This window comes from Arachis hypogaea, chromosome 15 (assembly GCF_003086295.3).
Source record: "Arachis hypogaea cultivar Tifrunner chromosome 15, arahy.Tifrunner.gnm2.J5K5, whole genome shotgun sequence".
In the NCBI taxonomy this organism is placed as follows: Eukaryota; Viridiplantae; Streptophyta; class Magnoliopsida; order Fabales; family Fabaceae; genus Arachis; species Arachis hypogaea.
The window spans coordinates 29,609,875-29,754,053 of NC_092050.1; the positions used below are offsets into that span (position 1 = coordinate 29,609,875).

The 144,179-nt window shown below is 34.1% G+C and overlaps 3 protein-coding genes and 2 long non-coding RNA genes across 35 annotated transcripts; 2 read left to right on the forward strand and 3 right to left on the reverse strand.

Annotated features, from left to right (window-relative positions):
• Positions 1-28,461: 28,461 nt before the first annotated feature.
• LOC112750089 (protein JINGUBANG) lies at positions 28,462-30,119 on the reverse strand. Its single transcript, XM_025798621.3, has one exon. The coding sequence runs from the start codon at positions 29,933-29,935 to the stop codon at positions 28,634-28,636; it is 1,302 nt and encodes a 433-aa protein (XP_025654406.1). The 5' UTR covers positions 29,936-30,119; the 3' UTR covers positions 28,462-28,633.
• A 3,836-nt stretch (positions 30,120-33,955) lies between these two features.
• LOC140179641 (uncharacterized) lies at positions 33,956-53,854 on the reverse strand. Of its 4 annotated transcripts, none has more exons than XR_011873344.1 (3): positions 52,754-53,770; positions 52,529-52,642; positions 33,956-34,166 (listed from the first exon to the last, which is right to left on the reverse strand). XR_011873344.1 is itself a non-coding variant. In XM_072218949.1 (3 exons), the coding sequence occupies exon 3, from the start codon at positions 41,905-41,907 to the stop codon at positions 40,402-40,404; it is 1,506 nt and encodes a 501-aa protein (XP_072075050.1). In that variant the 5' UTR covers positions 41,908-45,756; positions 52,529-52,642; positions 52,754-53,854; the 3' UTR covers positions 37,518-40,401. The 4 variants fall into 4 exon arrangements, 2 of the variants coding, with proteins under 2 accessions (XP_072075050.1, XP_072075051.1); XM_072218949.1 differs by lacking the exon at positions 33,956-34,166 and adding an exon at positions 37,518-45,756 and having other exon boundaries at positions 52,754-53,854; XR_011873343.1 differs by lacking the exon at positions 33,956-34,166 and adding an exon at positions 49,912-50,049 and having other exon boundaries at positions 52,754-53,716.
• Positions 53,855-54,186: 332 nt separating this feature from the next.
• Positions 54,187-57,172, reverse strand: LOC140179642 (uncharacterized). The gene is made up of 2 exons (XR_011873345.1): positions 57,012-57,172; positions 54,187-55,009 (listed from the first exon to the last, which is right to left on the reverse strand). It is a non-coding gene; the product is annotated as an uncharacterized lncRNA (long non-coding RNA).
• Positions 57,173-63,090: 5,918 nt separating this feature from the next.
• LOC112746975 (uncharacterized) lies at positions 63,091-70,248 on the forward strand. Of its 3 annotated transcripts, none has more exons than XR_011873346.1 (4): positions 63,091-63,491; positions 63,839-63,907; positions 63,989-64,100; positions 64,551-64,817. It is a non-coding gene; the product is annotated as an uncharacterized lncRNA (long non-coding RNA). The 3 variants fall into 3 exon arrangements; XR_011873347.1 differs by lacking the exon at positions 63,839-63,907 and adding an exon at positions 70,011-70,248 and having other exon boundaries at positions 63,152-63,491; positions 64,551-64,672; XR_003174689.3 differs by lacking the exon at positions 63,839-63,907 and having other exon boundaries at positions 63,157-63,491.
• A 66,765-nt stretch (positions 70,249-137,013) lies between these two features.
• Positions 137,014-141,070, forward strand: LOC112750090 (uncharacterized). 26 transcript variants are annotated; one of them, XM_072218964.1, is made up of 11 exons: positions 137,029-137,240; positions 137,310-137,401; positions 137,505-137,565; positions 137,738-137,863; positions 138,023-138,168; positions 138,442-138,634; positions 138,924-139,027; positions 139,133-139,193; positions 139,288-139,350; positions 139,638-139,717; positions 140,651-141,070. In XM_072218964.1, exons 4-7 carry the CDS (start codon positions 137,816-137,818, stop codon positions 138,951-138,953), a joined length of 417 nt encoding a protein of 138 aa, XP_072075065.1. In that variant the 5' UTR covers positions 137,029-137,240; positions 137,310-137,401; positions 137,505-137,565; positions 137,738-137,815; the 3' UTR covers positions 138,954-139,027; positions 139,133-139,193; positions 139,288-139,350; positions 139,638-139,717; positions 140,651-141,070. The 26 variants fall into 26 exon arrangements, 22 of the variants coding, with proteins under 22 accessions (XP_072075070.1, XP_072075062.1, XP_072075068.1 ...); XR_011873349.1 differs by having other exon boundaries at positions 137,033-137,240; positions 138,023-138,155; XM_072218972.1 differs by having other exon boundaries at positions 137,034-137,240; positions 140,665-141,070.
• Positions 141,071-144,179: the final 3,109 nt, after the last annotated feature.

The following is a 144,179-nucleotide window of genomic DNA, read 5'->3' on the forward strand; positions in this document are numbered from 1 at the left end:
TGTGATGGAGACTGGATGTAGGCTGCATGGCACTTAGCAGCTGAACCAGGATATATTTGGGTGTAATCTTCTCTCTCTACTTTGCCATTTCTGTTTTCTACTGCAGGAGCTAAAACCAAAAATAGCTCGTCCCAAGTGACGAGACAAAAGTAAAAAGTCTCGTGGCTAGGGACGAGATAAAAACAGAAAAGTCTCATCAAAGCTCAGCAAGTGTTATCAAGCAAAAAAGGGGGCTAAGATTCAACCCCCTCCCTTGTCTTAGCCACTGAAACCATCAGATTGTATTATTAGAAAAAAGATTACTCAATTTTTTAAAATATAAAACCTAAAAAATAGAATTTTATATTATATATTATTATTTAAATTAGTATTTTAATATTTTAATTTGTAAATTAGATATTTTGAAGACTAATCATATTTCACAATAACAAAATATAATTATAATAATAATCATGTTATATGTATATAAAAAATAATCATTCATATAAAATACATATTAATATACAAAATACATATTAAAAATTAGTTAAACAACATACGTATTTATACATAAATACATAATAATTAACAGATAATTTGATAACTAATTTTTATATATACATAATATTTTTATTATAAAAATTATTATTATGTTATATATTTTGCCCTCATCATAAAAATTTTTTGGATTTCCCATTGAATTTACATTTGGTCTTCATATATTCCATCAAAATAGTGCATTTTAGGTCAAAGATTACGAACGAAGCATGTTTTGATATCTTTATTGCTGAATATTATTAATACTTAGTTTTAAATTAGCAGTATACCTGCTAATAACCGAAGAGAACACTGTTATATATTTTATTGCAGGTCGTATTATATTAAATTAATATTTCTTGTATCATGCATGCACATTATCTATTTTTTTAAGATAGTTTTTATTAATGTAATAAAATAACTAGTCCAATTGGACATACAACATAATGATCAAGAATAAGATGGGTATTCCCAAACAATGAAAGAAATCTTAAAAAAGAGAGAGAAAAAGAGTTAAAAATAAAGTATTTTAAAAACAAAAGAAAAAATAATGTGTTTAGAGAACAAAAAATATAAAAAATCACTGCTACTTTTTCAATGGCAGAGGGACTCTTGTTCTTCAACAATGGTTTATGCTAAGGTTACCACTTCATCCGGGAATGTGGTCTTCTCCTCAAAAACTTTGTTGTTTCTCGATTTCTAGATTTGTCAGGTAAGAATTGTGCCTAATTAAATCTTTTTCTTTGAATTTTCTCCTCTTTCAAGTTGTTTCGGAAGCCATAACCATCATCTAGTTTCAGGTGCTTGTTTGAACATGGGAGTTTGACCAATCTCTAAACTGTCTCTGATTCTGGACAGAATATCAGATAATGCATTGTGATTTCATCAGCGCCAACACAGCAAGGACAATTGGGACTCACATCAATTGGGACTCACATCATTGTGGTGTTATCACTTTCCAAAAAGAAATTTAATTTTTTGTTAACATTTTAGTCTCTAGATGGATCTCTAGACCTTTTTCAATCTACATTGCTCCAGAAGGAATTCGATTAGAACGTGGTAGAACTGGAAGCCAACAAGTAACCCAATGCAACAAAATAACTTCCATTCTTTTCTCTGGTCTAGGTAACAACATCTTTCTGAGAAATGACAGTCTCTAAAATAGCATTTAAAAAATATAATTAAACAGTTCTTGATTCTAAGATTTGTTTGGTTGCATGAGTTCAGATACCCAAACTGAAATGTTGTTTTCGTTGTAGTTGAAATGAATCCTGTAGGTGAAAATTTTTTTATCCAATTATCTTTAGTAATCTTCACCAAATTTTCTCTCCCTATATTCCAAAATATGCCATTTTTTAATATCTTTCTGCCTTCTAGAATACTTTATCATTCCCAAGAAGAGTTATTTTCGATTTCGGCGCGTAAAAAGGTTGAAAATTTGAAGTATTTACTTTTATAGACTTTATGAATAAAAGAGTGTGGCCTTGTAATTAATCTTCATCTTTGTTTCCCCAACATAATTAGATTAAAAGCTCTAAGGTCTTTGAAGTTCAGACCATCTTCATCTTTGAGTCTACAAGTAACCTTCCAACTAACCAACTGTATCTTCCTTTCTGTGTTCTTCTGTCCCTACCAAAATTGCATAGTGGCTTTATGAATTTCTTCTAACAGTGTCTCCGTTAATTTGAAATAATTCGGGTGTGTTGCAATTTCTACAATACTTCATTCTTAACGTAATTAAATGTCTTCCTCCTTGATCTATTAACCACTGCTGGAAGGTCCAGATACTTATTCTAGCATCCAACATGTAGTACAGGAAATAGAACAGCAAGCTGATCTCGTATATCAGGAAGTGTGTTCTTGCTAAAAAAAATACAGAAGATTTGTTCATATTTACCATCTGTCCATTGATCTCTTCATAAGCCTTTAGAATCATCAATAACTTTTCATAATCCCCAGTAGTAGCTTTGCTAAATAAGATAGAATCATTCGCAAAAAATAAGTGGCTGACTTTTGAGCATCTAGGATTCAATCTCAAACTAGAAAATTGCAGCTTTTGTTCTCTTATGTGGAGTAGACGGGAAAGACCCTCTGCACAAAATAGAAATAGATAAGGAGAAAGAAGATCACCTTGACATAATCCTCCATATGATTTGAAAAAATCATGAGATTGATCTTTCGCAATAGCAGAATAAGAAACTGTCTCTACACACTCCTTAATCCAATCAATCCACTTCCAATAAAATCCATCTAGTTCATAACATCCCACACAAAATTTCATTTAACTCTGTCATATGTCTTACTCATATCATGTTTCAGAGCCAATTCATAATTATCATAGTTCATATTCTTTAGGAAGTAGTGTATAAATTTATGCATAATGAATATATTATTACCAATTAATCTTTTTTTGATAAAAGTACTTTGAGTATCCCTATTTATAATGTATTGCAGTCTGTGCACTAAAACTTTAGAAATGATTTTATAAAATACACTATTGAGGCTAATTGGTCGAACTTGCTTCATAGAATTAGCATTTCTAATTTTTGGAATAAGACAAATGTTCATGTGGTTAAAAGCTTTCAGTAGTTTACCTCTAGAAAAAAAATTCTTGACTGCACATATCACATCTTTTCTAATCAGTTTGCAATAAAATTGAAAAAAATTTCTTGTAAAACCATCATCATCTGGCCTGCAAAAGGATTTATTGAGAAGATTGATGTTTTAATTTCTTTTTTTGAAACCGGCTTAGTAAGCATCCAGTTAGTATTTATTAACCTTGAAGGAATTTCTTCAAGTACTTCAGTAGGATCCTTGGGATTTATTGAGGTAAATAGCTTTAAAAATTACTCCTCAGCTGCTGCTACAATTTTCGCTTGATCCATAACAACCCTTCTATTCTCATTAATAAATTTTTGGATTTTATTTCTATGAAACCGTGATTGAAACTTAGAGTGAAAAATTTTGTATTTTTGTCACTCCAATTCAGCCACTGTATCCTAAATTTTTTCTTCCAAAAGTCACTCTTTCCGCTTCAGATTCTCTTCTAGTTCAGCCTCTAACAATCGGATTATAGTGCCATCAGCCTATCCCTCTTTTTTTTCTCTTCTTCTAACTTTAATTGAATCTATTAGATCTGGTGCCTTCAGTTCGAGCCTGCTGATTTTTGCCAATCCACTAGCCAGTGCCTACAATAGTTCAATTTCACAGTCAGTTTAAATATAGGGGAGCCAACAATCTCCAAGTCCAAAGTTTGTTTAATGATTGTAGAAACCTCTTTATCACACCAACACTTTTGAAATCAAAATCTTCTTAGTTCTTTCTTTTTCCTTCTCCGAATAAATTATTAGAGGGCAATGGTCCGAGCCCGTATTCTTTCAATTTTATCCTATTTCTCTCCTTCTCATGATGAGCTCTAATTGTATTAAAATCATCAGCTACTAATAGATGATCTCCACAATTCTGAATAATTTGCAAGACCTGGCCAAACTGCTCTTCCTTCCTAGCTTTATCCATGTGAAAATGCATAGAAATAACTTCCCACACCTTAAAGTCTTGTAAGTCTTACCAAGTGAAGTGTATGAAAAAATTATCGTGGGCTTTGATTTGAACCTTCACATCATCCCTCCAAGCCACCATCAATCCTCCCACCTAACCAATCGGGTCCACGTAAAACACAAACTGAAACCCGACTTCTTTTATCACCCACTCTAAAGTCGAAGTATTGTTTTTGGTTTCATAGAGAAATAATACTTTGGGGGAATGAGATTTAGTAATTCCTTTGATATTGTGAATTGTCACGAGTTTTTTCAAACACCGACCGTTTCACACTTCCATCTTTATGGATCTTCGGGTGCCATTTGTTGGGTGGCATCCTCCTCCTTGTCAGCTTGATTAATTTCGGTCGAGCAATGTTTCTTTGTTGTCCCATCTTCCTTCTCTTCACCCGTTCTCCTTTTCATTCCTGTTACCTTGGTATCTGGTTTATTTTTTCTTGCCATCTGTTTTAACCTTTGTTTGTGAATTTCTTTGGTGATTGTTGTACTTATTGAAGCGCTAAAGGAGAATGTGCCCTTAGAGTTAAAAATTGTGTTCTGACTTCTCTGCCTCATTCGCCTTTTCTGCTCCTTCCTCTTTTTCCCCTTGCACCTTTTTATCAATCCCGAACATTCCTTTATACTCTGCTCCACCTTTTGGGACCTGAATTACTTCTGCTAACTTTTGAATTCAACTCTGCACTTTCTCTCCTTCCTTTTCTTTTAGGGACTTTGACTGGGAGAGCTGCAAAGCTTCTGATCAGCCCTAAAGGAGTAGGTCTCCTATTGTGCTGACTTATTCTTCTATTTTGACTAGCAAACTTTGAATTTTAATTCTCCTTCTGCGTACAGCGTACTAATCCTCCTTCCAAACTATTATACTCTCATCCACGGCTCCCACTTCTCCTCCACAACACTCCTTGCCACCGAATCTTCTAGGAATATATTGTATCCTCGGTCTTTATGCCCTAGAAAGCCACAATAGTGGCAGAAGTTTGCTATATGTTCATATTTGATATACAATTCCAAAACCTTCTTGCTTCCATCCGTTATCTTCATCATCCTCCTTAGTGATTTTGTAGTGTCCAAACTGATTATCACTTTAACAATATTCTCCTCTTTTTCCCGCATCTCAAACAAATCTACATCTAAGATCTCTCCCGTGGATTTTCTTATCTTCCTTCTCGGGTCTTTTGTTTTGCATTGCTCCGAAAGATTCCATAATTGACTCCATATATAATATGCAGAAATTAAAATCATCTCCTACAATTGAGATGTCCTTCCTCCATCTTTTTAAGGTTAAAAATATAATTTTTAAACAGTCAAGGAGGTTCATTCTCAATCCTAATTAAATTAATCTCCTTACCAAAAAAAAATTGAAACATATTACTTCTATAATCCAAGACCTTAAAATCTTCAGGCTACCTCCATATTGAGTATAAGGCCGCCTGTTAAGTACCAGCCCTAAACTGCCGATCAGCCATTAATCTTTCAACAAGCTAAGGCTCCATGTACATTTATCCAACCCTTCCCTTATATCTTCCTCTCCATATTCAATGATCTGCTCACCCTCTAATACATCCACACTTCCTTCCATCGCCTGAGAAACAGTCAAGGCTGTCATTTTACGTTTGTTAATCACTGGTTGTGAAAAACACTCACAATGATCTAATTAGGATTACTCCACTCAAATTCTAGCAGAGCAAAATAAAACCCTAACTGCACGGAGCAAAAAAATTTATCATGCATTATCTGTTGACACATACATATTTTACATTTGTTATTAATTATCCTCTAAATAAAGTCAATTTCTAACACGGAATAAAATGAATTCGTTGTTGAAATAAATTGGACAATTCGCATTCCTTTTTATGTTGGATACATGTAATCATTTACTATTTTTTTACATGACAAGTGGTGGGTATTTTATCGATGTTGTCCACTGAAGTCCCATCTTCATGAAATTTTATTTAATTCAGAATATAATGAGTTTCTTTCTAAAAGGTGTCACAGATGGAATAACATATTCGTGTCATTTATACTTTTAACCTAATTCACAAACCACTTGTAATAAACTAACTTCTTCAAATCTACTACGACTTTAATAGAACCATTATTTTATTATATTATAACCCAAGATGGAATAAAATAATTCAGACAAACATATAGATATCAATGAAATAATCAATGTTAGATTGACGACTAAGTTATATTTATGTTCCATATTATTTGTCCGACGATGGATATATCTTACTCTAGTCGTAGACAAAAAACAAAATGAATAAATAAAAAAATAAAAATAAACATGAGCTTAGCTTTTACCTATTTCTGATCTCTTGCTTGTTATATAGCTTATTTCTTTCTGGAAATTTATTCATTATGCTACTTTGGTTTCTTCACAAAATATTAAGATGTTAAATTCTCAAAAAAGTATTTTCAATGGATTAGCTTAGTTTATTATTGAACGTCTAAGAAAAAATGCTGTGAGTAATCAATATATACATACATAGGTTAAAAAAAAATAATTTAACTCATGATGCACATGCATCCTGTGCTTGGTTCTGCAAATTACGTGAAAAATATATATTAATCAAATAATGATATTATCTTGTTCTGGGCAAAAATGACAAAAATGAAATAAGCAAGAAACTGCTGCTTTGGGCGATTCTCACTGATTGATGAGAATGTTGTTGGAGTGTTCTAACACATAGCTTACTGTGGTTTGTGCGTGTTCCATTGCCACAAAAGACAAAATTTTGAAAAAGATTGATTAATGAATTGAAAGCTACATATATCATATATCATTTGTAAGTTTGTGTAACAGATAGAATGATTAATTTATTGATCATGCTGGATGTGAAGTATATATTAAAAGTAGTCATTAAAATTAATTATTAATATAAAATATATATTAAAATATAAAATAAAATTTAATTAAATTATATATATAATTATTCATAATATTTTATAACTGATTTTTGGTAACTAATTTTAGCATAAATAACATTTTTGTTAATTTGTATCTTCTGCTGTATGCATTGAAAATTAAATTAAATGTATCCAATTCATGATTCTTGCTCTGAATTATATATAATGATCTCTTTTTATTTTTGTAAATTATAGCACTTTATTAATTATATTAATTATTATTAAAATCAATCATTAAAATTAATTATTATAGTATAATATACATTAAAATATAAAATATATATTAAAATATATATCATTAATTATATATATATATATATATATATATATATATATATATGTTAATTTGTATCTTCTGCTGTATGCATTGAAAATTAAATTAAATGTATCCAATTCATGATTCTTGCTCTGAATTATATATAATGATCTCTTTTTATTTTTGTAAATTATAGCACTTTATTAATTATATTAATTATATATTAAAATCAATCATTAAAATTAATTATTATAGTATAATATACATTAAAATATAAAATATATATTAAAATATATATTATTAATTATATATATATATATATATATATCAGAATTATTGGTCCTACAACCACCGCACCGAAATACCGGATCATGCATGCATATATAAGCAAGTTCTGTACTATTTGTGTGTCAAGGGACTATATATTATTAAAATAAAAAATGTTATTTGTATATTAAAATTATTTATTAAAATTAGTTATTAATATATTTATATTTAAATATATGTATGATTTAATTTACTTTAATGTGTATTTATATTCTAACATATATTTTATATTGATGACTGATTTTAGTATATACGCAACATAATTTTATTAAAATTATTGAACATTTTCAAATTAGAAGAATATATTTTTTTTTTCTTTTGCTAGTTGGCGTACAATGTATTGTCATCATTGAGGTTTAATTTGTATGCTTCCTTATTTTTAAAGAGGATAGTTAATTAATTATTTCATCCGGTAATATTAATTAATTTTTTTTAAATTCTATTTTTATTTTTATATTTATTCTTTTTTTTTTTTTTTTGCTTTTTTCTTCCTAACACTACAACTTCTTTCCTTGTCATTATTGTCGATGACCACTGCCATTGGTCATCCATTCGTCGTTGCAACTATTATAAATTTTAAACTTTAAATTATAAATCTTAAATTATAAATTATAAATTTTAAATCCTAAATTTTAAAAAAATAAGTGTTAGAAAAATAAATTTGCAATAAAAAATGGCTAATATTTAATGTTCTGAAAACCGGTTCGAACTGACCGATCAAACCAGTCAAACCGTGAACCGGTCACAAAGACGGTTCGAATAATAAAGAAAACTGTAAAATCTAGAAATCGGAGTTAAATCGGTGAACCGGCCAGTAACCGGTCGGTCAAATCGAACGGTAAACTGGCCGGTTTTTGAGCTTCGCAGCAAAACGCTGCCGTTTGGAGCTCTGAAACCCTAAATCAATGAATCAATCCCTAATTTGGCAATACCCTTCACAGTTCACACTTTCACTTTCACAGTTCACCTTCACCATTCTCATCGAGTTTCAGAGAGAAGTAGAGAACACCATCACGATCTCACCGGCTCACACGGCCACACGGGTTCGCCGTCGCGCAGTCATCTCCGTCGCGCAGGCACCTCCGTCGAGCGTTCACCTCCGTCGCGCAGTAACCTCGTTCGACCTGTCACCTCCGTCGCGCAGTCAGCTCCTTCGAGGCTTCGACCAGTCACCTCTGGCGAGCAATCACTTCCTTCGACCAGTCACCACTCGGCGTCGCTGTCTGTCTCCCACTCTCCCTACTAGCCTACTGCATGTTCGGTTGAAGCGTTGAAGGTGCCTTCGAGCTCTGAGAGAAAGCCTTCGACTTCGAGCTCTGTCGCGCAACCTTCGAAGCCTCCATCGAGCAGCAGCCATCTCAACCTTCGAAGCCACCGTCTGCTCCACCACTCTTGCATGCGCTGTCTCCCTCAGTGTCTCTCGTCTCCCTTGGTCACTTGGTGTCTCTGTCTCTGCCTCTCGGTGTCTCTGTCCCTCTCCGCAACCACAGTCTCTTGCATGTTCTCTAGGTAATTTTTTTTATTAACTATGAATTTATGATTGAACTCTGATATAGTGAAGCTCTGTCAACTCTGAATTTATGATTTACTGAAATAGTGAAGCTCTAAACTCTTATTCAAGTCATTCAACTGTGAACTGATATGGTGATATAGTGATTGAATAATTGTTTTTTTTTTTGTGAACTGTGAAGTGTAAACTGATATAGTGATATAGTGATTGAATAATTGATTGAATAATTGTTTGCCTATTTCAACTGAACTAAGTTACTGATTCAGAACTGTGAACTTTGTATTGTTATTGGATTGGATTGTATTGTTATTGGAATGGATTGTTATTGCCTGTTTGCCTGTTTCAATTGAATAATTGGATTGGATTGTATTGTTATTGGATTGCTGGTAATGTTTAGGTATGTATTGTTGTTGTATTGTTATTGGATTGCTGGTAATGTTTAGGTATGGATGAATAATTATTGTTAGTTAAGTTGTGAACTTTGTTGTTGTTACTTCACTTGTTACCATCGCCGGCACCAGCTCTGTTTCACCGGTCAGTGTTGTTCCCCCTCTTCCTCAGGATCTGCTCTGCTCTGTTCTATGCTTCTAGATTTCTTTGTTATTGGAATTTGATTTTATTTCTGGTTAGGATTGGTGATCTGAATCTTTTATTTGAAAATTATTTTTTGGTTCTTTGATTTTCAAGTTGCTTGCTGCTTCAATTTGAGGGGATTCTGAGTTTTGGTTTAAACTGTGATTGAAGATTCTTTGGTTTGGGTATTCTTTACTTTCCCGGAAGCTTAGCTTTTAATTCGTTGAGATCAAATTATTGTTTTCAACCTTGGTGATTTTTAGATATTCTTTTTGTTGCTTTCTTTTTAAATGTTTCAATTGGTGTTGTTGTGTTGTTGCTGTGATTTAAATGTTCTTTTTAATTCTTTCTTTTTCTCGAATGCCAAGTCAATGCTTGATTGATTGGATTTGCTCACTGATTATATTTGATGATAAATTTTAGATTATAACTCTATTACTGCTTTATTGTCTGTTTGTATAGTTAAATTTTATTAAAGTTTCTTGAATTTGCACTATGTTACTGATTCAAAGTTTTTTGAGTTTTGTTCATTGTTTGGTTGCACCGTCCCTGCTCTCAATCTCTGCCGACTTGCTGCCCCTCCTCTGTGTTGGATTTTTTTTTTTGTTTCAGCTGTTGTATTTTTGTTTCAGGTCCTGTTGTGTTTGTTGTGCAATACTATCAATTTGTTTTACTTTTTGACTCAGCTACAAACAATATTTTCTATCTTTAACTTGTGCATTGTATATTTATATTAGACTATAATTATATTTTAATGTATTTATTTATATTTTATTTTTTATTTTATTATAAAACGGTTTTTTCGGTTCAACCACGGTCAAACTAGTTGAACCTATGAACCAGTGAACCAGTAACTAGAGCGATTCGATGACCGGTTCGGTTTTCAGAACCTTGCTAATATTAGACAATTAAAAAGTTAATTTTCTATATTTATTTATGTTGAGTTAAGAAATTAACTAAATTAATTAGTGATGACAAACATTATTTTTGGGCAAAATAAATAATTAGAGTTAATTAATTATATTTACTTATTACTAATTGTTTATTGTTGCAGGCCAAAATTCCATAGCCCAAATGGAATGAAAAGCAATCAGCAAGATTGGTGGGCTGAAAGCAAAAATCAGAAGCCCAAAAGAAACAAAGCCAAAGAAATCAAAACGGATTGCTTAATGGAAATCCAATCCAAGCCCGTATCCATCCCACAAAGCTTCTCTTGTAAGATTGAAGTCTTCACTCTTTCAATATGCAACGTTTCCCTCCTCTCTAACCAAGTCAAATAAGAACTTCAGAAAAGTAAGAAAGAGAAAGAGAGAGAGCTTCTTCACCAAGCTAGTCACCAAAGAAGCAAGAGAGAGAAGGATTAAGCCTGAAACACAGAAATCTAAATCAGAAAATCCAAACAAAATCAAGCTTAGGTTATAGGTAAATCACTTTCTCATACATGCAACTCGGCTTCATCTCTTCTTCCGAACTCTCTACTCTATCCGAAATGGGATACAAGGGAAAGAGGATTTCTGTTCTTCTCTGCTCTGCTGTGTATCTACGGTCTTAAACAAGACTTGGGGACCAAGTTGGTTTTCAAGGGCTCAGATCAAGTTGACCATTGGAAGATTTCTATGGTTGCTGCTATATGGCTTTCGGTCAAGGTGAGGAAATCAGAAGGAAAGTTTCTATTCTGAGGATTAAGGAGAAAAAGTGAATCAGTGGGTTGGTGAAGCTCAAGGTTCAAGGTGTTGACCTTGGAAGAAGAACCAAGCAACATGCAAGGAGATAAAAGAGGTTTGCTGTTCATTCAGAAAGCAAGGAGAGAAAACCAGAGTTTGAGAGTTGTGTTCTGTAAAGAAGTTCCTCTACTTGGATAATGCTTTCTTTCAAAGAAGCATTCGGCCAATACTGAAGAACTGTATCTGAGGTTTGCGAATCTGGTTTTGCACATAGCAAAGAGGCTGTTGATGAAGTCAATCTCCTTCATGTTTACAGATTGTAATGTACTTTTCTATGTTTATCTTTTTGTAATTTCTTGTGAGAAAAGGCATATTGAGAGAGCTCAAGTAAAAGCCATGAGTGAAAAAAGGCTGAGTGAAACACTTGAGAGAAAAGCCTAGAGTTTATTTCAGATTTCTTTAGGTATGTCTATGTCTTGTATCTTGTACCTGTGAGGTATCCCTTTCTTAGTTGGGTTAGCACTAAGAGTGAATAGTTAGGTATTAGCATAGCCAATGTCAAGTTAGGTTAGAACTTGAGTGTGAAAGGATTGGGTCAATCCTGTAAAATTGGTGTATGTAATACTGTTAACTATAGTGAAATTCTTCCATAGTTGTGGAGGAGACTGGATGTAGGTTGCATAGCACAAGGCAACCGAACCAGAATACATGCTGGTGTTAGCTTTTCTCTTCTCTGCTAAGTTCTATTTTCTGATATTCATGAGACAAAAATAAATTGTCTCATAAATTTCCGCTGCTGAGTTCAAACAGAACCTGAATTGAAAGTTAGTTTTAAAAGGGTAATAACAGCAACTTAAAAGGAAGGCATAGATTCAACCCCCTTCTCTAAGCCTACCACAACCTTCAATTGGTATCAGGAGCTAAGGTCTCAAGAAACAAGCTTAACCGCTTGGAGCAAAGATCCAATGGCAAACAACTTAGGCACAACCACAGTTGCCTACACCCTCACTGAAGGCCAGTCAAACAACTGGCCACCTTTCTTCAATGGGAAGAACTACTCCTACTGGAAAGAAAGGATAAGGATCTTCATCCAATCCATTGACTACAACATATGGAAGATTATTGTGAGCGGTCCCAAGATCCTAACAAAAATAAGTGCTGATGGAGTGGTGACTCCAAAAGAAGAAGCTGAATGGAATGAAGATGATAAGAAGAATATAGAGCTGAATGCTAAAGCAATCAACCTTCTTCACTGTGCTATCAGCTTTGAAGAGTACCGAAAGGTGTCTAAATGCAAGACAGCCAAAGAAATCTGGGAAAAACTTCAGGTTACACACGAAGGCACCAAACAAGTAAAAGAAACGAGGATTGATATGATGCAAAAAGAGTACGAGATGTTTAGCATGAAGGATGGAGAAAGCATTGATGAAGCGTTTGAGAGATTCTCAATCATACTCAACAACCTTGATGCTATGGGTACAAACTATGCAGAACAAACTTTGGTGAGAGAACTCCTTAGAAGCCTCACAAAAGAATGGGAAAATACTGCCACTGTCCTAACCGAGAGTAACAACATAAGTCCCATAACCTATGATGAGCTGAAAGAAAAACTCCTTGCCTATGAAGCCACACACACAAACACAGACTCAAAGAAAAAGGGAATAGCCCTCAATTCACAAATAGAACCGAAAGAGAGTGAGTCTAGTAATGGTATTTCAGATGACGAGCTTTTGTTTTTTGCTAGGAGATTTAGAAGGATGATGAAGAACAAGGGCAAATACAAAGGTTCAAGTTCAAAGGAGCACAAGATCGACTTGAGCAAAGTGACGTGCCATCACTACAAGGAGGTTGGACACTTCAAACTAAACTGTCCAAAGCTCAAAAAGGAGGACAAAGGAAAGAAGGAAAGGAAGAGAGTACTCATGGCAGCTTGGGAGGATCTTGAGAATGACTCAAATGAAGAAGAAGAATCTGAAGGAGATGACAAAGACTGCTTCATGGCTGGAAACAACAATCTTGATGAGGTAAACTATTATGATTTGACCATTGAGGACTTGCATGCTATTATTGATGATCTCACTTTAAACACATCAAAACTGCTTGATAAATACAATGAATGCAGATCTGAAAGAGATGTGTTAAGAGCTGAAAATGATTTTTTAAAAGAAAAAGTGAAGGAAACTGAATGTGCTTTGGACATCATTGAAGAAAACAGATTTCTAAAATCTGAACTTGAAAAATTAAAAGGAAAGCGCATTGTGGATCCTTCTCATGAGTTAATTGCTGAAAATGAAAGATTAAATGATATGATTAAAAGACTGAATGGTGACTTAGCAAAATTTGCTCAAGGTTCTAGCAACTTGGACAAATTACTTGCAAGTCAAAGACCATTGTTTGAAAAATCTGGTTTAGGCTACATAGCCAAGGAAGATGCAGTTTCTAATACTTCCTCTATAAAATTTGTGGCTTCTTCATCAAATACCAAATCCATACCAAACAAATCAGGTATCGGATATGTTTCAACTTGTGAAGAAAAATTTGATGAAACATACACAAGTGAAACTGAGCCTTCACCAAAAACTGGTCCGAGTTCAAACCGGCCAGGTTTGGGTTACATTTCGAAAAATGAGGCTGCTTTCAAGAAACCATTATTTTACAACAAAACCTCATTTCCGAAAGGTAAAAATGTTCAAAAAAATTCTGGTGAAAATGCTTTTGCAAAGAGGAATAACTTTAATAAAAATCAGTTTGTCAAAAGAGATGCATCTCCTCCAAAAACCAGAAAATTTCAACCATTTAATCATTTCAAGCAATTTAACTCACCTAAATTTCAGCAACACACATCAGAAAATCATTGTGTTAATTGCAAGAAAGTTGGTCACTCATATGAACAATGCTTCATTGAAAAGAGAGTTGTAGAAAACAAAGTCTACACTGTTGTTTGTGATTTCAATGCACTTGGGCAACCAAGATGGATTAACTTCAAAGGATCCAAATTAATTTGGATACCTAAGGCTACTTGAAACTCATCATGCAGATTTTTCTAGCATCCAAGAACAAAAAGGACATGTGGTACATGGATAGTGGATATTCAAGGCACATGACTGGAAGGTCAACCTACTTCATCAAACTAAATAAGTTTGATGGAGGTTTTGTGACCTTTGGAGATGATGGTAAAGGTAAAATCATTGCTGTGGGAAAAGTAGGTAATGAGCAATCTACTTTCATTGATGATGTACTTTTAGTATGTGGTTTAAAGCACAATCTTTTGAGTATAAGTCAGCTGTGTGATTTAGGATATTTAGTTGTTTTCAAAAGGCTTGAATGTTGTGTTGTTAATGAAAAGACAAATGAAGTGATGTTTGTTGCCAAGCGTTTCAATAATATGTATGGACTTACTCTTGATGAACTAAAGGATCAAAATGTAGCTTGTCTTCATTCTAAAGAATCTGAAAAGTGGTTATGGCACAAGAGATTGGGCCATGCAAGTATGTTTCAAATAAACAAACTTGTAAAGAAAGAATTAGTAAGAGGTCTTCCTTTGATAAAGGTTGACAAAGATATCACTTGTGATGCTTGCCAAATGGGAAAACAAACAAAAAGTTCTTTTAAACCAAAGGAAGACATCTCTACTAAAAGACCACTTGAGTTGCTACACATTGATTTATTTGGTCCAACAAGAACTCAAAGCCTAGGTGGTAAACATTATGGTTTAGTGATTGTGGATGACTATACTAGGTTTGGTTGGGTTTTATTTCTTGCACACAAAAATGAAGCCTTTTCGGTTTTTGAACCTTTTTGCAAGAAAATTCAAAATAAAAAGGATTTGAAAATCTCTTCTATAAGAAGTGATCATGGAACTGAATTTGAAAATAATTTGTTTGAATCCTTTTGTGAGGAACTTGGAATATCTCACAACTTCTCTTGTCCAAGAACACCACAACAAAATGGTATTGTGGAAAGAAGAAATAGAAGCATACAAGAGATGACAAGAGCTATGCTTTGTGAGAGTAATGTTCCAAAATTTCTTTGGGCTGAAGTAGTTAACACAGCTTGCCACATTTTAAATAGAACAATTATAAGGAAATTTTTGAAGAAAACCCCTTATGAACTTTGGAAAGGCTACCCACCAAACTTAGACTACTTACACATCTTTGGATGCAAATGTTTTGTTTTAAATAACAAAGAAAATTTGGGAAAATTTGATCCAAAGGCTTATGAGTGTTTGTTTGTAGGATATTCCACAACTAGTAAAGCATATAAGGTTTATCATCAAGATGCTAGAATTATTGAGGAGTCCATACATGTTACATTCTGTGATACTAACTTGGTACAAAGCATTTTGGAAGATTGTGATGCAGGAAATCAAGCTCAAAAGGAAGCTGAAACTATGCAAAATCAAGAGAAAGGACATTCTGGTCAAACTGAACCAGAAACTGCAACTGCTGAAAATTCGAGAGACAATTCTATTTTGTCTCATGAATCTAAAGGAAATCCTGAAGCCAGCAGCACCCAGAATCTCTTGGTATCTCAATCTGCATCCAAGTCCACCAGACCTCGTGAATGGAGATTCTTGAAGAATTATCCTGAGGAATTTGTCATTGGGGACGTCTCTCATGGAGTGCAAACAAGGTCTTCCACTAGAAAGGCAAATGAAGGATCAAACATTGCCCTTCTTTCACAAATTGAGCCTCAAAATGTCAAGGAAGCACTCAATGACCCTTCTTGGGTTAAAGCTATGGAGGATGAGCTTCTTGAGTTTGAAAAGAACCAAGTATGGACTTTGGTTCCAAGGCCAAGTGAAAAGAAAGTGACCGGCACCAAGTGGATTTTTCGGAACAAGTTGGGAGAAGATGGTAGCATTGCAAGAAACAAGGCAAGGCTAGTGGCACAAGGATATGACCAAGAAGAAGGAATAGACTTTGATGAATCCTTTGCCCCTGTTGCCCGAATGGAAGCCATAAGACTTCTCTTAGCTTATGCTGCACATTGTGGTTTTAAATTATATCAAATGGATGTGAAATGTGCATTTTTGAATGGAGTGATAGATAGAGAAGTGTATGTGGAGCAGCCTCCTGGTTTTGAAAATAAAGATAATTTTGATCATGTTTTCAAATTATCTAAAGCTCTCTATGGTTTAAGACAAGCTCCTAGAGCTTGGCATGAGAGACTTAGTTCTTTTCTTTTGAAAAATGGTTTTCAAAGAGGCACCACTGACACAACTCTATTCATCAAGAACTCTAATGATTCTTTTATTCTAGTCCAAATATATGTTGATGACATTATTTTTGGATCAGCCAATGAATCCCTTTGTTCTGAATTTGGAAAACTCATGACAAGTGAATTTGACATGAGTATGATGGGTGAACTTAATTTCTTCCTTGGGCTACAAATTAAACAAACTGAAAAAGGTATTTTCATTCATCAAGAAAAGTATGCCAAGGAATTAGTTAAGAAATTTGGTATGGAAAATGCCAAACCCATGGGAACTCCCATGCATCCTAGTTCTAAATTAGATAAGGGAGAAACTGAGAAAGATGTTGATGAAACTAGGTACAGAGGAATGATTGGCTCTCTTATGTATTTAACTTCCTCTAGGCCTGATATAGTGCAAAGTGTTGGATTGTGTTCTAGGTTCCAATCCAAACCTAAAGAGTCTCATCTTTCTGCAGTTAAAAGGATCATTAGATATATTCATGGCACATCCAATTTTGGTCTCTGGTATCCTAAGATTGATGATTTTTCTGCAGTTGGTTATTGTGATGTAGATTTTGCTAGTGATAGAGTTGATAGAAGGAGTACTTCTGGTTTATGTTGTTTCCTTGGAAAGTCTTTAAATGTTTGGTCAAGTAAGAAGCAACCAACAGTGGCCTTATCCACTGCAGAGGCTGAGTATATAGCTGCTTCTTCTTGTTGTTCTCAGCTTTTATGGTTAAAAACACAGCTTGCCGATTATAAATTAAATGCTGAAAATATTCCCTTGATGTGTGATAATATGAGTGCCATTAATATTTCAAAAAATTCAGTTTTGCACTCTAGGACTAAGCATATTGAAGTGAAATTTCACTCAATAAGAGAACATGTCCAAAAGGGAGATATTAGTATTCAATTTGTTAAATCGGAAGAGCAATTAGCAGATATTTTTACAAAACCATTTGCTGAGGACAGATTTTGCATGCTTAGGACTTGTCTAGGTATTTTGAGTTATGATTCTTTATTTGAAAAATGCTAATGTGTTTGCTGGAGCTTTTTGTCTCATGAACAGGTATGAGACAACTCTGGGCAGAAAAAGAGCATTCCCCTTTAATCAACGTGATCTGGGCTTATTTCAAGTGCAAAATGATTTGGGCCAACCTCAAAAATTCAGATCTAGAATGGTCCAATGTGTTTCCATTAAATCCAACTATCCCTGAGCCCAAATATGAATGTTACATTTTTTGGTTAAAATTTTTTTGTTGGGCTGTGTGTTTAGATTTTTTTGAAAAAGTTTTATTCTAATTTTTTGTCCAAAAAGATTTTCAGTTTAATTTAATTTTTTTTGGATTTTGATTATTTAAAATTAGATTTCCTTGTTTTGAAAATCAAATCAAATCTTTTTTATGAGGTCATGTCTTTTCAAGTCTTTTCAAATGGTGATGCAGTTGCATGGTTTTGAAAATCTACTTTTGGGTACGGTTACCAACACTCCCTCTCTTCCCTCCTACCTCTCCTCCTCGGTGTGATCCTATGGCACGAACCAAGAATCCCTCTAGGGTTACTCCTTCTGCCAAGAAGACACCACAGACGAAAGAACCTCCATCCAAACCAGGGTCATCGAAACCGAGTTCATCCAAGGGGAAGCGACCAGCCACACCAGAACCTCCACCTGAGTCCACACAACCAAAGTCTAGGTCTGTTCCATCACGTTCTCAAAGAGGTAAAACTCGAGTTCCTCTTAAGTCAGTTAAAGAACCAGACATTGGCCCTTTTGATCACAAAGCTCACTTTTTGACTTCTCATTCGAACTATAACCCTTATAGATTCAAATCTGCCATGAACAATAATTTTTTTGAAGGGGTTATCCATTATCGTACCCTATGTCCCTCTTTTCTCGCTGATTTGCCATCTTTGAAAAGAAAAGGTTTTCCATTTGTTGATAACTTGATTTTTCTGGACTGGAATCACCTTTTTGACATCAAAAAGCCTGTGCTTGTTGGTCAAAGAATTTTATGCAAACATGACTTATCATGAAGGCACTGCTCACTCATATGTAAAGGGCCGAGACATAGTTTTAAATAATGAAACTATCAGTGATGCTTTGAAGTATACTGATGTTGGGCCCTGTGCTTACACTTCGGTTAAGTGGGATGAAGGTGTTGGAATTTCTTATCATGATGCATTGGCACACATCTGTGAACATGTATCTTTAATTGATGGCATTACACCCACTCACAAAGCCCTAGGATATGAGCGTGCTCAATTGCACCGAATGGTCAACCATATTATTCTGCCTCAAAGTGGCTCATATCAAAGGGTTTCCTACACTGATACTTTTGTTTTATATGCCCTTCTCACCAAAACTGAAATTTCATTTGCATACTTGATGGTTAGATATATGTTTGACTCTGTTAGGAGTGAAAAGGACAAAGCACTTCCTTATGACATGTTTCTAACTTGCATATTTGAATATTTTGGTGTTGACTTGACCAATGAGAACTATGAAAATAGACATTCATACCTAAAGGGGGGTGGTTCAGTGAAACAGAACAAAAGACCCACTAGATCTGAAAGAGTTGTCCTAGATGATGAAGATGATGATTTTGTCCCTGATGATTCTCCTGCTCCATCCACTGAGGGTACTTCTATCTCCACTGGGAAGAAATCTGCTCTGCTGAATGTGGTCAAGGATGTCACTCAAGAGTTTGTTTCCCAATCAAATCACTTAATTGAAATGAGCAAAGAGCAAAGGAAGCTGGCTAGCAAGCATGAGAACTTCCTGAAGAAATCAAGGGATATGGTAGCTGTGCTCATGACATTCATTGATAACTTTCAAAATGATGAAGACATTGCCATTGATGTTGAGGAGGAAGCTGCTTCGGAGGAGAACGGTTCTGATGCCTAGGATTTGTCTCATGAAAACTATTGCTACTGCTCTCTTTTTGTCTCATGAATTCTGTTTCTTTAGCTACTTTTGAACTGTTTCACTTTGGATGACTGTAATAACTCTAGATATTGCTGCACCTTTGGTAGTTTAGTCAGTACTTTGCACTATGAGCTAACTCTTTTCTGCAGGATGCAAGACTTTATTTTTTTTGTTTTTTGTTGATCTTGCTTATTATCCACCCTTGATGACAAAAGGGAGAGTAATAGCAATAGGATAATAGATCCTAGTACTTCTTTTGGGATTTTTGCTGCATTAATACTTGATTTCACATGTTGAATCATTTTGCTGATGATATTAGCTTGATGTTGGGCTGATTATGTGATGTTACTTATCTGATATCCCTTAGCCAAGATAAATGTATTTTAGCTCTTTATTGTGCTCTCTTTAAGATCAAAGAAAAATAGGAACAAAGAGGAAAGCACAAATTCAGAGGGAGCTAATCTTGAAAAGGAAAGGGGGAGCAACATAAAAGCAAATGACAAAAATCAAAGGGAGTTTCTATACCTTACTCAATTTATATCCTTTTTTATTATTGCTTAAATCATGTTTGTCATCAAGGGGGAGATTGTTGAGTTAAGAAATTAACTAAATTAATTAGTGATGACAAATATTATTTTTGGGCAAAATAAATAATTAGTGTTGATTAATTATATTTACTTATTACTAATTGTTTATTGTTGCAGGCCAAAATTCCATAGCCCAAATGGAATGAAAAGCAATCAGCAAGATTGGTGGACTGAAAGCAAAAATCAGAAGCCCAAAAGAAACAAAGCCAAAGAAATCAAAACGGGTTGCTTAATGGAAATCCAATCCAAGCCCGTATCCATCCCACAAAGCTTCTCTTGTAAGATTGAAGTCTTCACTCTTTCAATATGCAACGTTCCTCTCCTCTCTGATCAAGTCAAATCAAAACTTCAGAAAAGTAAGAAAGAGAAAGAGAGAGAGCTTCTTCACCAAGCTAGTCACCAAAGAAGCAAGAGAGAGAAGGATTAAGCCTGAAACACAGAAATCTAAATCAGAAAATCCAAACCAAATCAAGCTTAGGTTATAGGTAAATCACTTTCTCATACATGCAACTCGGCTTCATCTCTTCTTTCCAACTCTCTGCTCTATCCGAAATGGGATACAAGGGAAAGAGGATTTCTGTTCTTCTCTGCTCTGCTGTGTATCTACGGTCTTAAACAAGACTTGGGGACTAAGTTGGTTTTCAAGGGCTCAGATCAAGTTGACCATTGGAAGATTTCTATGGTTGCTGCTATATGGCTTTTGGTCAAGGTGAGGAAAGCAGAAAGAAAGTTTCTATTCCGAGGATTAAGGAGAAAAAGTGAATCAGTGGGTTGGTGAAGCTCAAGGCTCAAGGTGTTGACCTTGGAAGAAGAACCAAGCAACATGCAAGGAGATAAAAGAGGTTTGCTGTTCATTCAGAAAGCAAGGAGAGAAAACCAGAGTTTGAGAGTTGTATTCTGTAAAGAAGTTCCTCTACTTGGATAATACTTTCTTTCAAAGAAGCATTCGGCCAATACTAAAGAACTGTATCTGAGGTTTGCGAATCTGGTTTTGCACATAGCAAAGAGGCTGTTGATGAAGTCAATCTCCTTCATGTTTTACAGATTGTAATGTACTTTTCTATGTTTATCTTTCTGTAATTCCTTGTGAGAAAAGGCATATTGAGAGAGCTCAAGTAAAAGCCATGAGTGAAAAAAGGCTGAGTGAAACACTTGAGAGAAAAGCCTAGAGTTTATTTCAGATTTCTTTAGGTATGTCTATGTCTTGTATCTTGTACCTATGAGGTATCCCTTTCTTAGTTGGGTTAGCACTAAGAGTGAATAGTTAGGTATTAGCATAGCCAATGTCAAGTTAGGTTAGAACTTGAGTATGAAAGGATTGGGTCAATCCTGTGAAATTGGTGTATGTAATACTGTTAACTATAGTGAAATTCTTCCATAGTTGTGGAGGAGACTAGATGTAGGTTGCATAGCACAAGGCAACCGAACCAGAATACATGCTGGTGTTAGCTTTTCTCTTCTCTGCTAAGTTCTATTTTCTGATATTCATGAGACAAAAATAAATTGTCTCATAAATTTCCGCTGCTGAGTTCAAACAGAACCTGAATTGAAAGTTAGTTTTAAAAGGGTAATAACAGCAACTTAAAAGGAAGGCATAGATTCAACCTCCCTTCTCTAAGCCTACCATAACCTTCAATTTATTTTGAAATTATTCTTAACATTTAAAATATATTTCAGTTCTACCTCTATCCAATAATTAAGTATTTTTGGAATTTATGTTTGGATCTATTTTACCAATTAATAATTTAAATTTAAATTTAATATTGTGAATTTTTTTTTATAAAATGGTCCCCTCGCACGCATGGAATGAAACATTTGCAAATCTTTTTAAAATATATTTAGTTTGAAGTAAGGTTCTGAAAATCGGAACGGATCGGCTGGTCGAACCGGTTTAACTGAGAACCGGCAATGCAAGCGATCCGGTCCTTCACCCATATCCGCTACTAGAAAACCGATGGGGAACTACCGAACCGGCCAAAAATCGGTCGGTTGGACCGGACCAGTAACTGGTCGGTTCGGATAAAATGACGTCGTTTGAAATTCGTAAAAAAAAAAAAAAGGAACCACGCGTGAACCAACCCCTTTCCCCAATCGTTCATTCATTTCATCATTTGTCACTATACTCCCTATACTGGAGATTGGAGAACTCTGAAAGCGAAGGAACCCTAGCCCTCCATCGGAAGCCGCCGTTCCCAGGTCGTCGAACCCTAACCCAGTAACTCGGCAGGTACTCTTCATCGTCGCTGGCTTCTCGGCACGGAACCAGGTTAGTGGCTCGTCTTCATCTTCGGTCTTCTTCTTCGCGTAGCTCTGTTCCTCTGTCGCGTAGCTCTGTTCCTCCGTCGCAAGCTCTGCTCCTCCGTCGCAAGCTATGTTCCTGCCTCCATCGCCAGTTCTGTTCATGCCTCCGTCGCCATCTCTGTTCTTCTAGGTATTTTACTATTTTTTTAACAATATTTGTTGAATAATCTTTGAACTTGTTATGGCCTTATTGAATTGTTAATTAATCTATGAATTCGTAGGTTGAATAATAGGTTGAATAATGGTTGAATATTGTTAATTAATAATTTTGAATTTGTGATTTACTGATTTTTCATTTTCTTCTTCAATTATTGTTGTCTGTGGTTTAGGATTGATAATTTATAGTTCTATTGTCTTTAATTTCTATTTTAAATTTTAGTTTTTACAGTGATTGACTGATTTTGTTTGATTCTGTTATGGTTCTGCTTCTGTCTTTCGTTGTTATTTTTTTTTTTTTGTTGTATACCTGTTGCTGTCCTTGAGAGTTGAGAACTTGAGATTATTGAGTTGTTGTATTTGGATATTTGGATACTGTAAAGTGCATTTATTTCAGATGAATTAGAAGAGAAGTTGGTGAATAAGGTTTTAAACTGTGAAATCATGTGTTGTTGCTTGAATTTTAGAAGAAAGAGCAATATAATGTATTCCTATTTATGATTCCATAAGACCAAGGTTAAATTAACAATTTAGGTGGAGTTAAGTTTTGTTTATGAGTAATTTAGGTTAAGAAAACTTATTCTGTTTTGCTGAAAACTTACTCTGTGTTGCTGTTTTGTTAATGCTAAAAACTTATTCTGTTTTGCTGTTTTGTTAATGCTGAAAACTTACTCTTCTTGGATCTTGGCTTCTGTTTTTAATTGCTGATGGCTCCTGCTTTAGGTTAAGAACATGGTTAATCATTGTATTGTGGCTCCTGTTTTTAATTGCTGATGGCTCATAACTTGTTATTTTTCATTGTGTTGTGGGGCTGTTTTTAATTTCATATATTTTTCATTGTGTTTTGTAATTGCTGGCTTTGTTTAGTGTTTTGTAATTGCTGGCTTTGTTTTCTAATTGCTGGTTTTGCTGATGGCTCCTAATTTTTTTGTTCAAATTTGCTAATGGCTTTGAATTGTAGTTGCTGGTTGTGCTGATTTTGCTGGCTTTGTTTGTAATTTCTGAGTGAAGGTTTAGTGTTTTGAATGTCTGATACTCTGATTTGTGATTTCTGAATCTGAAATTAATTAAATCATTGATTTTGTGTTGTTGAAATTGTTCATTAAAATGGATTTGTTGTGCTGCTGTTGCCGTTTTTTAATTTTTAAGTATGATGTTTCTGAATTTTTGTTGAAATAGTTATTGATTTTAGGGTTTAGAGTGATTATTTGTTGCTGGTATTTAACTTTTGTTGCTATTAAGTTGCTACATTTAAACTTGTGCATTAGCCTATTCATCTTCACTTGCAATAACAAAAAGTTTTTCATTTGATTATCCATTAACTACCTCATTTTCTGGTACCATTCCTTTTGTTATGGCTTTAGCTGAAGAAATTGGAGGGACGGGATGAGGAGACATTGATGCCTCATAAGACACCACCACCATCAACATATCCTTGTTACTTGAAGGTTTCTTTAGCACAATAGTTGAAATTACAATCATAATTACATAATATGTTTAAATAATTATCCAAAAAAAAAAAATAGAAACTCACAAGAACATCTTGAGATTTTTATGATTGATAAATTTTTATGTTGACATTTAATATTTGAAATTTCTTTATACTATTTAACTTGAGTTTGTATATTAATAAGATTATATGAATTTGGTTGATGACATTTAATGTAGTTTTTTAAATTTGAAAACTATTTTAATGTTTATATTATATTATAATTATATTTTAGGATATTTATTTATAATTTATTTATTATTTTATTTTAAAACGATTTTTTTGGTTGAACCAATAAACCAATAAATCAGTAGCTAAAATGGTTTGATGACCAATCCGATTTTCTGAACCTTAGTTTGAAGATAAAAATTAAGTGACAATTTTCATGTACTAGTTTGATCAATATAAAACTTCTAATTTCAATGAATTAAACTGGAAACATAAATAATGGAAGAGATTTTGTCTCTTGAATAGTTGAATATATATATATATATGCTTGGCCCGTTTCTTGCCGAAAATCATGCAGATATTTTTAGTTGCCAAATTGGGATTGAATTAGCTATAACAGTAGGCCTAGGCCTACAGGGGAAAAAGAAAAAAGAAAAACCAAAAAGTAAGGGATAATTTAATGCAAAGTTGTAAAAATCGAATCGACTCAAGGATTCTATCAGAAAATCGGCGAAGGGATCTCAAACCGATCTGGTTCGATTTTAGGATAGGAGTATAGGACCGTTTAAAATTAAAAACCGACATAAATTGATGAAAATCGGAAAAAAAATCGGTTTGCAAAGAAAATTCTAAAGTTTCAATAAGTATGGTTTGAACTCAAAATTTTTAAATTAGAGAATATTCAACTTGTCACTCGGTTATTATACTTCTTAGTAATAAATATGCTATTTAATTAACATATAAAAAAATATAATTAAATTATTTTATATTATTTTAATTTTATATTTATTTATTTTTAAATTAATTATATTTTTTATTTATGAATAATTATTATTTTAAATATAAATTTTATTAAACACCTACCAAAAATAACAAATATTTTTATTAATTATAGCATAATTTTTTTATGATTATATAATATTTATTAATGTTATTTTTTAATAATTGCACATTGTATATAATAATATAATACGTATAGAATTATCAATTTGTTATTAAAAATTAAAAATAATAGTTACTTTAGAATAAAAATAAAATAAAATAATATTTATCATAAAAAATATTAAAATTTTATATAATTATTTAAACGAAATTGAATTTATCGATTCAATCAATGACTCATAGATTGAACTAATAAACCAATACATAGTAACTTAACTAAAATTGAGTAAGTGTCGTATTCGAAGTGTGTCCGATATACGAATACGGTAATTCAGGAAAATATGCTTCATAGTTCATAGTATGTAAGGAAAGGAAAGCATACATAGGATGAGAAAGCCATTTTTCTTGAAATGATTAGTTCGGTATGAAAGTGGAGAAAATATGTAGAAGATTATTATTATTCCATTATTTGTGGTCCAAGAACATGTTTTACACGCTTATTATGTTTACTTTAATTTCTTTTCAAGCTATGATTTCTATTCAATTCATAGTAATTAGTTTTCCTTTATTTCATACCTCTCATGTTAGCTTTCAATAAGAACTTGAAAGAAAGTTTAGGGTAAGTTTCTAGAAAGTAAAGCTTGCACGTTAAGTAATCAAGTCTCATACGCACAAACAAGAGGACAGTTTATCATCTCCTTTTGTTATTTGATACCCTTTTCCATCATAACAATTTTGTCTGTTTATTTTTTAAGTAAATGAAGAACTAGAGGTACTGTGGATAGTTAACATTCTTCATATCTCTGGAAACTTAATATAATAATATAATAAGTGCATGCTATGTTGTTTATGCTGTGGTGCCTATAGTAATTATGGTGTGTTAAAAAAAACTAAACTAATTTAAATTAGTCGAATAATTAATTCACTCGTTTATTTAAATAAGTATTCAGAGTTTAGAGAGATACGGTAAATAAAAAAAGATAATATTAAAATTAAAATAATAATTTTATTATATAATAATATTTTTAATAAAAAAAGATATTTTTACTAATGTATTATCATTTTTAAATTTATTATCAAAATACTATTATTTTAAATTTAATTACTCAAATATAACCCTTTTACTTAGGTGACAGCTATTTTTTATTTTTAATTATAATTAATTATCGTAATATAAGAAGAGTGACATCTAAATTTAATTAAAAAAATATTTTAATATTAAATTTCAAAAAAACATACATTAATAAAAAAAAACTAAAAAATATTATTAATATATAAAAAATATTTTTAATTACAATAATGTACGTCCATATAAAAATCCTAACCAAGTCATCCAAACACTTTTTTGTTAACACGCCTCCCCCTCCCCCAAGTTACGTGAAATACACGCGCGCTCTCCTCTCCCTCTTATTAACGTAAATTTCTTATTCAACGTAAACATTTTTCAACGTTAACAATTTGCATTGTAATTTTTGGATCTGCAATCTCTACTGCTCGTCGTTCTTCTTTTTTCTTCTCTTCTGTTCGTTGTTCTTCTCTGTTGCTCGTCCTTCTTCTTCCTATTCTTCTTCGTTTTCTTCTTCGATTTGTGGATTTATCTTCTTCGTTTTCATATTTTAATATTCTATCAAAATAATGAATGATTCAACTTCAAATTAGTTGAATGAGAGTGATTTGGATTATTCTTCTGAAACGAATCAAGCGGATGAGGTTTGGATTATTTTTTGAATCGAATTGAATTGAATGTACGCTAGTGTTCTGAATTGAATGGAATTGAATTGAATTGATAATCTCTAAATTATAGACATAGGTGTTTTAATTTGAATTTGATTTTATATAATGAATAATGTTCCGTTTATTTAGTGGTATACAGTTGATTCAACTTAATAACGTCTTCGGTGCATTATGTAAAAAGCTGTTTTGAATTTGATTTTATATAATGGATATTGTTCCATTCATTTAGTACTATAGAATTGATTCACCTTAATAACGTGTTCTGTTCATTAAAAGTAAATATCAAACAAGAAATGACATAATATGCAAAATTAAGAGAAATTCACGTTTTTACATGTATAAACATGACATTGTGAAATTGCGATAAAATATAAAAACAAAAAACAAAAAAAACAGTTAAAATTTATTTTATTTAATATTTATTAATTATTAAATAAAATAAATTTTTGTTATTTTTATTAATTTATTTTAGTTATTAAATATTTTTAATAAAATTATTAGATAATTTAATTAAATATATTCGATCAAATATATTAAATTATCTAATAATTTATAATATCATTTAGTATCCACCTCCCAATTATACATCTCGCACTCTTGAATTGGACAGTCCCACGCCTTATCACACGTTCCTTTCAATTCACACATTCCTTTCAATTTAAAAGTGTGATGTCTTTTATAGCAGCCTCATAATCTCAGTTTTAATTAGTATAACTTAATTACAATGTTGCCTGGCCTCTATTAAACTAGGAGGCATATATATTCAGCAATCCTTAATTCACTATGTGATCACTATGTCTATATTAATATGATTATTATAAGTGAAGTTACATTAGTATAACATTTTATAATATATTTTCTTTAATACATGAATATGTTTTACTCATATTATTTACCTTAAATAATGATATTATTTTACACAATAAAAATTTGTTTATTTGGACGTTAATTTTATCATGATTTCGAATAATTGATCATCGCTCATCCACTTTATTTTTTCCATGCTACTTAAATTTAAAAGGTATTCCAAGTTAACAATATATAACCCATGAAAAGATTTTTTTTATCACCCTTAATTCAAACAAATAGAATGGTAAATGCTAATGTGTTTTAAAGAAATTAAAATAAATAATAGTGGACTGAAATGTACAGTAAAAACAAAAGTAGAGAAAGTGACTGATTAGATTCTTTACAATGATCTGGAACATCTGATAAAAACAGAATCATAAAATTTTCAAGAATAAAGAAGCAGGTGTTGAAGAAATATAAAGTAGGATGATTTTGAGCTACCAAAAATGGATTCTCAATGATCTATGTAGGAGTTGATGGCATTACCGGGGATGCCAACGGAATTGATAACTCTTGTGTAGACGTAGACAGACATTTTTATTTTTTGGTTTTGTATGCTCTACTTTATTGTGTTGAGCTTTCTTTTGTTTCAAAAAAAATAGTGTAATATTTTTTAAAAATTAATTTATTGTTAAATATAAAAATAACAGAAGAAAAAAGTAAAATATTATAAATAAATCTTAAATTTTAAATTTAAATTATTAATATAACATATAATAAATAAATAAAATTTGACAAATTAATAAAGAGAAAATAAAATAGTGTGATAACAAATATTCACCCTCAATATCTTTCTCTTGGTTTTTACTATATAAAAACAGAATAAAATGAATAATTAACAAATAATACAGAAGCCAATAAACTATAGTTTAAATGGTATAATTTATTCATAGGGAATTTGAGCCTTTCTACTATTTTGATTAAAACAAAAAAAAAAACTAACAAAACAGAATATCCAGAAAAACTCCTCATAATTATTTACAAATTCAATGAATGATAGAAAAAAAATTTCTAAAAATAAAATTACAAAGAATATCAAAACAAGGGAACCCTTATTCTCCAAACTCTAATGCCACAGTCCAAACTACCACTATAAACCAAATAAGAATTACCACCACCGCCACCACCACTATTCTCATCATCACCACCATAGTTGTCGGCGGATTCAACCGCCACAGCCAAACACTTCACCGGTCTTCTATGTCCTTCCAACACAGCCAAACAAGAATAACAACTCTTCTCACTATTAACACTAATCCCTCTCCGCCGCCACACCCTAACACTATTATCCGCCGAACCACTCACCACCAAATCCGCCATTGCAACCAAACACAGTATTGCTTTCGTGTGTCCTCTCAACGCTCCAACAACCACCATCTTCACATTTTCATCGCCTCCTCCTTCCTCCTCCTTCTCCTTCTCCCACACCAGAATCGACCTATCACACGCGCCGGAGTACAAAACCAACCCATCGGCGCTGAGCGCCAACGCGTTCACCGCCGATTTATGCTTCTCCAACGTCCCCACAAGCGCATGCCTCTTTGAATTCTCAAGTTTCTTCCATATTTTTATCTTCTTATCAGCTGATCCAGTGTAAACTACACCGGCGCATGAAACCGCCAGCGCGTTGATGGCGTCTTCGTGCGCGTTAACGGACTCCAAGCACTTGAAATCGGAGGTTCGCCAAATCTTGAAGGTCCGATCCCACGAAGCGGAGTATAAGAGTGTTCCATCGACGGATATGGCGACGGCGGAGACTGTGTCCACGTGGTGCACCCACGTGGACTTCTTGTGGCGCCGAACTTGAACGTAGTTCTTGGAAGAGAAGAGCTTCCAGATTCGGTCGTTGAACGTTGGAAGCGTCGCTATGCATTTGTAGGGTTCTTGTTCTTGTTCTTGGATTTTCCAGACGCGGATTTTGTGGTCTTGGTGAGCGGTGAAAAGCTTACCACCGAAAACGGTTATGGACTTAACGGCACTGTTGGTGGTTGTTGCAAGAACGTTGTGATCAGGGGCAAAAGTGTCTTTTCGGTGTCTCCTTATCTCACTGCTGGAGGATCCGCTGTAGAGAAACTTACCGTGGAGTGCGAGGCAGAAGATTGCGGAGGAGTGACCGTTGATGGTGGTTACAATCTCTTGTTGTTGGAGTTGTTGTGAGGTTGTTAGGGAAGGAACTGAAGGTAGACTTGGTTGTGAAGAAAGAGAGGAAGAGGTTGATGATTCTGAATGAAGAAGGGTATTGTTGGAATTTGAGTGATGAGATTGTTGTTGGTGATCTTCATGGTGTTGTGATGATGATGAGTAGTGGCAACAAGAGGGACATTGAAGAATTCCCATTTTACCCTTTCAGTGACAGAAAGGTTATTGTGCTTTTATTGTGCTTGGTGGAGTTTATTTAGAGAGGGTGGTTGGGTTTTATAGAGGCATGCTCATGTTAGCAGCTTCGAGACTAGGAAGCAGCGCATGTTAGCAAGCTGGAATTTGGCTGTGTCTTTGACTAATGGTGTTCAAGTTGAGAGTTGAGACTTATTATGATTGTGAGTTGACATCTTTCCCCATTAGTTCGACGGTGATTGGTATGGTATTTGAAAGAAGGCCTCTAATTTGTTTAAAAAAAAAAATTAAAGTTTAATTTTAAAAATATAAAAATAAATATTCTTAAAAATTTTAAAATTTATTATAAAAAAATAAGTTATACAAAAATTAGATATGATAAAATTGACAATTCCAGTACACACGTTTTTTTAGATTTTATTGACTGATTGTATGCTTTAAAAACATTTTAAAACATTTAAAAAATTAAAGAAAAAGTACTATTAACCATAATAAATTCAAAATATTTAAAATATATTCTAAAAAATTAAAATAATCATGAATATGAAATAGAATAAGTTATTTTATTTCTGTAGAATATGATCAACTATTCAACTGTAGTCTCTTGCAACCAATTTCTAGCAAGAAACATGTGTCACGTTTACACTATATTTCTTAATAGTTTAAAGATTCGTCAACATTGCTGGTAAGGAATATCTCACAAGAATGTGATTTTTATAGTTTCATCAATATGGACGGGACGAATTCATTGGTTTACAGACATGTATATATATTTTTGAGCTATGAAGCCGTGCCTTAATCTTCTTACTAAGATTATTAATTAGTGTCATACCCACTGCAGCTACTATAGTTTATAAAAGAATCTACCTTAAATAATAATGTCAAAATATAATTTATGTTAATGGGGTCAACAAGTTAACACAATGTCAAAGTGGAAGGCTTCCTAATTCCTATACATGTGAAATTGGGGGTATGGCCGAAATGGCGAAATGACCAAATTGCTAAGGCCCCAACAACAAGATTGATTGTTTGTTTATATATGAATTATTATAGTATGACTATGTTACATTGACTATGAATTAATAATTGTGATATTTTAAAAAATATTGTTAAAATTAAACTAACGTTTTTTTATTTTTAAACAATGATTTTTAAAAAATGTTAAAAGTGTTACTAAAATGAATATATATTGAGGGGGAGTAGTTCTTGTTACTTTCCAGCACACGAGATTATGGTGATCTGAGTACCACGTAGCTTTAGGGTGCAACTTGCTGCTATTGCTGAGATCAAGCCAGAGGATTCCACAAATTAAGAGAGACTAAGACTTAAGAGTAAAGATAACATGCAACTTGGGAAATTTCTTCGCCTTTTATTTTGTAAGGAAAAGAAAAACAAATTTCAGATAGTAGTTTGCCTTTTGGATTATGCATATGGATATTACTATTAATATTATTATGACTAGATGTGATATAATAGTGTATAAAGGCCTCAAGATCATAAACAAATCTTCTTTTCTGTTTTCTATTATTAACGATGAATGTTACATTTGAATGGGGACCCATATTTATATGATATTATTATTATTTAGGGTCCAGTGCAATTTGCACTTGTCATGCCATATGTAGTCCGAGGCTAATATAATAGGCAGCTACTCCTATGAATATTAAAAATATTTTTTTATGATAATCTTTGTTTAAAAAATATAACTTATTTATTTTATAATACTTTAAATAAAAGTAACACTTTTACTTCAAATAAAATTATTAAACTCTACAATCTATTATTTAATGGTCAAAATAATATATCTTCACGTAATAACAATCATTAAATCTTTATTAGAGTAGCCACCAATATAATAATGTGATCCAAGAAAGGCCACCATGATGAACAGTCTCTGAGCTACTTTTGGAAGGTTAATTTGATCTTTGGATAGTTTTGGAGGTTTCTAGATAAGGCCATTACTTCCAGCTAGGCTATGGGTTTATTTTCAGTTAAAACTATATTATATAACATATCTGTCCGAATTTCATTGAGTGCACTTTATAAAGGTCGCCAAGTTGCCATTTAAACCAAGTCCATGCTGGTGTCACTCTCACAATGAGGATATACTCGCAGGCTATATTGGGTTCGTGACTTCGTGGCTTGGAACACTCTAGTCTTAACCAGAGTGAGATTTTGTGAAATACTTTTAGTAATTCATGAAATAAATTACAATTTCATTATTTTTTTAGAATAATTATTCAAATCAATTCTAAAAATTTTTAAAATCAGATATTTTAATTTTTTAAATTTTAATATACACAAAATAATTTTTAATATTTATTTTTATTAGAGAATGCAGTTTCCTTAACTTCTGTTAATACTACTAACGTAAAATATTACCATGGCCGTTAAATGTTCACGTATATAATCTAGACACATTAGTCCTTAAAAAAAAAATAAAATAATCTTTGAAAAATTTAACAAAAATTTCAAAACATTCGTTGAAAAATTTTAAAAATGGTAAAATAATCTTTTTGAATTATTTATATATAATTATTTTTAAATTAATAAATTTTAATTTTTGGAATTTTTAGTCTATTTATTTTAAATTTGATTATTTATATACAAAAATCTTTTATATATTTTCAAAATAAATTATAAATCAATTTTAAAAAGCACTCTTCCTCAAAAAAAAATATTTAAAATAAATGAGCCTATATTTATTTTTGATCATATAAAATATTAATTTAATTTAATTCAATTTATAAATACCATAATTTATGATCATTCTTTAACAATGAAAAAGAGAATAAAGTAGTGTTGTTTGAAGAGATAAAAAAACTTCTATTTAACATATAATTTTTTACATAAATAATTAAAAATATTTGTACAAATGCTTATGAAAGCAACATTTTGGAACTTGCATACATTGCTAAGCAATATAGATAATTTATAAAATTCTAATGTAAAGCTCTTAATATATACTTTTGCAACACTTGAAGAAGAAATGTCTTGCAGTTAAAGTTATTTGTGTTATTACAGTTAGTAATTATGCCAAAAAATTATACTTTTTCACTTAGGAATATTTTTCTAAGTTTATTTAGAGTTAATATCTTAAGAGTTTAATTAATGACCTCTTAGATTTAGTTATTATTATAGTTTCTAGGTTATCTTGTTGTAGATATCATATGTTAATGATTAAATATTATTATTTCTTATGACATTTTAGTGTTAATATAATTACCTTTTAATATATATTTTATTATTTTTTGTATTTTTATTTATTATATATTTTTTTAATAATTTTTTATTCTTTTGATTAATAAAAATATTATAAGATACCGACCATTGTAAAAGATTAAAAACATTTAAATAGACTGTTTTGGAATTTTTAAAATTTTTTGAGAACTATTAAAGATTTTGAAAATTCTTTGAATATTATTTTGTAGTTTATCTTGGAGACTAATTTATTCAGTTCGCACATGTGGACACTTAACGGCCACATATGCAAATTAATGTTTCACGTCAGCAATTACTATTAATGACTAATAGAAGAAGACTGTATTATCTAACAAAAATAAATATTAAAAATTATTTTATATATTTTAAAACTTTGAGGAGCTAAAATATCCAAATTTAAAAATATCAAAAATTAATTTGGATAATTAATCTTATTTTAAATTCTTAAACAAAATAATGTGCAAGATAATATAAGAATCTAGTAGCATATAATAGTTTAAGCCTAGAGTATTGACCAATGGAAATTAAATAGCGACTTTAATGGGAGTCGCTGTCTCAATTGCATCATATACTATAGAAACTGTGATCAATAGAAATATGACCATACCAGCTTTGGCTGTATAGAAACCAAGCATAACCACAAACCATTATTGTCCTATCTGTAACACCCTAACTACCAAAGCTCACGCTTCCAGCTGCGCAACTCTGATAGTTCAGACATTACAACGACACTTATACTATTTAATATTAAAATATGAGCCTGTTTAAAACTTTAAACCACAATACTGCTCCCAACTATACTTTCGTTCGATAACGTACATCCATAAATACCATACAACTTACAAAAACTCATAAAGAGTACATCCATATATATATATAATCCAATACAATTCCTATCCCTCTTACAGATTATATCAAGATAAAGGCGAGGGTACAATAGACTATAACTAAAACAATACAGAGCATCACAACAACAATTAAATAAGCTCTTCGTAACTTCTGCGCCCATATCCTGAAAGGAGAAAAATGTAGGGGGGGTGAGAACATCATCCTCGAAAGGGTTCTCAGTAGAGGGTTTTTGGGAATTACTGTAATAGGATACGTGAAGATAAATCGTACTAGTGATTAATAACCGTCTTATGCCTCCTTTTCAAAAACAACGGTTTACAGTAAAAGTAAAGTCTAAAAATCTTTTCTGAAGGAAGAACCGTTCAATTCTCAAAAACTCAAAAGCCTTTCAAAACAGTTTATCTATGCTGAACCAAAACAGCCTTTCATATTTTATTCCAAACCAGAAACACAAAACCGAAATCAACCATCGGTCCATCTCAATTCAACCACGGCCCTAGGCCCAAACAATCCAACCATCAACCAATCACCACAGTCCAACAGAGTCCCAGTAGCAAACACAAATAGGAAGATGCAAGCACAAACAAACAGTTATTGCAAGTAGAACAATTACCAATTATTCACATAGGCAAACCAAGTATAATATGCACACCCAAACAATGTCACATAGATACATATGATGCATGCCTGTCCCTAGTGGCTGATGATATCATCTGTCAGTTATAGAGCCAACCCGACAAGTCCTGGTAGCTAACCATTGGACTGTCCCTCTGTCGCGCATCCCCAACTCGAGTTATACTCAATATAAACTTGATCATAATCATGATCCATATCCATCACCTTCACTGGTGAATATTTACGGGGGCGAGCTCATCCGGGCTTTCACAGTGCCCGACCACACTTACGACATAGGGTCAAAAGAGCTTCGAGTCTCAACCTGGAGTACGTGGTGGCTAGCCACTGCTTCCTCCCAGGGAAACTCTCATCTCCGATAGTGGAAGTGCAACATTCACATTTATCAATATCTCAGCATATATGCATTCATTCTCAGCCATGGATCAACATCCATCTCAGCCATCCGGCTCGCGGTTCAATCCAGAACCAGCCAATATTGATAATCATACACAGCCATTCCGGCTCACGGTTCAATCCAGAACCAGCCAATATTCATAATCATACACAGCCATTCTGGCCCATAATAAAAACAGCACTTCCACCATTCAAAATAATCAAATTCATAAAACCGGCTTTTAGGCCATAAATCACTTTTCTCAAGTCATTTCACTTTGAAATCAAATTTCAACTCTTTTCAGCCTTGGCTTTAAAGATCTCATTTCTCAAATCATCTCAGGCTCATAAGCCACTTTTACTCAAGGTAAATTCCCCTTTTTAGAAACAATGCCACTCTTGGCACCCTCTTTCCAAAACTTCCATAATCATGGCAAGTTAAAAATCTCTTTGAGATATTCAGAATCACCCATCCAACAATGGAATTTTATAACAAAAGTTTCTCGGCAGAGTCCCAAGTCTTTAGGAGAGAATAACATAACTCATTCCGCCAAATTCATTTAAAATCATTAAAACATTGGCTTTCCGATTTGAGTAAGAAAATAGGATCTAAGCCAAACCGAGTCATGTAATTATTTACTTCTTTCAAAGCCGTTTCCTTTACTTAGGCAAAACCAACTTCAACCCCATGATAAATTCTAGAACGTTTCAACTGTTCAAAATTGTTTTAGTCTTGCAAGAATTCAGAATTCAAAGAGTACTTAAAACCTTTCTCAAAACATTTCAAAACGAAACTTGTCAATAGACATTCGGGTTCTTTCAAAGTCATTGAAACTCCTCTAATTGAAACCCTCAAGTCAAATTCAAAGGCATTGCCCTTGTCACATTTAAAACAGCTTTAAAACATAAGTTTCATTCTAAATAACTTTCTCCTGAAAGAGATACCATGCCTTTCTTAAGAAGCAAGACTAAATCAGAATTTTCCCTTTAATAATTCGTTTCAAAAGGATGAACCATCATTTTCTTGATAATTCAAATAAAATAGTAGAAGTCTTTAACTCATCATTTTTCCAGACAACATTCAATAAAGACTCGGATTTTATAGAAATTTTGGCAGCATCTCCCCTAAAACTTGGACTTTGCCACCCGGTTCGGGTCCCAACTAAACCGTCCCATAATCCTTTTCAATAGTCCAGAATCCAAAATCAATTCAAAATCAAGCTAAATTCAACAGTCGCCTCATTGGCATATCTCAAGAAAATCGTTTCAAAATCACACAAATATCAACTGAATTAACTCATTTCCAAAGCTTTAAAGAAACAGTTCAGCAACATTCATTTATCAAACCAGATCATTTAAAGCAAGCCAGGCTGAATTCAAGAGTGGATTCTATTTTTCACATTCTCAATAAAAATTAACTCAAATCAATTCTCAACGGGTTAAACTCGATCTCAAAGCTTTAAAAGAATCAACTTGAAAAGCATTTCGTTTTACAAAACCACACAACAATTCAACCAACAGACGTTCATAACCAACCAAGGCAAATCAAGCTATACATAAGGCTGATACAATCACCAAATACACATTCACTCACATCAGTATCCATATGTAATAATTCCAATATATAAAATATAGTTTTTGGAAAGCGACCCTACCTCAAAACGCAATTCCATGACCCATCGCGCCTCATCCTCCCCGCAACCTCCTTCTCTCTCCTCGAAGCTCGACGGCGGCATCAATCCGAGGCGACGATGATAGCACACGGCGGCGCAGCTCTGCGCGGTGGGTCGCGCTCCTCCTCGCGTGACAGAGGCACAACTGCTGGCTCCAGGAACGGGACGAAGACACGGTGACCCCGACGGCGATTGGGCGCAGCCCATGGCTCCATGGGTGGCGGTGGTGCGGTATTTTACAACCACACTTACTAACCGGCAAGTGCACCGGGTCGTACCAAGTAATACCTTACGTGAGTAAGGGTTGATCCCACGAGGATTGATGGATTAAGCAACAATAGCGTTTGATAGGATTAGTTAGACAAACAGAAAAGAGTGTTGAATATTCAAAGAGCATTAAATAGAAGACAGGGAAATGATTAATTTGGGAATAAAATATTGAGAAAGTAGTTAAGGTTTCAGAGTTATCTATTTTTCCGGATTAACTTTTCTTACTAACTAATTTAATTATGCAGGATTTAATTTATGACAAACTGTATGTGACTAGACCCTAATTTCTTAGACCTTCCTAGTCTCCCCTAAAATTCATTAACTGCCAATTCCTTGGTCAATTAATTCCAATTAGAGGGTGATAATCAATTTCTAGTTTATATGCCACAAAAACTCTAATTATCCAAGAGAAAAAAGGATTATATGTCATGTATCCTATTAAATTCAGATAATTAAAATTTAGGAGAAATAGTTTTCAAGCTGTTGTTCAGGTAAAGAGCTTTTCCAAGTTTTACAAGAACTCAAATAGAAAGAGGGTCATACTTCCGTTCCACCCAAATTCATAAAAATAAAGAGCGAAAACAATTCTTAAATTATAAATCCACACATAAATTAAACTAGTAAAAGCAAGAAAATTAATCCATAGAAATAGACAGAGCTCCTAACCTTAATAGTGGAGGTTTAGTTGCTCATGGAAAAGAGAAAATAAGGATTCAGGTAAAAATGTACAGAGTTCCAATCTGATGGCATCAGATCCCTTTTTATAACTAATCCTAATAAATTTAAAATCTAATATTTAAAATTAAACTTAAAATAATATCTTTTCCTAATTTAAGATTTAAATTTGAATTAATTAACAGATCTTCGGTGGATGGGTGGGGACCACTTGATTTGTCCATTCTGCAGCTTCTAATATGTGATTTCTGGGCTGAAAACTGGGTCAAAAAAGTCCAGAAATCGTCTCCAGCATTTTTCTACTTTTTCTGCACGTAGCGCATGTGACGCGTCCGCGTCGTCCACGCGTTCGCATCATTTGTGCAGATTTCAGTCCACGCGTTCGTGTTAAGCAGGCGATCGCGTCATTGCGATTTCCTCCATTCCGCGCGGTCGCGTGAGCCATGCGTCCGCGTCGGTATTCGCTGGTCATCTCCTTGGCTTCTTCTCTTTCTCTGCAGAAATTCCATCAAATTCTGCCAAATGCTACCTAAAATAAATAAAATTGCACAAAACTCAAAATAGCATCCATAGTGGCTAAAATATAATTAATTCTTAATTAAATTCAACAATTTAGATGCAAATTCACTAGGAAAAGATAGACAAGATGCTCACGCATCACAACACCAAACTTAAACTGTTGCTTGTCCTCAAGCAACCAAAACTAATATAAGCTTAGGATGTGAATTTGCATGAGAATGAGAGTTCGATTAAGCCCATGTCTCTTCTTATGGTGGGGTTTACAACTGTAATCCTGAATAGTTTTGGCATCTCACTTTATCCTTTGAAGTTCAGAATGATTGGCATCCCTAGGAACTCAGAATTCAGATAGTGTTATTGACTCTCCTAGTTCAGTATGTTGATTCTTGAACACAGCTACTTTATGAGTCTTGGCTGTGACCCTAAGCATTTTGTTTTTCAGTATTACCACCGGATACATAAATGTCACAGACACATAACTGGGTGAACCTTTTCAGATTGTGACTTAGCTTTGCTAGAGTCCCCAGTTAGAGGTGCCTAGAGCTCTTAAGCACACTCTTTTTGCTTTGGACCACGACTTTAACCGCTCAGTCTCAAGCTTTTCACTTGACACCTTCACGCCACAAGCACATGGTTAGGGACAGCTTGATTTAGCCGCTTAGGCCAGGATTTTATTCCTTAGGGCCCTCCTATCCATTAATGCTCAAAGTCTTGGATCCTTTTTACCCTTTGCCTTTTAGTTTAAAGGGTTATTGGCTTTTTCTCTGCTTGCTTTTTCTTTTTCTTTTTATTTTATTTTATTTTTTTTTTTCGCAAGCTTTGTGTTTTTCACTGCTTTTTCTTGCTTCAAGAATCAATTTTATGATTTTTCAGATTATCAATAATATTTCTCTTTTTCATCATTCTTTCAAGAGCCAACAATTTTAACATTCATAGACTTCACTATCAAAAAATATGCACTGTTCATGTCATGCATTCAGAATCACAGAAAATACCACCACATTTAAGTAAATAAGACTATTATTCAATATAGACCCACTTTCTCATGCAATATATCACTCCTATATTTTTTTTTATTTAAGCTCAGTGAGTAATACATGAGACATCTTTTCAGAATTAAAGCAATAGAAAAACTAAACTAGTCCTAAGATTCTAACTAATAAAGGATCATGCAACAAACAAAGCAAAATAACAGGAAACCGGAACATAACATAGAAAAAGAGGGGAGGAATAAAAAATGAAAGGAACTCAACCACCTTAATTATCCTAGCGGTCGCTTTATTCTTTAGGTTGTGCTCCTTCGCGAAGATGATTCGCCTCCCTTTTGTACTAGAAAACCTGTAAGCGCAGTGTCAACACCAAACTTAAGGGTTTGCTTGTCCTCAAGCAAAGAAGAACTGAAAATAGAAAAGACAAATATTAAAATGAAAGAAAAAATAAAAGGATAAGAGAATAAGAGAGAAGTAGGATTGGGAGAGAGAGAGAAAGAAAACTGGGCGGCGCAAGCGACGCGTTTGCGTGGGTCACGCGATCGCGTATGTCGCGCATTCTTCATAATGACGCGTTAGTGTCAGGCACGCGACCGCGTGCCCTGGATTTTGTGCGATTCGCGCGAAGCCAGCCGCGCGCTCGTGTGACTTTCTGTTCGCATGGCTTGGGAACCAAATCTTCATACGACGCGTTCGCGTGAGCAACGCGGACGCGTGGATGGCCATTTATGCAATTGACGCGGACGCGTCGGGCATGCGTTCGCGACCAAATTTGTGCTTTTAGCACACTTCTTGCCTCAAGCCAGCTTAACTCTCTGTCCAAACACCTTTTACATCGATTTTTCGGGTCACGCGTCCGCGTGGATGACGCGGTCACGTGAAGTGGCAAAAATCATGAATGATGTGGTCGCGTGAGCCATGCGTCTGCGTGGGCTTGTTTGTGCTAGAGGCATCATTCTTGCGCCACTCCCGCGCAACTCTCTGTTCAAATTTATTTTTCATGCACACATGATTGACGCGTTCGCGTCAATGACGCGATCGCGTCGTGTGCCTCTTTTTTTTTTTTTGAAATATAGCTTGAGGTGTTCGATTCCTGGAAGAACATAGCTGCATGATCAGAAAATTAGTAAGAACTTCAAAAAAAAATAAATAAAATAAAATAACTAAGAAAACTACTACTACAAAAATAGCTAAGGATACGAATTTATCGGGTAGCCTCCCGACAAGCGCTTCTTTATCGTCACTAGCTTGACGGTCAGCTCCTCTAAGGAGGAGGATCATAGGGGCTCAGCTCTTCACCCCTTACTTTGAACTTCTTTCCTGTGTCTCCATAACGTAGCTCAATATGCTCCAGAGAGAGGATTTTGATTACTGTATAAACCCATGCTGGATTGCTGGTCAACACCACCTTCATTCCTGGGGAGAAACCTTCAGTGGGGATCTTTTTGTTTCTCCATCCTCTGGGTATTTTTTTCTTTTTGGGGACCTCCTCCTTGGTGGATGATGCAGTTTCAACACCAAACTTAGGTTTGATGTCAGGCAGAATTTTATCGGTTGTCACCAAAGGAGGTTTGAGTTGCATATTCTGCTGTGCATCATCAGGGGGTTCTTGAAGGTTTGGATCAATAAGCTCAGCCTGCATGCACCTCTCTTCTTCACCTGTTGAATGTACATCTTTGAAGACATGAAAGACCAGTTGCTCATTATGCACTCTAAGCACTAATTCACCCACTTCTACATCAATCAGAGCTCTTTCAGTGGCTAGAAATGGTCTTCCTAGAATTATAGAGGCATTCTCATCCTCCCCTGTGTCAAGAATCACAAAGTCTGCTGGGAGGAAGAACTTACCTACTTTAACCAAGATGTTTTCCACTAATCCGTATGCAGGCTTCATAGATTTGTCTGCCATCTGTAATGCTATCTTTGTGAGTTGTGCCTCTTGGATTTGCAGCTTCTTCATCACAGATAAGGGCATTAGAATTATGCTTGCCCCTAGATCACATAGGGCTTTCTCAAAGGTTGTGCTCCCAATGGTGCATGGAATTTGAAAGCTCCCTGGATCTGGCATCTTCCTTGGCAAGTTATTCTGAATTACAGCACTACATTCCTTAGTCAGGACTACTGTCTCATCTCCCTTTAAACGCTTTTTCTTTGACAACAGCTCCTTCATGAACTTGACATAGATAGGCATTTGCTCCAAAACCTTAGCAAAAGGAATATTGATTTGTAACTTTCTGAAGATTTCCAAGAACTTTGGAAACTGCTTGTCCTTGGTCTCCTTTTGAAGTCTCTGAGGATACGGCATCTTAGGCTTGTACTCAGGAGCCTTTGGCAGTGTAGGATAAGTGTCAAGAGAGTCTGGGAATGGGTTGTCTGCACGCTTTGGAGGGGCGTGCTCTACTTCTTCCTTCTTCTCATCTGGAGCTTCCTTTTTAACTAGCTCTTCATTGGCCTTGGTCTCAGAGCCAGCTACTTTACCACTTCTCAATTGAATAGCCTTGCAATCTTCTCCTGGGTTCACCACTGTATCCTCTTGAAATGTACTTGTAGACTTCTCAAGTATTTTCTTGCTCAGTTGGCCCACTAGCACCTCTAAGTTTCTAATAGAGGCTCTGGTTTCCTGTATAACTTGTGCTTTCGTACTTGCCACTTGTTCACTTATTACGGTGATAGCCTTGCATTCCTCTCTTGGATTTGGAATTATGTTACCAGGAAGGCTATTAGTGGTCCTCTGATTAATTTCATTAACCTTTGTGGCTAATTGACCCATTTGAATCTCTAGGTTTTTGATGGATGCTCTGGTTTCCTGTCTAAAACCTGTCAATATTGCTTCCAAATCATTGTTCTGTTGGAAACCGCCCTGAAAACTATTGTTGAAGTTCTGAGGTCTCTGAGGTTGGTCCCTCCACCCAAAGTTTGGGTGATTCCTCCATCCCTAGTTGTATGTCTTAGAATATGGATCATTGTTGGGATTTCTAGGACCACTCCCCATGTAATTCACCTGTTCAGAAGAAGGTTGAGCATAATCATAATTATCATTTTGCATAAAGTTACCTGCCATGTCATAGGAGACTTCCTATGGTGGATTTTGGGTGTGGATAGCTGAGACTTGCATGTCACCCATCTGTTGAGTAAGTAGATTTATTTGCTGAGACATCAGCTTGTTCTAAGTAAGAAGAGCATTAACAGCTTCTACTTCCAACACACCTCTCTTTTGAGAGGTCTCAGAGTTCACAGGATTCCTGTTAGATGAGTAGAGATATTGGTTGCTTGCAACTAATTCAATCAGCTCAATAGTCTCCTCTGGTGTCTTCTTCTTGTGCAATGAACCACCTGCAGAAGTGTCTAGGCTCATCTTGGACATCTCACCCAAACCTTCATAAAAGATATCTAGTTTGGTCTATTTGGAGAACATGTCTGGAGGGCATTGCCTAGTCAGTAGCTTGTATCTCTCCCAAGCTTCATAAAGAGTTTCATCCTCCTTCTGTCTGAAAGTCTGAACTTCCAACCTAAGCTTAGTCAGCTTCTTTGGTGGGAAAAATTTTGTGAGAAACTCAGTAACAACCTTGTCCCAAGTATTCAGACTCTCCTTTGGTTGGGAATCTAGCCATAACTTTGCTTTATCCCTCAGAGCAAACGGGAAGAGCATGAGTTTGTACACCTCTGGGTTCACTCCATTTGTCTTCACAGTATCACATATCTGCAGAAAATCAGAAATAAACTGATTTGGATCTTCATGAGGAAGTCCATGATATTGGCAATTTTGTTGCACCAGGGTGACCAATTGTGGCTTCAACTCAAAGTTGTTTGCAGTTATAGGAGGCACCACAATGCTCTTTCCATAAAGGTCTGCAGTAGGAGCAGAATAAGAGCCAAGCACTCTCCTCTGTTGATCATCCCCATTCAGATTTACCACATTGGCATTAGCGTTATTATTTGCCATAGTGGATTATGCAGTCTTGCTATGGTGGATTTTGGGTGTGGATAGCTGAGACTTGCATGTCACCCATCTGTTGAGTAAGTAGATTTATTTGCTGAGACATCAGCTTGTTCTAAGTAAGAAGAGCATTAACAGCTTCTACTTCCAACACACCTCTCTTTTGAGAGGTCTCAGAGTTCACAGGATTCCTGTTAGATGAGTAGAGATATTGGTTGCTTGCAACTAATTCAATCAGCTCAATAGTCTCCTCTGGTGTCTTCTTCTTGTGCAATGAACCACCTGCAGAAGTGTCTAGGCTCATCTTGGACATCTCACCCAAACCTTCATAAAAGATATCTAGTTTGGTCTATTTGGAGAACATGTCTGGAGGGCATTGCCTAGTCAGTAGCTTGTATCTCTCCCAAGCTTCATAAAGTGTTTCATCCTCCTTCTGTCTGAAAGTCTGAACTTCCAACCTAAGCTTAGTCAGCTTCTTTGGTGGGAAAAATTTTGTGAGAAACTCAGTAACAACCTTGTCCCAAGTATTCAGACTCTCCTTTGGTTGGGAATCTAGCCATAACTTTGCTTTATCCCTCAGAGCAAACGGGAAGAGCATGAGTTTGTACACCTCTGGGTTCACTCCATTTGTCTTCACAGTATCACATATCTGCAGAAAATCAGAAATAAACTGATTTGGATCTTCATGAGGAAGTCCATGATATTGACAATTTTGTTGCACCAGGGTGACCAATTGTGGCTTCAACTCAAAGTTGTTTGCAGTTATAGGAGGCACCACAATGCTCTTTCCATAAAAGTCTGCAGTAGGAGCAGAATAAGAGCCAAGCACTCTCCTCTGTTGATCATCCCCATTCAGATTTACCACATTGGCATTAGCGTTATTATTTGCCATAGTGGATTATGCAGTCTTGCAAAGTCTTGCTTGTTGTAAACGTCGCCTGAAAGTTCTTTCAGGTTCAGGATCAAAGTCTAAGAGATGTTCTTTGTCTCTGTTCCTGCGCATACACAAGCAGAAAATAAGAAAAAATGGGACTCTCTACGTCAGAGTGCAGAGAAGTCCCTGTGAGGTAACTTGTGTAAAATAATAAAATAACAATACTAAATAAATAAATAAATAAATTCAAAAATTTAAAAGAAAAAATAAACAGAAAATTAAAATTAACTGGGTAACACCAAACTTAAATTCAGAAATAAAAAAAATAAATTTTTTTTGCTATTTTATTTATTTAAATATAAAATTTTTTTTAATAAAAGGAAAAAAATACGGAAAGGGGGGTAACGTAAACGAAAGGAAAAATAAATAAAAAAAATAAAAATAAACGTAAAGAGAAAAAAGAAAAAAAATGCAAAATAAAAAAAATATAAAAATTAATAATAATAAAAAAATAAAAAAATTATCTAATCTAAGCAATCAAACAACGAGTAGTTGTTAATCACAATCAATCCCCGACAACGGCGCCAAAAACTTGGTGCGGTATTTTACAACCACACTTACTAATCGGCAAGTGCACCGGGTCGTACCAAGTAATACCTTACGTGAGTAAGGGTCGATCCCACAAGGATTGATGGATTAAGCAACAATAGCGTTTGATAGGATTAGTTAGACAAACAGAAAGGAGTGTTGAATATTCAAAGAGCATTAAATAGAAGACAGGGAAATGATTAATTTAGGAATAAAATATTGAGAAAGCAGTTAAGGTTTCAGAGTTATCTATTTTTTCGGATTAACTTTTCTTACTAACTAATTTAATTATGCAGGATTTAATTTATGGCAAACTGTATGTGACTAGACCCTAATTTCTTAGACCTTCCTAGTCTCCCCTAAAATTCATTAACTGCCAATTCCTTGGTCAATTAATTCCAATTAGAGGGTGATAATCAATTTCTAGTTTATATGCCACAAAAACTCTAATTATCCAAGAGGAAAAAGGATTATATGTCACGTATCCTATTAAATTCAGATAATTAAAATTTAGGAGAAATAGTTTTCAAGCTGTTGTTCAGGTAAAGAGCTTTTCCAAGTTTTACAAGAACTCAAATAGAAAGAGGGTCATACTTCCGTTCCACCCAAATTCATAAAAATAAAGAGCGAAAACAATTCTTAAATTATAAATCCACACATAAATTAAAATAGTAAAAGCAATAAAATTAATCCATAGAAATAGACAGAGCTCCTAACCTTAATAGTGGAGGTTTAGTTGCTCATGGAAAAGAGAAAATAAGGATTCAGGTAAAAATGTACAGAGTTCCAATCTGATGGCATCAGATCCCTTTTTATAACTAATCCTAATAAATTTAAAATCTAATATTTAAAATTAAACTTAAAATAATATCTTTTCCTAATTTAAGATTTAAATTTGAATTAATTAACAGATCTTCGGTTGATGGGTGGGGACCACTTGATTTGTCCATTCTGCAGCTTCTAATCTGTGATTTCTGGGCTGAAAACTGGGTCAAAACAGCCCAGAAATCGTCTCCAGCGTTTTTCTACTTTTTCTGCACGTGGCGCATGTGACGCGTCCGCGTCGTCCACGCGTTCGCGTCATTTGTGCAGATTTCAGTCCACGCGTTCGTGTCAGGCACGCGATCGCGTCATTGCGATTTCCTCCATTCCACGCGATCGCGTGAGACATGCGTCCGCGTCGGTATTCGCTGGTCATCTCCTTGGCTTCTTCTCTTTCTCTGCAGAAATTCCATCAAATTCCGTCAAATGCTACCTAAAATAAATAAAATTGCACAAAACTCAAAATAGCATCCATAGTGGCTAAAATATAATTAATTCTTAATTAAATTCAACAATTTAGATGCAAATTCACTAGGAAAAGATAGACAAGATGCTCACGCATCAGGCGGCGATGCCGTGAGCTCCCCTTATTCTCTCCTCTGCCGTGTGGCTTCTTCCCCCTTGCTCGGTTCTGGTCCTCGTGATGGCGGCGAGCGGCGAGCAGCTCGGCGGTGACGGTGAGGCCTGCCGGCGCCAGCCCGCGCCTCTCTTCCTCCCCTGCTTCCCTGTGCGTTCCCTGTTTCCTCCTGGCCCTTTTCTCTCTTTTGTTTCTTCTGGTAGCAGCTGTTGCTGCTGTAGTGTTAGGTGCGTGTGTGTGTTGGGTTCAGGGGAACCGGGTAACCGGGTAGGGTTTTTTAGGGTTAGGGTTCATTTTCAAAAATTAGGGTTAAGGGCATTTTAGTAATTTCACTTAAAAATAGGTATAATGTAGTAATTAGAAATAAATTCTATTTCAACAATAATAGTGCATAAAATACTATTTGCTCATCAATTTCACACTTTATTTTCAATAAAATGTCCAAATCTAAAAATTAGAAATAATATAATTAATTTCTCTATTTTCCAAAATAGTAGTATTAATATTTAAAATATTAATTATTTAATCCAAATAATGTAAAACCCCTCTTATTTCATAACTACCAAATTCATAATCTGAATATAGAAAATAACCCAATAATTATAAAATTGGATAAAAATCATAACTCGTCTCAAATTCAATAAATCAAAACTTGCCTTAATTATCTTTAATAAAATGATTTCCGAAATTAAGGCTATAAATAACTATATGATTTGAGACTTGATCATAATAAGACTTTTCAAAAGTTCTGGGTCTTACATCCTACCCACCTTATAAAAATTTTCGCCCTCGAAAATTGATACAAAATGAAAGAAATTCCATAACAGTTCACCCTTGAACACATTTAAGGAAGAAGCAAAAATATCTCAAAATATAATCATATATATACGATTTTCAAATACTTTGATCGTCATATGCATAAGGGTGCAAAGGTAGGAGTGTGATTGCAAAGCAAACATTACAAGGTAGGCTCGATGCAAAAGATAACATGGGTCAATCATGTGATAGTAGGGCAAGGCATCAAAGGCTATAAAACAGGATGGGGTTAAAACAACGTGCTTAACATCCGCACACTAATCTCATATCAGCCTCAGGGCTTCAACTTTCCAACCTCATCAGGCACTTTTCAATCCCCATATCCGACCACAAGACTGACAACCACAACCCGTTCGCAAGGAACAAAACACTCACAACTCATACGTTGCACACCTACCGCTTCAACTTCCGTATGCACATATCACGTCTTAAAGAACTAATGCATCGAAATTACTACGTCTACAGATCACACGTGATATCAAAACAATTCTCGAGTCTACTCAGAAGGATACCAGATTCAGAAAGGAAAGACATGTGTCAAGAATAATACTCATAGATTTGGGAGAATGTATCCAATCCAGGTAAACAAGGACACTCAACCAATGAAGTTTGCTAGAAATAAATCGATTGACAACTTCAAAGATAACCCTTGTATCAAAGAAATCCAACAGGACCAATAAGAAGAAAATTCAGCGCATTATTTTGAAACAAACTCAAGTTGAGTCGAAGAAATAGGAGGTTTACAGAAAAGAATATCAAACCCAAGACAAGGCTCACAGAACTCAAGAGCACGATTACAAATACTTTCGAATATACTGTCCATGAAAAAGTCGAAAACTTGCGAAAAAAACCACTTTGCAGTCTAGAAGAAAAGTTGAGCAACAAACATTCTTCAAGAGAGTAGCAAAAGCATAAATGTGGCTTTACTTCAATACAATTTCATGCTGAAGTAGATCATGTAGAGTTTTAAAAATAAAATCCACACAAGTTTGGCTAAGAGCTAAAATATTTCCTCAAATATTTTAGAAAGATAATTAGGTGCATAACCTAACCAAAAGCAATCATAAAACTCGAAAGAGAATCAAATGCTTATTCAAAAATTCTAAAAATTCATATTCAAACAAGTGTGTATGACATTTATAGCATGGACGCAAGAGGAAGTTAAACTCTCTTTAGAAAAGAAATTCCGAGGTAGAAATTTGCTTACAATTTAGTAAAGAAAATAAGTGGTGCGTTACAACGAACCGGTTTCCATTAAACAAGGAAGCTTTTCAAAACTTCATTTAAAATAGTGTATGCCAACTTTAAATTAACTTCGCCAAAATTGAACAATGGTTTCAATCTCAATCAAACAACAGAAAATAAATTCCGTTTAAAACTTCTTACAAGAGAATTCAAAACTTCTTTAAAAAGTTCAGAACAAGACTCCCAAAAGTGTTCTTAAAATCACCATCTCAGAAGAACATTCAAGAAGTTTAAGATGTACTAAAAAGGAGTCAAGCCTTGCAAGAAAGGATCTTAAACCAAAGTAGTCCAAATAAGATTCACTAGGCATGAGTCATCAAACAAGCTTTCAATTGATCCAAAAGAATACAAAAGTCATAGGAAAAGACAACTCAATCATTAGTAATTTCTCAAAGGTAAATCTTTAACTAAAAACTCTTGTAGAGAAAATGAGAGAATAAACAATGCACTAATTTGAAACGAATCAAACTGACTCACATACGGATGAGATTCACAAGAGAGGACAAACCAAGATCAATGGTAATTTCACAAGATGTAAAAGATTAGTTAAAAACAGAATCATGTATGACATTCATAGAGGTGAAAAGCTTAAGAAGGAGCGAGTCTGATCATAAGAAGAAAGGTATGAGTCCAACATTTTCAAAAGAACAACAATAGCATAAACCATGTAGTATGCTAAATCAAACTCAAATCAAAATGAATTAAGTAAAGTTTATCAAATGAAACTCAACCGGGATAAAAGTGAAAAATTCCCTTTCTTTCCAGAATTTTGAAAAATACCCTAAATACATAATCAAATGAAGATGTGCATTGGAACTATAGTAAAATTACTAGAAAGTCAAATTGTATTTGAAGTAAATGCGGTTCTGCAAACCAGTAAAAGTACAGGTGGGGTATTAGAAATAAATAGTTGTTAAACTGTATAAGAAATCTTCAAGGTCCCATGTATAGATAAGTGTATATCTAGTCAACAGCAATTTTTATAAAAATCTCAAAATTAGCTGTAATCACTGTCAAATAAGAGGAAAACTGAATCAACAAGTTCTCTAAGAATGAACTCGGAATCCGGAGTTAAAAGTCACAGCACATTAAGACAGGTTCAAGGCTATATCGAAGAATACTTGAATCAAGAAGAACTCAAACAGAGGAAGGTAGGTGCAACAAGGATCTCAAACAAGCATATGAACTTAAGATCAAACAAGAATGCATGTGGATAGAGGAATAGAGTGGAACATCAAACTACTTTTAAAGGGGATTAGCAAACAAGAACTTCAAGTTAGGATATGAAAGAACAAGTCGACTCGAACAGAATTCAAGACTCACAACTGAATAGCCTCGAGAAATAGTTTCTAACGTTCCCAAGACCCGCGATTTCGCTTTACTCAAAACTCGTGGATCGTCTATGATAACCCATTAGTGCTCTCATATACATAATTCACTAGTATTAAGCCGGCCAAACTTAATATCAGGAATTATGCAATGCAAGACTAACGGCATTAATCAATAGATCGTCATGTGCATAAAGCTCTAATTCTCGTCATTCGACAAGACATAATACATGACAAACGCTCAGAGTATGCAACTGAAGCATAGTCGGTCCACTCCTCAGGCTCTACAGGAAGGACTGCTCTGATACCATAATGTAACACCCTAACTACCAAAGCTCACGCTTCCGGCTGCGCAACTCTGATAGCTCGGACATTACGACGACACTTATATTATTTAATACTAAAATATGAGCCTATTTAAAACTTTAAACCACAATACCGCTCCCAACTATACTTTCGTTCGATAACATACATCCATAAATACCATACAACTTACAAAAACTCATAAAGAGTACATCCATATATATATATATATATATATATATATATATATATATATATATATATATATATAAGTAATATTACAAACATAATCCAATACAATTCCTATCCCTCTTACAAATTATATCAAGATAAAGGTGAGGGTACAATAGACCATAACTTAAACAATACAGAGCATCACAACAACAAATAAATAAGCTCTTCGTAACTTCTGCGCCCATATCCTGAAAGGGGAAAAATGTAGGGGGGTGAGAACATCATCCTCGAAAGGGTTCTCAGTAGAGGGTTTTTGGGAATTACTGTAATAGGATACGTGAAGATAAATCGTACTAGTGATTAATAACCGTCTTATGCCTCCTTTTCAAAAACAACGGTTTACAGTAAAAGTAAAGTCTAAAAATCTTTTCTGAAGGAAGAACCGTTCAATTCTCAGAAACTCAAAAGCCTTTCAAAACAGTTTATCTATGCTGAACCAAAACAGCCTTTCATATTTTATTCCAAACCAGAAACACAAAACCGAAATCAACCATCGGTCCATCTCAATTCAACCACGGCCCTAGGCCCAAACAATCCAACCATCAACCAATCACCACAGTCCAACAGAGTCCCAGTAGCAAACACAAATAGGAAGATGCAAGCACAAACAAACAGTTATTGCAAGTAGAACAATTACCAATTATTCACATAGGCAAACCAAGTATAATATGCACACCCAAAAAATGTCACATAGATACACATGATGCATGCCTGTCCCTAGTGGCTGATGATATCATCTGTCGGTTATAGAGCCAACCCGACAAGTCCTGGTAGCTAACCATTGGACTGTCCCTCTGTCGCGCATCCCCAACTCGAGTTATACTCAATATAAATTTGATCATAATCATGATCCATATCCATCACCTTCACTGGTGAATATTTACGGGGGCAAGCTTATCTGGGCTTTCACAGTGCCCGGCCACACTTACGATATAGGGTCAAAAGAGCTTCGAGTCTCAACCTAGAGCGCGTCGTGGCTAGCCACTGCTTCCTCCCAGGGAAACTCTCATCTCCGATAGTGGAAGTGCAACATTCACATTTATCAATATCTCAGCATATATGATTCATTCTCAGCCATGGATCAACATCTATCTCAGCCATCCGGCTCGCGGTTCAATCCAGAACCAGCCAATATTCATAATCATACACAGCCATTCCGGCTCACGGTTCAATCCAGAACCAGCCAATATTCATAATCATACACAACCATTTTGGCCCATAATAAAAATAGCACTTCCACCATTCAAAATCATCAAATTCATAAAACCGGCTTTTAGGCCATAAATCACTTTTCTCAAGTCATTTCACTTTGAAATCAAATTTCAACTCTTTTCAGCCTTGGCTTTAAAGATCTCATTTCTCAAATCATCTCAGGCTCATAAGCCACTTTTACTCAAGGTAAATTCCCCTTTTTAGAAATAATGCCACTCTTGGCACCCTCTTTCCAAAACTTCCATAATCATGGCAAGTTAAAAATCTCTTTGAGATATTCAGAATCACCCATCCAACAATGGGATTTTATAACAAAAGTTTCTCGGCAGAGTCCCAAGTCTTTAGGGGAGAATAACATAACTCATTCCGCTAAATTCATTTAAAATCATTAAAACATTGGCTTTCCAATTTGAGTAAGAAAATAGGATTTAAGCCAAACCGAGTCATGTAATTATTTACTTCTTTCAAAGCCGTTTCCTTTACTTAGGCAAAACCAACTTCAACCCCCATGATAAATTCTAGAACGTTTCAACTGTTCAAAATTGTTTTAGTCTTGCAAGAATTTAGAATTCAAAGAGTACTTAAAACCTTTCTCAAAACATTTCAAAACGAAACTTGTCAATAGACATTCAGGTTCTTTCAAAGTCATTGAAACTCCTCTAATTGAAACCCTCAAGTCAAATTCAAAGGCATTGCCCTTGTCACATTTAAAACAGCTTTAAAACATAAGTTTCATTCTAAATAACTTTTTCCTGAAAGAGATACCATGCCTTTCTTAGGAAGTAAGACTAAATCAGAATTTCCCCTTTAATAATTTGTTTCAAAAGCATGAACCATCCTTTTCTTGATAATTCAAATAAAATAGTAGAAGTCTTTAACTCATCATTTTTTCAGACAACATTCAATAAAGACTCGAATTTTATAGAAATTTCGGCAGCATATCCCCTAAAACTTGGACTTTGCCACCCGATTTGGGTCCCAACTAAACCGTCCCACAATCCTTTTCAACAGTCCAGAATCCAAAATCAATTCAAAATCAAGCTAAATCCAACAGTCGCCTCATTGGCATATCTCAAGAAAACCGTTTCAAAATCACACCAATATCAACTGAATTAACTCATTTCCAAAGCTTTGAAGAAACGGTTCAGCAACATTCATTTATCAAACTAGAGCATTTAAAGCAAGCCAGGCTGAATTCAAGAGTGGATTCTATTTTTCACATTCTCAATAAATATTAACTCAAATCAATTCTCAACGCTTTAAAAGAATCAACTTGAAAAGCATTTCGTTTCACAAAACCACACAACAATTCAACCAACAGACATTCATAACCAACCAAGGCAAATCAAGCCATACATAAGGCCGATACAATCACCAAATACACATTCACTCACATCAGTATCCATATGTAATAATTCCAATATATAAAATATAGTTTTTGGAAAGCGCCCCTACCTCAAAATGCAATTCCATAACCCAAACGCCTCACAGAGTCCTTTCCGCCTCAACCCGAACTTACGGCAACCAAAACCTCAGCTCCAAGCCACTTTTGCAACAGTCTCAACAACTCTAATCGCAACATACAACAACCGAAACTCAATCTTATAGCAATTAATGCCATAAACCTCAGCGTGAGATTACAGAACAGTAACGAAAGGGCTTTCAAATCGAAACGCTTACCGAACCGAAGAAGGAACGGCTGAACCGAAACAGCGGCGGTCTCCGAGCCGGTTCAGCGGCAACTCAGCAGCCACCTCAAGCGGCAGCGGCGACAAATTCCGATCACGATAACCGGAACCAACACGCAGTGACTATAATATCCTCGGAATTCAAAAAGGACAGAAACCACAATTAAAACCCTTACCGGCAAACTTTTCCGGCGACAGCAGCAAGGTTTCAAGTGGCAGAAACTCAGCCTGGAGCTCCAGCGGTGATTCCGGAAGCCACATAACCATTCCCGGTGGTCAGAAACACAGAGGCGCAGCTTACCCCTCCGACAGCGACACCTACGGCGGCCTGAACCCTTTTTCCGGCGGCGGTGAGACCTCTAATAGCGCCGGCGCGGCTCACTCTGCTCCATAGCACAACAGCGCCTGGCCCTTCCCCCACCGCGAGCTCTCTGCCTCTCGCTATCCTTCGTGGCGGCTCTGGTGGCCGTTCCTGACGGCGATGGCAGTAGGGGTGGCAGAACAAACCACCATCGCGCCTCATCCTCCCCGCAACCTCCTTCTCTCTCCTCGAAGCTCGATGGCGGCATCAATCCGAGGCGACGGCGATAGCACACGGCGGCGCAGCTCTGCGCGGTGGGTCGCGCTCCTCCTCGCGTGACAGAGGCGCAACTGTTGGCTCCAAGAACGGGACGAAGACGCGGTGACCCCGACGGCGACTGGGCGCAGCCCACGGCTCCATGGGTGGCGGCGATGCCGTGAGCTCCCCTTCTTCTCTCCTCTGCCGCGTGGCTTCTTCCCCCTTGCTCGGTTCTGGTCCTCGTGATGGCGGCGAGCGGCGAGCAGCTTGGCGGTGACGATAGGCCCGCCGGCGCCAACCCGCACCTCTCTTCCTCCCCTGCTTCCCTCTGCGTTCCCTGTTTCCTCCTGGCCCTTTTCTCTCTTTTGTTTCTTTTAGTAGCAGCTGTTGCTGTTGTAGTGTTAGGTGCGTGTGTGTGTTGAGTTCAGGGGAACCGGGTAACCGGGTAGGGTTTTTTAGGGTTAGGGTTCATTTTCAAAAATTAGGGTTAAGGGCATTTTAGTAATTTCACTTAAAAATAGGTATAATGTAGTAATTAGAAATAAATTCTAATTCAACAATAATAGTGCATAAAATACTATTTGCTCATCAATTTCACACTTTATTTTTAATAAAATGTTCAAATCTAAAAATTAGAAATAATATAATTAATTTCTCTATTTTCCAAAATAGCAGTATTAATATTTAAAATATTAATTATTTAATCCAAATCATGTAAAACCCCTCTTATTTCATAACTGCCAAATTCATAATCTGAATATAGAAAATAACCCAATAATTATAAAATTGGATAAAAATCATAACTCGTCTCAAATTCAATAAATCAAAACTTGCCTTAATTATCTTTAATAAAATGATTTCCAAAATTAAGGTTATAAATAACTATATGATTTGAGACTTGATCATAATAAGACTTTTCAAAAATTCTGGATCTTACACTATCAACCTCATAGCTATGGTTACCATTACGGCTTTTCTTGAGGCTTTATCATCTCCCGTGTTTTGCCTTCAAATTCTAACAATCAATGGAATAATAAAGTTCTTACTTACAACATGTTGCATATATCTCAACTTCAAAATTAGAAAAATGCGAGGAGGGCAACACTTTTTATCGAATAGTATAACCTCCCTACTTATAAAACGAAAGGGATTTCCAAATTAGCAACACCACTGTTGTCGTGATAGTTGCTCTGCGCAAGTTCCTTTAAGCTAGTCCAAGATCTTTTCCGTTTTTTGCTTGTTGTGCTGAGTTTTCGATGCTTCTGCTTTAGCAGATATGCTTGCAGTTTCAAGCGCCTTCTTAGATTTTCTCTTCTTTGAGGTTGTGGCATTACGCTTGATGGGGTGGCTGGACCATCAACAAAGTGGATATCTATATCTGCAACTCTCAAAGCAGACGCATTTGCTTCTTTTGCATTGTCTTCACATATAATGCCTTTCTCCAATTTTGAAGACTTGTTTGTGATGGTTTTTGTTGCTGGTGTTGATACCAATGATGTTTTGGTTTTAGATGGGCATAGTCCTTTCATATGTCCCTTAAGGGCCACCCAGTTTACATTGTGATTCAGGCAAAAATGGCACTTGTGCACTACATCGTTTTGACTGTGTTTATGCTTGCCTCAGTGCTTTGATCTATTCTTCCCAATTTACACAGTTGAATTGAAGCCAGGTTGAAGAACAGTTTCACATCTAAAAAAACAGTCAAATTACTTGATGTTAAGATATTTACAAGAAAACTGTATTTGGTAACCTAGGAAATGAATGCATTAAAGGTTCAAACAAATAAATAACCCAAAGTAGATGTCTGCCAGATTTTGTGAGCATAACAAACAAGAGTAAATTAAGTATTTTTTGGGGACAAAAACAAGTTGTTGTTATCCTTCTGAAAAAACGTTTAAGCATTTTGGTTTACTGGAGACCCTATGCTCTTAGATTCTGCCAAAATACATAAAATAAAAGATCACCAAGTGCCTCAATGTATATGTTATAGATGCTGATATTAGCATTTAGTTTTCGTGAATAAATATAAGTGAGTAAGTAGAGCAACTCATAAATTAATGTGTGTTAAAACTACTTACATAGCATACATAAATATAGGAAGCAGGAATACATAATAAGGACATGAAAAATATACATATACAGTATACAAATGCTATTGCAAACAAGTGGTAGTTTGTTTCACACCCTGAGGTGGTAGTGAGGTCAATTGGGAGAGGAGAAGAGGCTTCTATTGCTAGAAGAGTGCAGATTCTTCCACTACCCATTTCACTATAGCAGAAGAAATAGAATTAAGCGTAAAAAAGGAAAGATTGAAAGTGAGGATATTCCTGTAACTAATTTGCCACCTGGCACAATCAGTGAGGAAGGTGTGAAAGAGGGTGCAGAAACATGATTCCATCCGGGATTGAGAAGAGTGTCAATTTTGTTTGGAAAGATCAGGCTAGGCTTAGGAGAGGGGCTGGCTCTCAAAATACAGCCATTGTTTCCCCTGTTTCCCTGTTAACTCTGCATTTTCCCCTTTTTGGTGTTCTCATTGATGGCTCTCAAATCTTGAAATTTAATCAAATGGACGAGTTCATAAATCTTAAACAAAAGGCAAGGAAACACACTGACAATATGAGAAATAACCCAGATGGAGAACAAAATCCCCAAGCATTATTCCATCGGCCTCAGCAGCAGTGGCCAAATGCTGCTCATAGAAGGCTCCCAAAGATGGTATCTGAGCCTCATGACTGGCCCAAACTGCAATATTTTTCAAGTGCTCAACCTCTACTAATGATTTAGAGCTGGTTCTTGCCTTTTTGAGTATTTTTCCTTTGGTTTCTTCCCTGGATGATACAGGAACATGAGGCTGAAAAGCCGGTTTTTTAGTTCCTCCTCCTCCTCCTCCTCCTAGCTTCCCCATGCCTCACTACAGCTTTCTTCGCACTTTGCTCTTATCACTTTAACTCACCAAAATATCAATTGTAATGTTTAATTTCTTCCATGAATTTTGGACGAAAGCTAGACCTTACTGGCACCATTCTAACCCATCGAATGATCAAAGCTAGTGATTAATTTTCTTAAAAAAATTTGCATAGAAACCAGTCTCACATTACTATATGGTAACCTAAGATTTTTAACTGACCACTAATACCGTTGCAGATTACAAGTTGCCTCTAGACTTAATCCGGCAAAGGGTCACTTGACTCTAACAATAAGAGCTTCTAAAACTTTTTGAAAACCATCACTTTTGTCTAAATACGTTAGCAATGTTCTGCATAAAACAGGGTAGCCAAAATTACACATGATGATGCACATGATGGTGGTGATCTTCCTTCCTAGTTCCTCTTCTACCAAGCTAAGTCATACTTCACCTCAACACTATTCGATGGGCCAATTTTCACAACATTTGTTGCACTAATACTTTCTAGTGCAGATAAATTTTCTACATTCTCGTGCCATAACCAGGAGTTGAAAGCATCAAACCAAAAAAATACATTTTTTATTTCCTTAGAACTTTGCAAGTTTTTCACTATACTTAAACTAACACCAAACACCTTATGTGCATACCTTTGTTCAACAAAAAGAGAAAATTTGATTAACAAGTCCATATCAATGTCCCAGCAACGTACACCCATCTACCTAGCTTTAGCTTACAACACAGCAAAATAAATAAATAAATAAATAAAAATTCAGAAGCATTGTACACCTTGCAGAAAGAATAGAAGAGGCGGAGAACCGGACGGCGAACGCGGCGGTGCCGAAAGCTCTTGGATTGCCGGAGATCCTGTGCCTTTGCAGTTTGCAGCAATGGAGTTGGAAAACGAAGTCGACGAACAGAGTCAAATATATATATTTGGAACAGCGAACAGAGTCCACTTACTAGTACGGTCTTAAAATTCGGCCCAGCCCAAAATATTGTAAAAAGAATCACTCGATGTAGATTTGGATGGTCCCCTTTTTTTTTTTTGCCTTCCTTTTTATTCCCCTTTTTGGTTCTATTCAATGGAAGGGTTGAAAATTATTCTAGTATTCCTTTTTTAATTAATTAAGGATTGTTTAGTAATATCATCCTTGATCACTTTTAATTTTAATTTCTTTTTTAATATAATTTTCCATTAGATTCATACAAAGTGACAAGAAATTAAGAGAATATTTTATTGTACTTAACTCAAAACTATATTAGAAATATTAAGCAGTGAAGTAGTTTTACAATTTAGTCTAACTAAGTTTTATTATACGTATGCTCTTTTTTTTTTCATGTGTCTCTTCATCTATGTGACTTTCTTCTTCATTTACTTTATATTATTTTTTTTCTCCTTCTTTTGCATTTTCTTCTCTTTCTCACTTTTCTTCTTCTACATCATTATCATCATCATCACCATCTTCTCCTCCTTCTCTTTCTCCCACTACAAAAATTGTTAATTATCATCGAAAATTGCTATAAAAATTCAATGATAATTTAATTACTGTTGAATTTTTTGTCAAATGAAAATGAATTTTAAATTGATCGCCGGTAAATAGCTATCTTCAGATTTTATGAATTTGACGCTAATTACTACTAGAAAAACTTGACAGTAAATAATTTTTAGGAGACAAATATGGGAAAATGTCACCGTCGCCTGTCGGACGCCAATTATTACCGCTGGGTATTGCTGATCCTAAATTCGACGCTAATGAATGGCGTAATTCACTTTTTAAAAATAAATCAAAACGTTACAGTCAGATTTTTTCTAGTAAATTCGACAATAATAAATAACAATTTTTTCTGGATAATGCATATATACAATATCATTACTATAACCTGCTATATCAGATTCAATATTATGAGAATTAATATTTATACCAAATTAATCGAAACTAAATGTTATTTTTAATTAATACAACAAACAAAAATGTGAAACAATAAATATAAGAAAAAATTAATGTCAAACAAATGTAAATAAACCTTAATAAATGGGTCCTAATAGTCATCCTCATCGTCACCCTAATTCTGTTACTGCAGTGGTAGAGATACCGATGCAAATGACAATGAGCCCATCCAAGGCTCCAATAGTGGTGCTGCCATCCGTGTGTATTTGGTTATAGTAAACCGCCATCTGCTGCCACATCTTCTGGATCTACTCTAAAACTCCTACTTTAGAAAAATCTAAATCTAAATCCTGCATTTCTCGCTCTACCAAACGTGTAAGGAGCTCTTGGTACCTTTTTTCAGACTGATGCAATTGTTGACCCTGATCTTGTAGGCTCTGGGTCAGGTAGTGGACCTGTTCGCACAAATCGACGTTTTAGGGAGGTACAACACTGGTGGTTGAGGTGGAAAAAGTCCTTAAGGTGGAGGTGTGAAAATTGCTGGCAAAGAATGACCCTACTCCAAACATGCAATTCTTATATGGCTCAGATATGGTCTCGCGCCACACTCTATCAAGATCCACTAGCACTAAACAAGTTGACTCGTGGCATTCCTCTCCATTATGGTGAGATTGTTGGGTCGCAGCCTCCAATTCCTTTAATACAATTATAGATACCATTATTTAAAAATCATTACATGTCATTAGATAAAGACAATTACTCACATAAAAATTTTCAGATGATAAAAAAATCTTTTATTGTTCTCTTTCAGCATGTCAGTGTACTTCAAGACTTTAACCATGGTGACCACATGGTCCAATGACTTTTTTTGTACATATTGAACAAATAGGTTTAAACAAGTGACAATTAATTTAAAAAATAAACATCAAATTAACTTAAGATATTTCTAAATGACATACGAAAACCATTCTTGCTTAACCTTCTGCTCCTTTTTTTTCCTCTTCTTCTTCCTTCATTATCATCATCATCATCATTATCATGTTCTTCTTCTCTTATATATGTTCAATAAAATTATTGAGTACATAAATTTTGATGCATATCACAAAAAATTTGTAGTGACCAGGACATAAATTTTTGAAGAATCATATACCTAAAACATTAGTTCAGCTAATTAACAAAATACATTCAATATATCAAGTATTATCAGAACTCAACATAAAATGATTAGATAAAAAATAGAAAAATTAGTATAGAAATGACAAAAAAGCTTCAACAAAAGTAATTTTTGAGTTGTGCAGGAAAAATTTGCTAGGCTGTGCCAAAATTTTCATTGTTATATCGATAAATATTTGTATTATATATGCGCAAAATTTTTTGTGCCATGTGCAAAAAATTCTATACTATATTAATAAGTTTATGTGTTATGTGCAAAAATTTTAGTGTTATATTAATAAATTTCTGTGCTTTTTAAAAAGCATTTTTGTGATATATCGATAAAAAGAAGCGGTTAATGCATGCATACGTTGGTTTTTGCTGGACTTGCGCTAATTTAGTTTGACTTAATTACTAAAAATGTTTATACGTGTAAAAGTACTATAATTATATTATAAAAACAAATTTTTTATATTTTTATTAATATAATTTGTGTTACATGGAGTTAATTTTATATTGAGATTGTTTCTTTAGTATATTTATCAAATATATATTCGACTTTATTTCTAATTTATTAAATTTTTATGTATAACATCTAAACTCATAGATACACTCTTAAGAATTACAATTTTTTTATTAACAAAAAATATAGAAAACTAATTTTTAGTTAACCAATTATAGGGTTTAAATTTATAATTTAAGATTTAGGGTTAAGAATTCTTGATTTAGGGTCAAAAATTTAAGATAAAATCTATTCTAAGTAACCAACTAATTAAAACTAAGCCACCATATGCCAATAATCTAAAAAAGCTCAATACTCAGACACAATTTTTTATTGAAAGTACTCTTTTAAATTTTTTTCCTTCTTCTTCCTCCCAATACCCCAATTTCACCTACCACTACAATCCAGCTACCTCCACCATACACTAGCCACTATTGTTGCATTGCCAACCATTGTTAGCGACTACCTCCAGCGACAATCTCTGGCAACCACTAGCCACCCACCATCGGTCAGCCTAAATTCTAAACCATAAATTATAAATCCTAAATTCTAAACTCTAAATCTTAATTTTTTTTATTTGATTTTGGATATTTTTATTATTTTTAATTTTAGATGTTTCTTTTTATTGTGAATTGTTAGTTATTTTATTGGCTAAAAATTGTTAATTATTGATACTTTGTCTAAAGATAAAGAAAATAATTTTTAAAAAATTAGTTGATATTGGTTGAAAAAATTTGGTTCTATAGCATTACTTTTTTATTAACATAAAAAAGTAAATTGTTGGTCAAATAATATTGTAGAACATGAAACCACCACAAACTCGAGTTTGACGGTCTTATAATTGTCCCTGCAGATGCTGAATAACATATTAAAATTCAACTATGTATAAAAGCTTAAAGATTTTGACAATAGTTGGATTGGTTATATACGTAAATTGGTAACGATGGTTTTTTATTCTGTCATTATGAAAGGTCAGCCATGTGATTTCTTTAAACTAAATAGAGAAATCTACCAAGAAGAAAATAAATTTATTTAGAATAAAATTAATATGATTAAGTATCATTTACTTAGATGTGATTAAAAAATAATTGAATAATTATGTACCGTAAAAAATTAATATTATTAAAGGATAAAATTAAAATTTATTTCTATGTATCGTTTTTGTCCTCAACGTTTTCGTCCTATTTAAGTCTCTAATATTTCAAAAATTGTCTCAATTTTGTTCTGCCGTCAATTCCGTTAACAGATTTCTAATGGCAGGACAACATTGAGTCAATTTTGAAACGTTAAGGACTTAAATAGGACGATTCAAATGTTAGAGACAACTTTGAGACTTACCCCAAATTTTGGGGACAAAAATGATACTTTACTCTTAAATTTATTATGTGAAGAAGTTTTAGTATTTTGGAAATGGATGATAATTAAGGTGAATTAAAATTGGAGTTGTTCTGTTGAGCTATAATATAGAATCATTGAGACTTGAATGTTTTATCAAGTGTTCATAGATATTTTGGAATCAGTTGATACGTGCTTCAAATATTCGTGATATGAAGAGTTCAAGTGTTATTTAGAAGATATTAGTTTACATTTTTAGAATATTTTAATTTAATGTATTTTGATTTTTGTTTATTTAATTACTAGATTGGGTCTCATGTTTATGGATTTTAGGGTTTTTCTTTGTTTTAACCTAATAAGAGGTTATAAATACCTCCTTAGCTATTGTAGTCGTAGTATAGAATTTTTAGAGGTTTGAAAATCCCTTTTTTTTTGTTTCGTGATAAAACCATGGTGTGGACAATTGAGGTTGAGGAGTCTCTCTTGTTGCATCGGGGAATTGGTTAGAAGGTTGAGGAGTCCATTCGAATCAATTCCCAAACTATGGCGTTGACAAGTTAGGTTGAGGAGTCCCTTTTTTGTTGCGTCAAGAAATTGGGTAGAAAGTAGAGTGATTCTCTTGTATTCAAATTCAATCTATCCTTTTTATTTCTATTTCAATTTCAATGTATCTTCTTATTTAATTTCAATTCTTGACAAAAATGATAGATTGAAATTGAATAAAAAGAGAATCATTCTACTCTCTACCCAATTTCTTGACGCAATAGGAAAGAGACTCCTCAACCTAACTTGTCAACGCCATAGTTTGGAAATTGATTCGAAGGGACTTCTCAACCTTCTAACCAATTCCCCGATGCAACAAGAGAGGGACTCCTCAACCTCAATTGTCCACACCATGGTTTCATCATGAAACCAAAAAAAAAGGTTTTGAAACCTCTAAAAATTCTATACTACAACTACAATAGCTAATGAGGTATTTATAACCTCTTAAAACAAAGAAAAATCCTAAAGCCCATAAACATAAGGCCCAATCTAGTAATTCTAGTAATTAAATAAACAAAATCAAAATACATTAAATTAAAATATTCTAAAAATGTAAACTAATATCTTCTAAATAACACTTGAACTCTTCATATCACGAACATTTGAAGTACGTATCATTCTCCTCCTCTGCAAAACAAATTCATCTTCGAATCATGTAGGTGGAAAAATAGTATATGAAAAGCACAATAATTACAAGAAAGATAATTTCTTTTTTTTGTATATATTTCTTTTTTCTCTTTTTTTGCACTGTATACTTTTTTTAATAATAAAATCAACAATGATGACAAAACAATAATGAAACACAAACGGAAAATAAGAACACGAGAACTTAAAGGAAGACGCGACAGACACTGGACTCTTTTTTTTATAATAAAAAAAGAACAAATATAGATTAATAAGAATTAATCTAATACCTGAGTTCTGATACCAAATAATAAAGAAATAAGAAATAAACAAGAAGATAAAGATTTAAACTGAATAAAAAAATACATTAAAATTGAAGATAGAAATAAAAAGATAGATTGAAATTGAGTACAAAGAGAATCACTCTACTTTCTACCCAATTTCTTGACACAACAAGAAAGGGACTCCTCAACCTAATTTGTCAACGCCATAGTTTGGGAATTGAATCGAAGGGACTCCTCAACCTTCTACTCAATTCCCCAATGTAACAAGAGAGGGACTCCTCAACCTCAATTGTCCACACCATAGTTTCATCACGAAACCAAAAAAAGGGGTTTTAAAACCTCTAAAAATTCTATACTACGACTACAATAGCTAAGGAGGTATTTATAACCTCTTATTAGGTTAAAACAAAGAAAAACCATAAAGTCCATAAACATAAGGCCCAATCTAGTAATTAAATAAATAAAATCAAAATACATTAAATTAAAATATTCTAAAAATGTAAATTAATATCTTCTAAATAACACTTGAACTCTTCATATCACGAACATTTGAAGCAAGTATCATCAGTACTTATCGTGATAGTTCTGTATGTGAACATGTTGAATCAGGTTGCCAATGTATTGTGGGTGATATCTTTTATTGGTGGTCTTTTCAACTTCCTAACTTTAATCTATATGGGCAGGCTCTTTACTTTTTTAGCTTTTATACAAGGATATTATATTTTTTACATAGTTTTTGCCTCTGTTAATTTGCTGCTGATATTTCAATAATTTTCTTGATAGGTGTTCTTCTAAGCTTGTCAGTTCCTGTTTTGTATGACAAGTTCCAGGACCAAATCGATGCTAAGCTGTACATGATAAATGGAATTATTGAGCCATATTATAGAAGGATTTCAAGCAAGATTCCAAAACTGTGAAATAAAAGAAGGTGCAGTAGGTAAGCAACATGTACCTTCACTTTTCATATTTGAACCTGATAGTTGCTAAAAGAGAAAATATTGCTGTCTTATTTATCTCTGTGGTGCAATGTTCAATTTTTGCTCTACCAAGTGCAAAACACGATCTTATGTTGCTTTTACTTGTAGTATATATGCATAATGTTAGTTAGGTATATGTTGATCATTTCTATCCTTTCGCCATCTCTCTATTTTAAGCAGATGACTATTTTGATTTATCATTTTAACTGATTTAGCAATCATAACTGAGTTTTATAAGCAATATGTTAAAAACCTTAAAATAGTTTACCTGAATTTTTGGGTTAACTTCTTCAAGTTTGAAATTCAGGATGCACATGGACAAGCGAAGTCGATTTAGGGGTATATAAATGAGTGCTTAACATATGAAGTACTTGAGGTTTTTCTTTAGCTGGGATGTTTTCGCTATTTTAATTGATGGTTATTGAAAAGTGATAACACTAATCTTGGTGTATTTCAGGTTGGAGCACGGGGTTTACAATATCTCAAGGATGAGGGAGTCAGCAGCAAATAGATACAAAGTCTTTCGGATTCCAGTTCATTGGATGCTTGATAGTGGCTTTGTGACTCAGGTAACTTGCCGGTTGCACATGCTTAATTTTATTTTATCTCCATATATAGCTTCAGCAATAACCAAATTTGAACTGAAATAACAGTATATCTTACGGATTTCTAGACAATTGTCTTCAAGTGTTAGTTATTAATGTTAGTGTTGGTCTCCAAGTATTTTTATCTTGATGCATTTCTTATCTGTGTATACTTTTTAAAATGTTTGAATAGAAATTGAGAAAAAAAATTGGGATAATTGTATTTGTTAAATGTTAAGCAGATAGAACTTTTACAAGTGCCTAAAGGGTATATGTGCAACATTTTCCATTTATTATTTTTTTTCAAACTATTCAAATATGGATGAAATTAATAGCTCTAACATGTCTGTGTTAAAATATCCAATTTCTAGTTTAAATATTATGATGAATAATACTTAAAAAGCATTTTTTGATTGAAGTTGCCTTTCATCACAGAGTTCGTGCCCTGGGATGATTCCGTCGGCCGTGAATGACATTGTTGCTGGTCTAAAAGGATTCAGAGATGATGATGTGAAGCCATTTTAATTTCTTCTTGTTTGAATGCAGTTGAGACTCAGGTTTGTTTGTAGATAGAAATAATTTAATTCTTTTTCTTGTTAATGTAAGAATATATACAAGTAACTTAGCAAGGTAGTGAACCTAAATCTAACGCCATTGACATGAATACATGATTTAATTGCATTGATATTGATTAGAACGAAAGTAGAGGATTTTCTTCTCTCTATTTTTCATACAAACAGTTTTTAACTAATGAAATTTCTTAGGATCCTCATTCATTGTATGTCTGATTGCAAATCAAAATAATTTAACCAACAAAGTAAGCAATAAGTTCTTCTTTTTCTAGCTAGGTTTATATTCTCCGCCTCCCTTCATTCTTTGTCTCAATGTTTCGAAAATAATAATTAGAACTAGATATTAAGCATTAGAAGAGGGATATAGAGCTAGCGTTAATTTTTTTTATTGACTTTACATTATTATTGAGGAACTTTCAACATGGGATAGTAGTAGTTAATTACTTTGATAATAGTTATTATTGTTTATTACTGAGATATATATATATATATAACCCAACTATGGTTAAGATAAGGACCAATTACAATGTGACACATAATGAAGGGTAACTTACATGTTATTTTAGAGGGAGTTGGGTAGCATTCACCTCTATATATATATATATATATATATATATATATATATATATATATATATATATATATATATATATATATATATATATCAAAAGGTAATTAAAAAAGCAATGATGGCTGTGAAAGATTTGGAGAATATATTATTAAGATTTTATTCCTATGAAAATATGTTGAGGTATCTGATTTGTTTGATAAACTGAATTTGGCAGATTACAAAAATTTAGGCTAGAGTGGTTATTCTTGTTTGGTACTGTTTTCAGGAGGTTCTTTTCTTTTCTTTTTTTTTTTTTTTTGTTTTATATGAACTTTGGCTGTTGCTTGATGAAGAGATTTTATGTCGGTATAGAATTTTATAGATAAATTCTCATTGCAAGTATAGTTTCTAAACCAATAAACAATCCTCAATAAAAAATTTGTTTGTCACAAGTACAAACCCCAATAAAAATAACCAAAGTATTCAAACCTCGGGTCGTCTCTCAAGAAATTGCAGGAAAGTGTTCTTGTTATTGGTTATGGGACAAGTATTTTTGGGGTTTTGAATAAAGAAACAAAAAATGTAAATGGCAATAAAGTAAAGGAAACTCAAATAATAAAAAGGTCTTGACAAGGGTTGATGGTTAAGGATCTTTATCCTTGTTACTAACCTCAACATGATAATTGCAAGGATCAATCCCATTAAGTCATCCTCTAACAAGTGGAGGAAAGTAAAATGGACTACATCAATCCTAATCCATAAGTCCTAGCCACCTTGTAAGACCCAGAACTTTTGAAAAGTCTTATTATAATCAAGTCTCAAATCATATAGTTATTTATAGCCTTAATTTTGAAAATCATTTTATTAAAGATAAATAAGGCAAGTTGTGATTTATTGAATTTGAGACAAGTTATGATTTATTATCCAATTTGATAATTATTGGATTATTTTCTATATTTGAATTATAAAGTTGATAGTTATAAAATAATAAGGATTTTTATATGATTTGGATTGGATAAGTAATATTTTAAATATTAATACTGCTATTTTGGAAAATGAAGAAATTAAGTATATTATTTCTAATTATTTGACTTGAGCATTTTATTGAAAATAATTTGTAAAAATTGATGAGCAAATTGTATTTTCTATATACAATTAGTGTTGGATCTAATTTGGGTTTCAATTACTATAGTATCCCCAATTTTATGCGAAACTACTATATTGCCCCTTACCCTAATTTGGCATACCCTTCCCTCTATTTTCTCTTCATGCTGCGCAGCCTCAAACCATCTTCTTCACTGTCTTTGCTGCGCAGCCCTACCCTAACTAAGCACACACGCATGGTTCTTTAAACTAGAGGAAAAAGAAGAACGGGAATCAAGAAGGGGGAAATCAGAAAACACAACACACACACCCACGAAGCATTTTTGGTCGCGGAGAAGGGGAAGGGAAGGGGAAGAAGTCGCGCCGGTGTACTGGGTTGCACCACCACCATGTCGCCGTCTAATCGAGGAGGGGGAAGAGCGCCGCGCCTCTCTGTCTTGCCGCCGCTGAGCTCGCACACAGGAAGAGAGGAGATGCGCGAAAGGGAGCCACTGCGGGGAAACCATCGCCGCCTGCCACCATCGCCGAGCGTGGGGCCGCCGTCCTCCTCGTCGCCGACCAGCCCGTCTCGTTGCCGCCGTCGAACCCGTCCCTTGCCGCCGCCGTTGAAGCTGTGAACAGAGAAGAGGGAAAGGGATGAGTCGCGAGGAAGCAATGCTGCCCTTCCATCGCCGCTGCTGCCACGGTTGTGGTTGAGGGTATCCCCGTCGCCGTGGGTGGTTCCACCGCCCTTGCTGCCATGCCATCAGAGTCTGCCGCCATGACCGCCGGTCTCCTAGTTGCTGCTGTGGTTGGGGGTCTGCTGTGTATGGTCGCTGGAAAATCCTTCTGCCACCGGAGCTGCCCTGAAACACCATCAGAGTCTGACAGCGCCGCTGTCGGAGTTCTGAGGCCACCGGAACCACCGCCAGAGGTTCTGGCTACTTCTGCCGTCGCCGGAAAAGTTGCCGGTAAGGGTTTTATTTGAAGTTTCTGCCTTTTTGCAATTTGAGAAGGTTTTAACGCTGCGCAGTCTTTATAGTTGATCTACCGGAGCTTCTGGCCGCCGCCGGAGCTGTTGCCGGGCCGGTTCGAAATCGCAGCTGCTTCGTGTTGTTATTCCGGTAAGAAATTATGTTTCGAAAAGTCTCGCATTAGTTTTCGGTTGTGTTAGTTAATGAATATGAGTTTTGGTAACGTGGGGTCGAGTCCTGATTATTATATGTTGCGACTAGAGTTGCTATGGTTATTGCAAAAGTGGCTGGGAGCTGAGGTTTTGGTTGCCGTCAGTTCGGGTTGAGGCGGAAAGGACTCTGTGAGGCGTTTGGGTTATGGAATTGCGTTTTGAGGTAGGGACGCTTTCCAAAACTATACTTTATGTATTGGAATTATTACATATGGATACTAATGTGAGAAAATGTGTATTTGGTGATTGTATCGGCCTTATGTATTATTTGATTGTCTCGAAAGCTTATGAATGTTTGTTTGGTTGAATTGTTGTGCGGCTTTGTGAAATGTAATGTTTGGAAATTGATTCTTTAAAGATTTGAAATATGAGTTTAATCCGTTGAGGATTGGTTTGAAGTGAGTCAATTATTTTGATGATGTGAAAGATAGAATACTCTTGAAATTCAGCCTGGGTTGCTTTAATTGATTTGGTTTTGATAAATGATTTATTGCCGAACTGATCCTTTTAAACTTTGGAAATTGGTTAAATCGGTTGATATTGAGTTGATTTTGAAATGGTTTCCTTGAGATATGCCACTGAGGCATTTAGCTTGCTTTTGAATTGATTTCTGGTTTTGAGCTGTTGAAAAGGATTGTGAAACGGTTTAGTTGGGACCCGAACCGGGTGGCAAAGTCCAAGTTTTAAGGGAGGTGCTACCAAAATTTCTATAAAACCCGAGTCTTTATTGAAAGGTTGTCGGGAAAAATGATGAGTTAAAGAGTTCTACTATTTTATTTGAATTATCAAGAAAAGGATGATTCATGCTTTTGAAATGAATTATTAAAGAGGAAATTGTGATTTAGCCTTGCTTCTTAAGAAAAGCATTGTATCTCTTTTGGGAGAAAGTTATTTAGATGAAATTTATATTTTAAAAGCTGTTTCAATTGTGACAATGGCTATGCCTTTGAATTTGACTTGAGAGTTTCAATTAGAGGAGTTTCAATGACTTTGAAAGAACCTGAATGTCTATTGACAAGTTTCATTTTAAAATGTTTTGAGAAAGGTTTTAAGTACTCTTCGAATTCTGAATTCTTGCAAGACTAAAACAATTTTGAGTCGTTGAAACGTTCTAGAATTTATCATGGGGGTTGAAGCTGGTTTTGCCTAAGTAAAAAACGGATTTGAAAGAAATGAAAGATTATATGACTCGGTTTGGCTTAGATCCTATTTTATTACTCAAGTCAGGAAGCCAAGGTACTTGGCGAAATGAGTTATGTTATTCTCCCCTAAAGACTTGGGACTCTGCCGAGAAACTTTGTTATAAAATTCCATTGTGGGATGGGTGATTTTGAATGTTCCCAAAGTGAATCTTTAACTTTCCATGGTTTTGGAAGTTTTGGAAAGAGGATGCCGAGAGCGGCTTTATTTTAAAAAGGGAACTCACTTTGAGTAAGTTTGGCTTATGAGCCTGAGATGATTTGAGAAATGAGATCTTTAAAGCCAAAGCTGAAAAGAGTTGAAATTTGATTTCAAAGTGAAATGGCTTGAGAAAAGTGATTTATGGCTTAAATGCCGGTTTTATGAATTTGATGATGTTGAATGGTGGAAGTGCTGTTTGTTATGGGCCGGAATGGCTGTGTATGATATTGATTTATGGTTGGTTGTCGAATGAGTTATGGGCCGCATGGCTGATTATGAATTATGAGTTTAAGCCGAAGGGCTGTATTTATTGATAAATTGGCTGGTTCTGGATTGAACCGTGAGCCGGATGGCCGAGATGAATGTTGTATGTGAAAATGCTTGTGTTTTCTCTCTGGTTGTAAGGGTGACAGGGCACCGATACCCTCTAATGGCGACAGGGCGCAGATACCCTCTAATGGCGACAGGGCGCAGATACCCTCTAATGATAATAATACGCAACAGAGAGACTGTGTCCGGGTTAGCTACTAGACACGTCGGGTTGGCTTGGTAACCGACAGATGATATCATCAGCCACTAGGGACAGGCATGTATCATATGCATCTATGTGACATTGTTTGGGTGTGCATATTATACTTGGTTTGCCTATGTGATTAATTGCTAATTGTTCTACTTGCAATAACTGTTTGTTTGTACTTGCATCTTCCTATTTGTGTTTGCTACTGGGACTCTGTTGGATTGTGGTGATTGGTTGATGGTTAGATTGTTTGGGCCTAGGGCCGTGGTTGAAATGAGATGGACCGATGGTTGGTTTTGGTTGTGTTCTGGTTTGGGAAAATATGAAAGGCTATTTTGGTTCAGCACAGATAAACCATTTTGAAAGGCTCTTGAGTTTTTGAGAATTGAACTGTTCCTCTTTCAGAAAAGGATTTCAGATTTCTTTTTATTTGTAAACCGTTATTTTTGAAAAGAGGCATAAGACGGTTATTAATCACTGGTACGGTTCATCTTCACGTATCCTATTACAGTAATTCCCAAAAACCCTCTACTGAGAACCCTTTCGAGGATGATGTTCTCACCCCCCTACATTTTTTCCCTTTCAGGATATGGGCGCAGAAGTTACGAAGAGTTTATTTGTTGTTGTTGAGATGCTCTGTATTGTTCTAGTTATGGTTTATTGTACCCTCACCTTTATCTTGATATATTCTGTAAGAGGGATAGGGATTGTATTGGTTAATGCTTGTAATAATATTTATATACATGTATGTATATATATGGATGTACTCTTTATGAGTTTCTGTAAGTTGTATGGTATGTATGGATGTACGTTGTATAGCAAAAGTATTTTTGGGAGCGGTTTTGCGGTTTAAAGTTTTAAACAGGCTCATATTTTAGTATTAAATAATATAAAAGTCGTCGTAATGTCCGAGCTATCAAAGTCGCGTAGCCGGAAGCGTGAGCTTTGGTAGTTAGGGTGTTACACACCTCACTAATTAACTTAGTGGAAGCTAGAGTCAATGGATACCAATCATCAATCACTTGGACATTAGCAACTCAAATTCACCTAAGTTACCATCCCAAGCCAAGAACACATAAATCTACTCTAACATCCTTCCAAGTATTTAATCAAACACTTGGAAGGTATAAAAGGAAAGTAAGATAAAATTGCAAGAAATATAAATCTACAACTACCAATTGCAAGGAAATTAACAACAACTCAAATCAACAATAAAGAAACATAAAACATAAATTGCATTAAAAGGAAAATAAAAAGAACAAGAGTGCATCAACAACAAAGTAAACAAATACAAAGAGTAAAACACTAAACTAGGAAAGCAAAGTAAAGGAACAAGAAACTAGAAAGGAAAAGTAAATCAAAACATGAATTAAACCTAGATATAAAGAAATCCTAATCTACATCTAACCTAATTCTAGAGAGAAGAGAGAGCTTCTCTCTTTAGAAACTAACTAAAGCATGGTGAAAACTATACTATGTTCTCCCCCTTGTCCAATCTTCAATTCTGCACGAAATAGTCTCTGGAATCAGCTGGATTTGGGCCTGGGAAGCTCAAAAATTGTCCCCCAGCATTTTCACTTTAATGAGGTCACGTGCGAGCTATGACGTGTACGCATGGGTCACGCGTACGCGTCGCTTGGCATTTTTACTTCCCACGCGTACGTGTCGCCCATGCGTCTTCATATCCATGCGTGCGCGTCGATGAATGCACTCCAATCCTTGATTTTCCATAAATTCTCCACTTTGCATGCTTTTCTCTTCACTCCTTTGATCCATTCCTAGCCTTCTCAACCTGAATTCACTAACAAACACATCAAGGCATATAGTGGAATCAAAGGTGAATTAAAATTAGCTATTTTAAGGCCTAAAAAGTATGTTTTCACACTTAAGCACAAATTAAGGGAGAGTTACGAAACCATACTATTTCATTGAATAAATGTGAGAAAAGTTGATAAAATTCACTCAATTCAACATAAAATGTATCATGAAATAGTGGTGCATTAAATCTCCCCACACTTAAACCAAGCATGTCCTCATGCTAAACCAAGAAAGAGACAAAGGGTATCATCATTTATTCAATGCAACCTATCTAAATGCAACTATCTAAATGAATGCAACTACTTGGTCAAAATAAATCAACTTCTAAGAAAACATATATGCACATGAGGCCTAAAGGTATTAACAACCAAGCCAAACCCACAATTGAATTGAGTTATTAAAAATTTTACAAACTTGCAAGAAATGTGATGCTCATAGGTGAAAATATGTAATTGAACAATCGAACCCTCACCGGATGTGTATCCGTTCTAGTCACTTGAGTGTATAGGGTTGATTCACTCAATTCTCCCCTAATCATGCTTTCCAAGATTTGTTTTTTATCTAACAATCAACAATTATTTAATGCATGCATACAAATATCATGAGGACTTATCCATAGGTTGTAATGGGGTTAGGGTTAAGGTAGGATGCATTTGGTTAATTGAGCTTGAAATTTGAATCTTTGATTAACTTAAACTTCCCACCTAACCTATATAACAACCTATACAATTCAAAGCTAACCTAACTACCCATTCTTCACTTTTTCACACACTCATGCATTCTCTTTTTTATCACAACTCATATGCATTGAGTATTATTGGACTTCATTTTGGGGCATTTTGTCCCCTTTATATTTCTTTCTTTTTTTTTTCTTTTTCTTTTCTTTCTTTCTACATTTTTTTATATAAATTTTTCTTTATATATATATATATATATATATATATATATATATATATATATATATATATATATATATTCTTTTTGCAACAAAGTATATATAAAAGTATCAATGCATATGGTTTAAACATAATTGATACATGAGTATGTACCCAATTCCCAAGATCTTCAATGAAAATAAAAACACACTCTTACCTCAACCAATGTCCCAAGTTTTCCCACACTTGAATGATACATACATTTACTAGCCTAAGCTAATCAAAGATCCAAATTAAGGACATTTATTGTTTTTCGCTTTAAGGCTTGTAATGTGCTAATATTAAGAACGAGAGGGGTTAATCGTAGGCTCAAAGTTGGCTAACAATGGAAGATAAAAGGTAAGGCTATTTGGGTAAGTGAGCTATTTGAAACAATGGCCTCAATCATATAAATGCATGTATACACAAAATAATGGACATATAGATTCAAACAAATCAAATATTACAATCATAGAAAGAGAATAATGCACACAAGAATGAAAATAAGTGGTTATAAGATGTAACCACACAATTAAGGCTCAAAACTCACATGCTTGTGTTCTTGGCTCAAAAACATGATCTACAATGTATAATTCAAGCAAATTCAATGAAAAATTTGTACTCAAATCAATTGGGGTGCCCTATAGATAGATTTCTTGAAAAATTTCATTATTTTGACTAAGCTTATTATGTATATATATGCAAAAATAAGAAAATGAAACAAAAAATCCTAAAAGACCTAAAAATGAAATGCAAAAGTGTTGGAATTAGAAATTTGTCACCCAAAAATGCTGACTGGTCGGACGACCTCCCCACACTTAAAAGTTTGCACTGTCCTCGGTGCATTCAAAGATGAACAAGGGGGTACGGCGACTACACGGGTTGCCACCTTCAGCTGATGGATCAACCGGCTACTGCATGTTCTTTCTTCCGCATCCATTTTTGCTTATGGTGACTTATCTTGAAAATAGAAGACAGGATAGTAAGAAAAGTAAATGTAAAAGCAAGAAAGCATATATTGTTGGAATGAGGTAAAAACCACTAGAATGAAGTGAGTGAATTAGTGTGACATTAATGAATTAAGTGTGTGAGTTCTAAGATGCATGTGGTCTAGAACACACACTAGTATGGAAGCTATGTCACAATTACATAAGAGGAATGCACTTCACTCATTCTAGTGTGCTTGAGATGCTTCGAAGGAAACTTGTGAGTTAAGACAACCAAACAAGCAATGAAGAAGCATAAAAGCATTCAAGCCAAAAACATATGGATGCATATGAGCAAGAAATACAATTCATTAAGATAAATGCACACATCCATCAAGAAATTGCCTAATCAAAGAGAAGGGTTCCAATCACATGTTGGCTAGCTACAACATGCAATTCAAAGAATTTAAAATGCTTGAAAGGCAATTCTCATGCACTTAGTATGCATAAAATTAAGTATGAAGAATTCAAAACCAAGTAACAAATTATAACCTCAATAAAGGATCCAACAAGGAATATAAACAAAAATGATGTTAAAACAACATCTTATCAGTAATCAGCAGCAATAAACAGTAAACAATGTTACTAATCCAACACTCATAATGAAAAACAGAAAATTAGACAAAAATTAAACTAACTAAATAGCTAACTAACTAACTAAAAGAAATGGCGTTATATGGTGGTTGGTAGTGTTGGGTAATGATTGAAGGGTGGAAAGAAAAGAAGAGAAGAGAGAAGAAGGAAAGAAATGGAAAGAAGAGAGGAAAAGAAGAGTGGTGAAACAGGGCAATCCACGCGTACGCATGGGATGACGCGTAAGCGTGGATAGGTGAAATGGAAGTGACGCGTACGCATGGGTCACGCGTACGCGTGGTGGGTTACTCAGAGGTGCGACGTGTATGCGTGAGGTGATGCGTACGCGTGGGTAGGCTTGTGTGAAACGCAAGATTCCAGCCCAAAACTTGCACAACTCTCTGGAATTTGTATGGAGGTGAAAATTTTGGATTCACGCGTATGCGTAAGTGACGCGTGTGCATGGATTGGCGAAAAACTTGGGGTCACGCGTACGCGTGGAATGGTGCTCTATTTTTTAAAAATTTTTCAAGTTTTTGCACCAAACCAAGCATTCCAAGCCTCCAAACAGCTACGAAAACACCATAAAACCTTATTTAACATACTAGACTACTAACAAAACTCAACAAACCAAACAGAACTTGAAATTAAGCTAATTACCAATATTTACAAAAGAGAAAAATGAAAAGATTTTACCATGGTGGGGTGTCTCCCACCTAGCACTTTTATTTATTGTTCTTAAGTTGGACTTATGAGGAACTTGGTGCACAAAATTGTGATCCCTGGTAATGGCTCCAAAAACTTGGTGCTCTAATCTTAATTCATAATTTGTCACAACTTCGATACAACTAACCAGCAAGTGCACTGGGTCATCCAAGTAATAAAACCTTACGTGAGTAAGGGTCGATCCCACGGAGATTGTTGGTATGAAGCAAGCTATGGTCATCTTGTAAATCTCAGTCAGGCGGATATTAAATGGTTATGGAGTTTTCGAATAATAATAGTAAATAAAACATAAAATAGGATAGGGATACTTATGTAATTCATTGGTGAGAATTTCAGATAAGTGTATAGAGATGCTTTCGTTTCTCTGAACCTCTGCTTTCCTGCTGTCTTCATCCAATCAGTCCTACTCCTTTCTATGGCAAGCTGCATGTTAGGCATCACCATTGTCAATGGCTACATCCTGTCCTCTCAGTGAAAATGGTCCAATGCACTGTCACTGCATGGCTAATCATCTGTCGGTTCTCGATCATACTGGAATAGGATCCATTGATCCTTTTGGGTCTGTCACTACGCCCAACACTCGCGAGTTTGAAGCTCGTCACAGCCATCCCTTCCCAGATCCTACTCGGAATACCACAGACAAGGTTTAGACTTTTTGGATCTCAGGAATGGCCATCCATGGGTTCTAACTTATACCACAAAGATTCTGATTAAGGAATCCAAGAGATACTCATTCAATCTAAGGTAGAACGGAGGTGGTTGTCAGGCACGTGTTCATAGGGAATGATGATGACTGTCACGATCATCACATTCATGTTGAAGTGCGAATGGATATCTTAGAAGCGGAATAAGTTGAATTGAATAGAAAAACAGTAGTACTTTGTATTAATTCATGAGGAACAGCAGAGCTCCACACCTTAATCTATGGTGTGTAGAAACTCTACCGTTGAAAATACATAAGTGATAAAGTCCAGGCATGGCCGAATGGCCAGCCCTCCATGATCTAAGAACTAGACGTCCCAAGATGATCCGAAGATCCTAAATACAATAGTAAAAAGTCCTATTTATACTAAACTAGTTACTAAGGTTTATGGAAGTAAGTAATTGATGCATAAATCCACTTCCGGGGTCCACTTGGTGTGTGCTTGGGCTGAGCTTGAAGTTTACACGTGCAGAGGCTTCTTTTGGAGTTGAACGCCAAGTTGTAACGTGTTTTTGGCGTTCAACTCTGGTTCGTGACCTGTTTCTGGCGTTTAACTCCAGACTGCAGCGTAGAACTGGTGTTCAACGCCATTTTGCATCATCTAAACTCGGCCAAAGTATGGACTATTATATATTTCTGGAAAGCCCTAGATGTCTACTTTCCAACGCAATTAGAAGCGTGCCATTTTGAGTTTTGTAACTCCAGAAAATCCACTTTGAGTGCAGGAAGGTCAGAATCCAACAGCATCAGCAGTCCTTCTTCAACCTCTGAATCTGATTTTTGCTCAAGTCCCTCAATTTCAGCCAAAAAATACCTGAAATCACAGAAAAACACACAAACTCATAGTAAAGTCCAGAAATGTGAATTTAACATAAAAACTAATAAAAACATCCCTAAAAGTAACTAGATCCTACTAAAAATATACTAAAAACAATGCCAAAAAGCGTATAAATTATCCGCTCATCACAACACCAAACTTAAATTGTTGCTTGTCCCCAAGCAACTGAAAATTAAATAGGATAAAAAGAAGAGAATATACTATAAATTTCAAACTATCAACGAAACATAGCTCCAATAAGATGAGCGGGACTTGTAGCTTTTTGCCTCTTGAATAGTTTTGGCATCTCACTTTATCCATTGAGGTTCAGAATGATTGGCATCTATAGGAACTGAGAGTTCAGATAGTGTTATTAATTCTCCTAGTTCAGTATGTTGATTCTTGAACATAGCTACTTTATGAGTCTTGGCCGTGGCCCTAAGCACTTTGTTTTCCAGTATTACCACCGGATACATAAATGCCACAGACACATAACTGGGTGAACCTTTTTAGATTGTGACTCAGCTTTGCTAAAGTCCCCAATTAGAGGTGTCTAGGGTTCTTAAGCACACTCTGTTTTTTCTTTGGACCTTGACTTTAACCGCTCAGTCTCAAGTTTTCACTTGACACCTTCACGCCACAAGCACATGGTTAGGGACAGCTTGGTTTAGCCGCTTAGGCCAGGATTTTATTCCTTTAGGCCCTCCTATCCACTGATGCTTAAAGCCTTGGATCCTTTTTATTTACCCTTGCCTTTTGGTTTTAAGGGCTACTGGCTTTTTGCTCTTGCCTTTTGGTTTAAAGAGCTTTTGGCTTTTTCTGCTTGCTTTTTTTTTCTTTTTCTTTCTCTTTTTTTTTCTGCAAGCTTTGTATTCACTACTTTTTCTTGCTTCAAGAATCATTTTTATGATTTTTCAGATTATCAAATAACATGTATCCTTGTCATCATTCTTTCAAGAGCCAACATATTTAACATTCATAAACAACAACTTCAAAAGACATATGCACTGGTCAAGCATTCATTCAGAAAACAAAAAGTATTGTCACCACATCAATATAATTAAACTAAGTTCAAGGATAAATTCGAAACTCATGTACTTCTTGTTCTTTTGAATTAAAAACATTTTTCATTTAAGAGAGGTGATGGATTCATAGGACATCCATAACTTTAAGACAAAGTTACTAAATACTAATGATCATGTAATAAGACACTAACATAGATAAGCACTTAACATAAAGAAAACGAAAAACAGAAAATTTGAGAACAAGGAATGAGTCCACCTTAGTGATGGTGGCGTTTTCTTCTTGAGGAACCAATGATGTCCTTGAGCTCTTCTATGTCTCTTCCTTGTCTTTGTTGCTCCTCCCTCATTGCTCTTTGATCTTCTCTAATTTCATGGAGGATGATGGAGTGCTCTTGGTGCTCCTATCCTTAGTTGCTCCCAATAATTATGTGGAGGAAAATGTATCCCCTGAGGTATCTCAGGGATCTCTTGATTTGCAGTCAAATGTTCTACCACTGAGCTATAGATCCTTGATGGAAGCTTTTGTCTTCCCTTTCCTCTTTCTAGAGGTTTCTCTGGCCTTAGGTGCCATCAATGGTTATGGAAAAACAAAAAAGAACTATGCTTTTACCACACCAAACTTAGAATGTTGCTCGCCCTCGAGCAAAAGAAGAAAGAATGGAAGAAGAAGAAATGGATGTGAGTGGTGAAGGGGTGATGGAAAAGGGTGATATAGGATTATGAGGAGGTAAGGTGAGTGGAGGTATGTGGGGATCCTGTGGAGTCCACAGATGTTGAGATGATCCTGTGGGGTCCACAGATTCTGAGGTGTCAAGGATTTGCATCCCTACACCAATTAGGCATGTAAAACACCTTTGCATGCAATTCTGACGTTTAAACACTGAATTGATGCTTGTTCTGGGCGTTCAACGCCCAGATGTAGCATGTTTCTGTCGTTGAACGCCAGTTCTATGCTTGTTTCTGGCGTTCAGCGCCAGCTTTCCTCAGTGTGCATTCCTGGCGTCTGAACGCCAGGATGCTACTTGTTTTGGGCGTTCAACGCCAGATCCATGCTCTGTTCTGGCGTTGAACGCCAGCCAGATGCTCCTTACTGGCATTTAAATGCCAGTAAGCCCTTCCTCCAGGGTGTGATTTTTCTTCTGCTATTTTTTATTCTGTTTTTGATTTTTCTATTTACTTTGTGACTCCACATGATCATGAACCTAATAAAACATGAAAGAACAATAAAAATAAAAATAAAATTAGAAAAATAAAAATTGGGTTGCCTCCCAACAAGCGCTTCTTTAATGTCAATAGCTTGACAGTGGGCTCGCATGGAGCCACACAGGTGATCAGATCAATTTTATAGACTCCCAACACCAAACTTAGAGTTTGGATATGGGAGTTCAACACCAAACTTAGAGTTTGGCTGAGGCCTCCCAACACCAAACTTAGAGTTTGACTGTGGGGGCTTTAGTTGACTCTGCACTGAGAGAAGCTTTTCATGCTTCTTCTCCATTGTTACAGAGGGAGATTCTTGAGTTTTAAACACAAGGTTGTCCTCATTCAGTTGAAGGATCAATTCTCCTCTGTCTACATCAATCACAGCTCTTGTTGTGGCTAGGAAGGGTCTTCCAAGGATGATGGATTCATCCTCTTCCTTCCCAGTGTCTAGGATTATGAAATCAGCAGGGATGTAAAGGCCTTCAACCTTTACTAACACGTCCTCTACCTGACCATAAGCCTCTTTTCTTGAATTGTCTGCCATCTCTAATGAGATTCTAGCAGCTTGCACCTCAAAGATTCCTAGTTTCTCCATTACAGAGAGTGGCATGAGGTTTATTCCTGACCCAAGGTCACATAGAGCCTTCTCAAAGGTCATGGTGCCTATGGTACAAGGTATTAGGAACTTTCCAGTATCCTGTTTCTTCTGAGGCAATCTCAGTTGATCCAATGCATTTAGTTCATTGGTGAACAGGGGAGGTTCATCTCCCCAAGTCTCATTACCAAATAAATTGGCATTCAGCTTCATGATTGCACCAAGGAACTTGGCAACTTGCTCTTCAGTAACATCCTCATTCTCTTATGAAGAGGAATACTCATCAGAGCTCATGAAGGGCGTAAGGAGGTTTAATGGAATCTCTATGGTCTCTAGATGAGCCTCAGAGTCCTTTGGTTCCTCAAAGGGAAACTTCTTGTTGATCACTGGACGTCCTAGGAGGTCTTCCTCCTTGGGATTCATGTCCTCCTCCTCTTTTGTGGTTTCGGCCATGATGGTCATTTCAATGGCCTTGCACTCTCCTTTTGGATTTTCTTCTGTATTGCTTGGGAGAGTACTAGGAGGAGTTTCAGTGACTCTTTTACTCAACTGGCCCACTTGTGCTTCCAAATTTCTAATGGAGGACCTTGTTTCATTCATGAAACTTAAAGTGGCCTTAGATAGATCAGAGACTATATTCGCTAAGCTAGATGGATTCTGCTCAGAATTCTCTGTCTGTTGCTGAGTGGATGATGGAAAAGATTTACTATTGTTAAACCTGTTTCTTCCACCATTATTAAAGCCTTATTGAGGCTTTTGTTGATCCTTCCATGAGAAATTTGGGTGATTTCTCCATGAGGAGTTATAGGTGTTTCCATAAGGTTCACCCATGTAATTCACCTCTGCTATTGCAGGGTTCTCAGGATCATAAGCTTCTTCTTCAGAAGATGCCTCTTGAGTACTGTTGGATGCAGCTTGCATTCCATTCAGACTCTGAGAAATCATATTGACTTGCTGAGTCAATATTTTATTCTGAGCCAATATGGCATTCAAAGTATCAATTTTAAGAACTCCCTTCTTCTGAGGCGTCCTATTACTCACAGGATTCCTCTCAGAAGTGTACATGAACTGGTTATTAGCAACCATGTCAATGAGTTCTTGAGCTTTTGCAGGCATTTTCTTTAGGTGAATGGATCCACCTGCAGAAGTATCCAATGACATCTTAGCTAATTCAGACAGACCATCATAGAATATATCCAAAATGATCCATTCTGAAAGCATGTTAGAATGACACTTTTTGGTCAGTTGCTTGTATCTCTCCCAAGCTTCATAGAGGGATTCACCTTCCTTCCGTCTGAAGGTTTGAACATTCACTCTAAGCTTACTGAGCTTTTGAGGAGGAAAGAACTTGGCTAAGAAAGCCGTGACCAGCTTATCCCAAGAGTTCAGGCTATCTTTAGGTTGAGAATCCAACCATATTCTAGCTCTGTCTCTCACAGCAAACGGGAAAAACATGAGCCTGTAGACTTCAGGATCTACTCCATTAGTCTTAACAGTATCACATATCTGCAAGAATTTAGTTAAGAACTGAAAAGGATCTTCAGATTGAAGTCCATGAAACTTGCAGTTTTATTGCATCAGAGAAACTAGTTGAGGCTTAAGCTCAAAATTGTTTGCTCCAATGGTAGGGATGGAGATGCTTCTTCCATGGAAATTGGAATTTGGTGCAGTAAAGTCACCAAGCATCTTCCTTGCATTATTATTGTTAGGTGCGTCTGCCATCTCCTTTTCTTGTTTGAAAATTTCAGTAAGGTTGTCTCTGGATTGTTGTAATTTAGCTTCTCTTAGTTTTCTCTTCAGAGTCCTTTCAGGTTCTGGATCAGCTTCAACAAGAATATTCTTGTCCTTGCTCCTGCTCATATGAAAAAGAGGGGAACAGAAAATAATAATAGGGATCCTTTTTACCACAGTATAGAGGTTCCCTTGTGTGAGTAGAAGAAAAGAAGAAAGAGAGTGAAGAAGAGAAGAATTCGAACTCAGAAGAGAAGAAGGGGTTCGAATTTTTGGGTGAGGAGAAGTGTTAGTAGATGAATAAATAAATAGAAGGATATGAGAGAGAGAATTTCGAAAAGATATGATTTTGAAAAAGATAAGATAAAAAGATATTTTTGAAAAGATATGATTAAAATTAGTTTTGAAAAAGATTTGATTTTTAAAATCACAATTAGTGACTTGATTCACAAGAAATCACAAGATATGTTTCTAGAATTTAAAGTTTGAATCTTTCTTAACAAGTAAGTAACAAACTTGAAATTTTTGAATCAAAACATTAATTGTTGATGATATTTTCGAAAATTATGAGATAAAATTAAGAAGAAGATTTTTGAAAAATATTTTTAAAATTTTCGAAAATAAATAAGAAAAATGAAAAAGATATGATTTTTGAAAAAGATTTTGAAAAAGATGAGATTTTAAATTAAAAATTTGATTTCACTCATAAGAAACAACTAAATTTTAAAAATGTTTGAAAAAGTCAATCCAAATTTTCGAAATTTATGAGAGAAAAAAGGAAATATATTTTTTTAATTTTTGAATTTTTTAATGATGAAAGAGAAAAACAAAAAAAATGACTCACAACATGAAAATTATGAATCAAAACACATGATGCATGCAAGAACACTATGAATGTCAAGATGAACACCAAGAACACTTCGAAGATCATGATGAACATCAAGAACATATTTTTGAAAAAAATTTTATGCAAAGAAAACATGCAAGACACCAAACTTAGAAATCTTTAATGCTTGGACTCTAACAAACGAAAAATGCATATAAAAAATAAGAAAAGACACAAAACAAGAAAATTTAAAGATCAAACAAGAAGACTTACCAAGAACAACTTGAAGATCATGAAGAACATTATGAATGCATGAATTTTCGAAAAATGCATAAATTTTTAGAAAAAATGCAATTGACACCAAACTTGAAATTGACTCATGACTCAAACAAGAAACACAAAATATTTTTGATTTTATGATTTTATGATTTTTTTTTGTATTTTCTTTTAAATTTTTTTCGAAAAACATATAGGAAAAAGAAGATAAGAAATTCAAAATTTTTAATAAGAATCCCAGGAATCTTTCAATGTTGGCCTAAAGCTCCAATCCAAGGGTTGGGCATGGCTTAATAGCCAGCCAGCTTTAGGATATAAATCAGGCATGCAACAGCTGATATTCCAATTAACTTGCCTCTATGTTGATGGTTGGAAGCCATAGTCCAAAAGAATTAGACATGGCTTTACAGCCAGCCAGGCTTCAACATGCTTCATGAAACACTAGAATTCATTCTTAAAAATTTAGAATAATTTTCGAAAACAGATGAGAAATTTTTTTTGAAAGATTTTTGAAAAATTTTTGAAAATAAAACAAAAAGAAAATTACCTAATCTGAGAAACAAGATGAACCGTCAGTTGTCCAAACTCGAACAATCCCCGGCAACGGCGCCAAAAACTTGGTGCACGAAATTGTGATCCCTGGTAATGGCTCCAAAAACTTGGTGCTATAATCTTAATTCATAATTTGTCACAACTTCGATACAACTAACCAGCAAGTGCACTGGATCGTCCAAGTAATAAAACCTTACGTGAGTAAGGGTTGATCCCACGGAGATTGTTGGTATGAAGCAAGCTATGGTCATCTTGTAAATCTCAGTTAGGCGGATATTAAATGGTTATGGAGTTTTCGAATAATAATAGTAAATAAAACATAAAATAGGATAGGGATACTTATGTAATTCATTGGTGAGAATTTCAGATAAGTGTATAGAGATGCTTTCGTTCCTCTGAACCTCTGCTTTCCTGCTGTCTTCATCCAATCAGTCCTACTCCTTTCTATGGCAAGCTGCATGTTAGGCATCACCGTTGTCAATGGCTACATCCTGCCCTCTCAGTGAAAATGGTCCAATGCGCTGTCACTGCATGGCTAATCATCTGTCGGTTCTCGATCATACTAGAATAGGATCCATTGATCCTTTTGCGTCTGTCACTACGCCCAGCACTCGCGAGTTTGAAGCTTGTCACAGCTATCCCTTCCCAGATCCTACTCGAAATACCACAGACAAGGTTTAGACTTTCCGGATCTCAGGAATGGCCATCCATGGGTTCTAACTTATGCCACAAAGATTCTGATTAAGGAATCCAAGAGATACTCATTCAATCTAAGGTAGAACGGAGGTGGTTGTCAGGCACGTGTTCATAGGGAATGATGATGACTGTCACGATCATCACATTCATGTTGAAGTGCGAATGGATATCTTAGAAGCGGAATAAGTTGAATTGAATAGAAAAACAGTAGTACTTTGTATTAATTCATGAGGAACAGCAGAGCTCCACACCTTAATCTATGGTGTGTAGAAACTCTACCGTTGAAAATACATAAGTGATAAAGTCCAGGCATGGCCGAATGGCCAGCCCTCCATGATCTAAGAACTAGACATCCCAAGATGATCCGAAGATCCTAAATACAATAGTAAAAAGTCCTATTTATACTAAACTAGTTACTAGGATATACAGAAGTAAGTAATTGATGCATAAATCCACTTCCGGGGCCCACTTGGTGTGTGCTTGGACTGATCTTGAAGTTTACACGTGCAGAGGCTTCTTTTGGAGTTGAACGCCAAGTTGTAACGTGTTTTTGGCGTTCAACTCTGGTTCGTGATGTGTTTCTGGCGTTTAACTCCAGACTGCAGCGTAGAACTGGCGTTCAACACCCTTTTGTGTCATCTAAACTTGGGCAAAGTATGGACTATTATATATTGATGGAAAGCCCGGGATGTCGACTTTCCAACGCCGTTGAGAGCGCGCCATTTGGAGTTTTGTAGCTCCAGAATATCCACTTTGAGTGCAGGGAGGTCAGAATCCAACAACATCAGCAGTCCTTCTTCAACCTCTGAATCTGATTTTTGCTCAAGTCTCTCAATTTCAGCCAGAAAATACCTGAAATCACAGAAAAACACACAAACTCATAGTAAAGTCCAGAAATGTGAATTTAACATAAAAACTAATAAAAACATCCCTAAAAGTAACTAGATCCTTCTAAAAACATACTAAAAACAATGCCAAAAAGCGTATAAATTATCCGCTCATCAGAACTCCTCATCAAGGTGGCTTGTGCTTGAATCCATCCTTGAACATCCACCAATGCTTGGACTTCCAATAAGCTCCATTCTTCAAAATTAATGCCACCAAGCTTTGATGGAGTTCTTCACAAGCTAAGGACTCCCAAAATTGATCCTCATGTATTCCCGGATCCCAAATCTTGTTTCTACACCCGTCTTCAAGTTGATCATCATTAGTCCATTCGGGTGCCATAATCTTGGAATTCTCACTCGAGCGACCAAACATCCTCCTAGTAGACCCAAGCAATCTAATTCTACACCAACCCTTGCTATTAAGCTTTGAACATACAACCATCATGAGCTTTGATTTACAATGCCAACCACTAACCATCTCCCTTTTGCTCTTAAAGCCACAAAGAGCTCTAATTTGCCTATCCGTCTCAAGCAAACCATATTCAAATAGAATCATAAAGCTTAGGGATGAGAGATTTACCCACTTGAATGATAGAATGGATGGTGATGGCTTGGGGAGAGGTGTTTCCATTGGTCTTGCAAGCTTCACTCCCTTGTGTTCTTCCTTGCTTACCTCCACCTCTTCACAAGATTTCTCAAATTCAATCCTTTGTTCATCAATTTCATCTAACTCTTCTCCATCACTCAAATTATAAATGGGAGGATGAGAGAAATCTACCTCTACATTGCTTTCTACCTCACCGGGAGAAGGTTCTTCAAGTTCAAAGGATTCACTACCAAGAAGGTTTGATGCATGATCTTCATCACCAAGGGAACTCAATTCTTGCTTCATTCCTTCCAAGTCTTCATTCAAAAATTGTTTTGGAGGTTGTGCACTCTCCTCCTCAACATTAAATTCAATCTTCTTGGAGGGGTTTTCTATTACTTTAGATCCCCATGGAGGTTCCGCATCTTCTAAATCTTCAACCACTTCTTCCTCTTCTTCAACAATCATAGGTTCCTCCAATTGTTCCAACACAAAGTTACATTCCTTATTTTCCACCGGAGTTCCCAATCTCTCCTTCATGCTATGCTCTTCAATTGATTCTCCACATGTGGCCATGGAAGTGCTTTGAGTGTTCAAGCATTGGGAGGCTAATCGGTTTATGAGTTCTAATACCTCCCTGTGCATTTCTCTTTGCCCTTGAAGAATGAAGCCAAGGGTTTCGTCTATTGAAGATTGGGGTGGATAGCAAGATTCATTCACTACAAGAAAAACACCCATTCAAGTACACTTGAAAAGTGTAGCCAAAAGTGAAAAAAAATGATGCCTTATGCTACGGCTACGCTTTCTGGGCTACGGCTACGCATTTTGGGATGATTCCTATTCAGCCGTTGACTATTCTCAAAGGCTACGCTTTTCTGTACCAAGGGCTACGCTTTTGGCGTTTGGGAATAGGGTGCGCTTTTCAAGTGATGATGTCCAGGACCAAAGGCTATGCTTTTCAGTTTCTATTTTTACCAGAATAGGCTACGCTTTTCAATGCTACTGCATCACCTATAAAGCGTAGCCACATTGTATACTATGGCTACTCTTTATAAGTGTAGCCTTAGGTCCTTCAAATTTTTTTTGAATACTATAGCTACCGTATATAAGTGTAATCTTAGCTCCCTTATTTTTTTATATATATAATATTCTAATAATTATTAATACAACATAATATTTAGTAATATAATTACATGTATAATAATTCTGTATTTTTAATTAAATGAGTTAAATATTATAAAATAAAAATAAATATATAATTATACTAAATAATTTCTTTAAATAATAAAAATTATCTCTAACCAAAATATATTTATAATAATGATCCAAAAATACTAGAATGAAGTTGTAAATATTCATACATCTCACACTTAGAATTTACTACCAATACTCTACAAAAAACATATCCTACATAAGTATCTTCTATTAAAAGTCATTAGTCAACTAACCACACATGTATCCATTCCCAACACTACTCTATCTTAGCCAATAAACCACAATAATAATCAGCTTAATCTTCATTATTATCCTGCATAATTATATAGAAAAATAGTTAGAAAAATATTCATAATTAAAAAATCAAACTCAAAACTATCAATGACTGATATCATTAATTCTTTCTGTACCCTGTACAAATTTCACAGATGCATAATAGTGTTTCACAAATCCAAATTTAGAATTCAAAAATAAAAAAAGCATAAGCTATAACCCGTAAAATAAAAAGCTATAAAATCAGAAATAACCAAGTCATACTATATCTGTTGTGTTATGTCATATATACCAAGTCATCCGATGTTTCTAGTTCATGGTGAAAAGGAAATAACCAAAAATAACAATACAACTTTCAGCCACAGCAAATAGAAGTGCAGAAAATAAAAAATACAACAACCAGAATTGCACAAACAAATTTCAGCTATAGCAATACAACTCCGTTAAGTGTTAATAAATCCAACAACATATGAATTCCAGCCATAGCAATTAATGTAAATGCAAGCAACACAAAACTATTCCAATATCACCCATGAGACTATAGCATCTGCCCCCTTAAAATACCAACATACTAGGAAATTTCATCTCCCGTTGCATATCTTCCCGTGTGGTCCTTCAAGAGTTTTTCAAGTGCTGAAACAAAAGTGGTAATAGTAAGATAGCATTAGAATATGCCCTAAAAAAACAGAAATGCATATTTGAAGCCTTTAGTGTATAAGCAAGTTAATCAAACATCACCTGTGAAGCCCTTTCTAAGGACACCTTGTACCCAAGGAAGCTTTTCGTCAGGGCCGACTTTTTCCCCGATGTAATTTTGCAAATAATAGTGGACATAGTGTGTAAAGTATAAGCTAAAACATCCAGGAACAACGGCTTCATTCGTAATAGAAAATCAGGAACCGAATGCACAGCAGAAAGCTTATGTTTTGAAGAGGCTGTATGGACGAGGAAACAATGTGGGTAGCTTGTGGATGAGATGACATGATTAAAACTTAGAAGGAAACGCATTCATTAGAGTTTGCAACCACTAACTGACACAGAGCAGGTGTACCTAGAAATTGATTACTCTTTTGTGAATATCACTAGGCAGCAAAGGGTGTTGAGGATACTTATCATCTAGATACTACATAGATACAAAACAACAATATGAATGAGGGAAACAAAGAGGAAAAGGGGTACAGAAAGAAAGCATTTAGATATGAAGTTGGAGGGATGACCATAATAATGGCTAAGGAGTCAGCAAGCACAAGATCGCCATCCACCAGAACTGGCACGAAACCAACGGGGTTGAGCTTGAGGAATTCTGAACATGATCAAATAAAATATTGAGTAAACACCAATCATACTGCACATGTAAAATAGTCTTTTCTTACAAAATTCATATCTACAGAGAACCAAAAATTCAGGGAAGACTACAATTTTGACCCCTGAAACAGACTTTCCTTACAAAATAACCATTTCAAGTTTCCAATTTGACAAACTGAATCCAAGAGAGCATATCATTACTTGTTATTTATAGTTTTTGTTAGCAGAAGATTGGGGATTAAGTAGTGAGGATGTTGAGGAAAATAAAAGGAAGAGAACAAACCCGGATGAGATTGCTCTCCCTTCAAGAGATTGACGGCTATATAGTCATATTTTAGGCCTGAAATGAATGAAAATCACAATCATATTCAGAGGAAGAAAGAAGCAAGAAAATTATCATAGAAATACAAAACTATTCCAACATCACCCATGAGACTATAGCAACCAAGATAATCAAGGTTTGGGTTGGTTATACAAGAAGAAGAGATAAGGGATGTAACTAACACCAAATTGAAAGCTTTCAGTTCATACTTAAAACACAAATCTAATTTCTGATACTCACTTTAGTAGGCATAACCCTTCCCTTTTCTTTACGAAACTGATTATACACAATTACTTATACAATTCATAACAACAGCTTCAAAATTTAAATAAAAAAAGAAAAACTTGCAAAATCCTCAACATGCCAAGAAGAGGGAAAACAGTGGGAAAAAAACACAAAAACAGAAAGAGAAAAGCAAAGTAAGGAAGTAGCATGGAAGACTTCAAATGCATGTAAGAACTAGAAAAGGAAAAATTAAGGGGAAAAAAATTAAGCTTTGCCACCAACCTTAATCCTCTCTTGTTCTTCTCACGGGAGACAGTGACAGAATCACCAAGAGCACCAGCTTTGCCAGAAACAGTGACAATCATACACAAACCCAGAATCAGTCTTATTCCTTTTTGTATGGATTAAGAAACTACCAGCTTTCTTTTAATAACCGTTCAGGTGAAATCTCCACATGGAACTTCATCAACATTCCACTCTTATGCATAATTAGTTATGTGCTTATCCTTTGGTCCTTTACTAAGTACATAACATCTTAAAATATGATGATTAAATGTATGCCAAAGACCAACTTTGAAGCATTTCAAAAATGGTAAAATAGAAAGAATCAATGTCAAAGATTCCTATACATATTCTGCCAACAAATAAATATTTATTCACCACTTTTTAAGTCTAAGTACTTATGTAAATTTATGTGCCTACAAATATTTATTCACATTTACCCTTATCCATCGCATGAAACTAGTGTCAAATTACAAAATACCATGATCCATATTCTCCCCCATTGCTACTGTACCGAAAAGTGATAGTGATGAATAAAAAGATTATTATGCAAATCTGTTTTACAATTACACATGATGTGTAGATAGAGCAGTTGGCACTAAGAAAATTAGAGGAGTATAGCAAAATAGGGTGACATTAAAACATGCAAAGTTTTGATAAATTGGACCAAATAAATAAAAAACAGAAGAATCTATTGCCAATATCTGACTTGCGATAGTGTCGCACAGTTTCGATCAGTAGTGGCACTGATTAGCACTTGACATGTTAAGTAAGTGAATAAGTGTGAGTATCAAAATTGTTTAAGGTGGAGTTAATGTCAAAAATAAAAACCAGACAAATTGATAAACATAAGGACACTATTCTATTCTTTATCAGAAGGTAAGATAAACATAAAAAATCACTAATCTAACAATACTCACTAATCTGTTGAAGGATTTGGTGGCACAGTAGCAGCTAGACCTGCTAGTGCAACAGGTTCAGGAACAAGGACAGCATGACCAATCCGCTTGTTGCATTTATGAGTAGATCCAAAACACCAATACAGGCTCCACCAGCTTCCCCAACGTTTTTTCTGCAGTTAGAAAAAGAGCGCAACTTGAGAGTTTTTGGGAAAGAAAAAGTATAGGAGCAAATTGCAGTGGATTAGGATAAAAAAATTCCAATAAAAGAAAAACACAAGAATTAATCAAATTTCATGTTCCCCACATTTTCGATACATAGAAAAAAATAACACAACAAGAAATATAAAAATGATTCAAGGAAAAATCTAATAATGCAGGAAACAAGTGCTGTTAAATTGTCAGAAAGCAAGCTGTGTGAGAACTTGAACAAACTGCAGGTAAAGTATTTTGGTTTAACACAAAAAAATGCAAAACACAAAAAGAGAAGCATGTTCCTTATTTTTCACATTTCACTCTTATGATTTGGCAGGGTATTAATGTTAAAACCACAGAAATGTAAGACACAGCAAAGTCATGTTCCTTATTTTTCATTATTTTCATTCTATTCTTTGTTCTTCCTCTCATCTAAAATACACCATTTGTAACTAACTCAAGCAATCTCCCCTAATCTCTCTGAAGCTCAGGAAGCTGTAAGACAATTAACGGACAGAAAGGAATCAAGAAATGCAACAGTAATGTAAGTAGTGCACCAAACAATAATAGAAATCAACAATTTCAGCAAATCAAAGTAGTCCATAAACCAACAACCCCTTAACACAGAAGCCACAGTACCTGAAAATCTGAAAATAATTGGGAAACATCAAAACCAAAAACAAATTAAAAATAAAACATGATGCTTCTTAATTAAAAAACAAATAATTGCAGAACCTCTCCTGATCAGAACAATAATCAAAACCCCTAATCAGAAGTTCCAATCATCAAAATCCCTAATCAGAACAATAACTATTTACCTGAGCTTGAGCAGAGGTCAAAGAAGAGAAGAAGAAGAAGAAGACTAGCGGCAAACAAGAAGAGGACGACCGGGGACAACATCGTCGTGACCGAGACAGGAAAACCAGTCGTTGTCATTGAGGGTCAGAGAAGCGCCGTCGCACTTCGCATTCGTTGTCGCTGAGGATCGTCAACTCGTCATCACCGTGAGGCGAGAAGCAGTGCAGCACCATCGTGACTCTGAGGCTGGTCAGTGGTGACGAAAGCCGTGACGGTGGCTGGTGAGAGACAAAGAGAGGGTTGAGAGGGAAAAGGGTGATGGCAGATGGTGAGAGGCAGAGAGAGGGCTGATAGAGGTGGTGACATCATTCGTGAGCCGTGAAGGGGACCGAGGGTGCATGGCTGCATCTTGTGGTGCTGAGAGAAGAGGGCTGTGTGCAGACCCTAGAGTGTATGGTAGTATGTGATTTGGTGAAAAGGAAACAAAAAATTACTAAGTGTTTGTGAATTTAGCTCTAGATACATTAGGCATCACTTTTAAAGCGCACCCAAAACATAACAAATAGGTTACTTCTTAAAAGCGCTTCCTTTGGTATGAAAAGTGTACCCATAGATATCAATATAAGGCTACACTTTATAAGTGATCTTTATTGTATCTAAGGCTACACTTTTAAATGATGCCACAATTGTGTTTCCTATTCCCTTATAAAAAGGGAACACGGAGAAAAGCGTAGCCTATTCTATGAATAGGCTACGCTTTTCAAATGTAGCTTAAAAAAAGTGTGGCTCAATAGGTGTTTTTCTTGTAGTGATTGTTTTGGAGGAAGGTTTCATGGTAGGAAGGTGGTTCTTCTTGGTAAGAGTATGGAGGTTCAACACTCTGTTTTTTTTCACTTGTTGCACAACACACCCCAATTCCTTGCCCTCAAGTTGAGATTCTACGATCTTCTTCACACTCCTCTCTTCGGTTGTTCCTCCACAATCATCCTTAAACATGTTTTGCTTGTGGTATGAATCCCATGAGTCTATCTTTTGACGGATGGTTGCTTGAAGCTGATCCATTGATTCCTTGAGGTGATCCACTTCACTAACATAAGTAGGATCATATTGTTCTCGGATTGATGGACATGAATATTCTTCCATGGAGGGTTGTAGTAGAAAGTATAATTCATCTTGTGGGTGAAAATTCGCATACATTGGAGGTGGTTCATCTTGGTAATAGTATGGAGGAGGTGGTTCTTGGAGGTGTTGAGGTTGGGATGGTAGTGGTTCTATGTGTGATTCATATGGCTCATATGGTTATTGGTATGGTGGGTAAGGATTAGGGTCATATGAAGGTGTTTAGTAAAAAGGGACTTGTGAGTATGGTTGAGGGTTATGTTGAGGATGAGATTCATAGGCATATGGTGGTGGTTGTTGATAGTTACAAGGATGTCCACCATAGCTATTGGATTGATATGCATTAGGGATTGGATTATACCTATAAGAAACCGAAGGAGGTTATTGCCAAGAAGGTTGATCAATCCCTTGAGGCTCCTTCCATCCTTGATTGTTCCACCCTTGATGCACATCCTCATTGAAGCTCTCATTCCCTACAACATAATTGTAACCATACTCATAGCCAAAGTGATGAGAATTCATAATGAAAAGACAAAATAAAGACAAAAGCTAACAAGAAATAATGAAACAAATTCCTAAGACTAACAAAAACTAACAAACAAGCAAAAGACAAACATATTCATAATATTCACATATACACAATAACCAATAACAAGGCACACATTTGTAAATCCCCGGCAGTGGCGCCATTTTAATGAAGAGATTTTATGTCGGTATAGAATTTCACAAATAAATTCTCGTTACAAGTATAACTTCTAAACCAACAAACAATCCTCAATCAAAAATTTGTTTGTCACAAGTACAAACCCCAATAAAAATAACCAAAGTATTCAAATCTCAGGTCGTCTCTCAATGAATTGCAAGAAAGTGTTCTTGTTATTAGTTATGGGACAAGTATTTTTGGGGTTTTGAATAAAGGAACAAGAAATGTAAATGGCAATAAAGTAAAGGAAACTCAAATAATGAAAAGGTCTTGGCAAGGGTTGATGGTTAAGGATCTTTATCCTTGTTACTAACCACAACATGATAATTGCAAGGATCAATCCCATTAAGTCATCCTCTAACAAGTGGAGGAAAGTCAAATGGACTACATTAATCCTAATCCATAAGTTCTAGCCACCTCACTAATTAACTTAGTGGAAGCTAGAGTCAATGGATACCAATCATCAATCACTTGGACATTAGCAACTCAAATTCACCTAAGTTACCATCCCAAGCCAAGAACACATAAATCAACTCTAACATCCTTCCAAGCATTTAATCAAACACTTGGAAGGCATAAAAGGAAAGTAAGATAAAATTACAAGAAATATAAATCTACAACTACCAATTGCAAGGAAATTAACAACAACAACTCAAATCAACAATAAAGAAACATAAAACATAGATTGTATTAAAAGGAAAATAAAAAGAACAAGAGTGCATCAACAACAAAGTAAACAAATACAAAGAGTAAAACACTAAACTAGGAAAGCAAAGGTAAAGGAACAAGAAATTAGAAAGGAAAAGTAAATCAAAACATGAATTAAACCTAGATCTAAAGAAATCCTAATCTACATCTAACTTAATTCTAGAGAGAAGAGAGAGCTTCTCTCTCTAGAAACTAACTAAAGCATGGTGAAAACTAAACTATGTGCTCCCCCCTGTCCAATCTTCAATTCTGCATGGAATAGTCTTTGGAATCAGCTGGATTTGGGCCTCGGAAGCCCAGAAATCACCCCCAGCGTTTTCACTTTAATGAGGTCACGTGCGAGTTACGACGCATACGCATGGGTCACGCGTATGCGTCGCTTGGCATTTTTACTTCCCACGTGTACGCGTCGCCCATGCGTCTTCATATCCATGCGTGCGCATCCGCGACGCGTGCGCGTCGATGAATGCACTCCAAATCCTTGATTTTCCATGAATTCTCCACTTTGCATGCTTTTCTCTTCATTCCTTTTATCCATTCCTAGCTTTCTCAACCTGAATTCACTAACAAACACATCAAGGCATATAGTGGAATCAAAGGTGAATTAAAATTAGCTATTTAAGGCCTAAAAAGCATGTTTTCACACTTAAGCATAAATTAAGGGAGAGTTACGAAACCATGCTATTTTATTGAATAAATGTGAGAAAAGTTGATAAAATCCACTCAATTAAGCATAAAATATATCATGAAATAGCGGTGCATCATTGCTTCGGTACCAAGGTTGTCTTGCCATGTAATATACTTTCTTGCTGCTAATCTTCATTCCTTGAGTCATGGAAATTGATGTATTATTGCTGCTATATAGGCCATGTAATTACAGTGCCAGTGAGGGAGAACCATCAAGCAGTGCTGCATGGGCAAGCATTTTCTTTTGTTTTGTAACTTGGATCCTTGAGATTCTATTGTCCCTGGATACCTCTTTTGGGTGGCTAGAGCATAACCCTTTATTTATTAAATTGAATAGGAACTAGGCTTGATAGTGGCAGGAAAGAAATTGCAAGGACTTAAAGCTCTGGATCTAAATAAATTATTCAGGGATTCTGAAAATTTTGCTATTCAAACTGTACCGAAAATGGATTATTGCTTAAGGTTGTCTCATAATCAGCTTCATCATGGTCTTTTATGTCTTGTTTTATCATACTGTTTTTCCTAATGGATTTTTTTGATCATTTGAAGATTGTAATAACACTAGTTCATAATTTTGTATCCCCAATATGATTACAAATTTTTCTAAATGATGTAAAATTGTTTGATCAGCTGCTTGACTTTGTTTTCTACATACTAATTGTTCTTGGTGGCTGCAAATAGGTTTTACTATGTTCTGTTCATTTAATTTGATAAGGATATACCAGGATTTTTTTTAATTTGTTAAGGATATAGCCACCCTTTTAAAGCGTGGCCGTATCTCTTGCTATTTCCACACTTTAAAAGCATGGCCGTATCTCCCTCTTTTGGCACGCTTTAAAAGTGTGGCGATATCTCCCACATATGGCCACGCTTTAAAGCGTGACAATCCGTTAAAAGAGTGACAAAAAAAAGTGTGGCGATAGAGCAACTGCCACGCTTGCAGATGTGACCCTTTCAAAAGTGTAGTGGTAGCTCAAAAAGCGTGGCAAAAAGCTATCGCCACGCTTTTTTCAGCTTTCGCCACGCTTTAAAAGCATGAAAATAGAGCTGTTTTTCTTGTAATGTTTGACTCTTGAGCCAAACTTTCTTAATTTCAAACTGGCATTGAACCGTAAAACCATATGAAATTTGATAAATCAGTTCAACTAGAAATCAGGTGATTCTTGAATTATGGGAAAAGAAAAATGTCTTTCTAGTTGTATAAAGCTGTGAATGATAATGATAAATCTGGAGATCAAAATAGAGGAAGGATGAATTTATAAGTAAACACTAATGATAATGAAGAGAGGAGCCAAAGTTGAAATAGCGACAGTGACGGCGAATGAAAGCTCGAGCAGAGGGTGGGAGAACTGGATCTGTAGACAACGACAACTACAAGTGTATGAGTATGATAGAGATGGAGCTGCATACCACTACAAGTATTTTGTTTCAAAAAGGTAGTTTTCATTCATTGAGAATAAAATATTCTGTCCAAAAGGCTACAACACAGTATAGGGGTAAAATGGACTATGCCACAAGGAAGATTAATACACTTGTAATAAAGAAAAGAAGATAAAGAAGTTCCAAATTTATCACTAACAAAGAGCATTCCATGGAGTGGTTCGTGGTTCCTTCAATGGCTTCCCGAGTTGTTGTTACCACTTGTGAAGGAGATACCACCGGGTTTTCAAAGATAAAATTGTTCCTTGCTTTCCAATTAAACCAGGTAACATAGATTTTCATCTCTAATTTCTGGTTTGATTTGTTCTGATTTTAATCCTCTCCATCAGATTTGACCACCACATTTATAGCTCAGTTTTCTGATTTGGTAGTGGAAGACCCGCATTCAAGCATGCGTTCGCCGTGTTAGGACAGGATGACGAGCACTAAATACCGGTTTTAGAAAATTCACAAGTTATAAAGCTCAAGATTCGTTGTAGCTCTAAATCAGAATTTAACACTCTTCAAAGTTTAGTTTAAAATGTCACAAATTTAAAATAATAATCGAAAGTTTAGTTCCGAATTCTTCTCTTTTGGAATCACAATCGAGTGCACAATTATTGACTATGGAAAAAAAGGGGTTTGATCATAATTAGAAAATTTAAATAGTAAGAGATTAAAAGCATAATTAAAGATTAAATGGTAAGGAGATTAAACTAGGTAATCAAGGCAATTAACTAGAAAAGAAGAAAATAAATTCAAATGCTAGCTAAAAGATTTTGGTAAGGGTTGAGGGTTAAGGATCATCATCCTTGCCACTAAACACAACATAATAATTACAAAGAGCAAATCCAATTCGTCAACCTCTACAAATTGAGAAAAGTCAATTAGGTTTAATTGACCATAATCTATAAGTCCTAACTAATTTACTAATTGAATTGGTAAAAGATTAACGTTAATAGAATCAAGATTAATTAATATATCTAAATTATGAATCAACTTAGACATAATAACTCAACTTCACCCAAATTTTCAGCCCAAGCTAAGAATATAAAAATCTACTATAAAACTAGTTCAAGCATTTTATCAAACACTTAGAAGGCATAAAAATATATAAAACATCATAAATAAGTAAGAACAAAGCATAAAATATCAAATTCATTAATGTAAATTGAAAATTCAAGAAGGGTTCAAGGTCTTGAAATAACAAAATAGAAGAACTAACAAGAAATTCTAAGATACTAGAGTAGTAAAACAAGAAATTATAAACTAAGGACTATAATTAAACAAATTAAAACCTAAAAATAAGAGAAAAATTCATAAAAACCCCCTTAAATTCTAGAGATAAGTTGGTGCTTTTTTTTCTTCTAGAATTCAAAGTTCTAAATCTATAAAAAAGAAAAAAAATGAGTGTGTATGAATGTATGTCTTCATCCCCTTCATGCTCCCCTCTAAATACATCATAAATGTACTGAATTGGGCCAAAAATGGGCCTTAAATCGTGAGTCACGTGCCTTTATTAATGAGGCACGAAATGGGTATGATGGGTACGCACCTCTACAACTTTGCCAATTCTTCATATCTTCGTGAAATCTCAATTTTTATATGCTTTTCTTCCATTTTTTGAAGTCATCCTTGCCTCCTATACCTTAAACAACTTAAACAAACATATCAAAGTATCAAATGGAATAAAAAATAAAATTAATTTGACAAATTTAAAGGCCTAAAGAGCATGTTTCAATCAATTAAGCACAATTAGGAGAAAAATAATAAAAACATGCTTTTTTAAGGAATAAGTGCAAGTTAAGTTGATAAATTCCAGTTTTTTCAATTCAAAAATCATCGTAAAATATGAATTTATCACATGACTAAAGGCAATGAAAAGTTGATTCATCTTCAAGCTCACATCTCGGACATTCGAGGTTCACGATAGCAATTCTTGATCACAGCCTCTCTTTCACCGGTAAATTGTTGTGCATAGCCTTCCAAATAAAGTTTTTAACTTTTGGTTGACATTTTATTTTCCAGAGGCCAATCCAGAAGCTCTTCTTCCTGCATCTTTCTGGCATGTAATCCAGTGGGGGGTGGAAAAAATTAAAGGCAATTTCATACTCAGAGGCAACTGTGTAGGCACCAGATTTCTCTTTGCTCCACGTAAGCAAATCCTCATTTTGCTTAATTTCTGTAATGAGTATTGCTTGGACAATTTTGGATTGAATATCTCTGTTATTCTGTCTTGATTCTATTGTCGATTAGGCAGCAGTAATTCTACAACCCAGACTAGTTGATATGGTAAATTTGGTAGGCAAAGATAATCTTAGTAGGACTGAGTTGTTTGATCCATTTCTCATCCTTAATCTTCACCATAGTACCACTTTCAATTTTCTAGAAAATTCTTTTCTCCAGTACCTTCCTTCCCTCTAATATACTTCTCCATCTCTAAGAAGGGTTATGTCCTGTCTCTGCTCTTAGTAAATTCGAGTACTTGAAATATCTGCTGCTGTACACTTTATGAACTAAGGAATGGGTTCTTGTTGACAATCTCCAACCTTGCTTTGCCAACATTGCAAGGTTGAACGCTTTTAGATCTTTGAATTTTACATACCCTCCTTCCTTTGTCGGTCTACACTTCCAGTTAATCTATTGCATTTTTTGCTCTGAACCTCTTTGACTCTCCCATAACTACATCATTGCCCATTGAATCTCCTCCAATAGTAATTTTAGTAGTTTAAAATAACTAAGTGTATAAATCGAAATAACTGTCCCTATCATTTTGATAAAAACTTTCTGTCCACTAACTAATAACAATGCACGTTTTCAATGCTATAATTTTTTCAGTACTTTATCTTTCATATACTTAAAAATAACCTTCTTAAATATGCGAATAAGAGTAGTCGATAAATCTAGATATTTATTTTGGTTATCAACATGGACAAAACTTAAAATGTCTACCATGTGATATCAGATAGGGGTATTGCGACTAAAAAACACCGAGAATTTATCTAGATTCACCACTTATCCTCTTACTTTTTCATAATTCTTCAGAATTTTGATAAGATTCGGACAATCTCTTTTCATTGCTTTGTTAAATAAAATTGAGTTATCTGTAAAAAATAAGTGGTTAATTTTAGAATATTTATAATTAAGCCTCATACAAAAAAAGTCCAACAAGTTTTAATTATGCGTGCCACTACAAGTTCATGCTGCGGCTACTGCTACTACGTACAGTTCATACTTCATAAAGAGGAGAGGGGGACTACATATAGAGTTATAGTATTTTGATATTTGAACCACGTTTTATGCCCAACAAACATAGTTTTTCATTGTTTAGTTTAAAAGTAATTTTTTTTCGGTTGGGAACAATTATTCTGAGTTGTCAACATATATATATATATATTTTCACTACAACAATATAGGTTATTTTTGAAAGTTATATATGTAAAAAAAATTAAAATTTGTCAAAAACATAAATTTTGACACTATTTTAACTATGAAAATATGTTAATAAAAGTTTTGTCAAAAATAATATTTTTAACATATAAATAATTGTGAAAAAATTTAAATCTTATTTTAATAAATATTGGCTGTCAAAAATAATTTGTTAGAAAAATTTGAGAATATATTTTCTATGATACTTATTAACCGTCAAAAATACTATTTATTTTGACATTTATTGACCATAAAATATATATTCTCAACAAAAATTTTTAACAAAAAATGAGATAAGATCTTAAAATTAAAGAATAAATTGAGATTTAATTTTAAAGATAAATGAGTAGTATGATCTCAAACTGAGAGCAGTGTGATGTCAAAATTGATAGAGCCCGGAGAAAAAGAAAAATAGTAGAGTAAATTGAAAACAAATGAGTGTCAAAATTGAGAAGTAATTTTCTACGGTCAAATTATTCATCAAGAAAACATAGAGAATTTGACATTTGTGATATTTGTCAAAAATATATATTAATTTTGACATTTAATTATGGTGTTAAAAAACAAAGTGTTAAAATAAATAGCTCTCTTTTCTTGTAGTATTTTTTGTATCTATCGACAAGAAAAAGATTTTATAATAAATTATTAAATTATACTATCTCTAAGATTAATATAAACCATGGCCCAAAAAATTGATATAATAAATTATTTGGTTTAAATTAAATGTATATTAAAAATTAAAGTATATAGAATAATTTTTCTTAAAAAAAGAAAAACTTAAGAATTAAGATACAATTTAAATTGATAAAATTTTTTGTATAATATTATAAATTTTACACGCGCGTTTTGATTTGATCCACACACCATCAATTTTGATTTGACTAGTTTGTTGTACGTGATTATGAGAATTTTTTTTATTTGTATTATATTTTTAATTTGTGTATTTTTAATATTTATGTTAGAATATATTAATACTTTTGTATTTATTTATAATTTTATATATTATTTTATAATTATTCGATTATTTTGATTAAACTATAGATAAACTTTTAAACCGATAAATTAGTCATTAAAACCGTTCGATTTTCTAGAACACTAATAGTAAAATCTAGAAAGTAATTACTTAATATATGTAGTAGAACAGTTTGATTTTCAGGAACACCATAGTAGTAAAACTTAAAAAGTGATCACTTAAAATATGTAGCAGAACAGATTGATTTTCAAAAACACCATAATAGTAAAAATTAAAAAGTGATCACTTAATATATGTAGTAAATGATTACTTATTATATAGCAAGAATATAGAACATGTAACACCTTATACCACACAAAATTTTACGTTTAAGTCATAAAATAGAGGTGATGTGATATTACGACTTCTAAAATAAAATATACATATATAATATAATTGAAAGAATATAATATTCGAGGAGGTTTGAAGGTTGGTTAAGCAAAAACGTGAAAGATAAAAGCACAATTCTCAAGATAACATTTATTTGCGTATGAAGAAAGGTAAAGATAAATATATATTATAAGAACAGAATGTCAAGGATACAAATCTATCGACAAGAAAAAGATTTTATAATAAATTATGGTGTTAAAAAACAAAGTGTTAAAATAAATAGCTCTCTTTTCTTGTAGTATTTTTTGTATCTATCGACAAAAAAAAGATTTTATAATAAATTATTAAATTATACTATCTCTAAGATTAATATAAACCATGACCCAAAAAATTGATATAATAAATTATTTGGTTTAAATTAAATGTATATTAAAAATTAAAGTATATAGAATAATTTTTCTTAAAAAAAGAAAAACTTAAGAATTAAGATACAATTTAAATTGATAAAATTTTTTGTATAATATTATAAATTTTACACGCGCGTTTTGATTTGATCCACACGCACCATCAATTTTGATTTGACTCGTTTGTTGTACGTGATTATGAGATTCTTTTTATTTGTATTATATTTTTAATTTGTGTATTTTTAATATTTATGTTAGAATATATTAATATTTTTGTATTTAGTTATAATTTTATATATTATTTTATAATTATTCAATTATTTTAATTAAACTATAGTTAAACTTTTAAACCGATAAATTAGTCATTAGAACACTTTGATTTTCTAGAACACTAATAGTAAAATCTAGAAAGTAATTACTTAATATATGTAGTAGAACAGTTTGATTTTCAGGAACACCATAGTAGTAAAACTTAAAGAGTGATCACTTAAAATATGTAGCAGAACAGATTGATTTTCAAAAATACCATAATAGTAAAAATTAAAAAGTGATCACTTAACATATGTAGTAAGTGATTACTTATTATATAGCAAGAATATAGAACATGTAACACCCTATACCACACATAATTTTACGTTTAAGCTATAAAATAGAGGTGGTGTGGTATAATATAATTGAAAGAATATAATATTCGAGGAGACTTGAAGGTTGGTTAAACAAAAACGTAAAAGATAAAAGCACAACTCTCAAGATAACATTTATTTGCGTATGAAGAAAGGTAAAGATAAATATATATTATAAGAACAGAGTGTCAAGGATACAAATCTTTAAACTCTAGGCTCAACCTGCGAAACTAAGACTGACAGGAGAATATTTACATAAGTATATACAAGTTCCAAGTTTTCAAAATACTCAAAATAACCCTAGTTCTCCATCAAAAGTCTCTATGAAGTACAAGAGCAAAACAAAGTAAGGGAGAAGTCTATACAATATATACATATACATCAAAACACCCAAAATACAACATCCCAACTCCGCTACGATAGAAACTCCATACGCCTAGCGAGGTGCCTCTCATCCTGCATCTGAAAAAGACAACATATGTGTATAGAATGAGAATCGGGGGTTCTCAGCATGATAATGATGCCCACATACATAATATTTAAGGTCCTGGAAAAGCCAGAGGCAATCCTAGAACTCCGACACTCAGATTTAAAACCTAGAGTTATAATTTAAAACCATAAACAAGGTAGGTTATCTAAGGCATTTAGGCTCTAATCCAATTCTAACTTAACCCCTCAATTCTTACGTCCCTCCAATCCTCTAAAGCTCCAGTGGAACTATCCTTGTCACTCCCGTTCCAAACGAGGGGCCTCTCAGTTGCACAGACATACAATGCAGACAAAGAAAACACAGATAGAATGCAGTTACAGTAGGTAGAACATATATATAGCAAATAAACATAGATATTCAAATAGGCAAACCCAAGTAATGCAAACTTAAACAAGAACAAACAAATACATATGATGTATGTCTTTCCTATTGGCCGTCAGCTCATGTGTTGGTTACTTTGTCAGAACCCGACAAACCCGATAGCTAACTCGGATATCGTCTCTCTGACATGCTTCTACGCTCTTGGGATATAGTGCCCGTCACACTCAAGGGATATAGTGCCCACCACACTCATGGGATACAGTGTCCATCACATTTCTTGGGTTAAAGTGTTTCCACACTCTTGGGATATAGCGCCCGCCACACTCTCGGGATATAGTGCCCGTCACACTCATGAAATATAGTGCCCGACACACTTCTCAGGATAAAGTGCTCCCACACTCTTGAGATATGCCCGACACACTTTACAACAGAGAGAAAACTTAAACATACTCATCATCAACATTCTCAATCAGGCCTCATTTATCCTATTTCTTTATTATCAATCATTGATTATCAATTTTACCATCATTCATAACATCATCATCATTATTTTCGCACTTTCTCAATCATAATTGATTACTCCTCAACTTTCTTTTCTTCCAAGTTACCACCCTCTTAAGGTTCAACCCCCTCACTATGATTAAAACTAAGTTTTAGGATTTCATAAAGTAAAAATAGAGGTTTAGAAGTTTGAAATCATGTTTAAATCACAAAACACAATGTTGCCGAAAAATAGGGTCCCGCGTACGCATGCCATGTCACACATACGCGGGAGTGTCATTTTCCTCACTCGTGTATGCGACCCCTATCCGCATACGTGAGCCCCCCTTAGACTGAAGAGTTAGCTCATGTCACGTAGCACTTGCCCACGTACGCGAGAATATAATTTTTACCTCTCGCGTATGCGGCACACTCCCACGTACGTAGACATGTATGGACAGAACCAAACGGTCGGGTCACGTGTGCACTCTCGTACGCGAGTCCCTCAAAAATGCCAAAAAGCTGTTAATGCTGCAGAATTTCCTTTTACACACTAAACTTACGATGCGCATAACTTTTTTGTTAAAAATTATTTTTTTCATCTGTTCTTCGAATGACGAAAACTTCACGAACCCAATTTTCATATAAAATAAATTTGATAGAAATCGAGGGTTCAAAAACCAAGTTATGGCTCGCCAAAATTCGGTCAAAAATTAAGTTTTGCATAAAAGTCACAATCCTCTATTTTCACAATTTCCATTTCAAAATCAAGTGTTTTTAAGTTCCCACTATATCCCAAAATATACTAAATCACTTCTCAATAATCCATGGTCCAACAATACACACAATTTATTAAGTTCAAACCCCAATAACTCATACTCAATACACCCTGATACTCAATCATTAATGTACCACCATTATTCATTTAAATTATCATCCCATCAACCATCAATCACATGCATCACTCATCAATTCATTTCCAAACTAAATTAATATTTTTCATCAAGTTTACTAAGCATTTAATATAATCATACATTCTAACCTATCGTATAGTCATTTAATCTAAATTTTCACAAGACATTATATATCTATTCTATTATATAAAAATTAAATTTCTGTACTTAAATAATAGAGCTGACATGGCATGCTTTTGAGAGTATTTTCTGAATTATTTCTTTTAACTCATTAAATATAAGTTATTACGGTAAATTAATTATTACAACTAATTGATTTGATTATATATTTAAATATCACACAATTTATTATAATTTATATCAAACAATTAATTGTTAAAAATGTTTCCCAATTTATTCTTTTAATTCATTACAATAAATTAATTATATCAACTAATTGATTTGATTAAATATTTAAATATCACACAGTTTATTATAATTTATATCAATTAATTAATTATAATTTTTTATATCAATTATTTTAATTTATTAATTTATAAAGTGCATATTAAAGTAGATAATTTATTATTTATTCTAATTGAATATAATAAACACAAATTAAATTAGTTAAGAAAATCATTGTCTCCTAAGAAAGTGTTTCGCTATTTGTCTTTTTAATTCATTAAATTTAATCAACTATTTCTTGATTTATTTTTTTGAATTCAATAAATTAAATCAAATCAATTATACTAATTATTTGTATTAACTAATTGATTTGATTAATTCTTAAAAATATTTTTATTTCATATATTTTATTTATTTAAATATATTAATTATAACTAATCCATTATTTAATTTTATTAGGATAAATATTAAATTCTATTTCTAATATAAAAATACAAAATTTTATTTCTTTTATTTTTATTTTATTATTATAAAAGATCATATATACTAGAAGAGGATCTCATTTTTTTATCAATTGCTCTTTTATTTGGTAGTTTTTACGACAATCTTTTTTTCTTCCTATGAGACGTCGTGGCAAGAAGGCAATTATCGACTTATCGTGGATACAAGCCACTAGACCCTCCAACTCCCACTCGAGGCTATATATAATATGTTAACCATGAAGTATTCATGGACCATGGTTGACAAATTCTCAAGTTGGAGTTTATGAAAAGCCTGTCCCTGACAATTTTAGCATGGACTATGAACACTGAAAACGTGTTGAAATAAAAATTCAATGGCCAAATATTCAAAATGTTATGGATATAAGATCAATCTACAGAGGGTAAGAAAAATCACTTTTGAAATATTAATCTGAATTATATAAATCTATCGTTGTCACTACCTTTGTTTTATAATTATTTTTTGGTCTCTAGGTTTGCTACAGCTATGAAAGATTTGAATATTTAGGTCATAAATGTGGTTTCAATAGATACTCAAGATACACTTCCTATTATATATGAACGCATTCTTTTTGGCATGTGTCATGATTGGTGTAAATTGTTTAGCACTTATCCTAGGTCCTACGATTTTCTCCATGCAGATTATCTGTTTTCAAGACTCAAGAAAATGTGTGTATAATAATTATTTCATTTCTCATTCATCAAAACTAATAGTTTGTTGAATCATATCAACAGACAATAATTATCTGTGTCATTTGCTAATTTATTTATTGATCTCTTAGGTGCAATTTTCAAGTTGTTGTGGCTGAGATTGATCAGATTCTAAGACCTAAAAGTATACTTATTGTTCGAGACATTGCTAAGGTAATTAATGAGCTTGAGATAGAGCATGGTAAAGTCTATGAACTAGGAGGTTTGCATGACTTACACTAAAAAAAATGAGGACTTTTTAGGTGTTCAAAAGTCTACGTGGCGGCCTACAGAAATTGTGACGCTCTAATATGTTGTTTGATTGACAGAATGGATAGGTGAATTTTGAATTATGGCTTAGAAAAATTATTGTGTAATTGTACTTCCATATTTATCTATGTATCATAGTAGTTAGACATTCATGTATTTGGTTTTTTTCTTTTTTTTTTTTTCTATTTGGTTATTGATTTCGATCTCCATTTAGAGGTTGGTGTATTTTGCTGTAACATGATGACATAGATAAAGAAATTTTATCACATTCTTGAAAATGTAGATATCCTCGCCTTAGAAGCCAAATAATTAAGATTCTGGACTGTTGTATAATGAAGTAGATAGTATTTATGTAATTGAATATTTCTAAAGGAACAATATATTGGAGAATATAGACTAAAAAAGTTAGAAGAATTAATATTATTAGTATACAAATTGAAAAAATTATTAAATTATACCATTTAAAAATAAGGCCATTTGAATTTATAGTTAAATTTTTTCAATTCATATTTATAATCTAAACTTATCAATAGTTTATAATATGATTTCACAAGTTATAAAATGTGATATTAGTCATTGTTATATATATAAAAAATGTAACTCATTTAGTTAAACATTTATTTTTTATTAATATTATTATAATAAGATACATGTAATTTTATGAGAATGATATTTTGGTTATCTAAGAATTGAGTAAGTGGCTGGTATAATTCCATGTCAATAACCGACGAATACTAACAATTGAAATGATAAAAAAAAAAAAAACAGCCAAATAGATATTCGTAAGGATTAATCGCAATTTGGGACTTAATGGAAATATGTCAAATTTTTATGGGTGGGATTGTGGGAACCTATTCACATGAAATGGATGGAGACGGGGCATAGTTACCCTCTTTATAAGACCTGTTAAAACAACGCAAATATAAAATTACCCATTTTTCCTAATATATATATATTTTTGAATTTAGTAACCTTGCCTCCAATTTGAACACTTTTTTTCTAGACACATCCTTAGTCTTGATTTTGCATCTCTCTCTAACTCACTTTTTTCTGCCTCTTAAATTTGTCACTACATTGCTCAGTTTCGTTCAAAAAATTATATTATGTAATTTGTTGGAAGATATTTTTATATTTTTTTAAATGCTATTTATTATAATGAATATATTATGAATTGTGTTGAATTATATTGAATTAATTATTTTATGATTATTATATTATAATTTTTTATTTAAAAGAAAATTCAAAAAATATCTATAGATAACTGTGGGTATTTTACATTTCTTAAGGGGATAATTAATGCATTCTTTAAGGGGATAATTAAAGAGGGATTTGCCATAAAAATGGAGAGAGGACAGAGGATTTTTTTTTTTTTTAAATAGGAGCAAAGAACGGAAATGGAAGTTTGCCCCGTCTACACAAGCATCTATTACCATCTCTAACTAATAACGAAAATTCAATTTGAGCCGATTTGTGATGGGACACGTGAACTTCACCTGCATTGAGTCCTAAGATAATGAACCTAATTCGGATTTGGAATCCGGACAACGGACCTAGGTTGATCTTACTCACTTGAGTTAATATTTTGAGTCATTGTTGCAAAACATACTATACTATTAAATATTATTACATTTAAATATTTAATATATATAAAAAGTAGATATATTTACAAGAGATTTTTTAATCAAACCAAAAAATTTTAATTATATTTTTTCTCTTTTAGTCTAAATATTATTTACTAACGTAATAAAACAAACAAATAAATAATAATAATAATAATAATAATAATAATAATAATAATAATAATAATAATAATAATAATAATAATTCACATAATAATTAAAATGTCATCCTAATATATACATGATACTACATATATTAAATATGATTATATATAAAAAATTTTATTTTTAACAAATTTAATTTATGTGTAAATTAACTAATTTTTATAACATATGATTTATTACATAATTTTTTCTCTTAATATGGGTAAATTAATGAATTTAATAATATACAAAATATATTTTATATTATTAATATACGAAATAGGTAACTCAAACTATTATCTAGGACAATAAATATAATATAAATACCCACTTATTTATTAGTATTAAAAAAATATATATAAATAGTAAAAGTATGATTTTTTTTGGTAAAAAAATAATAAGGTTATTAATTAAATTAATTACGTAATAAAAAAATTATGAATAATTTTTTAAATAATAATAGAAGAATAAGACCACTATTTTCACATACTACAATGTTTATAAAAAAATTGGATAATAAATCAATCCTCAATAAATTATACATTAATTTTTTCAAAAAATAAATAAATTATACATTAGATATTATTATTTGTGTACTAATATATTTTATATATATATATATATATATAATATTTTTCACTTAACTAATTTTATTTTTGTTATTAAAATTTAAAAAAGGTGAGTTGTTAATCAATTTTAAAGTCAAATTTAAATTTGTGTAAAAAATTATTTTTAGTTTTATTTCATTGACCAAAATTAATTTTAAAATAAAAAATTATTTTATACATCATATTATAAGATAGTGTAGTCATTTATTTTTTAACGGTAATTATTGCCAAATAAACTAGTATAAAAATGAGAGAAAAATACATTTACCAATCTAGAAATAATAAATTTTTTCAATAGAATAAATTATATATATATTGAATACCAAAATTATTATGGTTTATTTTTTCACACAAATTAATACTCAACGATAGTATTTTAGTAATATTACTAAGAAATATTAATCAATCTAATAGCTTTTGTAAAGAAATAAGTCTATATATAGGTTTAAAAACTTGAAAATCATGTCATAAAATGTGAAATATTAACCGGTAACAACGTTGATCATATTGTTTTGACTTTATGAATGAATATAATACCAATAAATAAAGTTGTCACATTTAAATTTTAACAAAGACAAATCTCCACAAGTATTACTATCAATGATAATTTCTACTTTCAAGACAAATACTATTTTTTCCACCGTATTTTTCAGCTTGGCCAGTCGAGAACTAATCCACCACGGATTGAAGCTCCATTTATTAAAGGTCTGTCGCTAGCCAATGAGTTGTTATATAAGCGAGATTCGGAAATACTTCTATAAATAGATGAATGAGATAACTACTCAACCAACTCAAATTAATTAAAATAAATACTAATTATTTTTAATATTTTTAACATTAAAAATCGTTAACCTTTGATTTTAATTATAACTTTATAAAATATTTATAGTAATAGTTGTTATATATATTTTTTGTTTAATTTTTTAATAAAAACTTCATATATTTTTATATTAATTATTTCATGCATTGCATGAAAATATTGTTAAATAAAATGGTGTAAGAAATTAAAAGAAAATGTATTTAGCAATTTAGCAAATAATAATTTATTTTACAATAGAATAAATTATATATCGAATAACAAAAATTGTTATTGGTTTCTCTTCCCACAAACTAATACTCAACGATGGTGTTCCATTAATGTTATTAAGAAATATAAACTAACTTAATAACTTTTGTAATGATATAAGTCTGAGTTTGAAAACTTGAAAATCATGTCATAAAATGTGAAATTTCAACAGGTAACAATATTGATGATATTGTTTTGACTTCAAGAATGAATATGATGCTAACACATAAAATTGTCGTAGATGAATTCCAACAAAACAAATCTCCATAAATATTGTTATCAATGAGAAATTATTCTACTTTGAAACAAACTATTTTTTTATGGTGTTTTTTTAACTGAACAGATCGAGAACTAATCCACTACGTATAGGGTTGGCAGTGAGGCGAATTTTTGCCTTATCCGGCCCTGTCCGCCGTCCTTAAACTTCTCAGCTACTCGCTCCACGTATACCTGCGGGTAGTAAAATATTGTACCCTAGTCCTTTCTTGTGGGTAGTAAAATATGTACTCTAATCCTTTCCTGCGGATACCCTCCCCACTCTTACACGTCCTATAACAATTAAATAATACTTTAAGATTTATATATTCATACATAAATTAAGATAAAAAAATTAAAATTTATACATAAATTAAACTGCAAACATAAAATTCATATAATGTCAAATAACGTGAAATAAAAAAAATTAATGTCTGATCACTACAAATTTAACATAAAGTATATTAGCATTACTCTAAATGTCAATCTCAATATTATTAAGAGCAACACTATTGTTTTGTGCGTTCTCTCTAACATTATTAGCCATGAAATAATCTTAAAGCACCTATATTGAAAAAATTAAAAATCTAAACAAACCATATATAAAGTACTTATTGAAAAAACTACGCAAACTATTAAAATATCAGTAATTAGATCCATTGCACATATATAAATCAACCAAAATCACAAAAGCTCTAATTCTCGATCAACATATATAAACTATTGCAACATGCCAACATCAGTAATTAGAACCTAAAGTCAATAATGATTTAAAATAAAAAATACAAAATGAACTTTATGTAATGAGAACATTCACACTTCAATGAAAAATCAATCATGAAATATTTATTTTTATATAAAATAATCTTAGAATCAATCATGAAAAATATTAGTACATAATATGGACAAAAATCATTGAAATGTAGATTAAACCCACTGCACATATATAAACAAAATTGTAACACAAATTCACAACTTCACCAATAAAATTACAACACAAACTTACAACTTCACCAAGTAGAGATTCAATGAAATACAGATTCAGTCATTCATAATGTGAGAGAGAGAGAGAGAAAAATTTATCTGCGGACAGATAAATAGAGGAGGAAGACAGCGACACCATCAGGAGAAAGGGGCTCCGGTGACAGACTCACACAAAGCTGCAGCAACGGCCAAGTGATGAGTCTGTGGAAGAAGAAAAGAAGAACTTAACTGACTCATAATGTGATAGGAGAGAGAGAGGGGGGAGAGAAATTTACCTAGAGAAAAAGGGCTCAACAGGAGGAAGGCAGCGATGGACTTAAGGAATTTACCTAGAGGGAAAGGGGCTCAGCAGGAAGATAGCGACGGGCTCAACAATGACGATGACAGACTTAGCAGCGGCGACGACGAGAGCTGTGAAGGTAGGCAGTGACGGGCTCAGTAGCGAGACGACGGAAGCTGTGACGACAATGAGAGCTGTGAGGTTTTTTGTAGAGAAGTCGAGAACACTCGCCCTGAACGAAACCTGCCTCGCCTTGACTCGAGTTATTATTCGTCTTGACCGGGTAGGAACGGGTGGGGTACTCACGGGTTTCGATACTCCTGCAAAGTCTAACCATATATTGATACTCCATTTATTAAGGGTCAATCGCATGCCAATCGATTGCTACGCACGCAAAACGAGATTCGAACATCCTAATACTTGCTTAAGCGGATGACTGAGATGGTCACTCAACAAACTCAAATTGATTAAGACAAATATTAATTATTTTTAATATTAAAAATCCTTAGAGTTTGATTTTAATTATAACTTTGTAAAATATTTATAATAATTATTATTATATATATTTTTTTATTTAATTTTTTTAATAAAAAATTTATATAATTTTATATATTATTCCGTACAGGGTACGGGATCATACACTAGTTATCTACAAAAAACCAAAATCATACTTTGGCTGATTTTTCTCTAAGCCAAAGACCCCTCAAGATCATCGTTCCTCAAGCTCCCACAACCCCAAAGCCTTTCTAAACAGAATTTCGTCACCAAGGTTCAAAAATCAAGCTCCCAACATCATTAAGGTACTCCAAAATAACATTATTTAATCTAAATCCACAACATATTCACTATAATCAACATCCAAGCTTATTAATTCACTAATCAACAAAATGTTTGAAGTTCTTACCTTACCAAAGCACTAATAGGACAAAACTTAATGGTTTTCTCAAGCTAGTTTGATCTTAAACACCAAAATATCAAATTTCAATAACCAACTTTTTAAATTTTAAAAAATTGGGGAAAAAGAGAGGTTGAGAGTGAGATTGAGAGTTTCTTACCGAATTAGTTAATGAGATTTATAGAGCTCAACGCACATGGCCCCAAACGGTGCGGCGATCAGAGATCTAGACCATGAGATATGTGGGATTGATTGGAGGGTTAGGGTTGAAGTTCACAAGTTCTTCCCCCTTCTCAAGAGTTCAGCGTGTTTCATTGTGTTGGAGAGAGAGAAGAGCTGTGCTCTTGTATTTTAATAAACTAGATTGAGTCTTGGGTTTAATGCTGGTTTAGCCCGTTTGACTTAATTTTGGATTAAAATTTTTAAAATTAATGTTAAAATTTATATTTTAATTATTTTTTTCATTTTAAACTATAAAATTTAATTTTTTTAAATAATAATTATTTTATTGACTAATTATTTATTAATATTACAATTTTTTACAGAACATGTGTAATGTATTTTATTTTTAGGTGATTGATTTATGTATAGTATAAATATGAGACTATTAGTAAGTAAAAATATATGATTGATGGTGTCATAAATTATTGTAATCTTCTGACTAATTAGGTTAAGATGTAACGCAAACTTTCTTAAGAAAAAAAAATAAATAAATAAACAAGATAGTGGTGCCTTTATATATATCACGGTCCACACCATGGACTAGAAACTCTCTGGTCTTGAACAGAACCAATGAATAACTTACTGATGAAATGGGACAATATCTTCTGTTATAAAGTGGCTTTAGAGTTCATATTGCATCCTCTCAATCGGACCCCTACAAAGACGTCCCGACTGCATTTCTTTTCTTGATTAGATACCAATAATGTGTAGTGCCAATCTGAATAATATCTCTAATTTATTTGACTTTAGTGAACATATATATAGCTCTATAATTGAATTAAACCTAATTGTTTAGTCCAGAGAGTTCTTCAATGGGATATGGAGAGGTCAATATTGTACTAGATTCCATGAAGATTCATGATAAGATACAAAGTGAAAAGATCAAAATGCATGATGACATATAGCACGAGAATTCGTGTAACCTTGCATGCTGTCCTTCTATGTTGTAAAATAATAATCAACAAAAAAGAACTCTAGATTATCGTACGATGAACTTCTAAGTGCATATGAATGCATGAATACTTATCTTTTAACAAGAGGTACGTATGATTTTATTCTCTAACTCAATTCAGAAACATTTTTCAAAGCAAAACTTAAATGCATATAGTCAATTTCTAGCAAAAAATAAAGTGCACATGTTTTTCGCTCTAAGTGTGTATATAATATAGAGAAATTCTTGAGAGTTAGTCATTTTTAATATTTTTTGTTATTATTTAGTTATTATAAATACTAAACCGTTTTTAACAAATATTATTAATTTATGTGTATAAACTGTATTAATTTATGTATATAAAATTTTTATAAATATATATATAAATTATATATTTTTTATGTATAAAATATTTATAAATATGTGTACAAATTATTACTAACTAAATATTAAATAAAATGATAATATTTACTTATCATATATCATTATTCTATAATAGAATTACTCAAAATCGAAGAGAAGATGGAGGAATATTCTTTCTTTCACTGTTTTATGCTTTTGACCGTCGAAAAAATGAACACACATATGACAATTGGTAGCAACTTCAACTTGCTCAATGTTTAATAGATGACAGACAAAACCAGAAAGAGTGAGTGGGTGGGAAACCGAGGGGTGGGTCAACAAAAAAAATTTTAACGCAAATCTTTCAAATATTACGGTCGAATTTTTTTTGATGCAATTTTTCTTATTTTGACGAGATATGTTAATATTACAATTATGCTAGATAGAAAACGGAGATGGTAAATAATGTAAATAATGTGCTACATTTTAAACCTATTAAACATAAATAAATCTAATTAATTCAAAATTTGAATTTTAAAATTAAAATTAACTTTTTTTAACCTATTATTTATGCTGTTAAAAAAAATGTTGTTCCCTTATAATTTTTCTTAATCTTATTGTCAAATTATTTCCATTCTAAATCCAATGGTAATATGTATCGAAATTTTTTTTTGGAAAAAGAAATAAAAATAATAACGTCGATTAATCCCACGCGCAAAATTAATAGTAAATTAGTGAAATATCATTTTTTTAAATTAATATCTATCTAATTATATTATATGTTCATAGTCAAATTATAAAAATTTATTTTAAATCACTATTAAACAACTTAGAAAATAAATAGTATGTTATATTAAAATAATAATTAAAATATAAATAATACAAATTAAAGTGTATGAAATCGTCGATACAGCATCAAATAACACAAAATTTACTAAAAAATAAAAACAATCGAACATGTGAGTCCATGTGATTATCTACATCGTCCTTTTCGATACTCCTCTCCTCTTGTGTTGACAGTACCAATGCAGATGATAAACTCTTACTAGCAGAGCTACCACCAATACGTACTTGCTGATAGTACATTGCAATGTCCTCCGTCATCTTATGGATCTGCTCGTTATCCCTGAGGATTTTAACACAGGCCACTGCAATGGTTTGTATATCCTCCTCTACCATTGACTCCCATTCGTCTATGTGAGCAAGTAAGATGCGGACCTACTCGTCAGCTTCATGCAAGTGTTAACTTTGATCGTGCAAGCTATGTGTGAGGTTGTGAACCTGCTCACACAACTTCACATCTCATGGGATGGTATGAGTGCACATCACTGTCAAGGACATTGCCAAGGGCTAGATCGAAGAGTACTGGCAAAAAAAGATATTTGTCCATAAATATGGTTCTTGTATGGCTTTCCAAGAGTATCTAACCATAGAGCTCATTAGAATCTACTTGCATAGAACTATTTGATTCGTCGTCTCCTTCCTCCACATCCATTACTAAGATTGTTGGGTCTTAAAGACATAAAAATAGAATTTGTTAGAAATCAACATAAATATTATTTTAAATTTAAAAGACTCCAACAAAGGTGGTTATCTACTCTACTATAAATACACTGGCACCTCCAAGTATAACTCACATTCTAATATACTAAAAATCTGCTTAAAACCCTTGCTAACTTAAGTATCGGAGTCTCTTGCAGGTACCACCCCCCACCTCCTCACGAGGAATTCGGACAAGCGGCATCTCATACTTAAGAGGTCAGATGCTGTCACACAAAGGGATCTGGACCTCACGTTCAGACCCAAATCAACATTTCAGATAACTCTCGAAATATTGGCGCCGTTGCCTATGACCTGGGATAGACAAATGGCGAACCACGAGCATAGAGATGGCTACACAGCATCTGAGTCTGTGTAGGAAGATCATCCAGATGACCAAGCTCTCTTGCTTCTATCTCCACCACCACACCATGTCCCCACGGAAAAGGGACATCAGGAAATCCTCAAACAAGGAGGAAACAGTTTGAAGTCCACCATCCTGAGGTTGAGGACCAACCTCATGTGACAGAGATCCTAGATCTCATTGATGGCTAAGGAGATCGACTACAACAGCTCGAACACGAGGCTGAACGATAATGGGAAGCAGAACGAGAGTTGCGAAAAGAAGTAAGGCGGCGAAAGGAGTTAGAAGACAACTTACGGAAACTAGAAGCTGATGTATAAAGGTGGAATAATTGGGATGAGCGTGAGGAAAGTCCTTTGGGAGGGCAAGATCCATTTACAGAAGAGATCATGAAGGCTAAAGCTCCTAGGAACTTTAAATCACCCGACATGGATCTTTATGACGGAACATCCGATCCGAGCTACCATCTCAGTAACTTCAAAAGCAGAATGTACTTGGTCGACGCTTCTGACGCCACTCGTTGCAAAGCTTTTCCGACTACTTTAACCAAGCCTGCAATGAAATGGTTTGATAGCCTGCCCCCAGGTTGGTCACTAGCTTTGACGACCTGTCCAGAAATTTTTTTACCATATTCTCCATCCAAAAAGACAAAACGAAACACGCCCCAAGCCTACTAGGAGTAAAGCAAGAGGTTGGGAAAACCTTTCGTGACTATATGGAAAGGTTCAATAAAGCTTGCTTGGAAATTCAGAGTCTACCAACCGAAGCTATAATTATGGGTCTGGTTAATGGCCTTAGAAAAAGGTCATTTTCTAAGTCAATATCCAAGAGATACCCAACTTCTCTGAACAAAATTCAACAAAGGGAAGAAAAATACATCAACATGGAGGAAAACTCCCAACTCAGGGAACCTCCTTCACGAAGTAACTTGCCCTACTATCAAACTCGAGACAAAGAAATGGAACTGGTGTGCGAATTGCGAACTCGCACAACTTAACCGGTAAGTGCACTGGGTCATCCAAGTAATACCTCAAGTGAGTGAGGATCGATCCCCTGAGGATTGAGGAACTGAGCAACAATAGCTAACTGGTTGGATTAGTCAGGCGAACAAAGAAGTTGTTTTGGTGGTTGAATTCACAAAAAACAATAAACAAGAAAGTAAAGAAAGCAATTAAAAGGGTTTGGTATAAAAACATAAGAGAAAATAGTTAATGCTTCGGAGATGTTTACTTTTCCGGATCAAAACTTCTTACCAACTATTTTAACAATGCATGATTCAATTCATGAAAAACTGTAAATGACTAAACCCTAATGTCTTAGTGATTTAGTCTCTTCTAACCTTCATCAACCGCCACCGTCGTGGTCACTTGATTCAGATTAGAGAGTTAAGTTCAAAACTAGTTTATGGCCACAAAAACCCTAATTACTCAAAGCTAATAGGATTATATGTCACGTATCCCAATTAGTTCATGTAATTAGCAATTTAGGAGGAATTTGCTTTCAAGCTGTGTTCAGGTGAGAGACCTCTTCCAAGGGTCACAAGAACGCATCTAGAATAAGGGTCATACTTTCGTTCCACCCATATTCATAAATTTAAGTACGAAAGCAATCCTTGAAATAGAATCAGTATATCAATTAAAATAGTAAAGCAATAATTTCAATCCATAAAAGATAGATAGAGCTTCTAACCTTAACCAAAGAGGTTTAGTGACTCATGACTTACAGAAAAAATCAGGGTTTTAAAAAGTACACCAAAAGCCAAAAGAGTTCAATCCCTTAAAGGGAGAATCTTTTTTCTTTTATATCTAACCTAATTTTGAATTGAAAATAAAATAAAATATTAAATTATGAAACTAAAAGATATTTTTTGTAATTAAAAATTACAAAAAAATATAAAATAACTAATAAATGCTAAATCCACTTGAGATGTCCAAAGAGAGTGAATTTGGGCTCCTGGCATGGCGCTAAACATCAGATGGATATTTAGCTCCCTAGAGGGGGTAGCAATGTTGCTGGATTGTGGCCTTGCTGGCACTAAACGCTAGTTGGGCATTTAGCGCCTAAGGGGGGATTGCTGCCAGCTTCTCTTTTTCAGCTCAAAACTCTGCCAAATTGCTCTAAATTTCACCTGAAATTATAAAAACACTAAAACAACTCAAGGTAGCATTCAAAGAGGATTTTTGCACTAAAATCAAGTAAAACTAAATAAATTCTAACTAAAAGCAACTGGAAAATGATAAGAAAAAGGGTACAAGATGCTCACATATCACAATACCAAACTTAAAATGTTACTTGTCCTCAAGCAACCAAAAATAGTGTAGGACTAAGAAGAGAGGAGATGCCTGAGACTTGAGTTGTCATTTAAGCTCAGATCTAGTTACTGAGTGGGGCTGATGACACTCTAACTCTGAATAGTTTCGGCACCTCACTACCATTTGAAGCTCAGAAATATTGGTGTCCTTCAGAACCAGAACTCGGATAGTATTATAGATTCTCTTCATTAGGCTCTAATTTATTCTTGAACACAGCTTATTCTTTTCTTTTTATTTTGGTACTTTGCACCTTGAGCCTAGCCGTGACTCTAAGTGTTTTGTCCTCAAGTTTAACTTGATACAAGAATACCATAAGCACTTAACTGGGGAACTCTTTTTGAGTTCTAATTTTTCTTTTTATTTCTCCCAGACAGTGGTAGCAGCAATTGGAACACCACAAGGCTTTGGCATATTTTGTAACAGCAATTGGTCACGACTTTAAGTGTTCAATGTCAAGGGTTATTTGACACTTTCACACCACAAGCATATGGTTAGGGATGACCAGTCTTTTGAGTTTTAGATCAGTTTTGATCCTCCTAACCATTGATGCTCAAAGTCTTGGACCTTTTTTTTATTTTTCTTTTCGTTTTATTTTTGCTGTTTGTTTTGCTTCACGAATCAATTTCTTACTTATTTTAGAGAATCTATAATACTTTTCTAAGTTTTCATTTCTCAAGAACCAATGTTCTCAACTCTAACATCAAATATGCACAGTTAATTCATATATTCAGAGACAGAGATAGTGCCACCACATTAAAGTAACTAGAACAACTCAATATATATAACTCAAGTCTCATGCATTTTATTATTTCTCTTCTTTTAAAAATTTTCTTTAAGCTTAGTGAGTAATACATGATACATCTTTCAAAATATGCTTAAAATAACAAAATAAATAACTAAACTGGAAAGCGATAAGGGACTCTAAGGATCATGCAAAAGCTAAAACAAGTAAATGACAAGAAACAAGATAAAAGTACTGAAAAATAGGAATTAGGATAGGTATAATGTAGTGGAACTCAACCACCTCAGTCTTGGTGGTTGCTGCTTCCTCCTGAGGATCCACTCCAGCACTTAAGCTTTTCCAACTCACGCCCCTGCTTCTGCTGCTCCTTTGTCGGCTTATGGAGGATAGTAGACTGGCTCTTATGCTCCTATTTCAGCTGATCCGTAGTAGATATCAGCTACTCGATGGATACTGCCAGCTGAGTACAATACTCGTGCGGAGGAAGATCTTGTCCCTGAGGTAGTTCGGACTGCTCCTTCTTAGGAGGAAGAACCGGCTCCTGAGGTGGTGCTTGTCCAAGTTCCCAAGTGTACTCCATACCCCCTTAGTAAATTGGTTTGTCGAATGCAATAAGCATATCTCCATCAATCTGGACATTGGCAGCCTCACATAAGCGGGAGATGAGGTGAGGGAAGGCCAATCTAGAGAGGGTGGAGGTCTTTGCTGCGATGCTATATATCTCCATGATGAACTTTCACCTCATTGCCAACCATGATGCAGTGGATCATCACGACTCGGCCTACAGTAACCTCGTACTGGTTACTTGTGGGAAGGATGGAACGTTGAATAAACTCCAATCATCCTCTAGCAACTGGCTTCAGATCATTTCTTCTCAGATGGTATAGCCAGCCTTTGGCATCCTTCCTCTATTGTGCTCTAGGTAAGCATATATTCTTGAGGACTTGATCTAATCTCTGATCAGCTCTTACTCTCTTAGTGAAAGAGTGAGGGTTATTTTTGGATAGGGGCAGCTGAAGTATCTCCCTCACTCTCTCCATTCCAAACTATAGGGTCTTCCTTCGGACCATAGTGTGCCAAGTCCTGAACTCGGGGTGCTCATTCTTGTGCTTGTCAGTCATCTACAAATTTACATAGAATTCTCTTACCTTTAAAACTCCAACCTCAGTTGCAGGGTTGGTCAAAAATTTTCAACCCCTGCTTCAAATTTGTTCCTAAATTTCTGGATATTCATTAGCTTTCAATTCGAACGTCACTTCCAGTATCACTTTCTTTTTGCTAACGATCTTATAGTAATGCTCCTCATGAACCTTAGTGTAAAATCGATGGACCTCAATGGAATTGTGGAGGGAGCCTTTTTCCTTCCTCTTCCGTGAAGAAGATTCTCCAACTTTTGGTGCCATACGGGATGTGAAAAAAGTGAAAAGCAGAGCGTCCCAACACCAAACTTAAAAATTTTGCTCATCCTCGAGCAAAGAAAAAGAGAAAGGTGTAAAGAGAGAATTGAATATGGGAGGAAAGTGGTGTGGAAAGATGTGCTGGGGGATAAGAGCGGGTGGTATTTACGGGGTGGGGGTTCGGTCATGGGGAGTATGTGAAAAGGGGGAGTGAATTTTGGTTGATGAAGATATGATATGAAAAGAAATGATAAGGATTTGAGGAGATATGATAAGAAAATATTTGAACTCCCCTCTATTAGTGCTAAACACAACTGGCACTCCCTTGGTTGCGTGAAACTCCACCCTTGGTGTGAAAAGCCAATTAAATTTTTTTTTGAAAAATTGTGGCGCTAAACACCCATTTTGGGCATTAAACGCCTTGAGGAGTTGGATTTCCTTGAAGAGACGCCCATTCCATGCTCCTTTCCTAGTGCTAAACGCCCTCCCTGGTGTTTAGCGCCCAACTCTGCTTCTTTTCTGGCGTGAAACGCCAGGCTTCCATACTCCAGGGTGTTGCTTTTCATTCTGAGTTCTTCTATTCCTGTTTTAAGCACTGTGCATGATCACGAACAACATTAAACTACGAAAACTATAAAAATAGATGAAAGTAAAATTGAGAATCAAACTGAAATAAAACTAAATCAAAATAAGATAAAACCAAAGGATACTCATGGTTGGGTTGCCTCCCAACAAGCGCTTCTTTACTATCATTAGCTTGACAGTCATTTCTGCTAGGTCAGTAGATGGGTGGACCCCTAGCGATCAACCTCACCTCCAAGATAATGCTTTACCCTTTGACTATTGACTATGAATATGTTATTTGAGTTTTTCTCTTAAAGTTCCACATGACCATAAGGTGATACTCCACTGATCACAAAGGGTCCTAACCACCTAGACTTGAGCTTCCCAGGAATGAGCTTGAGCCGGGAGTTGAATAATAAAACCTTCTATCCTGGCTCAAATACTCTTGAAGCTATCCTTTTATCATGCTACTTTTTTGTTATTTCCTTGTAGAGCTTGACATTCTCATAAGCAGAGTGTCTGATCAATGAAACGCAAGGGAAAATGATCCTTCCGTGTAACATTGTTGAGCCTCCTGTAATCAATACACATGTGCCATCCTGTGATAGTTCTTATAGGGATAAGCTCATTCCTTTCATTCTGGATCACTGTCATTTCGCCTTTCTTGGGAACCACCTGTACAGGACTACCGATGGGCTCTCAGAGATAGGATAAATGATCCCAACTTCCCAAAGCTTCATCATTTCTTTCTGTACGACTTCTTTCATGGTTGGATTCAGCCGTCTGTGTGGTTGCACAACTGGTTTAGCACCATCCTCAAGTAATATCTTGTGCATACACTTGGTTGGGCTAATTTCCCTTAAGTCACCAATGGTCTATCCAATAGCGGTCTTATGACTCTTGAGCACTTGAATCAGCGCCTCTTCCTCCTCATGTCTCAAAGAAGAGCTAATGATCACTGGATGAGTATCTTGTTCCCCTAGGAATGAATATTTCAAGGATTGAGGTAATGGCTTCAACTCAAACTTCGGAGGTCCTTTCTCTTTGTTAGGTGATGCATGCGCATCATGTTATGTTTTTCTATGCTTTTTCATGTCAAAAACTAGTTCATAATGCTTAATTATTGAGTATTTTTATGCTTAAGTCATATATTGCTTTGATCTTTCGGATTTGATTAATTTTTTAGAAAATAGTAAAAAAATGAGCAAAAAGCACAAAACAAGATTGAAAGAAGAAGGGAGAAGTTTTGACACACTTTGGAACCCCATGAAGCATGCAAATAAATGCATGAAGTGTTCATATGATCAGCCAAAGAAAGCATGCAATTGATACATTGAGTAGTGAATCCATGAAGCAAGAAGTATGAATATATCATTATGGATCCATAAAGGCAAGCATGCATGAAACATTGAAGACTAGGCACTCAAATTAAAGTTGGTGCTGCCCTGGGAGAAGTGGCGCTTGAATGGGTGCTCGTTTGCACGCTCAGTTACTGAACGCCAACAAAGGTGGTCACGCGTACGCATGACCCACGCGTACGCATGACAAGTGAATCCAGCGCCACTCTCGAATTGGCGCTCGTTTAGTGAGCGCCCGCAACGAAGGCCACGCGTACGCGTGGGCGACGCATACGCATGAGGATGTGAATTTGTGCCCCTCTGGAAGTACACTTGGCACTCAATTTGGCGCTTAATTGGGCGCTCGTTTAATGAGCGCGTTCGATAAGGGTCACGCGTACGCGTGGGCGACGCGTGACAAGTAAAAACAGTGCCTGCGATAAAGGGTCACGCATACGCATGGGCGACACGTACGCATGACAAGTGAAGTCAGCGCCCAAGTCTGAGTGTTCCTGCAGGAGATGGCAGATGAGCGGGATACCTTGTCCTCATGCCATCAGCTGCATCACCTTTAAGGGGCTGGACTTGGAACTGTATGTGGATGAGTGCTACAAAAAGATGCTTACCTGAAGTGCTACCAGGAAGTGATACATCCTCTGAACGGCCCAGTTGTATGGGAAAGAACACAGTATGATGATGTCATACCACCTCCATACCTCCATACATGAGGCCAAGTCACAGACCAGTGAAGAAGAGGAAGCAAAGACTTGGAGATCAGGATAATAGAAGCCAGACTCACCTCTCCCGTAGAGGTTAAATACAAAGATGCTCTAATTGTGGTGTTGTAGGACACAAGAAGGGGGTTGCACAAAGCCTAAGAAGAGGGTATGTGCCAATTTATTTTAGGATTCAGTTTGTGTCACATGATGTTTATATATTTAATTGTGATTCATGTTATCAAATTGTTATTTCCCTCATAGGTCAAATCTGCAAACCAACAAGCTGGCAGGGGTCCTATGAGAGGTTAGAAGGTTTCATGCTCACAACCCCCTGGAAAAACAGTTCAGAGAGGGATACTTAGAAGGCCTTCATGCTCACAACCCAACCCTCCAACAAGTCAGTCCAAGAAACCAGCAACTAGGCGCAAGAAATTAGCAGGTAAGCCCAATGATGATGCAACTCAGTCCATGATCCAGCCCAAAAATTCTAGTCCAACCCTAAAGCTCCTCCAACCCAACCATTGGCCAAGAAGAAAAGTGCAGCAGCAGCATCCTCCACCAACAAGAAGCATTCACTAAGTCAACCAATTGAGAGAAAGAGGTATTTTTCTGTTATTCAGACTGGTGCAACACATGTTCCTCTGCAGAAACTGAAGTTAATGGCAAAATTACCTCCTAGCCAATGGGAAAATCTTTAGATGACCCTTGTTATTATTTGTTTGTTATGACTATGTTAGTAAGCTTTAGAAACAATGTTTAGTTAAAGACTCCATATATTGTTATTTGTTCTAGGTGGCAAAGTGTTTTGAACTATCTTTATGCACACTGTTAGATTGTGCTTTTTGTTTAAGTGACATCACATCTACTGTAATTACCCTTTTTGGATTATGAATTGTGTTATGCATGAGTTGAATTGTAAATGTTTTAAGTTGCCTTGAATTGAATTTGGCCTTCAGTTTATTATGGTATTACCATATTTATAGATGTCATCCCTACATATTGCAACACAGAGCTTCTGATTTAAGCTTGGAAACAAACACAACACTTTCATTCATAAATTCAAACAGGCTCACAAATGATACACCATAAAAACCCATTGTAACATCACAAATTTTCCTATTAAATTACCAAAATAACACAATAAAACCCTAAAATTGACTAACTAATCATCTGCAATTTAAGTGCATTCCATATGGTTGCCTCAACTTGTGTGGATTCTGCAGCAACAAAAACGAAAATTCAATCCACCCAACAATGCCTAAAGTAGCAACAATCCTCAGCTTCCATTCAACATCCTTTAATATTGTCTTCAAGGTTGTAATTTTCCTCCTGCTTCTTGCAATTTCAGTATCCTACTGTGCTCCTCCACTTTTTGGATCTGCCCACCGAAAGAAATCACATGTATCCTGAACCTATCACAACCTAAAAATCTTTAGATGAAATAAACTCAAATGCCCAAACTCATTCTCACAAATTCAAAACAACAACATACCTCAAAGTATACGCAACCCCAGAATCTTCGGCCTGGGTTATCCTTCGTCATTGAGGTTCATAGAATCGGCCTCTGTCCATGTCCACATACCAACTCCTTCACATATGAATGAACTCGGCACGATCTGGAACTCTGGGAAGCCATTGACGCAGCGTTTTCGAACCCTTCCTCTGCTTTGTGGAACCCTAGCGCTGCTTCCCTCCTCTGACCTTTTGAAGAAGGCGATCCTCTTCTCCTTCACTAACAACAATCCTTTTTTTATTTATTTCGATTATTATTATTATTATTATTATTATTATTATTATTATTATTATTATTATTATTTGATAAAAACTGAATAACGGACAGTAATGAACTGAGCGGCATAATTGTCTGAGGGACCATTTTAAATCCAACACGAATTTTAGAGATAATTTTGTTTGCAAAATAAACTTGGGGACGAAAAAATTTTCGACCTCTACGTTAGGACAAAATTCACAATACAGCATTCTGTTCATGAAAGTTGAATATATCGAGCAAAGAAACCAAATATCAGCTGGTGATCCTTCAATTAATCTCCATTCTTTATACGATTTTGTTTTTGTGCCTTGAGCTCTTGCTGCCTCTTCTGAATTGAATTTTTCTAGAATCTTGCTTGCTATATGATGATCTCCTAAGTCATTTGAATAGATAATGTGAAAAGCTAACTATTGCCATGTACTAAAAGAATTATCATCTAATTTGTCAAGCATTAATGCGGAAAGGGAATTGAGTTGAAAGAGAGAATGAAAATGAAGCGGAAATTGAATTTTGTAACGAATTTGCTAGCAATGAATTGAACACATTCTATGTTCTGTCTCTAGTCTCTACTACCAAGCTTATTATATATAGCAGTTCTGAGGTAACAGAAAAATAGAGTTTTGTTATATAACTGTATTATAATCCTAATTCAAGAAACAATCTTGAATATGATTATTCTACACTAGTCTATATACTCTTATATACTTTATTGAAGATTTATTGTAATATTAGAGACCTTTTGGAAACAAAAAATGTTAGTTGAGTACTTTTATTTTTGACAAAAACATTAAAGATTAAAATAATATTTAACCTATTGGACCAAAATCATGAGTCCGCCGTAGATTAGTCCAAGGCTAATTAAAACACCTATATGATTACATGCGCTAAATAATGAATAAAATTACCTTATGAAGAACTCTTTGTACAATTTTTGTATAATATAGTTTATGATTTACAAGTTCTAATAAAGGTTAAGTACGATTTTGATTTTTATAGTTTTGGTCAAAAATTAAAATTATTCCTAAAATTTTTTTCGTTTATATTGTCTGTTGATATTGTCCCTAACGTTGAATTTTTATTTTAAATTTTTTCGAATAAAATTTCCATTCTTCTTTTTTTTGGTTACCATTGATAAAAAAAAGGTAAAGTATTAAATCGGTCCCCTACATTTAGGCGTAATCCTATTTTGATCCTTAAGGTTTAAAGTGTCCACTACAACATTTTCAAGTTGAGACAACATTTAAAAAGTGTTACCTAAAGACTGACAAAAGTTTACTTTTGATCTATGGCAACACTTTTGGATCTAAGGCAACATTTTTGGGAGACGTTGCAGATGCGGCCGTTGCCTTAGATCAAGGGAACACTTTTTTTTTTCAAAAGCAACGCTTTTGAGGGCAACACCTGGTAAGTGTTGCCTTTGGTTGAAAAACAACAACACTTTAAAAGTGTGTTTGAGACAACACTTTTACAGTGTTGTCTTTTCTCTCATATTTTGGCCACTACTAAAAAGTGTTGCCTATTTTCAATAAAATGCAACCCTTTTACGGTTATTTATAAGTTTGAATTTGCAATCCTTTGAAGTGTTGCCTATTAGTTTTGGATATGCAACCTATACAAGTGTTGCATTTTCTTTTGAATATGCAACCATATAAGTGTTGTCTAATATTCAAATTATGCAACTAATAGAAGGGTTGCCTTTTTGGCAAAAATAAAAGTTGCATTTGTAGTAAAACTACAAAAAAATAAATAAAATTCACAATAAAATTTTTTGTTCATACATGTGTAATCATTTTAATTAATAAATAAATTTGTGCACAATAGAAAAAATTCAAAAAAAGACAAAATAACTAATAATAAAGTTCTAATTAAAATAGATATTAAAAAGTTCATTTAATATTTCAAATACATATTTGTCAATAATTCTCAACAAAATAAGAAAATCCTTGTTTGACATTAATTGTCATAACAAAATAGTAATTAATATTTGTCAAAAAGACGTCAATCTACTTGTATATTTTATATTCATGCTTGACTTGTCCCATATGTTAAATTTGCAAATAATACACAACAAAGAATGAGCGACTTATTAGTAAAGAATGAATGAATGGCAAAAAATTATAATGATAGGGTTCGATGCCTCTCTACATAATCACATAACATGAGAAATATAATCAAAATTAAATTTCATAAGCTATTAATTTGTATAGAGAAAAATAAAGATCCAGAATTGAATTTAATTGATTAGGCCTTGGTCCTTCTGCGATTGGTTTTCTTATGATATTTTAAGTTTTTAGTTTGATAAGAAAAGTTTTCAATTTAATTGAGATTGTTCATATTCCAAGCAACAAAACTGCATATGCTCCTTAATAAGAACAGAACAGAACAGAATGCAGATATGATACAACCCAACGTGGCATGGACCTCCTTAAACTCAAGCTTGATAACTATTCAGGTCATTGTCCCATTCTTTACTTTTTATAAACTAATGTCATTTGGATATATTTATGTTAGTTAGAGCTATGTGATATTTTTTGCACATTGAAGGGTGACTCAGCTGGAACCGTTACTGCTTTCTATGTAATTGGAATAAAAAATAAATAAATAAATATTAGCTCTTTTGATTTGCTAACCTCTCATATGGAGATTTTAGAACTTCACTACTTATTTATCTATGGGGATCCTATTCTATAGGCAGTATTTAATTATTCTTGCGATTTAGCTCAATACATTGAACTTCACTCAAGTGCGGACAACTCAATTCAACATGACATAAAAAAGAGAAACAATCACTTGAGAATCCAGGCTTTGGCAATAGAAAGAAGAGTATATAATACAAAGGTGGGAACTAACCTTCTCAGACAGAGGGCACGATTTAAGTTTTAAACCTCTCAAGAAGTTATGATATTGAACATGACCACTGCCAACCAGGATATGGAGAATTCTATTAGTTCCAATGAAATATTACCAAAAACCGTAGGCATGAGTAAAAATCACAAGTAAACTTTCACTCATGTATCCTCATTAATAGTAAAGAACTATTTCATTTCACTATAGGAACTTCAATAATATTAGCCTGATATCCTCCTCCTCATAATGATCTTGGCAGAGAGGGAAAAAGATTTGTGCAAGACGTAAGAGAAGAAAAATGAAATGAGACAAAAACAAAAGGGGGTGTTCAAGAGATCCGTTTACGAAAACAAATACAAACAAAAGAAAACTTATCCTTTTAAAGTAAATTAATTAATGTCATAACGAGGACAAATTAGCATTTAAACACAGTTAACAGAAGAAAAATTTAACATTGATCATCATCATTGGTATATAGCACTTTTTTTTCATAATAATAGTCAAAATAAATATAATTCTGGAATAACCTGACTTTAATTGCTTACTAACACATTATAAATACCAAATAACTTAGTTTTGCTTCCCCATGTAGCCGAGCAAGAAAGGTTTTCTATTAAGTTACAGTATTGATATTGTTAGTAATATAAACATAGAGGTAATGACCAAATCAGTACTCGAAAGATTAAAACGCTGACATTGCGGTACCTGACTATTGTAATCGACAAAATGGTACTTGGTTAATTTTAAAAACTGACAAGCATGTCCATAAACTTGCCGGACCAAAACTCCGGTGAGGACAATACTTACCTGGACACCGGATTATGCTGACAAATCATATTTTAATTGAGTTGTAATTTTTAATTAATTAATTTGTTAGCCTAGGTGGAAATTGATTTCATTTTGCCCCAAATCAAAACTCTTTGCCCTAACAAGCTCTCTATGGCAGAACCAACAGCTTCAATGACGCTTCTCATAGCCAGCTGGTTAACACCTTCTTCCCTCTTCATCTTTGTCAACCTCGTCATTGGCACCATTGCCATCACCTCCCGCTTCACCTCCTCCCACAACAACCGAATTCAAGAACATGAACTCCAACACCCTTTCACTCGCTCACCCTCCCTCCTGCAACGAGTCAGATCCTTCAAACTCACTCATCAATACACCTACGACACAAAGCCGAGTACTGCCGAACCGGCGAGTTCACTCAGCCTCAACTCGTTCGAACATCCTCGCTTTTGGAACGAGTCAGGTCCTTCAATTTCAGCCTCCACAAACACGAAGCCACGGAAACATCATATGCAGAAAAAACAGATCATAACCAGGCCCAGGCGCAGGCCCAAACCAACCAACCAGCGGCGGCCACCTTCTCCTCCCTCGCTCTTACTAGCCGAGCCACCGTGACCCTCCTCTTCGCGATATCACCTCCAGCTCGCGTCCAGCCTCCGTCTTCTTCCCCTCTTGTCCGAACCCTAGCCTCGCCTCAGCCTCCAATCATCACCACCGCAGCCGGCGTCTGTACCCACAACCGACACAGAGCCACCACATCTCTCTCTTTCTTCTTCTTCCACCTCTCCATCTTTCCCCTGTCCGTACCCTAGCGCCGCCCAGAACCACCGAACCTTCGCGGACCACCCAACGCGCCTCCACACCTTCACTGTTTCGACGCCTCACCTCCGCGATTTCACCATCGCAGCACCTCACCTCCGCCGAGCCCAGAACCTAACCTCCAACCACATCGCCGCCGGTTCTCCTTGGCTCTGTGCGAGATCCACCACCTCCGCGAAGCTCTCTCTCCCTCTATCATTAGTTCCCTAACCGCCAGCCACCAACAGCATCCTCTTCACCGGACCAACACGACGGCGAGCTTCTCTTTCGCCTCCCTGTTCGCCGCTATGACTCCACCTAGAACAACCGATGCCACTCCTCTTCCTCTCCTTTCCTGTTTCAAAGTGGAAGTAGAGAAGCAGAGAACAGAAATTACAGATACAGATCGAGATGTTGGAAGTAGAGAAGTAGGGATTCAAGTGGCAGAAGTTCAGAGAGTTTGTTAATTTGGGATTAGGACAAAGAGTTTTGATTTGGGGCAAAATGAAATCAATTTCCACCTAGGCTAACAAATTAATTAATTAAAAATTACAACTCAATTAAAATATGATTTGTCAGCATAATCCGGTGTCCAGGTAAGCATTGTCCTCACCGGAGTTTTGGTCCGGCAAGCTTATGGACACGCTTGTCAGTTTTTAAAATTAACCAGGTACCATTTTGTCGATTACAATAGTCAGGTACCACAATGTCAGCGTTTTAATCTTTCGGGTATTGATTTGGTCATTACCTCTATAAACATATAAGAAGGGAAGGCAAAAGACAACGTATCCACTTATTACCTCAGCTACTACCACAAGTAACATGCACATATATCAATAAAGCTTAGTTTTTTATTATTGAGATGCATAAAATCTATTCACCATAACAAAATTATCTTAAAGCTATACTGTTACATTAGAAAATTAAATCACTAATGATCTAACACTTGAGAATCATACCCATCGCCTCTCTGTGAATCAAATTCTACCTTTGCTGCTTAGTCTTGTTCAGATTGAGACGATAAAGATGCTTTCATGATCCTGATAATACCAAAAACTATCTTTATGCCTAAGATCAGAATTTCAAAATAGTCGCACAATCACAAAATATAAAGGGGAAAATAAAAACCTTGGTGCTGGATGGAAACAAATAGTGAACATTATATTAGTTGTTCTCTCGTGAAACCAATCTTTTCTTTTGTGAAGTTCACATAGGGTCACAAGCGCTTTCTTAACTCATGCTTCATCCTCTTCCTTTTGAAAACAGACAAAGAACAAACACATACACAAACATTCATTCAAGTGATATACCAATTACAGAGAAAAATTTCTTTGTTAATGAAGCACTCAATATACTGAAAACTATCAAGTGAAAATCTTCAAAGCTAGCTGTATATATGCCACCAAATCCCAATAAACTATTATCACATATAAGCAACTATGAACAAATTAAAGGTAATCAACTAACATAATTTCTAATTACCACAATGGCATCAGCCCAGCGAACTCAATATAACTCTAGTTTTGCCTTGTCAGCCATTTTACACTGTTGATCTTTTTTCCTCTCTATCAAAATATTTTCAGCCTGAGCTACCAAAGCACTATGTGCAGTAATAGCATTTTTAGCCATAGATTCTGCTTCAATGCATCCAAGCTCTTCACTGACTACGTCAAAAGCATCTTTGGTAGTAAGGGCAATAGCCACTTGGGCATTGGTTACTGATTTCTCTGGCTGGAACAATCGTGTATAGCCTTGACCAAAAACTTGATACGTAAAAATTAGAATTATTTTTTTCACGTATTTACTACCGGCAAGTATACCGGGTCGCATCAAGTAATAAAACTCACTTAGAGTGAGGTCGATCCCACGAGGATTAAAGGATTAAGCAATCAATGGTTAATTGATTATTCTAGTTAGACAATCATTTTGGAGTGATAAGCAACAAAGAATGTAAATAACTAGAAATTAAAAGAAAGTATACGAAAAGTAAATGGCAAGAATATACATTGCTGGAAAGTAAAATTGCACGAAAGTAAAGAACATCAAAGTAAAGTGCATGGGAAATAAAGTGCTGGCAAGGAAAGTACAAGGAAGTAAAATTGTGAGAAAGTAAATGACGGAAAGTAAAGATGGAAAACATAAGGGATTGGAGATGTTGATTCCTCTTGAATCAATGGGTCTCACTCCTTCTCAATCATGTAAGATAGATCCATGGCAGATTATGAGTAATTAAATCCCAATCTCTTGGTGATTTAATTTCTCTTAACATAATCAATTGCCACTCTCGTGATCTAATTGGTCATGAGAAGAGATGAAGTTCAATTTCTAATAAAAAAATCACACAACCCTCAAGACCTCAATTCAAAGTGGTTACATCTCACATACCAACCAAGAATGTATTGATCAAGAGGATTATGAGAGAAGAGCCTCAATCTGAATTTCATGATCCCTTTCTCACGGCTCACATGTAATTCAAGTAGATCTAATCCCCCTCTCGGTAGTAATTGGATCTATGAAGCACAAAGACTTTCTCTTAGATAAACAAACATGATTTCTAATCTCATACTACATAAATCCAAAGACCCCAATATTAGAGTGGTTACATGTCACATACCAACTCTAAATCAAGAATCAACTTCATTAAGCCAAGAGAGCTCAAACAGAACCTTATGATCCCTCTCTCGAGGCTCACATTAAGGTTCTAATAGATCCAAGGATCTTTGAAGAAGAAAACTTTCTTGCAAGGATTCTAGTAGATATCCAAGTATGAAAATAGAATGAAGAAGAGAAGAAGAGATAAACATTAATTCAATCAAAATTGAAACAGAGCTCTTTTCCCAAATGCAGAGGGAATTAAGTGGTCATTGCTCTCAAATAAAAATCAAATTGCATGAAATTAAAGTGCAAAAAATTAAAGATGAAGATTAAGAATTCAAAACTTAAAATGAAAGAATTCATAAATGAGAATTACAAACTAAGGAATAAAGAAGAGAAAAGGGAGAAGAGTGTGTGAGGGGAGGGGTCCGAAGACCCACTCCAAGTGGAGTGTGCCAATTCACAGAATTCCAAATTGGTCTCCTCCGTCTTCAGCCCTTAGTGACTTCCTTCTCGCTCCACGGCTCTCTACTTCATCACTTCAACAACTTCAAAGCTCTGCTCCGTTTTTGCTTTTGAGCTTATTTTGTACTTTTTGCTTCTTTCTTTACCATTTTCTACAAAATACATCAATTCAAAGAGATCAAAGCAATATATGACTTAAGCACAAAAACATTCCATAATTAAGCTCTAAACATTAATTTATTGTGTGAAAAAGCATAGAAAAACACAACATGATGCCCATGCATCACAACACCAAACTTAAACTTTGCTTGTCCTCAAGCAAATAAAGAATCATGCAATAAGTTTTGACAATCCAAGGTAAGAAGAGTAGCAAATTAATGTTCATGGTTGGCTAGTTTACTATACATGCTACAATCACAAAAGAAATATGATTGATGTTTCTATCTAGCTCACTTTATGTAATCTTTTCTTTATATCCCTTCCTTGAAATAAGCTTTTCCTTTCTTTCTTAGCTTAGCTTCTTGGGTGCTTTGCACCATGAGTTAAAAGCTTTGACTCTAAATGCTTTGTTTTCAAGTATTACTACTTGATACATAAGCACCACAAGCATTTAATTAGAGGATTCTTTAAGCTCATTTGTTTCTTTTCCTTATTCTCTAATCATTGATGCTCAGAGCCTTGAGCTTTAAGGGAGTGCTTTGCACTTGAGCCTAGCCTTGACTCTAAGTGTTTTGTTTTCAAGCTTTTTGCATGATACATAAACACCACAAGTACTTGATAATTGAATTGTCATTAGTACTCAGAGCCTTCAGCTTTCTCATTCTTTCCCTTTTTCTTTTCTTGCCTTGATTACATTTGCTTCTTCAAGGTTTTGATGATTTCAAAAAATTTCATACAATGTCCTAGATGAAAACTTCAATTAAACAAATTCAAATGCAATTGAGCAATAACAATTACTCATACTAGCCTTCCAGTATTTATAAGCTCATGCTAACTTCTTCTTTAATTACCTTGTTTGTTTATGATCATGATTACTTGATTACTTTTGACTCACAAAATTCAAGATGGTAGTCATAATATACCACAGTAGCATGTTACAATTCAAATATTAAGCTATGCTTATTCACAAGGAGCAGCCACACATGCATAGAAAGGAATAGAAGATAATCATGCAATTTAAAATACTGGAAACAAATAAGAGGAAAAGGAACTTTACCACCTTGTAAGTCATCTTCATTGTTGTTGTCATTTTTCTCCTATTCTTCCACATCCCACACCAAACTTAGAATGATTGCTTGTCCTCAAGCAATAAATACAACAGTGGTAATGGGGTTTATGATGGTTCATGAATGTCTTAGAATAATGGAGTGTTACTAGTACATGTGTTCAAGCAAGCGAAATGAAAATAACAATGAAGCCACAAGAAACAGAGACATTGTGATTGCAAAATAAGTGGGGTGTGCATGATACATTGCATGAAAGATAAGTGGCACACCAAACTTACTGTGACACTTTCACTTGGAATTGATGCACGTATCCAGTAAAGATTGGAAGCAATTTTTTTTGTTGCATAGCAACACCAAACTTAGAATGCAATCATATGCCAATTTATTTGAAATAAACTACGCAAAAGAAACTGTTGTATGTTAAAAACACAATCACCAAGAGAAACAAATTGTCACGAGTAAGGGTTTCTTGGTGAGGCATTAACACAAACAGTTGGGGAAAATAAAAGAAAGTATTAAAAACAAAGAAATGACTAAAACAAAGAGAATGAAAAAGTGTCTAATCTAGGTAATCAACCATCGGTAGATTGTTAATCACAATTAATCCCCAGTACCGGCGCCAAAAACTTGATACGTAAAAATTAGAATTATTTTTTTCACGTATTTACTACCGGCAAGTATACCGGGTCGCATCAAGTAATAAAACTCACTTAGAGTGAGGTCGATCCCACGAGGATTAAAGGATTAAGCAATCAATGGTTAATTAATTATTCTAGTTAGACAATCATTTTGGAGTGATAAGCAACAAAGAATGTAAATAACTAGAAATTAAAAGAAAGTATACGAAAAATAAATGGCAAGAATATACATTGCTGGAAAGTAAAATTGCACGAAAGTAAAGAACATCAAAGTAAAGTGCAGGGGAAATAAAGTGCTGGCAAGGAAAGTACAAGAAAGTAAAATTGTGAGAAAGTAAATGACGGAAAGTAAAGATGGAAAACATAAGGGATTGGAGATGTTGATTCCTCTTGAATCAATGGGTCTCACTCCTTCTCAATCATGTAAGATAGATCCATGGCAGATTATGAGTAATTAAATCCCAATCTCTTGGTGATTTAATTTCTCTTAACATAATCAATTGCCACTCTCGTGATCTAATTGGTCATGAGAAGAGGTGAAGTTCAATTTCTAATAAAAAAATCACACAACCCTCAAGACCTCAATTCAAAGTGGTTACATCTCACATACCAACCAAGAATGTATTGATCAAGAGGATTATGAGAGAAGAGCCTCAATCTGAATTCCATGATCCCTTTCTCAAGGCTCACATGTAATTCAAGTAGATCTAATCCCCCTCTCGGTAGTAATTAGATCTATGAAGCACAAAGACTCTCTCTTAGATAAACAAACATGATTTCTAATCTCATACTACATAAATCCAAAGACCCCAATATTAGAGTGGTTACATGTCACATATCAACTCTAAATCAAGAATCAACTTCATTAAGCCAAGAGAGCTCAAACAGAACCTTATGATCCCTCTCTCGAGGCTCACATTAAGGTTCTAATAGATCCAAGGATCTTTGAAGAACAAAACTCTCTTGCAAGGATTCTAGTAGATATCCAAGTATGAAAATAGAATGAAGAAGAGAAGAAGAGATAAACATTAATTTAATCAAAATTGAAACAGAGCTCATTTCCCAAATGCATAGGGAATTAAGTGGTCATTGCTCTCAAATAAAAATCAAATTGCATGAAATTAAAGTGCAAAAAATTAAAGATGAAGATTAAGAATTCAAAACTGAAAATGAAAGAATTCATAAATGAGAATTACAAACTAAGGAATAAAGAAGAGAAAAGGGAGAAGAGTGTGTGAGGGGAGGGGTCCGAAGACCCACTCCAAGTGGAGTGTGCCAATTCACAGAATTCCAAATTGGTCTCCTCCGTCTCAAGCCCTTAGTGACTTCCTTCTCGCTCCACGGCTCTCTACTTCATCACTTCAACAACTTCAAAGCTCTGCTCCCTTTTTGCTTTTGAGCTTATTTTGTACTTTTTGCTTCTTTCTCTACCATTTTCTACAAAACACATCAATTCAAAGAGATCAAAGCAATATATGACTTAAGCACAAAAACATTCCATAATTAAGCTCTAAACATTAATTTATTATGTGAAAAAGCATAGAAAAACACAACATGATGCCCATGCATCAAGTACCCGCACCCCGTCCCTAAAAATGAAAAAACGAATGAAAATTGGAAACCAAAAGTACTTAAGAAACAACTAAGAGGGGAAAGTGGAGGAGTAACAAGTAGGCAAAATCAAATTTAGTTTGAAATATGACATTCCAAATGCAAGAGCTATTATACCCTGTTCACCAGCAAAAGTGCAGGACAAGTATTAGGGTGTATCTTTTCAGTGTCAATAATCCCAAAAACTTTGTTCAGTGTCTGCACATCAATCATTCAGTTTGATGAACGCAAACAGATCAGTTCAATGTAACTTGAATCAAGAGTATAGTTGAGCATATCAAAGTAACAAGTTAAGAAATCTTTTTATCAGCTTCAGGAAGCTGTCTCTTCTCCATTGCTATTTTTTAACTAACAATATATTGTCGTGATAAAGGGATGTAGAAATGAATGTAGGAGAGAAAGACGATCATCATTATATCCAATGCTATAGAAAATTCCTGACAGAGGGCAATAAATAAGATGAATATTGTAAGTTTTAAAAGAAAATATATATATATATTTTGGGTATTGCAATAACTCTGATTTTGGAATGGTAATGCATTACCAAAGACAGATAGGTAGCCACAAATGCATACCTTTCAGGAGAGAAGTAAAATGGGACACCGTTTTCATCTGTAGACAACTGTATATCACGTCTTGAAAGCTTGCTTTCAATAAGTCCAGCTTCTGCGAAACCTGTGACATCAATATTATTTAAACATGATACTCTTATACAAATAGGTGAGTTGTTAAATATATGTATTAAAATGTCCTATTCTAACCTTGAATAGAAGAAAAATCAAGGTCTTCTGGATTGGTACCATCAAAAGAATAATATACATAAAAAAAGTGCAAAAGAATTAACATACACATATAAAAGCAAATAAGTATGAGATAGAAATATCTTACGAAGTCATGACGCAACAATTTGCTATATACGTCAAAGATTCATTAGTATCCTTCAAGAGAAAAATAAAAACCAAATATCAATATTAACAATTAACCATTTAAAATCAAATAAAAACTATTCGAGAGCACAAACCAAACTATTAGAAAGAAAATGAAGGAGTTTTTAATTAGTATGGCAAAGTTACTTCAAGTACAAGCATGGATCCAAGTGACAACTAACTCTTTTCTGAAAATAAAGAAGTTTTTAGAATTTTTGTGAGAAGGATAGAATTTGATAGTAGTATTAATTATTATATTGGATATATAACATATGTATATACTCACATCATTCCTTCCTTAGTTCTGAACACATGAAACTTGCTACATATATATATTTATTTATTGGAAAATATAACAAGAAAGAATAGGCTAATTAATTAATAAGAATAATATATAATTAATGTTAAAGCGATCAAAATTCATCATACATGCAGCTTCATATTAACAATAAATCCCCAAAAGAACTAAAGAAATTCATGGTACTTAAAAGATGTACTCTATTTTATACATTTCCAAAACATCATCTCCCTTAATAGTCAAATATGATCTCTATTAAAGATATACATTATCTACAAGTTTAGTAGCATTGTATATAGATATACTTAGTGTGTTCAAATTTCACTTAATCCTCGTTTCAGTATATCAACTATTCATTTCACAGTAGCTTAGTAGCAAATCGATTATTATATGGGTAATGTTAGGTAGCCAGAAAATAATTACAATATAAAAATGTCACATAAAAATTTTCATTCTCTTAATAAGAAAGTGACATATACCTCCTTATCAGTTATCCTCCTTATCACCTATCTCCTTATCACTTATCATCCTTATCACCTATTATTTTGCTGCATTTTTGATGTCATTAATGTTCTTTCCAAAATCAATTTCAGTTTCTCTCAAATCAAATCCCTAACATCTCTCAATCGCATTATTATCCATTAAAATGTAATAATTCTTTGCAAAAATTATAAAAATTAAATTAAAAATTTTTAACAACTTCTACTATACAACTTATATTTTACATATAGACTATTAAAAAATAAAACATAAAATATAAACAAAAATTAAAAAATAAATTTTTAAAAATAATTATTAACTCGTTATATTAAAATCAATAAATAAGTATACATATGAATATTAAATAAAAATATTAAAATAATTAAAATCATGACCTATTAGTGCACATATGAAATAATTTAAAAAATACAATAAGACGTATAGTTTAAAATTTGATAATATTAATTATAAAAAATTATTAATTATAGACATCATATAGGTATGAAATTATGAATATTATGATTACAAATTACGGATGTTATTAACATGAAATAATAGATGTTATGTGTATGAATCTATGGATGTCATGAGTAAATTTATCAATTGAATAAATTAATTTAAGAATTTGATATTTTTTTAAATTCAATTATGATAAAAATTTAAAAACATCTTTGTTAACTTTATAGTTACTTATGCAATAACTAAAAAATGATATGTATATGGATGTAATATCTAATAAACATGAATTTAATTTTTAGATGTTAGCTGTATATAATTATGGATGTTATGTATATGAACGTATGAATGTTATGCGTATGAATTTAGTTAGTACAATATAATTATAAATACACATAAAAGCACAAAAAAAATTAGTTTATTATCATACCTCATCAAAGTTAGTGTGTTTTTTATACTCTCGAAAATTGGTTGACTAACAACAACCTCGTCGGGTGAGTCCGTCTGTTAGTTCAAATTCTTCATCAGCACCTTCTACCATAGGTACCGTATTAAGGTCGAATTCAAATGTCATACTATTTGCAATGATAAACGCGATTTCTTGTAAAATTTCTTGACTTATACACTATTGTGCTTGCAATGATATTAGAGTCATGATTTTTAAATGATCATAATTGAATTAATGGAAGGTATATTTTACAAAGAATAAAGTGCAATTAAAATGCCTTAACGGATATAAAGAATTAATGATTTTTCCGTATCTCCATTGATTGATATTAAATGCCTTAAAAGAAACAAAGAATCAAGTGCAATTAACTCAATTAATATATATTATCATACCGTCCATTCTTATTATTATTAATATTTAATGTATTATTAAATATAAAAATTAAATTATAAAAAAGAATATTAAGTATTGATTACAAGTATACCTAATAGTAAGAGATATGATATTATAATTAATATATGATTAATAAGTGGAGTTGATAAGACTATGATAAGTGGAATGATAAGAGAGTGGGATAAAAAATAAAACTATTATTAAGTGATGTAAATAAAGTAAATTATGGAAAGTTTTGAGTAATTATGGCTGAAAATTTTTGGTTACCAAACTTTTTCCTTATTATATATGGATTGTTAACTCTCCAATACAAATTCTTTTTAGAGAATTATTACAGACGGATATTTCCAACAGATTTTATCCCACGAAAATACAAACAGAATTTTAGAGGGATTTTTTGTCCAAAAACCAAAAAAATGAATTAGCATAAATTACAGACGGAAAAAAGAATCCGTCAATAATTCCGTCAGAAAAATTATTTTTTTTTCGTGGGAAATGGTTACAGACGGAAAATCCGTCTGTAATTAAAAGGGCAAAACGCTTCATTTTATTAAATTATTACAGACGGAAAAATCCGTCTGTAATTTAAAATTTTCCGTCAAAAATATTAAGTTAACCCTAACTCACATCCTATCCTCTCGATGCACTCACACTCCACACTCTCTGTCATAGGAGCTTCTTCATATCCTCTCATATCCTATCCTCTCAGAGCTTCTTCCTCTCTCCGTCCACGCTCTCTCCATCATAGGAGCTTCTTTCACCGCCGTCGCTCTCTCCATCGCTCCGTCCACGATCTCATCACTGACAGCAATGGCCATTCGTTGGTCATCTTCATCCACCGGTTCAGGTATGGTTTTGCATGGCTTTCAATTTTTGAATTCTTCTCATTTGAAATCATAGTTCCTGTGCTGTTCAGGTATGGCTTCAGGAATCGAAACTATTACACACTAAACAAACCAACAAACCCTAGCAACAACATTATCAATCTTACTCTCACTTTGTAAACTTGTCTGTCTCTTCGAACCCTAGCTTTTCTTTCAAAACGGCTTATGTATTTATTTATTTATTCATTCCCTGTTTCAATTTAATTTTGAATGATTTTTTTCTTTAGGAAGTGCAGCGATTAGAATCTTCTCTGGTTAGATTTTCAAGCAGTGAAACTGTTACTGCAGGTTAGATTCTTCTTTTCAGGGCTATGCATTGTAACTGTTTGTGATTATATCTTGCTTATAGAGGGGTTAACATTGCAATGCTCATGGCTTGTTTTTTTATTTTTCTCTAATAATAACTCATGGCATTGTTGCATTGTATGTCTATTAATTTGTTTTCATTTTTATTTCACAGAATTCTGCAGTGAAGAATGCCATTCCATACTATAGTACCAGGAAAAAACCATCTACTTTGAAAAATGAGAGAGAAAACATGAAAGATCAACTGGACCTTCGCTATAGTAGCAAAAATCAGAGTGAGGTACGTTTTGAATACTTACTTCATTCTATTCTATATCCTAGTCCAATATTACAATGTATAGTTCATAATTTTAATTTTGCTGGCCATATCAAGTGGTTGCATTTTCACTGAAATAATGCCTTTCTGATCTTTTGTTTCATATCTCCTTTCTCTTAATAGGTGGAAGTGGAAACTGAACCTGGAATTCTTGATGAAAGTATTAATGCTGTAGAAATAGATCCAGTATCAAAGATTCAGTCATCACTTGATAGTTCTCTTGCAAAAGCTACAAAAACGAATAACATACATGAAGGTCAACTTAATAGGTTAGAGGAACAGTTTGTGCCTTTGGCATGAAGTTTGTCAATAAATACTAGGAGCCTTGAGTTGATAAGCTGTGATTAATTATCACCTTTCTATGTTGTTTCCAATAGAAAAATTGATTGGAAAAGAATTTTTTTAGTGCCTTATAAGAATTGAATTTAGATAGTTTTTCACATGAACTAATTTCTGGCGCCATAAGTATATTATATAACTATGGTTAATAGGTTAATACTATATTATATATAATCTACTTCCTTCTATTTATGAACTTGCAGATCCCAAGGCCATGCAAATGGTTCAATAAAATCAATGGGGGAAGGAGAACTTGTGACAAAAGAAAAATTTGAACGTATAAAATCAATGCTAGAGGCAGAGTTAAGTGATATTCAAGAGCGGTACTTCCACATGAGCCTTAAATATGCTGAGGTAGAAGCTGAGCGTGAAGAACTTGTGATGAAGCTCAAAGAGGTTAGAAACATAAAAGGCTGGCTCTCATAACACACCCAATTTTTTGCCCTTTGTTTGAGGCCACCAATCTCAGATACATTGTTTCACGAATTTGAAGCTATCACAGTTTTCAATATACAAAATAGGATGTATCTTCTGCAATGAACCATTGGCTTAAGAGTATATAATATACAAACTATAGGAGTCATTGTAAATATAAAAAATTTTGAAGGTAGAATATCATTCAGCAAATGATGTTGTTTGTCTTGGAATTTTTCATGTACATTATATATATTTTTTATATCTATAGGTCTCTTCCATAACCTCAGAAAAGAGGTGAATGGCTTGAGAATTGGTTTGGAAATGAGAATTGCACAGTTAGAGAATGAGAAGAGTTCCTTACTTCAAAAAGAGGTGAATGGCTTGAGAATTATTTTTCACTTCTAAAACTTACGAGCATCGAATTTTAAGAACTAGTTGTTAAGATAATTCATTTCCTGTATTGTTTTCACTTTTCAGGTTGGATTGATGGAAGAAACCAAGCGTGCTGAGTGAAAAAGAAATTTTGAGCCTTAAAGTGGTACAAATTGCTCCATCAACTTTGTCATTTCATGCTCTTATTTTTTTAATGGAAGTTGGCTGAAGGTCTAATTCTGACATACCTTTTTCTACAGGAGAATTTACTGGAAAAAATTAATCTTCTTGAGAGTGATTTGAGTTCCTTTGTTGAGAACGAGGTAACAACAAGATTATTCTCCCATATGTTATTGCATTGAAATTAGCATTGCTAATGACTTGGGCTTTCTTATGTTAAATTAGTTTTTTAAATTATCTTAGCATTGTCAGTAGGTTGCTGATCTTTATATGCTAATGAATGACATCTATGAGCATTAATTTTGTGTCAGAAAATGAAATTAGTATTAAAATATAATGAACTTAATGACAGGCAATGTTGAGTATCTTTCATTGGCATTCTTTGGTTTCAGTTATTTCTAGTGTTCTCATCATGTGTCCTTTTTTCTAGTTTTCTAGGCACTTGCAGCATTAGTACTTAAGACTGGTGTTACCATTCAGCAACGTGCAGAGAGACTCTTCTTCACAAAGGTAATTTGTACTCCTTTATGAAGTAGGATATACTTCCAGTGGCTTTTATATTCAAATCCTGTATGCTTCATCTCCAAATTTGGTTGATGCTTTTGCTCCTGGAATTTTTATTGAATTTGTTTTGCATTCTAATAAACTATGTCTGTACAATTTTGGTTGACTAACTGACATAACAAATTTTCAATCCTCCATTTTAAACAATATTTGCAATAATATAATTATATAGAAGGGTCAGTTAGTTGCTGTTAAAGGAATGGATTCACAGTTTTAATTTTTGTCAAACACTAGACAAAGCAATGATTTTTTTGGAAGAACTTAGAAAATTGTAATAGTACTGGGATAAGATTTATTTATTTATTTTTTTTCTGAAATAAATGGTTTTTGGATTTAGATTGAAGATGGTTTGAAAGGGTAAAAATAATAAAATGGTTTTTTGAACTTAAGTTGAAGATGAAGATGTTTGATGGAAGCAAGAATGAAGTGACTTGCATTGAATTTGGTTTCTATATTGGGTTTGTTACTTTGTTTCCACCTACCATTGCTGATATATAGCTGAGTGAACTTTGGTACATGTCATGAAATCTATTATGATCAGTTCCACATAAATTAAACTCCAAAGGACCTCTTAATATTTATTCCTTGTATGATTAGCTTACAGATACAAATAATTACTAATATTTTTCTAGTGCTTATTAACCTTGGTGTTTCATTCATATAGATATATATCATAGAAGATTATATAGACACAGTTATACATACATATAAAAAATCTCTGACATATATAGCATTATTTAATTTCCATATTTTTCAGAACTATATGTAATATAAAAGGTTATATCCATTATGAAGCATTTAAGCTTATCATCAAATTCTAAAGATAAAAAGTGGTCTCAGATGTCTTAATAACATAAAAGTTTGATGGTGAGTATGAAGGTGAGCTGTAACAGGTTCATGTAGCATAGTCCAGAAAGTTGTGAGGAATGCTGGGATGATGAAGAAGAAGCAGTAGCAGCAGAAAGAGCAAGTGAAGTGAATTTTACAGATGAGATAAGTGGAATTAACACAGGATCTCCTTCACCAACTTCATCTAATGAATCCTCTATTACAAGTTAATTATTAGAGCAGCGAAAATTGTTCAAATGAGTTAGGAAATTGAATAGGAGTTGCTTGCAGCATAGATCTTTTAATTTACTAATATGAGAAAAATTATTTAGAGCCCTTTGGATACCCATTAACGACTTTTAATTTACTCAATAAACTTTGTTGATGTATGGTTGTTATTTATTATTATAGTTGATGTATCAATACATATTGTTTATATTTTGAATTATATTGACTTGTTTGTTTATAATATTTTCTTTTAGTTTGATAATACGATGAATTTGTTTATTTTTTGAAATATTATAAATATTCGAATACAAATTAGATAAAAATTTGTATTTATTAAATTTATATTTATTTTGTATGAAAATAAATTTATTTTGCAATGGAAAAATAAAAAAAAATATTTTACTTTACCGACAGATTTACAGACGAATTTTCTGTCTGTATTTAAAGTTTGGAATGGTTTTCCAAGGTTCCAATTACCGACGAAAAATCTGTCAGAAAATCCGTCTGTAATTACAGACAGAAAATCCGTCGAAAAGTTCGTCGGCTTCGGGAAATGGATGGAGAATTTACAGAGGAAAAATCCGTCGGTAACTGGTAAAAATCCGTCGGTAATTTTCCGACGGAAAAGAATTTGTCGGTAAATAATTTTCGACGAGGCTTTTACAGAGGGACAAAATCCGTCGGTAATTTCGTCGATAACCAAAAATTCGTCTGTAATATAAACCAAATCTGTCTGTAAATCTGTCTGTATTAAGCCATTTTCTAGTTGTGAAGTTCAAAACTTTCATCTTTTATTTTTTCCTTTGCCGGGATTTAGTCACTACCACTATGCTTGAAAGTTGAAACATTTCAAAATAAATAAATAGCATTAATGACAATTATGATAACTAATAAATAATAGTAATTACTAAAACAAGAAGCACATTGTTAGTGATAGAACAAAATAAAACAAATTTCATTAGTAGTGAAGACTGCATAGAAGCACACACCTTGTTGAAGAAACACATCTCTTCTGCTACCATTTTTGTTCTTCTACAAATAGACCAGCATGAATTTCATAACTACCGTTGTCTATAAATTTTATGTATAGCAAAATAGAGAAGGTCAGAGAGATGAAGATGGAAGAAAGGCTTGTACGAAGAGTAAAGACTTGTGAAAGAAAATACAAAAATATAAGATCGATAAGAAAATTGGAAGTGGTCCTTCCATTATTTTTCTCAAATAAGTTCAAACTCACTATAACAAGTCATCAAAATCTTCTACTCCATTATATAATCATAATCATCAGTACCTACAAAAACACGAAGAAAACACGAAGAAAGCATCATGAGCTTTGAGGATGAGACAGAGTCATCATTGCAAATAGCAACAACAACAGTATCACTAGTATTAGAATTAGGGATCAAATCACCAAAAACACTAAAACAAAAAAGGCAAAGGAAAGAGGCAGCATCATACCGACTGTGATGGCAGTACAGATGAACGCAAAAAGAGAGGAACACGATTTTTGTCGTTTCCGAACCACCTTTTCAGCCCCTTGTCCGACGTCTCCCATTCCAGTTGCCAAGATTTTCGCAATTCTGTGGCCTTAGCAATGATGCCGATTGTGAAGCTGGTGGTGCCTTCGAGCTATACAACGATGACGGTGACGGAAGCGATTTACAGCCTCTACTGCCAGCTATTATAGAGTTTCTGTTAGGTTCGTGATGATTTGACCGACTTTTGGAGCAGTGCGAGTAGAGCAGAACAAGTTTAAAATTAATGCACGCAGCAACAAGTTTAAACAAAAATTAGGATTCAAAACAGAAAAAGGTGCTAAAATAGAATAGAGAAAGAACGATAGAATCAGGGACGGACCTACATAGGGAAGGAGGGGGCACTTGCCCCACTTTCATTTTAATGTTTTTTTTTTAAAAATACATATATAATATGTTTTCATTTTAAATTTTAAATGACCCCACTACAAATAAACTAAGCCCATTATTTAAAATCCCAAATCTACTTTATCTTTTTATCATTTTGATTATTAGTTAACCTAATCAAATTTAATCTTCTCCTATTCTCAAATTCCAGTCGTCACCACTTCTCTTTTTTTCTTAAACCCTTTTCTCAGTTTCATATTTTCAACTTTTTTTTTTCTATTCTTTGTTTAGTGGTTATTTTCTCTTCATCAAAAGGTAAATTTTAAATCCTCTATTTTTTATATACCTCTTTATGACTCTATGTATCTTTCAATTTCATTGTTTCTCTTTTTGATATTTTCAATTACAAATTTTAATTCAAGCAATTATAGTTTAGGTATTAATCTAATTTTTTATTCTCTTCATGAATTTATATATTTTATTTTATTCTCAATTTAGTAATCCTTATTATTTACTTTTTTATCTTTCGTTCTATTTTATTATATATAATTATATTGCACATAAAATTCTAAAGTCAATTGATCAATTTATTAATTTAGAATATATATTTTTTGTTTTCATAAATAGTAATAAAAAATATTTTAAAATAGTAATGATTATTTGATTACATATATAGAGAGAGACATTCAATCAAGTTGATAATGAAATAATTATTTAACATTTTCAAAATATGAAAACAAGAAGAGAAGTAGCTTCAAGATTTGAAGAAAAAAAGTTAGCGGCTAATATAATTTTTTATTTTTTTGTATTCGAATAATTAATGTGCACTTTTATTTTATTAAATTTAAATTAATATTTTTTTTATAATAATATGTATTATTTTGGCCCCTTCAACATAAATTTTCTGAGTCCGTTATTGGGTAAAATCATCAGTACTTGCAGAAGAATGCCAAAAACAAAAATCTTACAAAAAATGCGAGCAGTAATAATCGAACAGTGACCGGCGATAATAAACACGAGCAGAGATAATCGAAGTTCAGCGAGAAGAGGAGTAGAGGATCGAAGCTCAATTAGCAGAAGATCGAAGCTCAACAAAAAGAGGAGCAGAGGATTGAAGCTCAACGAACAGAAAATTGAAGTTCATTTACGAGTAGAGAAGATCAAAAACAGAAGAGAAAAATGATTCATTTAACTAGGATAGTTTTTTCTCTACGGTATTCAAGCCATTTAAATAGTCTTTCAGTACGTAGTTTATATCAACTGGAAAAAAAGAAAAATTAAAGGTGGTGGAGATAATAATATTCGAATAATGTTGAGAGACTGATTTCTAGTTTTCAAGTTTCAGTTTATAATAGCGAAAAAGTTTACGTAAAACTTAAAAGGATAGTCACGACTTCGAAGCCGGTTGAATTGTTTTCTATTATATTAGAAATAATTGAGGGGAAAGAGAAAGCGTGTTGAGATTTGAGAAGATGGATGGAACTGCTTGT

Bases quoted from the DNA above. Each gene is read 5' to 3' on its own strand.
- LOC140179641 (XM_072218950.1), bottom strand. From the start codon at position 41,907: ATGGGTCAATTAGCCACAAAGGTTAATGAAATTAATCAGAGGACCACT.
- LOC112750090 (XM_025798622.3), top strand. From the start codon at position 137,816: ATGAAAGATCAACTGGACCTTCGCTATAGTAGCAAAAATCAGAGTGAG. The intron at 138,169-138,441 runs GTTAGAGGAACA...ATGAACTTGCAG, and splicing joins CATGAAGGTCAACTTAATAG to ATCCCAAGGCCATGCAAATG. The intron at 138,635-139,132 runs GTTAGAAACATA...TTCACTTTTCAG, and splicing joins TTGTGATGAAGCTCAAAGAG to GTTGGATTGATGGAAGAAAC.
- LOC112750089 (XM_025798621.3), bottom strand. From the start codon at position 29,935: ATGGGAATTCTTCAATGTCCCTCTTGTTGCCACTACTCATCATCATCA.